The 141,790-nt window shown below is 39.5% G+C and overlaps 9 protein-coding genes across 27 annotated transcripts; 4 read left to right on the top strand and 5 right to left on the bottom strand.

The window, feature by feature from the left end:
• Positions 1 to 25,562: 25,562 nt before the first annotated feature.
• Positions 25,563 to 46,790, top strand: SiaT (beta-galactoside-a-2,6-sialyltransferase). Its single transcript, XM_022814049.2, has 7 exons — positions 25,563 to 26,741; positions 27,094 to 27,194; positions 27,309 to 27,517; positions 27,671 to 27,873; positions 28,230 to 28,404; positions 29,003 to 31,987; positions 45,061 to 46,790. Exons 1-6 carry the CDS (start codon positions 26,535 to 26,537, stop codon positions 29,260 to 29,262), a joined length of 1,155 nt encoding a protein of 384 aa, XP_022669784.1. The 5' UTR covers positions 25,563 to 26,534; the 3' UTR covers positions 29,263 to 31,987; positions 45,061 to 46,790.
• LOC111253880 (uncharacterized) lies at positions 32,210 to 43,319 on the bottom strand. The gene is made up of 5 exons (XM_086976300.1): positions 43,301 to 43,319; positions 38,717 to 38,833; positions 36,441 to 36,593; positions 34,484 to 34,656; positions 32,210 to 34,170 (listed from the first exon to the last, which is right to left on the bottom strand). Exons 2-5 carry the CDS (start codon positions 38,754 to 38,756, stop codon positions 32,608 to 32,610), a joined length of 1,929 nt encoding a protein of 642 aa, XP_086832426.1. The 5' UTR covers positions 38,757 to 38,833; positions 43,301 to 43,319; the 3' UTR covers positions 32,210 to 32,607.
• LOC111253881 (uncharacterized) lies at positions 43,458 to 46,005 on the bottom strand. The gene has a single exon (XM_022814048.2). It carries the CDS (start codon positions 45,803 to 45,805, stop codon positions 44,519 to 44,521), a length of 1,287 nt encoding a protein of 428 aa, XP_022669783.1. The 5' UTR covers positions 45,806 to 46,005; the 3' UTR covers positions 43,458 to 44,518.
• On the bottom strand, positions 45,973 to 53,653 carry LOC111253883 (uncharacterized). Its single transcript, XM_086976302.1, has 5 exons — positions 52,857 to 53,653; positions 52,233 to 52,287; positions 51,225 to 51,408; positions 46,448 to 46,614; positions 45,973 to 46,108 (listed from the first exon to the last, which is right to left on the bottom strand). The coding sequence occupies exons 1-5, from the start codon at positions 52,931 to 52,933 to the stop codon at positions 46,007 to 46,009; spliced, it is 585 nt and encodes a 194-aa protein (XP_086832428.1). The 5' UTR covers positions 52,934 to 53,653; the 3' UTR covers positions 45,973 to 46,006.
• Positions 53,654 to 58,066: 4,413 nt separating this feature from the next.
• On the top strand, positions 58,067 to 65,396 carry LOC111254047 (uncharacterized). Its single transcript, XM_086975066.1, has 6 exons — positions 58,067 to 58,683; positions 59,736 to 59,804; positions 63,097 to 63,180; positions 63,486 to 63,572; positions 64,102 to 64,853; positions 65,370 to 65,396. The coding sequence occupies exons 1-6, from the start codon at positions 58,242 to 58,244 to the stop codon at positions 65,394 to 65,396; spliced, it is 1,461 nt and encodes a 486-aa protein (XP_086831192.1). The 5' UTR covers positions 58,067 to 58,241.
• A 3,082-nt stretch (positions 65,397 to 68,478) lies between these two features.
• On the bottom strand, positions 68,479 to 80,841 carry Ttc7 (tetratricopeptide repeat domain 7). Its single transcript, XM_086975241.1, has 8 exons — positions 79,858 to 80,841; positions 77,709 to 77,837; positions 75,268 to 75,358; positions 74,963 to 75,093; positions 72,785 to 72,960; positions 72,225 to 72,479; positions 71,643 to 71,857; positions 68,479 to 71,484 (listed from the first exon to the last, which is right to left on the bottom strand). Exons 1-8 carry the CDS (start codon positions 79,886 to 79,888, stop codon positions 69,933 to 69,935), a joined length of 2,580 nt encoding a protein of 859 aa, XP_086831367.1. The 5' UTR covers positions 79,889 to 80,841; the 3' UTR covers positions 68,479 to 69,932.
• Positions 80,842 to 81,028: 187 nt separating this feature from the next.
• On the top strand, positions 81,029 to 105,846 carry LOC111254851 (long-chain-fatty-acid--CoA ligase 1-like). 7 transcript variants are annotated; one of them, XM_086975242.1, is made up of 13 exons: positions 81,029 to 81,098; positions 81,971 to 82,170; positions 90,576 to 90,684; positions 94,876 to 95,139; positions 95,770 to 95,978; positions 97,866 to 98,066; positions 98,312 to 98,529; positions 102,719 to 102,851; positions 103,209 to 103,396; positions 103,566 to 103,668; positions 103,888 to 104,031; positions 104,243 to 104,428; positions 104,663 to 105,846. In XM_086975242.1, exons 1-13 carry the CDS (start codon positions 81,044 to 81,046, stop codon positions 104,816 to 104,818), a joined length of 2,166 nt encoding a protein of 721 aa, XP_086831368.1. In that variant the 5' UTR covers positions 81,029 to 81,043; the 3' UTR covers positions 104,819 to 105,846. The 7 variants fall into 7 exon arrangements, with proteins under 7 accessions (XP_086831368.1, XP_022671871.1, XP_022671869.1 ...); XM_022816136.2 differs by lacking the exon at positions 81,029 to 81,098 and adding an exon at positions 81,109 to 81,477 and having other exon boundaries at positions 82,045 to 82,170; XM_022816134.2 differs by lacking the exon at positions 81,029 to 81,098 and adding an exon at positions 81,109 to 81,477.
• On the bottom strand, positions 96,502 to 136,396 carry metro (membrane palmitoylated protein 7-like protein metro). 12 transcript variants are annotated; one of them, XM_086975248.1, is made up of 11 exons: positions 136,332 to 136,396; positions 114,605 to 114,918; positions 113,771 to 114,033; positions 113,089 to 113,296; positions 112,375 to 112,586; positions 112,083 to 112,185; positions 111,500 to 111,850; positions 111,068 to 111,297; positions 110,768 to 110,881; positions 97,477 to 97,530; positions 96,502 to 96,779 (listed from the first exon to the last, which is right to left on the bottom strand). In XM_086975248.1, the coding sequence occupies exons 1-10, from the start codon at positions 136,379 to 136,381 to the stop codon at positions 97,513 to 97,515; spliced, it is 1,863 nt and encodes a 620-aa protein (XP_086831374.1). In that variant the 5' UTR covers positions 136,382 to 136,396; the 3' UTR covers positions 96,502 to 96,779; positions 97,477 to 97,512. The 12 variants fall into 12 exon arrangements, 11 of the variants coding, with proteins under 11 accessions (XP_086831374.1, XP_086831373.1, XP_086831375.1 ...); XR_015317387.1 differs by lacking the exons at positions 96,502 to 96,779; positions 97,477 to 97,530 and adding exons at positions 106,385 to 107,665; positions 107,968 to 108,271; XM_086975247.1 differs by lacking the exons at positions 96,502 to 96,779; positions 97,477 to 97,530; positions 136,332 to 136,396 and adding exons at positions 106,385 to 108,271; positions 123,849 to 123,896; positions 125,493 to 125,508.
• RpL17 (ribosomal protein L17) lies at positions 125,761 to 133,846 on the top strand. 2 transcript variants are annotated; one of them, XM_022816143.2, is made up of 4 exons: positions 125,761 to 125,841; positions 126,171 to 126,220; positions 126,704 to 126,848; positions 130,824 to 133,846. In XM_022816143.2, the coding sequence occupies exons 2-4, from the start codon at positions 126,181 to 126,183 to the stop codon at positions 131,194 to 131,196; spliced, it is 558 nt and encodes a 185-aa protein (XP_022671878.1). In that variant the 5' UTR covers positions 125,761 to 125,841; positions 126,171 to 126,180; the 3' UTR covers positions 131,197 to 133,846. The 2 variants fall into 2 exon arrangements, with proteins under 2 accessions (XP_022671878.1, XP_022671879.1); XM_022816144.2 differs by lacking the exon at positions 125,761 to 125,841 and adding an exon at positions 125,843 to 125,956.
• Positions 136,397 to 141,790: the final 5,394 nt, after the last annotated feature.

The raw sequence follows: 141,790 nt of genomic DNA, 5'->3' as shown, positions 1-141,790 counted from the left end.
CGGAGAGACCGAGTCTCCCCACGTGGGTGGTGTTGCCAGCCGGACAATGATGGAACTGAATAGGTACACAACCTTCCTACGACCAACTACCTCCGATCTTGCCCAAACAACTTCTTCCAGTCTTGTAGTGTACATCAATAATTTATGGCCGGATTTGTATGCATTGTGTGTATTAGCGGTAGAGTATACGTATTTACTTAACTGAGTCGAAACATCATGTCACAGGAGAATAAGATATAGTGTCAACTTTCGAAGTAAGTTATTGTCAACTAAATATAAGGATTTAAGAAAGATTAATCATTTTCTGCAAAATTCGCATTAATCCTTTGACAGTAGTACGGTAAATATGAACAAAATCGATAGATATCGCATCACGATGGATTAGAAGCAAATTTAACACCTCATTATGTCTTCGGTCGTACCTATTTAAAGAAATCACGGAGTGATGAAAGATCAAATCAAGAAGGATGTGCGTGTTAGTATCAAACGAGTACACTTCATGGAAGGATTCCTTTCTTCCCATATTCAATATGAACTCAGATACCTGTGCGTTTCCAAAATTTATACATACACAATACCAGAATTGCTGTTGCGACTCGAGCAGTATGGTAACCAAAAATACACGTTGGGAATTTTTTAAGGTTTGAAAAGAAAAAGAACTGGATTTTTCTAGACATATTATATTTGCTTTATGTTTTCACTGTGGTACTTTTGTTTCCCGGTAACGCACACCTGTGCGCAAATGATTGCAAAAATGATCAAACCTATAACTTTGTTACCCTTTTAAAGTGAAGAAAATAATCTATTGACAGGAATAGCCCATAGGTGATTTATGATTAGTGCTTAAAAAGCGTGCAATGTGAGTACTCTTTGCTTACTTTTTGCAGTCACTCTTTCAGCGATTTTTCAAATAAAGCGATTTTCATTCATCATCTTAAACGAATTCCATCAGCCCTTCACAGATGACAGGTTAAAGGCTGTACATGTGTACTAATTATGGTTCAAAAAGAAATTGTATACCTTTGTTTAGAGATCTTCCCAATGTGTTTACGGTTCTTAGGTTAGGAGGGTGTTCGTACTGTAGCTATAGCAAAATCAAATATTTTGGCAGATACAAGTGACTACCCCGTATCTGTTGACGGATAGTATAAGTTTTCCAAATATACTTAATGTGCGCTCACAAGGACAAATAGAATTTTAAGAACGGAAACGTCCATTGGAAAGTCTAAGTCGAATTATGTATTCAATAAGGCATTGACTTTTGACGTCCCATTGGACATAGACAAAAAAGGAACTTGGTTTATGCAGAAGTAGATGGCACAGTTGTTTTTTATAATTGCACAATCAATGCTGTAAGTAAAAAAAAAAAAACGCACTAATGATACATTTAACACTTGTACTACACACATCGTTCTCATGTATTTGAGTACATGGGATACAGCAATACCTTAATGGTACAGGCACTAAACTTTATACATTATAAAGTTATAACGTAAATTAGATCCCCTATAAATATCCATAGCCCGCTGTGGAAGGAACAGGGATCACAATGATTCTCACGAAAGTTCACATGTGCCGAGTTAGAGCATAGTCTAAAAACTATGTCTTTTATTGTTCTTCACCGTGAATTTATTGAATGAAGTATTAGGGTTCGTTAGATTCCGCCATTAATAATAAACATACAATTTACATCAGGTCATAGTTTTGGCTTGCTCGAGAAAGCCTTTCTAGAAAAAACGTTCGTACGAATTTACAGATGTACTTTTTATATCTTATAGAAATATTGATGTGCAGAGAACATCAACGTAAGCGTATTATATTTGCTTCACAACTGTGAAGTGTCTTAACGTAAAAAAACAAGCGAAAATTTTTACAGGATTAACTCAGTAACACGGAAAAAGCTAACGCTAAAGCTTTCTCAGTCAGAAAATCTAGTGATGTTAAAGAGCATTAACAACATGTAGAGCGCATAGTGTATGAGCTGTAGAATTCTAAGGTGGCCCATAGCGAACTATAATGGGAATGTTTGTAATAATAATTGGGGTTTTACGTAATTTCAAATGTAGAGAAAGCCTAATTAGACGCGCGTTGCGCAATGACAACGATCAAGCTAACGCGTCGTTAAAACGTTTGTGGCAAAAATCGTTGCGTTACTTGTAGTCTCCCACGAGAGAAAAAGATATAAACTCACCTCCTCACACAAAAAGGACCCCACGGGAAAATCAGTTCTAAACAGGCTCGACACAAGAGGAGATCAAGATCATGAAAGGGTCGATGCAAGGAAGTAAGCTAGATATGTGGCGCATTCGTCCTGCACGGCCTTGGCAACAACTCTATTGAACCCACCCAGGTGGTTTCCTAAACTTTCAGTTAACAGCATAATGTTTAAACAACGTATATATATTTACGGCAGTGGCTCGTATGTTAATTTAAAAAAAAAAGCAACAACAAGGATGATCGAGCAAGATCTTCAGGGATCTGATAAAAAGCTGTTTAGTCGCACAGAGTTGCATGAGGATTATCATTGTAGTGACTGTAGTTTAGCTCTGAAGCTAAAGCTCATTGTTCCAAAATATCGTTTTATCAGATTTTCAGAAGCATATACTAGATCATAATCTTGTTGATGAGGAAACAGATGTTTTTTTTTTAGAAAATACCATTTATAACAAAGTGTACGTACTTTAACTTTACTCTTTCTTCTTCGTTCTTTTACCTCACTAGCCACTATGTTACAGGACCGTGAACTCTTTCAGTTATCAATTTGGATACTGTATTAAACAGACTAACAGATAATTATTATTACATCAATTTATATATGTTATCTAAAATGGTGAATTTATGAATTAAAGAGGAAAATGCTATTTAACTTCCTTGTTAGTATGAATGTACTACATAATCTAATATAAATCATATGTATGAAGTTTTTAAATTCGATAATAACGATGTGGCCACTTCCGTGTGGCTCTATCCGGTGTTGTCGTGGTAACTTGTTGCAGTTAACCGTTAAAGCCACTTAAACGAATTAAAATTGCAGGGATAAGTTTGCAGTGCAGAAAAGAGCCTACCCAATATATTTATGCTTGGTGTCTACCGAACTCTGTTTTTAAACTGTTTACCAGCTATGCACATTCGAAATTTAACAATTACTAGCGGTTCCATTTTCGTCGTCGTCCGCCTGTTGTATAAAACCTTCTAGAGTTCTCGACGATTTCTATCAACGGAAAACCGTACGAAGTATAGTCCTTCAGAAATAGAACACGACGTATAATGTGTAAGCAAATTGTAGGACATCGTTAAACGTTCGACTCGGGGTACATTCTTACGTATTCTAACGGGTACATAGCACATACAAAGCGCTTCAAGACCTGACCTGCACCAAAACTTGATTAAGCGTGACATACTATAAACGCTCGTCCTCCTCCTCCCGTGCAAAAAAATTTCAGGACACAAGGGCCAGCAAGTACGGCTTAGAGACGGTATCGAGTAACCCGATATCTCCGATTTTAGGCGGAAGACCACTTACAGGCTTTCGTTATGTGGGTAGGACGCAAGCGTTCGTCTTCAAATCGCTTTTAGAGACTATTCAAGACGGATTATAGATGGCGCAAAGGGAATTGCCGAACTATCAGAATCCTGCATTAGCATTCGCGTAGTTTCCAGAAGCGGCACTTACAATTTATGAAACAGAATACCTGCGAGACAGAAGCCCCGCGTCGCCTATCGCCGTATGAACTGTCGATAGAAGTTAACTATTAATCATCGTTTCTATATGTGAGAGAATCGTCTTTTAATTCTCTAAACTGAAACACGTTTCCTCTAAAGATCTTTTCGACGGGTCTCTTGATTAATTGAATAGAACATGCCTAAAATTCAGCCATCCAAGAGCTTTTTCCGTACTAGACTTCCACGAAAGCGAGGATTTGGGCGGTTCAGTCGGTACTCGTTTGTGCAAACAAATTGCAGTTCTTTAGCTACTTGCTTGAACTTTTATGCATTGCCGGATATTAAATTAGCTATTCTTTGTCTAAGCAAATTTCTTCAAGGCCAATATAAGTTTATTCATCAATGAACAAATTTGGCACCTGTTCGAAACAATAGCCCGGACACAGAAACAGGGCAATATAGCCTTTCACTTATAATTTGTCATATTTCTCTTAGCACGTGCTATCTTCCACTCCGCCAAAACCTTTCGAACTGTTTAATATGTATGCAACGCAATGACGACCTGCAATTTGGCAGACAGGCTATCGTGCACACTGTTTTCAGTGAGTCCAGCTTAGAAGACGGTTCACGTTTGGCTTAAACGTTGCGGCACTGTCTATGACATGAATCGAAGTGAGCTCACCGGGTTCGGTTAATTATAAGGGGCAATACAGCCGGCAGTTCCGAACTGTGCTTGGTTCAAAGAATATGCACCAGTTGGACAAATTCTAGTGGGCTTTCGCCTGTTGCCACATGTTAAATCGCGCTAATTCTGTTCGCTATACATATTCTCCGACGGGAATTCGATCACTGCTCGAAGCAAAAAATTGTTAGAGTGATACATAATCATCTGAATGTCTAACGGTGAGCGCCGCGACAATGAAGTTTAAGGCTCACTGTGAATGCACGCGGACCTTTACTAGGTACCGTCTTCCGACAGTCTCTGTAAATAGGTGACTGAACCATGCGTGGCCAGATCTGCCCCGCAGAAACAATATAGTCTATATGAATCACCAAGTGCCCTGATAAAGGATATGGGATTAGTTGGACGACGTAGGTAATGAACTCGTTGAGGCAGTTTCAATTGACGTCGTCCATAAATACGCTACTAGCAAAGCTGTTGTAGTAGAAAGTTTTCCTTAGCCACTATGAGTCAAGGGGATGGAAAATCTGTGCGCAGCCCTTATGAGTAGTAACCTGTTAGAAGAATGGTTATTAGAGAGTTCTGCCACCGCCCTCGTTAACAACAACACTTTGTAGAATCTGATATTTGGCCCGACTTAACAGTACCTTAGCTCATTCTGTAGTACCGTTTTCGTTGTACCGCAAACATTTGTCCCAATATTCGCTTTTAATCATCTAACAAAATGCAGATTGATCAAACATAGCTCTTCTATGCGACCTGTACCATTGCACCGCGTTCACTCGTTGCGTGTTAAGGGACCACAGGTTCCGCTCGCAAAGCTATACATGATGACATAAAATGATCCTGTGACCACTTGGAACACGGCAATGGATTTGTTAGCAGCACCGACATTGGCGAGACCCCCTCGCTACGATCGTGCGAAGTCAACACTAATGTTTCGTTGTTTGACTGGAACCTGGACTTAAACAGTCTATTACTAAAATCACGAATCACTCAGTACGAAAAAAACGAGATGTGGTTTGATCTGCGACAACTGTACTCGTATGGCACCGCCATTTTTATATTATTGCTTTAATGCATCAAGTTATAGTGTTTTGGTTTACATCAGAAAAAGCCGCTCTGCGCTTGTCTATGTGCCACACTTTATCCAAATCGCTTGCAAAATAGGCCTATTAGATTAGCTGAACCTGTCAGTGGAATAAGAACGTTTTCATAATAGTAATGATAAGTGTCACATTTTATAAAATAATTATTATAACGTTGTCATAATTATCAGTCACAGCAAAAATGTTTACATTTTTTGCATAATTAGAAAATATATACCATTTCATTTTCCTTATTTGCAAAAGGGATAACTCCATAGTGAAGAAAGTAAGCCGTAAGCGATCGGACGTCTACTAGATCCGTTGGTAACAAAGGGAATTTCGAACATAGCGATCAGAGCGACTGGCGATGATGGGGCGCGGGACAGAGATCTCCGACAAAGTAAGAGAGAGATCTTTTGAGATGGTGAAAGCAACACAACTAAGAGACACAAACTGCATATTATATCAATGTAGAGCAGTATATTCGAGATAAAAGAATCATTCACAAATGCTCTACGGCTAGTGCCGAACGTTGTCCTCAGAACATCGTTCTGAATGATTTGAGTATCGGATAGTCGGCTTCCTACATGGGAATTACATAACACAGCACTGGCAGCGAGCAAGCCTCTGAAACAGAAAAGGAGGTTTTCATTTGTAACACCAGTTTCTCTGAATTACCTTCATGCGCCAGTGGTAGCACGCTAGTACTCAGGCGATTAAGCGGTCAGGTAGGCGTATTATTTCAATGTCCCCTGAAAAAGTAGTTCCAGCCATTTAATAGCTTGGGACAAAAGCTGAGTCCTAAGAAGTGTAACATGTTATATATTGGGAACGATTTAAGACGAAGGGAACAGCGCGACTTCCGACGTCTTATTGGCATTAACGACAAGATAAAAAGTCCTAAAAGTACCATCAACCTTTTCGACGTGTTCAAAAGCGGCACATATATCATCGACGACCCTGGTAGGCTGGATACGAGAAAGCAATGGTCTTACACGCGCCACCCACTGACGTTTTAAATACCATAGAATGTAATTTATAGAGATGATGAACATATAGGCCATATGAACCGAGCCTCGAGGTGTTCCGATTTGCCTCCTTTCACATGCAAGCCATGCGGCCAATCTTAGCTGGCTGCCGTCTTCCATATTGGTATGGCCCAAGCCAATCAATAGCGGCCCCAGACGTTTCAAGAGCAGCCCCAGATAATTTCAAGAAAAACGGAGAGCTTAACAAATATATATAGGCAGTAGACAAGAAATAGAAGTACTAAATTGTTCCATTTTTGTTTGGCGAAACTTCATCGTTTAAATGTGAAATGAAGATCACTTATATTATGCTTAGAAAATATCTCAGTATATCGTCACTATTAAAATACGTTGTCTTTTTTGTATACACCATCTTTAGTAATTAAATTATATCTATTTATATTATTCATTGTTTTCTTTCATGCATAATTCGATATTCAATCCAACGTCACCTACACTGTAACTTTCGCCCAGGATCGCGCATTTGCGTTGGCCATAGATAGTTCCTCCATCCTGTAGGTAAAAGGCCCCGCGTGCGCATGACAGCCCAAATTCTGATACTAAAATAGGTGTTTCAAGCTTTACGTCCGGTGCTATCGTTGCGCATTGCTTCCGACAGCAGAGTTCTTTCATCACAAAGTGAAGTCTGTTTACGCTCTTTTCCGCACTTCGGGGACATCATGGGGACCCCAGTTCGAGTACTACCACTTCTATTATTATAGTATGTATTTTTAGGGTTTCGGTTGCCAAGGCGGTCTGATGGAAAGAAAAAGCTGAAGCAACCCGCCCATGTTGGTTAAGTGGAGATGGATTAGCAGATGGGGAATGGGATTCTGACTGGAAGAGGAGCGTTTAAGACCATCTCAAGGCGGCGTAAGCTAGTAGTCGAGGTCGGCGACCCATCTTCGCACAAGACAGATGATCCCAACAGACGCTGCTTGGAAACACTGGTGCCTTGGGACAGGTCTCCAGAAAGTACAAGCTCACGCAAACTTGTTCTGGACCGTTGCAAGCTCCTTTTCTACGAGGATTGCAAGGTTTGAGAAACATCCTGACCAGCATAAAGGCCCGGAAGGTGCGGAAGGCCCAAACACCACACAATACGTTGGGCAGACTCTTGTAAAGGGCACGGAAGAAAGCCCAAGCGCAGCCCTAACCAGGCGAAACAGACACTCCCCAGAGAGGGCCGCAGCTGGCCAGAGCAAGACAACCAGGAAGGAATACACCCCTCAGGGCGCTGTCGAAAGAGATGCCTAGCCGGAGACGACCCCTTGGAGGCGGACAGAAAAGGCGGGCATCGCTGGCGCTTCTCATTGCACTACGTGCGGCGCTATCCATCTAAACTTTCTGTAGAAGGGGCCACGGGTCTTTCTTTATTCCAGACCCTGCGCTATCCTTCGCCTCTTCGTCTTAGATCCCTTTTGCGGTGCGTTCCTCTACTAGCCACCTGTGGTTTGTTGGAATTGTTTGCGGCCTGACCTGCATGGACGTGAAATAAATGAGCCTCTCCAAAAAGTTCCAATTTAAAATACACATCCAAAATGGCCCAACGAATTAAGGCCAGAATTGTCACTTTCGACCCCTCCTAATAGCGATACTGCACGCAAGATATTTACTACTGACAATGTCACACAGAATTACAAAAATAAGGTTGTAAGCAGAAGCTTGTTTTTTACCACGAAGCGGCAATGCATTTAGATAGAACTGTTTATTTTTGAGATTTGCAAACTTCCCAAGCTATTTATGTAGGGTCCTATAATTCAGTCGTCTTCTACCGAGTTATATCAGTCCTCTGAGTACTATCCGAAACATCATTTCTACAAAGTAGTAGGTCTTAGATTTTAGTTTCATTAGCATCGAGAGGCCTTCTCGATACCTCGAAGAAAATACGACTTAAACAGGTGAACCCCTTAAAGTGTGAGATCAAATTTACTCTGCACGACCGTTAGTTAATTACATTGAGATCTCATAAAGTCCTTGTAAGAGATAATTAGAGTATTCTGTCGTATTCTCTAATTGCTGAAACCGATCGACCTTTTACGCTGTTTTGCATCGCGGAACGTATATATTAGCCTGGTTGATCCCTAATTCATATCCGTACTTTTAGAAGCCAAAAGTCGATTGAAGAATAGAAAACAATAGGCAAATGAATGAAACTAGAGCTAACACTTAAACTCAACATAAACGTTATGTTGCCGACTTGACTAATAGCAAAGCGAGCGTCTCGTACTCGTCCGATTCGAGATAGAATGAAATTAAAATGGAGCGTAAAGATTACGTTAGCCGGAAATAGCGTAGAGTCTACAACATGCCAGATAGAAAAATAGCGTGCCTTGTTACTGGAAAAAGAAGTTGCTCTAAATTAGCTTGTCTCAATTTTGACACATTAATTTATGTAGATGTTTTTCAAGAATCCTCCTGATTGATGACCGTAGACAATTTTGCTGCTCATTAAATCCCTCCATAGCCTTACTAAGTGAATAAAAAATGTATTGAAGGAAGAGACAAGGTCCAGCACGGTCCATGAGGTCGCTGCTGGTTTTTGTGCCGCCAGCAACAGGTCCAGTTACCCCCACAGACAACGCTTTCGCCATTATAATCAACTATGCGTTTGAGCAAGGACGTTTTCCAATACGTTGCCGTCGACTAAAGAGCTGGGTTATATAAGCTACGGGAGCGCTGACAACTTCGGTGAGACCTTTTACAAGCCCCACGAACAGGGCCATACACGCGTACTATAAACATATGTAGCTTGCCGCCGATCTTCAAGCGGGATGAACCTGCTGTCCGAAGGAGCGGATTGAGTGACTGTCAATACGTGTGGCGGGATTTAAGCACAGCTCGCTTTCTGGCTTGAGATATCCTGGTACAGACACGCTGGGGCACTTCATTCTGCTACTGGTAAATTAATCATAGGACGTGGGCGAGTCGTTACTTTCCAACACTAACGCATAAAACGCAAATCCCGCCTTTTCGGGCTCTCTTTTCTGAAGTGGCTCCTCAGACGACGCAAATGAGGCTGAGTGCCTCTAGGCACCCCCGCGTAAGATATGCATATTCATGCTATAAATGGCACAGTCAAACAAGAGCGGATTATTATTGAGTGACTGAAGGCACCGACTAAATAAACCGGAATTCGCCTAGACCCTTGGCCTTAAGTCAGTGAGATTAAGTATATGCTAAGCAACAACTAGGAGTGAATGGGTATACCTGAAAAATATTTAGGCCAGCTTGAATTGGCCGTTTACAGCTTAAGCTTTATAAAGCCGAAATCGGTTGTAGCATACTACATAAAAAATTAATTTGTCTTGGTCACATACCATAGGGATCTTTTCTCCCATGACTCCTTTACATTTTGGAAATCTTATTAACTTGAGCGTCGTGTTTGGCTTTTAGGGTGCTCAATCTAGTACTTCGCCTGCACCGTCTGGCTCTACTGAATCGTGAGACATGCAAAGGCACTATACTTCTTTACGGACTTATTTATTAGTTACCATTCATTTAGCTGATTTCAATTTTTAGCGCGCTTTTACTCAAGTCAATAAAGTTTAAAACTAAGGTTTGATTATTGGCTGACTTTTTGATTCTACCAAAATTATCAATGTAGCCTTAAGTAGTGCTTGTCCTTTGACGCTAAACGATCGATCAAAAGTGTGCTACCTTTGAGCGGAGGTTAGTAAATAAGTGCATATAAATAAGAAATAATATAATTCACTTCTTAGAGGATGCTTTCAGCTTCTTTGGCTGTTCTGGGTGGTAGAACGTGTAGTGTCATAAACCTAGCCGGTCTGCACAGGCCAACTTGAAAACCTTTTTTCCACCTTTTAACAACCTGACAAACCGTAACTAAACCTTGTCTCAGTGTAGAAAAAATATAATAATGAAAAATATAAGCTCATAGTAAAATATAAGGTGACTTCGATATTCATCTTGAGAACTGATCGTAAAGCTAATTCTGTATTACAATTTACCCGTGCTAGACAGACAATGGGCAAGACCGCTAAATTTGTTTAGATGAATACACAGTCTACTTTATTTCCAGTTTCCGTAAGGATCTCGAACAGTCTAAGCTGGTTTTCTATAAAGCAAAGAGGACATGAAGATTTATCAAAATGCAGTTCCTAATAATATGAACATTTTTAGTAATTCTAGATTAATTAATATTTTCACCAATTAGGTAAGTCTTGACAACTGGTTTTCTTAGACTTCATGCACTTCCGAATTTTCGAACTTTTGATTTTCCGGAACTTCGGCTTACTACAGCCCCAAAATTTAAATAGGGCTGTTTATCACGTTTAACATGCTCCAGCAAGGCTGCAACCACCCTCCATATAACAATGTTACTTTGTTAAGCCCTTTTTATCGCCGAGTTATTTACGAATGGTTTATGTTCAATAAATATACTCGCAAGAGACGTCCCTTCAATGCTACATGCAAATCCAAATACCTGCTTTTATCCCGTGCAAGCTTATCAGGGGAAAATATCAATTCTCAATTTAAACAAACCATATGACAACAAAATGAATCTCACGCTGGATTGCCGATGGCGTTGCTATACTGATACTGTTCTAGCCTTCCATCGCCTTGGCTCTGGCCAAATGAGGGTTTGCACTGGTCGTAGAGGTAACTGAGATAAATATTACTATTGTATGTGCTGAGAACGTGTACGTGTGCGCGTGCTGCCTGTAAAGGGCATACAACATAGCAACATATTACCACAACGATAAATCGAGCAGCAACGCCATTAACAGCGGTATTTGATTCTTCATCCATAGAAAGGCCTCAGGTCCGAATCTGTTCCTTAACGATAGAATTTTCCTGTTGACTTCTGCAACAGTGACAAACCAGACGGTCAAATAAGCAACGGTAGTAGTACTAACGGCCTAAATAGCAGTAGAGGCGGTGGCTACTTCTTTCGCGTCTGGTACTCTTCTTCTTCTTATTATTATCATAGCAGGTTAGCTCTGGTTCCGTCTGAGTCATTTGTCGCTCAGCCGCTCATCAGTTCTACTTATTGAATCCGGGCCATGATTTTAAGAATGCAGAGCTATATGAAAACCTTGCCGGAATCGAAAATAACATTTTTTGAGCTGTCGCATTTTTTTTCTATAGCCCTCAACTTCATTTTTTTTTCAGTCAAGTTTCATTTTCTGTGACAGTTCACAGGAGAACAGAAAGATAATATGATTCTATTTGTTTCCCTTGCTTTTTTACCGAGTGGCGAATGACTTGTCATAGAAGGACATCCGAGTTACTGCCGTTATTTTCAATCAGGTTAGCCTCGATCATAAGTTATTTTCATCTAGGTCCATATTTATCAATAAGCAAGGACATTCTAACATACCATGGTCTTAGGACTAAACTTTAACGACTATATACAAGATGGAGCACCCGAATGAGAACTTTTTTTTTAGTTTGTTTTTTTTTTTAGTTTGTATCCGAACAAGTGCGTACAGTTTGAGGATTGTTTTTGCACGCGCCAGAAGCGTCATCTCGGACCGTCTTTATAGTCACCATTAACATCTATCAGATCTTCAATTTAGGAGAACTGGATTATCCGATAATAATTTTCAAAATGTTGATTCATTCATTCATTCATAAATCCGCAAATAACTTTTTTTATCGGAATTATGCGTCAAGCGATTTCGGAACGTATAGATCCGCTAAAACTTTGCCAAAAATTATTACATGGAAAAAACCGAGCTGAATTACATGTTGGGCTTATAACAGACTCCGAATCCATAAAATTTAAGGGCTCAAAACGGCCAGGTCTAAAAGCTAAATAAAGGCATAAAACGCCTCAAACATACTAATTATTAAAACTTATCCACACGACACAATGGGCAACCGACGTCCGCCTCTACAAGACCTGTACGATTGTAAATTTTGAGCCTTTTAAATACGAACATTAATCAGAATCTTTTAGTTTGCTTTATGGAAATCGTTTTTGGCGTAAACAGACAACAACACGGGACATTGATGTCGAGCAACAAGAAACTTCACGATATTGTTGACACTTTTTCTATCACGAACAGATCGGATCACAGCTGACCCTGACCGAACTTCGAAGTCCAACGGATCGGTTTCTGCCATGATGAATTTGTAACGTAAAAAGCAGGTTATTTTTTCAATGATATGGACAGCAGATGGGCACAAGTTCGTTCGATTTGAGTGTCTAATCCAGTGAAGCTAAACGGAACTAATCCTTAACTTACTACTGCATTGAAGACAAAAATTCTTGAATTTAAGCAACTTTTTCACTAAAAGATTCATATCAGTTGTGGTTTTGGTAGAAATATCCTGTCATAGGGGTAAGGAACCTCGCGTGTACTCAGTTTATACTCTGTGCTGCATGTTTGACCGCTATAAAAAGGCTTTCATTTCAGCATCCAGAAAGCTTTTACCTCTTCTAGCGTTCTAGCATTGAACAAGCGCGCATATCGAAACAAGTCTAATAAGCGTTCTTGCCTACTAACGACGGCAAAATATACAGGTCTCTCTCTCCTCTAAAAATTGGTGTACGTTAATTGAACTATTCACAGCTCTATGATGCCTTTTAATATATGCTAATACAAATAAAACGTTCTCGAAATGTCCAGGAACCATCGTAAATGTATGGGTCACTCTGTCGACATTTATCCGCATCGATTCCTAGGATATAATGACATCCACGTCGGAATAGACAAAGAGATTTGAGAAACATTTTATAGGTATAATATTGTGCCGATAAAGATATGTGGATAGGACTACGTTTTAGCAATTCCCTTTTTGTCAAGGAATTCCTACGACAAAAAGCCAACGTGTGACTCCAGTCTAAGTATCCCGTAAAGTTTTTCTAGTGTTTTAGGTACTTACAAGGGAACCCTGCACGGAGAATGATTGTCTCCTCAAGTCAATAGCTTCTACGCATTAAGCCGTAGCATCACCCTCGAGTCGGAACCAAACACCTTTAGCAAGCAAGGAATACAAGACGAGGGCGAGAATTTGACGAGAAAGGCTTAATATAATATTAATGTAATCAAGATAATTAAGCTAACTGTTCCTTGTGGTTCCTTCAATTCATTTGCTCTGCGAAGTATGTAGTCTATAGCTGTCCTCTATGCAACTGTGTAGCAGGGATAAAAATATTTTTTTGGAGGGCCCCTGCAAAAAGTTGTAAAGCAAGTTTTTTGTCTTATATTTTATGGATACATAGGACCAAAGCGAATAGGGAGAGGGGTCTCTCTATTCGCTATAAAAATGAGCTGCTTACTTAACGTTTTTGCCGTGACGCCTGTCGCGCTGGAATTCGAACATAGTACACGCCCAGTGATCACCAGCGTAACAGAATACCCTGTTTGTGCGTGTGTTGACCTTGACGGCCAGTCAGTACAACCAGACTTCAACACGAAATATCAACTTGAGAATACAAACAAGTATCTGTTTATCTACTCCTTAACAGGTAGTGGTGTTCCCACTATTATATTTTCAGAGAATTAAAGATACATATTTGATTAGTTGATGAGCAGCGTTCTATTTTACCGCAAAGCGCCTTTTAATTATGTAAGTTTCTTCTATGTGTTTTTTTTTGTACAGAACTTTATCGAAACTTCTCAGATATCTCAAATGCCGATCGCATCCTGCAGAAAAGCTCTAAACTTAGTATGCAACATATTTCCAGATGCAATAATACGAGCCAAGGTTGGCGAGGCCAATGATGTCGTTCTTAGCGTAACGGTCACATGAAAGCCGAGACCAGAGTGAGGGAAACGAATATTTACTCGAGCTTTTGTTCATTCTAATCTCGCTAGTTTCTCAGTGATACGCACCGTTAGTTCGTGACCTCATCCTTTTCTAAATGCCTATATGTACTCCTTTTTTGCTCGTTAATAGCTGAACTTCCAGTGCTGACGCAGACCATTATCCGAAAACGAAGTCGACGACGCCCTTGAGAACCAAGTTAAGGTTTTAGATAGAGTGAAGAAGAAGAAGGAACTGCACACGCGAGTAAGTCAAGAAGCACATTGTACGCCTCGGATTGTATGGAGAAAGGCGTCAGGAAATGGGTCAAACCGAGCGTTTCGTAAATGTAAACTCCAAGCGAACTTTCGCGTTAAAGTGGTACACTTTCGTGATTGTTTTGGTTTCTAACTTCATGCACTAGACTCATTGAGATCGGAGGGGGGGCGTTTCTTCTTCGTCTTTAAATAGTGATAACGGCGAAAATGCCTAGGATTATTGGCACAACCCTTAACACTACATAAAGAATATACCCTTTATAAAAATACAAACGTAGTAGCCTTTAATTACAAATTCAGCTCGAACGCTATCGAATAGTATTGAATATAACTATTAGTAACACCCATAATGAATCTTATGGCAAAGATTTTACCTATTTAGCGAATTGCACCCTTATCGGCCTATCGAACGCAGAGTTGAAGTCCCTTTTTTATATGTCTACACGCGATTTAGCTAGCTAATTAGGTTATCGGTAGGCCAAATAGAAGAATCTCAATAAACGATCTACGATATCTTTGAATGTTTTAGTCCTCTTACCTTCAAAGGCTATCGTTAAATTAAATGATCGAATAATATCATATTCATCACATATCTTAAAGGACGTCAGACCATAAGTTATAAAAGCTACAATATTTGGTCCGCCTGAATTTGGGCCAATTCAGTAGTTCCACTGATAGTACTAAAACTTACATTACAATTATTTGCGGGACCTTCACAAACGTTTTCTAAAAATCTACCTAAAATTGATAATAATACGGAACCTTATTTAAAACGAAGGTCGCTTACGGTTTCCCCAATATTTTCCCAACCGCAATACGGTTACGCCTCGCTTACGGAATATTACGTCTATTAATTAGTATTTACACTAAATACACTGAGAAAATTTTAGTAAATCTGTAACTTCGTTAATGATACTACTCAATGGCAAAGGACCAATTCGACAGACGTACCGAAGCTCAGAAAGGTATATAACACTTTGCATATATATATAGATATAATTTTAGACCTGTCAGGACATAGTTCGTAACTTGCGTTACGAAACGAATGCAAATAGAGGCAAGAACGTATAGATTCCTTGAACTATATATACAATGAAGATGATTAAGCCTGACCAGCACATTGCAATTTCGCTTATACAGTATGGCCTGTCAACAAATCGGAAGTGTTAGAATTCAGGCTTATGTAATCTTCTTCCAATCGATGGAGGTACATTTCGAATTTGGTCTAGGGCGCTTCTAAATCGACAGTTAAATTTATTAGAGGAATCCCAAAGAAGATTCATACAGCTTCGCTTGTAAATTTTGCAGCCCTCAAATTTCCGAGTTGTGAGCCTTATCTATATAAACGTATTGGCTCGAGGGGAAAATCTTATGAGGAAAAATTCGCGTCTAGACAAACTCCTTCTTTCCTAAACTGTATCTTTAAAGAGCGTCTGCTAAGTATTTCGAATTCGTACTAATAGACAACGCTGTTCAACGGCTATATAATTTTTTGTGGCACTTTTTTGAATCGGGCTATAAACGCTGTCAAAAAAACATTTCACGAAAATATTTCGATCGAAAGTTTTTTCGAAAATATGCCCCACAGTTATGGACGATAATGAGAAGTTTACCAATAATGCCGATTAAACGTTTACCTAAAGATTGCGTGACTACGATGTCAAACACGATCATAACTGTCCTAAGAAGACTCCAAAGCGGTAACTGAAGCCGAGGACCGACAATGAAAAATCTGAAAAGTGTGTTAAATGATGCCAATATAAGTACAGATGCGCTTATTATAATTCAATATTATTCACGCGAGTTTTTTCCGCGCGCGACTTTTAAATGTAGATTTTACTTATCCGGGTAAATCGCGAAGCGTGAACGTTTGCCTTCGTCGACTAATTGTAACCTTACGTCGTTCGAGTATGAACAGAAATTTGAAGGGACAGACGGTTTCGAAAGGGGTGAAAGAGACTTCTTTTAGCTTGGCATTTTAAGGCACTCTTTATGAGGAAGTCAGAAACGAAACTGATCCCCTGCAGAATGGAAGTGACACCTGCTTGATCCCAATATTTCTTTAAAGTTTTTATCCACAGGCTCAGGCCGAATGTATTATGCACATGAGGGCTCACGACTGAGGTATTTATCTACTACTGTGTGACCCTCACATGTTAAACCGTGGGCCTCGTGTCTACTGGATTTTAATTCGAAACCTAATTTTGATAATATTAAATTAAGTTTCGAAATTTTCCATTACCTTTTCTGTGTAAGCCTAGAAAAATAGACATAACGTTGAGGTGAAAATTATATGTCTGGAAGAACCGACTATAACGCAAGTCACTTCTACTTGCATCACAAAAAAGTGCATTATTGGGTTAATTTCGATAAATCTCGCCCAGTTCGCGACAGCAGCCTGAACGTAAGCCTCGAACAGGTTTGCTCAAGAAATACGCGCTATTTAGCCCGCTAGCTAGAGTTACTAGTTAACAATAATGCAGATTTAAAAAATTATAATTTTTTTTAAATTAAAAACATTTTGACGTACTCTAAAAACCGACTACGATATATAAAACAACTTAGAAACGAGGATATTCAGCAAATACTTAAACCGTAGATTGACCATTCATACAACGAAACCTCACTCATCATGCTCGAACTGATGTAAATCTGCTACTGAAATAGCTGAAAGTGATATCGATACTCAAAAATTACAGGTTCGCTGAGGATATGCATCACATATTATCCTTAGTTTGAGCTGCTTCTGTACTGAAGGCAACATGACAGCCAAGCGAACCAGAAATACTTGACCCTCTTCAAAACAGATACTTCAACAATCCCTAATTCGGATCAAACTGGTTCTTTATTGAGATCAGTTTCATGTAAGATAAGTTGTCGGATATCGAAGAACTAAAACGTTCAAGCACCTTTACGGAGTCCCTTCAAATGAATGAGATGTGCCGGTCAACAAAATACCCCTCTAACGTTCTCGTCACTCGAAACTGCTTGAGATGTCAACGTTAAAGGAAGATCATTGTAATCTACAATGACGCGTGTTTAATCCTACCGCATATTCCTTCGCGTAGCAGATCAGAGCGGCTTTTATTGAGGAAAATATATTTTGTTATTTACATAATTTATGCCAAAATATAATGAACATTCTGTGAAACGCAGTATGAACTTCGTAAGAAAGGACAATATAATTGATTCGATTTTGGTAGTCGTCGTTAAGTAGACGCATGTGTTTATGTAAGTACGCTAAGGAAAACACTCTCCAGTTATTGAAAAGAATTATGAAAAAGTTATTGAAACTTCGAGGCTCACTCGAGGAAAAAGTATAGTGCTATTAGTGCACTAATAGCTAGCGGTTCTTTAGGTAAATCGTTGAAGCCCTGTTCCCGTTTAAATGCTCATCATCAGCCAGCATTGAAGATAGACCCATTTTGCTGTTATCGGGCTTCGTGCTCTTACGACTTGCCTTTTCGCAGCTCTGGAGCAAATGTCCTTCCTTAATCGGCCAGACAGAAGTTCAGGTTTTCCTGACAGATGCAATTTTATAATATAATAATAACATGTACACCCGCAATTGCGTGTACATTTTTCGAAGAAATGGCGCATCTGTGCAGTGGTAAGGGTGCTGGCAGGATATTTCCGAGATCGTAAATTTAGCTGAGTACAGTGGGATTTCATGCTTTGGAATACGCATATGGGCTGCTCGATTTCTTCCTTTAATTTCAAGCACCTTATAATTTCGGGCAAGCATACTGTTTTTTTTGAAAACTTTCACCAATAATCATATACGTTTCATTTCTCTTCCTAAGTAAGAACAGTTCTGCAGATGTATACGTTCTCACGTTTGTTATCAGTATAAAGTACGTTACATTATACTTAATACATCTCTGCGGCTTTGGGTTTCGAGGGCTTCAGAGCAAAGGCTTGAATGAGAGCTAGCAGTGCAGTGTGTGTCAAATTAGAAATCCACACCCTTGAATCTCTGTTTTTGCTAGTAAATTTTTTTACAAGGACTATTTATTTAGTTTTTCATCAGTCACATCTATAATATTTTTTTTCAATCTTGACTCTCCTACCCTTGTCACCGGAAGATAAGAAAAATAATGAAACGTTCATTTGTTGAGAACCTAAATACTAGTTCTTTACATTTAAAAGAATACTCCTATACGCTTTGCCTTCTTCCATAAAGTAATATCATATATATATTAAGTTTGTATACCGTCTAGACGCTTAGCTGTCTGTGAACTTTTTAGGACTTACATAAAATAGGACCCTATAAATACAGCTCTACTGAGTACTCGACTTATCGTGCTAAAAAGTATGGTAAGATCCTTGAAAAAGCTGATTTCCAATAGCTGACCTCACTAATCTGAAAGCTGTTTCAGTAAATGCCAAAGTCAGTGTACACATTAAGCATTTCTGTTTGTAATATTTGTGTTGGCTTCCACTTAGTATTCGTTATTTAAAAAAATCCATGACTATTCCGTTTCAACAACAAGATAAATGATTCTTCGCATATTATAAGCACACACTGTGCAAATAGCATCCGCAATCGATAAGTTCTTAGATCAGAAATTCAAAAACTACCGCCCCATTGAACTTTGTAAGTAGTGCGACTTGTTTAACTAAGATCAGTAGTTCACAAATATGAGTGACCACTCGTTTTGTCTGGCGAAGCTCACGCTGGACGACCCGCACCTCCACGATTGTCTGGTAAAATATTCATTCTCAAAACGGAAGGGCATGGAATCATCACTTAGTACGAGTGCGCCTCTGGTCCACGTTGTGGCTAGGGTCCTTATCATCGGACAGGTGTTTCAATACGTAACGATTTGTTTACGAGCTTTCTTAGAGGATACGATCGTTCGTGGATAAACCCCTATTTTCTTATTTCAAAAAGGAATATGAAAACATGTGAGAAGGCTTAATTCAAATGGATCTGTAAGTTGCTCGAAATTGTTTCCTTAGCATACTAGGTAAACAGCGGACAAATGGTTAAGCATCATCGCGGCAGCGAAATTTGTTTTGTTGAAAAACAAACGGTTTGTAATCTTAGTATGAGACAGGTAAAACGATGTTCGTTCCAAAGCTGGCCTATATATTTATCGATTTACCCTACGAGCTAACCATTTAAAGCAAATGTCGAAGTCTTCATAAATTGAGTTTTTCTATCGTTATTTTTACCGTTGATACGCGTGTGTTATGGTTTACTGGCAGACAACTAACTGCCATTTCCAACGATAGAACAGACGGTTCTTCGCTACTACAGCTTGGATCATCTGGTCAAGCCACCGTCGAAAGGAAGTAACGCACGTGTGCAGTTCGAACCATACAAATGCAGGTTCTGCACACTCCAACGGTGATTTGCTCGGGCGTATTATCAACAAAGGTTGTCGGCCACTTCATTGTATTCATTAAGATCCAATGCCCTCCAAAATAATGACGAAAAGGGAATTTTCCCAAATTCGTCGAAAGCGGATCCTAATGAAAATGGGTTAGTAACCCAACAACCTGGCCCTTTCAGGATATTTGTATAATTCAGTTCCTCTCATAGTCGAACTGAGATTCAACTGGACCACTGGTGCAATCATAGAGATACCATAAAGCTCTTATTTCCGATACATCGGTGGCAAAAAATTGCTAAATAATATATGACTAGAAAATAAATAATTATGACTAGAAATAGTCGTTCGGTCTTGATAGTATGCGATTAAACGGTTTCGTTCGAATAAGTAAGGCCATCCCATTGCTACCCACGTCGTCGTAGAGAAGGTAGCCTCTTATGCCACGATATAGAAAAGAGCTAGCCCCAAAACTGCTCATGCGATTTATATTAATATTTAAAAAGCCACTGGATATCAGAAAGTTTATACAAATATTAGATGAATTTAATATTTGATTTGGCGAAGTATGTGTTTTTATGAGAAGCTCGTTGAAGAAGTTTATCCAGTTTTCGCATACATTGTTATACATTCAGTCATATACGTGGATGACGTGGTTTTCTAAGCACAGTTCCCGTCATAGAGATTCCTCCAGCGCCGGCTACGGTTGAAGTACAGGCCGTTTAGCCAATTGCACACACTTGGTAATTATATAAAATAAAAGTAATAAATATATCAGGGTTGAGATAAGGAAACCCAATGAGCGCTGTATGAATAAACGTTGGCAGCTCTTCAAGTAGAGTTATGGTTACTGGTAGTTGATGTTGTCGTTATGTACACTTACCAGCGTCTTTGTTAAAATTTCAATAGAAGTTGTTGGGCATGCGTAATCTAATAGAGAATCAATGGACGTTTACTTTTCTAAGTAACATCACCGATATGAACGAATTCCAGCCTATTGAACGTCGGAAAGCAGCCCGGTCGAGTATGGAAGCAACAATTTCTGGAATGGCGCTCTCAGTAACTTGTTTCAATTAGACGGTCGCCTGAATGCCGTTGCTGAGCTGGAAGCAGAGCGAATCGTTCGTTGGAAATCCAGAAATGCCAAGAACTTTCATTATTTCGTCTGCCGTAAGATACGTCGTCACATTTGAAACATCAACAATTTCGAAGTATAGGGCAATAAACAGTGAATTTTTCATCTTAGTCACTTGATCACGTTTTCGATATTGTCGTTAACTTCTGGCCTCAAAGCTTCGAAATATATCGTCGCGGTATAGATAACCAACAAGACGATACACCGACGTTGTGTCGACGTGCTTTAATATGAAGCGGTCAAAAAAACCCTTGAGCGAAGGAACTGAAACGAAGGACGAAGCTTAGACGCTACACAATCATTTAGGTTTACCTAGCATTGTTGTTCCTGATAGGAACAGCAATGCTAGGTAGTCCAGAATTGATAACCAGGCTAACCAAATTCGGCCCAAGAAGTAGGTGAGCGCTAGGTAAATTCTTGGCTGATACAACCGTTAAGTAGTCGAAGACGATGCGCCATTTTTTACGATCATCTACTGACGAAACCGCCCGTTCATGCAGTACATAATAAGATCTGTCTTGAGCTCAATTGGAAGGCCGGCGGTCGAGATCTTTTTTAATGAATATGTCCATTACCGTCTCGTAGCATTGATACAGACTGGGCTAACATAGCAGAACACGCCACTCTGGAGCCAAGAACACTGATTTTCAGTCTTGGCTGTATAGTAACCATTTAAACATTAATATCATAGACTATGTTCTCGTTCAATTAATTAACGGTTTCTTCTTGGTCCTCTGACATAGTCAAGCACGTACTTCCATTGATTCCGATATTGTCCAAAAGCCACAAACTTTCGATATTATGAGCTTGTTTTGTGATTCATCTGAAGCGCGCGATGAATTCGCAACGACGTCTGTAGAGTTCTACTACCGATCGCCCGTTCGAGCTGTTTAGAAAATCGCCGACGGCTCTGAGCATGTTCAGCTTTACAATCGTGTAAGACTGGTTTATATCGAAGTGCATTATGGATGAAGGTTCTACCTGCGAGCTGATGATTCACACAAAACTTCTTCATAAAATTTAATAGATTCCGAGAATACTCACTAAACAGATTTAGACAGAATTCGTAAACGTGGGCTAACATTTGTACCCGGCCACTCCGATCGGAAGCACTAGCTGCGCTCAGACATTACACCAGTTTGTGCTGGCAGCAAAATAGCTCTCGAGGGCTAGAATTTGCAGATCAGTCACATGTTGAGGCGAAATATTGGGCAGCGATTCAGCAGACCTAGGAGCAACGACTACCAGGATGCTACCCGTATCCAAGGGCACGCACCGGGATAGCTTCTTCATTGAAGCTAACTTAAGCCTATGGCGTATACACGACTAATCGAACCAGAGAAATAGCTGATTTCGTTTGCAAGACAGCTGTTCGGTCATTGCATGTTGCATACATCGATTTGTTCATCCTGCCTGTGTTTCCTGTTAAGGCACTGATGACGTCGCTGATACTCAGCACACACCTGAAGCCTAGTTATCCGAAAGGAAAGCAATAACACTTTTGTAGTCTGCATACTCGATTAACACACAGAATAGTATAGCCTTACGAAAAGATGTCCTGAAAAGCTGTCCATGTGACAAACCCACCCATTGACATCGTGCTACCTTGTGTACGACCGAGCATTTATTGCAATCCTGCAAGATCTTGACATAATATATACTGATACACAAATCTCTAACCTTCGCCGTTTTCCGATGCTCAGTTTATGTATACTTGGCATCAAAGATACTCAGTGACACCTCATAATTCGCGACTCCGTTTACGAACCGTCTTCCAACAAGATCCTTCACTGGGTCATCTCGCAAGTTTCCTAAGACTGCGTCACGTCATAGTAGCACAGCAAGTAAGCATAAGCCGCCTGTTTAATGGTGGGCATTTGCTAAGGCTTCCTATGCGCCGTCGCCGCTTGAACGTTCGAACGTCATGGATGGTCACTGTAGGTACGTCTTTACTGTTGCCCGTTGCTGAAACGGGCGTGGCAGGCGAAGCGTTTTGAAACAAGTGTGTAAGATAAGCTTGACTCTAAAGTATGCTTTCGAAATTTTTACTAAATTCATCGAATGTAAGTGTATTTTTACTTTCCAAGAGATCTGGGTGGTTGAATAGTTTTTCGTCGAAACATCTAATGATGTTTTCGCACATGAGCATTTCCATGCTTCCCACTGTGACGGCCGACTGACAGTGTGCAGTATTATCGTAAAAAATGATATTGAGAGGCTGCATTGATGCAAAAACTTGCTTAAGAACTTAGAGTTAGCGAAAGTCTACGATTGAAGGCTATGGCTGGTTAGGCTGCTTAGAGAGTCAATAACTATATAAACTATCACGTGTCAATGCCAATATTCACAATTAGCACATAATATTCGGGTTATTCTATATTCATTCTGTGAAAGAACGTAGATACGCTATGCCTCAGAGGTTGTCATCATCTGGCTGTCGCTGCTACATAGACCGTGATGGCCATCCTGGCGTTACAACAAACTACCAAAGAAGGCAAGGAACATTTCTGTGGTGCATATAAAGGTAAATTGGGTCACAGTGCTGCTAATGTTTATACCGCCGCTGAATTTAACCAGTAGGACCGTTTTCTACTGTTTCTGACGCCGGCGTACGTTCAAAAGTAAAACATGCGTCACAACAAATCTATAATGTTATGTTATTTACTTAGCGTACTCTTCGACGCTCGTATACCACTAACACTAAAATCTATAGTCATAAAATTCGTTACATCACTCACACAAAAGTAAATCATAGAATATTATAAAAATGAGTTTATGATTTAAAAAAAAATCATCACTTTGCCCTCGATTAATTTAGAATAAATATAGAAAAACACATTAACTGTATGAAGTTGATGTTGTTGAAGTTTCCGCTATGATTCTACAAAAGATATGACACTGGCTCGAAATTAACCGCTCTACACTTGCAAATAAGTTGAGTGATTTATAATTGAAATGTACCTTTATTCGAGGATGACCATATTACAAGATATACACTATTTATGAGATACCCGAACAGGAGCCATGACCGCCTTTTCAAGTGAGTGAAGCGAAGCGGTTTGGTGTTTTTCTCAAATACAGCTGCTTGTTTAGGGTTTTGACGAAAAAAAAAAACACTTCAGAGAATTGCGATATAGAGGCTGGCGCTACTATACTACAACTCTACAAAATTTACCGGCTCTAAAAGATTTCACATTTTATACTCTTCGATATACCATAATTCCTACCTTTGTATATGTGTGCGTGTTATGGGATTTTTGAATTTCCGAACGAAACTGTATATTGTTTAACTTGTTTGTTTTTCCCAGTTCCATAGTAGATTATAATTGGCTCATGCCAAACAGCAGCTACTTTAAGCAGCCCTGGCCCGCGGCCCAATTCCATCTTTGTTTCAGTTTCTGCCGCTGGTCTTTTTCGAATGATTTTTCACGCAAACTTGATTTAGTTTGATACGAGACTGGTCGCTGCCTTGTATGTCATGACGATGCTGTCTTGTTGAGATAGATTCTCGGACAAATAGGACCATCGGCAACTCGATCCGTTTGAAAATTGATTGTGTCTCTTAATTCAAATTTTTTTTTTTTTGCCTTTTGGAAATTGGACAAAAATATAGCTCTTGTATTTACAGCTATCTAATATTGGCAGAGCTAGGTTTTGTAATCTATAAATGCTAGATGTTTGTGAAAGTTCCACAAAACAGGTTTTTGTATTATTTATTAAGAGGTGAATATGAATCTGACGCGTTTATCTAACAGAAGAAGTCGTGACAAGTGTCTTATTTTTTATTGGTAACTTGGGTAAAATTTATGAGTTCTTCTGCAGTTTTTACTTAATACGTTTAAGATTAACTAATGCTTAGTTTGCATATATATGCGTCGCCCTCGTATGTTTAAAGCGCTGAGTTATGGCGGTACCATTTTTCGGTACCGATAAAGAGCTGAAAGGTATCACAGCATAGAGTTGCCAATTAAATTAATGCCAGAAAACTAATAATTAATCAAAACGTACTTACGAAACCATTTTTCTCATACGAAATTCTATTCCATTTGCTACAGGAAATAAGGTTTTTTTGTTCTGTAAAGCCCGTATAATTCCTAGAAAGGATCATTATGCATTGTACAGTGAGCGAAGCGGTCGGAAGGTGCTACATATGAACATTTGATAAATCTGTCTATCTACCGTATTACTAGGACTAATATACATAGATATACTTTTTAAAAATTCGTTATGTAGGCCAGGATTCTCACGCACTAAACCCTGAAATCCGTATACTTGGACCTTAGTTCGGAACCCGGCGAACTCCAATTTACGTAGGCTAAGATCGGATTAACAAAGGTAATCGATAACAAAACGAGCAACGTATCCGGCCTCATGTAATTTTTCTTAACGTTTTTTTTACGCAACACACCATATATATGTATATATACATGGTTTACAAAGCTATTAGAGGCGCATGAATGAGAGAACTTCGATTTTGCCTACATCACTCGTGACGTAACTCTCTCTCCCCCCTCCCTCCCTTTCTCTCTATTACGAGGACGCCTTTTTCTGTGACAGTAGATTAAAGGATTAGCATCGTTGCAAAATGTTTATGGTTTAGTCAAGTGAATATATTTAAGTGCTGCGTTGGCATAGAGAAATTACTGGTGAATTTATCGAAGACGCGCAGCGAACTTGTAGTAGGGAGTCTGGAAAAGACCGGTATCGTCTTCCTTCCTTTCCCGATATGAACGATGTGCCCAAAGAAGCGCAAAGTGATCGACGGCCATCTATGGTAGCAATGTCGTAAATATAGAGTCATTCAAGATAATATCTGAAGTTCGTGGCCATATAAAATCATTGTTCTGTATGTTCTCTTCTTAGCTTTAAAATAAAATCTACTATCTAAATATAAAATAAAGAACAAAGATGTAAATAAAGTGTATAGAACGTTATTTTTTATCCTCAACTTTCAGCTCAGACAGTCACAATTGAACCCCACGAAGTTTGATTACGTTATCTCTAATAGTAATAGTTTTTTTCAATACATTGGTATAGTGAATAGGTAAGCTTGACGGCTATAGGAAAACTGGCTTGATCCCTTGTAAACGTATATATATATATATATATATATATACGAAACGATAGTTACCAATCATAATTTCGATTAATAAATAGATCGTAGAAGTTAAGCAGGATCGAGTTCATCTTCTGCGAAACTGCGACTTCGGACGACTAAATTGACGCGAATAAAAGTTATCAAACGTTTTTGGGTTTTCTATTGAAATGAGAGCGGCTTCCCTCAGGATTCTCATAAAGTCCACCAGGGGGTGCTTCCGTTCCGCCCATTGCTCCCTGGCATCCTCTTAACAGAGAGCAAAGAGTAGCACATGTTATGCCTCCGCTAAGCGTATGCAACTCAAATAATTCATGCATCTCTGCCCTTTGTTCTTCATTCATAACCTCTAACATTTACACTGTGTCGCGATAGTTTGATGCATCGGGTACCTGGAAAACGTGACAATTTGTCTCTTTCTATTATTGTGCGGCCGGGTGAAGACCATACGCAATCGTTGTTCGCTGGGCTTTTTATTAAACTGACATCGTGAATGTAAACGGCGATCAGATGAATAAGTGCGCGTTTGCCACCTTCCTATGGACATTTATACTGTTAACATTTCTTGGCATTTTTGGCTACAGTGCACTATTATGGCGATCGTTCCTCAACCGACGGCCGGACACTTCACGTGCCTCACGCCCGCCACGGCCTATGTTTTCGTGGCCCGCCTCGAACGATCCCAAAAGGACGCATTCGATACAGGATAGGCTACAGGTAATCCACAGGGATATGGAACTGAAGTAATCCATCGTTTTCAATTTGTAAACGTTCCTATTTTTCAGTGCAACGTAAATAAGGAGTAATAATAATGATGGTGGTGCAGTTCGCAGTGACGCAAAAGAATCAGAGCGCTATAGCCATTCTGGCACTAATATATGTCCGAAATAGAAAAGGATATACGAGTATGGTTGACGTACATTCCCGATCCGAAATTGGTTTTCGACTCGCAGATGATAAGTTCTCAATATAAGTTCAGCGTGCCGTCACACGAAATATAGAGTAGTGACATAAAGGAAAAAAGCTCGATATTCGATTGCAAACTTGGTTGTGTTTACCTTCGTTTAAGGTGTACCGACAACAGTTAATAATTCAATTCAGGAGGGTTCAGCTGGATAAAAATGCAGCCGATGAAGCAACAAAGGGAAATCGATATCGAGTTCCTATCAGGTAAAGGAGCAAAAATATCCTATGATAAACTATATATGTAAACTGAGACTTATTTCGAAAAAGCATCTTTGAAAATATGTTGAAAGAAATAGTTAACACGTTTTGTCTATGCAGGAAAAACAGCCTTAGACCTGCGCACCTTCCGGGTCCCTCCGCCTTATGCAAACTCCCGGAAGTAAAAGTGTTCCGGCGCGGAGACGAACCATTCCGTGCTCAAGGCTCTGACCTCTATTTTCCACTGACGACTCCGCAAGCTTTTAACACCTGTGCCATAGTTAGCAGCGCTGGATCTATACTCAAATCGCATCTAGGAAGGGAAATTGGTAAGGACTTATCAACGCAATTAGTTTTTGTTCCTGGTATAATCGACTCAACGAGACCGATATATGGACTAATATGGAACGAGACGAATTAAATGATGCCCCCGTCTTGCTGCAGCAATAGATAGAAAAAATTATCTTCTGTTTGTGATTTAGATGCCCACGACGTGGTCCTTCGATTTAACAACGCACCAGCCGGAGGATTTTTTGCTGAAGATGTCGGATCTCGGACCACCCACCGAGTCATCAATTCACAAGTTGTAACCAAACCTGAATTCGAGTTTTTTGACTCGCCGCTGTATCGAAATATCACGCTGCTGGTGTGGGATCCCAGCGGCTATCAGCAGCAACTCGACAAGGTTATTACTATTCCTATTAAAAATTGCATTGCACAACAATAGCTTCGTCAAGTGACCATGCATCTGATCCTGGTAGGAGGTTACCTTTCTAAAAATGTTTTTTTTTTCTGCCTTCGTGCCAGCCAGACATGAAGCTAAACGATACCTCATAGCGCATTTTTAATTGTGAGTGTAACTGTCCACGCTAATTCTTGAAGTACGGATTGGGTGCTTGAGGGAAGCTTTGATTCATAGTTTTACTTCAACCTAACCACGTGTTGGTACAACGATCGTAGCGCACATTAAAGCGTTTTGTGTAAATCTGCTATCTTTTCCATTAAAGACAACTGAGCAGACTAAACGAAATTTTCCTTCAGTGGGTTGAAAGGCCGGAGCACGACCTATTTTCATTGTATTTTCTGCGGCGCCAAATATTGCCTGACGAAGAGCTACTTCTCGTGGATCCCCGTTCTCTCTGGCAAATCTGGGATTTCATCAATGACAACTCACCGCTTCCAGTGGTAAAGAATCCACCCTCAAGCGGACTTATAGGCAAGTAGAACAAAACTTATTAGAGAGAAACTTCGTGTCTAGTTAACTAGAATAATTTTAGGATAACAAGATATTGCTACCTATCATATGAATCAAATAGCAGTAGGTGATCACACATAAAACCATCGGTTAGCAGTGTTTAGAAGTTGTGCTTGAGTCATGTTAACTTTGACATAATACAGTAGTTAATCATCGTGACAATTAACTACCGGCATTATTAGACATTTGTGAGAATTCGAAATTATCCGAGTTCGTCGCTGCGAACTGATTAATATTTGTACTAATTTGAAATAGCACCAAACAAGGACCAGTGCCACAATTTCGAGTTTGCACCGTGGATTTACATATGCCATTTACATACATAAGTTGACACCATTGCCACTCCTATTGTAAATTAAAAAAGATACTATATTGTAAATTTTACGCGTCCAGTAATTCCTATCGTACAATAAAGCATAATAATGAAACCTAAAATCGGGGCGTATACTTCATCTTTGGATATAGTAACATCATCAGCAAGCAGTAATAGGATAACGGAAAAGGACAATTATACGATCATATATTATGACAGTTTTTTTTTGTGTATTATTTTTTTCAGGACTTGCATACATGGTCCGACGATGTAAATATGTGAACTTCTATGAGTACATTCCGTCAATACGGCTCACAAAACGATGCCATTACTATGCAGAGCAAGAAGATCTGGGGTGTACAACTGGGGTTTGGCATCCGCTGGCAGCAGAGAAAATGCTCGTACTCAACCTGACAACCAACAATAACCATGATATTTTTGAGAAAGGCCGAGTTAGCTTCAGTCGAGACACCGTTTGTGTGTCATATCAAAAGAAAAAAAAGTAAAGCCATTTACGCTCGGCAGGCCGTTGTATTGCATTATGTAAATATATATACATATACTTCCGGACTTGCCTTCTTGAATACTAGGCCTGCTTTCCTGTCCATTATCGATTCCAGCGGTAGCAAATAATATATGTAAATTATTAGACCCAAGTAGGTCTCGTGCTAGACTAAACAAGAGCCGAAATGTCCGCCGCAGGTCTGGTCAGCATTTTGGCTTAAAGCCCCTGTCAAAATCAATCACAAGCAATACGCTAGATTATACCTTACTATTAAAAGTTGTTAGATTTGATAGCACAATCTGAAAGTATACAACATATTGAGCTGTTTTTTTTTTTTAAGTCACTATTACATGTATATATGGTCGGAGAAGATGGCGAACGAGATCTTTCAAACTATTGTTCACCTAATCAGATACATTATATAAAGATACTCTGGCTGAGCAAAACCTTGGTGCGTTCGCTCAGGCACCGCTACGCAGCATCATTGTGATTAAATGAAACAACAAACAATAGGATAGAGGTGCAGTCTTTCTCTAAATATTTTTGAACACATCTAATGTTTATATCGGTATATAATACACCGTGTGGCGCACGGACCCATTAAACGATCGCAAAATTGGAGATTAACGGGAAATTGTTCCGAAATCCTGCTAAATTATCCAGTTCAGCCATACTCGCATGCATATCAGCGTCTACTATAGTCTGAAATAGCAACTACACTCTAGATGGTAATCCTATAGATAAGGTTCTTTATAGAGACAAATCCATTTAGATAGACAAACCATTTGTTATTGCAGCCTCGACCGTTGCTTGTTACCTACTATTTTCGGCCATGCACTTAGGCTCAGCTAATATTATTGGATAATACAAGGGATAATGGATACAAAAATAGGTTTAACCTTCTCGTGGGCAGAGTAAAAGGGGTCCGCGCAGCTTCTAAAAAGAAATAAAAAACCCAGAGCGATCAGGTGGGCCTAATAAAGAATGGCATCCTAACAGATGCCTTGGTAAGTAGGTAATGGAAAATAGTCGTGTATAAAATATATCCGTAAAGTTCGCGTGTTTCTGGAAATCGAAAAGTACTCACAGTAGCCAAGGCTTGAACATAAAACAGCTAACCCCTCGTATAAATTAGTTGGCCGCATACTTGAGGGAAGATCGCAATGAAACCATTTGTCGTGTATACGGCTGCATAGCAAGGGCCATTGGGCCCCGCGCAGAGTTTACAATATCGGCCGTAATCCACTCAGTACTCAGTACTCAGCCAGTCTTCAGTACTTTCCTTTTCTCTAGCAATTACCTTACATCGTGGATATCTGCAAGATCTTATATCTGGGCATACATTGAAAAAGAAGACTCAGTCCACCTATATATCTAAAACATGGTATATCCATATGACGAACATTGACCTTGCCAACGGTGTATGGAAAAATATATGACTGCTAGAGAGAAAAAAAAGGCAGTATTTTTCATTCGACTCTAATGGTAACTTGTTCGAATCAACGTAGCTCTTATAAACGTTCTTACGAGATGTATCGTATTGTTGCAGTTCCGGGAGGAAGAACAATACACGATCTTGTTAAAAGCTAGTCGGCCTACTTGTTTTCATATATTCCTCCTTTGGGATAGGCTCGCAACGCCAAAAAGTTACTAATAGTAAACAACACTAATGTCCTGCTGTGATCGCTTCTTTAGGGTTACGTTATGTCAGTGGTAGCATAGTGGGCAACGTATTTACGTCCTAATTTTAGGAGCGCGTTGTGGTCGGATGGAGTGGCTGACGTCGATACCGGACAAAACATTCAGAGTATGCTATATACGTAGGTTTTTACGCACGGTAACGACAAAACTATAGTGACAAAACAGCATGGAAATGATACGAACTACTACGGCTGGAACGCACATCTGTTATGCAGTAGTACACTTAATCATTGTCAACCTATTATTCAACCGAAAACGATTTATGTCGTCTGCTTGATTCGATAATTTGTCTAATATTAGTTTTTATGTTGCCATTAATATGCTCCCTTTCGAATACTGTTATGTTTCCAAATATAAAAAATTTCCATGATCGTTTTTCTAGGCATGGTCCAATAATTATTAGCGGCAAGCTTCAATGGCGTCCCAACTGATTTTCGTCATTCATCAAGCTAACCTATATGTCGTACAGGATTATTGCTTCTTGACCACCCTACGCTAAAAAGAAATATTCGGTAAAGTTCTCAGACGGGATGATGATTTTGATTTTGTTGAAGATTGGTCGCAGCAGTAATAATAATTGAAAGGTAAAATTTCGCTAAATAAAAAGTAAATATTCGGAGTTTACGTTACGGTAATCAAAATCGGTAAAGCTCAACGTAGACAGGCTGTTGATTACCTTTTTTGATTTGGCCTTCTGCATCTTTTGCCGTTAGTATATCCGAGCGACATCGGGTTGGTCGTTCCAAAAGGACATCGTACCGTTGATGGTGTAGGGTCGGCTTTGGATTCACAGAGCTATCGTCAGGATATTTGATATTTTTTGGTCAGGAACAGAAAATGGCGCTACATTAAAATACAATTTCTATTACAATGTCATTAAGTTCAACTTCCTCTCACTCGTGAATAAAGTTCAACTCATGAAATACGTGTATTCATATGTTAATTTAAATGTTTTTGTTCTTGACATCATTTCGGGCGATTGTTTGTGCTTTCAAAAGTTCTTGTGGCCTTTTACCATTCATTGGGTGAGTATTTTATTGTAAGATTATACTTAAGCAAGGATCGCATGGTCAGCCTAGCGTCAAACGAAACGTTTGTTTATGTAACGCTTATAGTTCGCTTTTATTTTAGATAACTGCTGCAAATTTCAGCGATATATTTTAACTAGTAAGTGCTAAGTTGAGGAATGTAGCTTTGCATACAAAGCAAAAAATGTTGATGATTAAGTCAAATGGCCGAGCCGGTACTTCCCTTAGAGCATGAATTTTAATGCACTGAATTTCACAGCTTGTTTCTGTTCATAGTTTTAACAGAAATTGAATTCTCCTTTGTTGATTATAGACATTTTTTTTTTTTTTTTTTTTTTCTACTAACGAAAGCATTATACCTTTTATTCTACTTAGAGTTAGCGGCATTCATAACTTAGTTGCTATAGTATCTGTTGGACTTGTGTAGGACTTTTGACAGCTTGAAAAATCAGCCAGATGTCTATCATACAGTTACTCGTTAACAGCGTCGAATAAGTTAGTTAACATGCAGCTGCTGCTAGTGCTTTAGTTGAGACCGTCTGCGGGACCCACTTGTTATGCAGTAACTTTCGATATACGTGCATCTGAATCGATGGACGCTCTTAACGATCTATTCGTCAACGACCACAATAACAGTACTTGCGTAAAGTTTGACTTCGTATGCAAGGCTCACCATACCGATTAATTCGACTGAACATAGGCTCCTCTAGCTGATCATTCCAGTCTCGAAAGCGCAACTCAAATAGAGCATTACCTGGGCTCGTTTCTAAACTTAGAACTTTCTCATAACCTATCAAGAACATGGAGGCAATTTTTTTAAGAGACAGCCTGCTACACGCGGATGAACTTATATAATCTTTCTGCAACATACTATTGATAAAGCCTACAGCTCTTTGTGCCAAATCGATTGCCATGCCTTCATCGAAACCGCCCGCGTCCTCCTGAGAAGTACAGGTACAATATAGGTCGGGTATTCCAGCCTGTGAACAAGTGCGGTTACTCGGTACCAAATTGTCAAGGATGTTGATTCCGAACTCTGTTTGCTCAGGTCGACTTCTAGCTGGCAAAAGGGATCTCAATACTTCGTAGGTATCGTAGTGAGAAGTGAGCATATTGCTGTTGTAGGCTAGCGTTGTTCGTTGGCTGGAATCACCCGTTGCTATCGCCAGAAGAGGAAGACGTTCTTCGACGTGACCCTGACGAGTTCGACGAATTGGGTCAAATCGATGTCCGTGGTCTGACAGTACGATCAGGAGTGTCTCTCCAGAAAGCACCTGCTCTCTAAGCAACTCCAACATGCTCACGATATCTTGGTCCGCTGCGCCCACATACTCTTGATAGTCATGGGAAATCTCGACCAAAAAACTGAATACAAAATAAGGATCGGTGCTGTTTCTCCGAAGAAAGTATCTTAAATAATCAAGTTGTAACTTGTACTTAGGGGTTATCCCGTAGCACAGTAATGAGCTACTTCTCAACACCATCGAGCTTTCGACAGCCAACCAAAAAGGTCTTAAATAATGGTCCGTTGGTTGGTTAATAAATCCATTAAGGAGGTAGTTAAAAGTGGCAAATTTCGGATAATCTTCTCCGTAAAATGTTTCATAGCCCTCCTTGGCGTATCGCTTCCAAATGAGCGGCCACTTATCGCACATGTGTGTTTCCTGACTACTATGAATGTCGTTCGGATGCTTTTTGCGGTTACCACTGAGAATCGTGAGAAGGTTGGGAAACGTGTTGTCGCCAATCTTATGATGCGAGCGTAATACAGAGGCCGAAAGATTATTGACTAGGTATTTGTAAGTTAAGGGTAGCATTCGCAGCGCTGCTAACCTTGACAGCGAATCAATCCCAAATATGAAAACGTTTCGCCGTTTTTTCGGGGCGGCCCCTAGCGCGTTTGCGATCTTTTTTGGTGCGAGCTTTGGCGCTACGAGATGAATGTGTGAATATGTTAAAATTTTTAAAACGTTATAACACGTTACTCGTATTGCTTGGACGCCGGTCCGCTGTTCCAGATAGGTTCGTCCCACAAACAGTGGCCTCAGCTCCACGAACTTGACGCCATTATCTCCATCGCGCAGCAGGTCTTCGGCGAAACATGAATATAAATATGCACGAGAAGAGATTTCTAATTCGCTGGTTTCCAAATGCATATAGGACATCGGTTCTTGCCGCCTCTAAAATACAGATGAAACACAGTTACTGTGTTACAGATGTGTTACTAGTCGAATGAGTAACCGACAACGAAAAACATACCAGCCGAAAAAAAAAGCTATGTCAAATCAACGACCAATTCGACTAAGGCAAGTTATCAATAATCGCCAACGACGACTTGCCTAAAAGGAGCCATATATATCTATAACGACGATTCAAGCCGGTCAGTTGGTTCTAGATAAATGTGCAGATCTAAATTTGAAATGAAGCGCATTCTAGGACAGGCAATAAGAGTGACTGCTGCAAAGCGACTGCAGCTCTCCTTAGCCTACGTACCTTGCAGTGTATTTCTGAGGGGGGTGCACGGTAATAAGGCCAGATCTCCTTATCTAATGGATGGAATTGAGGTACTTTGCAGACTGGCGCACCTTTGGCAAAAATGATAGGAGGTTCACTCCAGTTGAGCATCAGGTGATTCTTTAGAGACTGTGCAGTCCGACCTGGCTCATCTAAAAGGACCCAAGAACAACACATGCAGCTAATAGAAAAATCAAGGCATGCACTTAAGGACAATGACTTTTCAATTTCTGGCTGAATGGGCTACTGGCACTCTCCTTCGTTTGTCAACTTAGGACCAAACCTATTTTATATGATAAAAAGGCACTAGGAATCAAGTAAGCAGCTCAATGCCAATTTCATTCATTGCCAGTTCATCACCTGTACTCTTTTTTTTTTTTTTTTTTTTTTGTCTATATATTAACCGACTATTAACTGCACTAGTGAAATGAGAAATTGCTAATCCTCCTGCGTACCATTGAAGTTCTACATAAGCTCCAACTAGGCAGAGCGCATGCCAAAAATTATTTTCTGTATAGCAGTATTTTCTGCGGTATCTATGATGCTTTAGCGTTCGGATAAAAAAAAACTTGTACAAAATAATCTTAATTTCGATTTGTTCTCGGAAAAGTAGGATAGCTTCTGATATGGCTCTCTTAGACCTGGGTCTTATGTTGATAGCAAAACGTCACGTATAACACAAATGTCGGAGGCGGAAGTGAATTGCAATGTTTCTCATGACTTCTTAATACCATGAACGTTTGGGCAATGCAGATATTAGACCAGACTGGTTTACTAGCAGTATTTGATGAAAGTCTCGTAGCCTTGCGTGTTAACATAGCACCTATCTAGCTACAAGATTGAGCTACAGGTTTTTCTGTTTACTTCGAAAAAAATCGCCAAAATTATCTTAAGTTTGTCTTTGCTGATCGTCTCGAAGTCAATATTTAGTCAGAAAATAAAGTCTAGAAGTTACTATCTACGTTAAATGAAAGCAGGTAAGTGTGCACGCAAAATTAAATGAAATTCTTGGGTATAACATACATTAATTTGGCAGTAGATGTATGTACTTTGCCCTAAATAGGAAATTATATGTATAGAAGAACACGGCTGCAGCTGGCACAGAAGAATGGAATGCCGTATAACACCATCATAGTTACATGTGGGCGTAATTTCTCTAACGATATTCCTACCAGTCCCGTTTGTTTCGGTTTAGATAAAGCAAGATTAGTCACTACTAGTAGGTCAAGAGTCTTTTCTATTTTCATGGTCGTACCATCTGATTTTTCGTTGTCGTATGCTGAAGGCGCCGACCGTGTTCTATCACGTTCCGCTATGGCCTCCTAAAGCAGTTTCCTGAATCAGGAGAATACGAATTGTATCTCACAATCAACCAAACCGCAGAAGCGGCATGATTCAGCATCAGGACGAAACACACCGTTTCGGGGGCACAATAAGACATATTGTTTGCTTTTGTTACGACTCGACGGGTCCAATTATATCAAATATCATGACGATAACGCGTCAGGGCAGTGCATGATCATGGTAAGCCAACACATGGTACGTTTCGCAGTATAATCGAAAAGTCAGCGTACTTTGTAGAATTTAAATAGCAATAAATGGCACTAGTACGCATAAATAACATGTAGAAACTACTGACGGTTAACTACACACAGAGACAACTATGGTAACGTTGATTGTTAAAACCCATCGTTTTCAATATTTAATGCGAGTATGTTGAAAATCGTTCGAGTGACGAATTGTATGTAAACTGACTGTATAAAACACACTCGTTGATAACTTCTCAAGTAGCGACATTTTGTCATCCGGAAGTCTGTTCATTAGTAAGGAGAGAAGGTAAGCGCGTTAACGGTACATTTTGCTAAACTTTATAGTGCTCTGTAGTTCTTTAATAGCAATGCATACTACGTTCTACCGCGGTGGTGATTTCACCTACCGAACAGTAGGTTGCCATCTTGAATAATGAGGACTAAGGTGAAGATAACTGTGAACAATGTGAGTGCAGCGTTTGTACAGCGACGAGGTATCCGCGAGTTAGCGATGAAGCTCATGACGATAGTCCGCGAGCGGCAGATCGATTGACGTCTTTCTGAAACAGCACCGATACACAAATATCAGATCTGAAGTCAGCAGCAATTGTTCGTAATGGATTATTCACGCGTAAACATCCTCTTCAGAATAAAAGCCAGTGAAGATTTATTGTTCATATCGAATTTTGCCCGCGGGCAAATGAACTGAACTGAAAACAAAGAAGAAGCTTGTCTTTTATGCGAGATTTTCATCATAGTGATAAGGGCGGATATGAAGACCGCTCGCCCGATTGATCTGAACTCTGTCCTCAATGCGTATGAATAAAATTGATTTTGAACTAACTGAGCGTATGTGAGTGCAGCAATCCTACCATAACCCGGGCTTGTTTCTGTAGAGTCTACAACGTTCAATGAGTGTTGAACGCCTACCGAACAGAGACCACATTTGTACGTTTCTATTCGTCATCAGAATTATCACAATACTGATAGTACGCATTTGAATGACCCATTTAAAGAGAAGTAATATCAATCAGTCAATATGCAAGTGTGTCCACAAACGACCGCTGCCACCATATAACGATTGTGCTTATCGGAATGGATCATAACTCCAATAAAGCGACATTAGAGCCATCTGCTAAAAAGGCCTAAAGTAGGAGCGAGTTACGAACTTCACACGAGTTAGGCCGTTGTTCACTAAGTGCACTGAGTGATAATCAACAACGAGTGACTGCCATCTAAGCAGCGTTTAGATCCGTCTGGAAAGAAAAACGATGTCGTGAAGAACCGCTTAGTACTGTGCCTACTGGAACACGTAGAACGGCACGTGTATGTATGTCCACTGGCCGTTTTGGTCGATCATATTCACAGTTTGGCGTATCGGCTGAGGCTTATTAGGATACGAATAGTCTTGTTAGCGATACACGATTAGTTCGAGAAGCGAGTGAACGTTTGTTGAAAACATCGCATCGGTGTAAGGACAAGTGTCGGCTTAATGCCGCCAAAACCCCAAGGCAGTCAACCTAACTTTATAGCTAAGGGATCACACATAGCAGAAAGGATAAGGACTAGCTGCAGCAACCTGGACAACGATAGGCCCTCTCTTACATTGTTAAACGATACGTATCTGTCTGTTTGCATGTACGACTAGTACTGATAGAAAACTCATGCGCTATTCTATATTACACGGATCGGCAGCTTGATAAGCCGTCAACCATTAGCTATGTATTGTCCGAATTGAACGAGTGGACATTTTCAATCGTACTTTACTTTCACTTCATAAAAATTTTCGGCCACGCAAACATATCGACTAATTTCTACCGTAACAGATCCCGATTCCTACGCGTGTGTTACTTGAGCACGGCCTTTGCGAGCGGCGACCATTTATTTGGTTGCTGATTTTTCTAATCTAATTTTATACCTTGAGAGCATCAGAACGCTTTGTCTGCCGCATTTTCAAAACAGACGGACAAAATTGGTGCACTGGAGTATGACAAGGGCGCTAGTTGACGAATTTCACTAACTCACAATAAAGCTACCAACTGTTCGAGTCCGTAAGAAACACAGCGTCGCTGGTAACTGTGTGCCCAGCCAAAGCCAAATGTGCTTCTTATAGGCACTGACTTGAGGATAGGCAATAACTGCCAGCGTTTGTTAAAACCAGTCATTGCTTTGGCTAGATGACCATGCGTCTCGTTGAGAACATAAAAGGCGGCACAAAAGTGGGCCTAGCACGAAAATTACCATAGCGAATAACAGGGATATGGTGAAAGAAAGCGGGCGCAATTGGCGGACCTTGCTTGTCCGCAAAGTTCCTCGGCGCAAATAGACTCTAATTATCCGTCTAGTTTAACATTGCGAATTCTCTCTACAAATGGCGTTCTAAATCACTCAAAAGCAAATTCGACTACGTCTAGTTATTGGCTACCGAGGATCAAGTAACCCTACTGGATACTAACCTGCCAAAAGATATATATATATATATAAGGGTCCGCAATGGTAACGTGTTTGTCTATTAAGTACGAGGTTTCAGACCGGCTGTAAGAGGGTCGCGGATCAGATGGAACAACGAGATTATATTTTACGTTAAGACGGTGTTCTGCTAATAAACCACATGAAACAATGCGGTCAACAGATTATTATAAAAACAAAATTTAAACAACTGCGGTCCTCGCCATAATCATACCACATTGTCTCACAGTCCTTGAGTCTGCCGACGACAACATTTTGTCACGACGTTGGGGCCAGCGGGGCCGGAAGTCGAGGACGAGTTTGACACAATCGAAGATTTGATTTGTCCGCCCTGTAAGAGAAACCTAGTTAACTGACCACATCCAATCACTTACTACCGTTAACGATTGCTAGATTTCACACCTATGTCGCACCGAACAGGGAGGATGATTTCAGCCCTTACCAGCGGCTCATAGTGCTCGCCACTTTTTTTTCTCACAGAAGCTTCATCTCAAACCTATCTACCTTCTATCTCATTTTCGTTTGTGGATCCACTAAGGCCCCGTCTTAGAGTGCTCTCGTTGATCTCGAGATGCACGTCTTCGGAAACAATACGGTGCTTGGGTTACTTGTCAAGACGGCCAAAGCTTTACGGTTATGATGCTTTTGTGCAACCGTTATCTCGTCTTGAGGATACGTGTTCACGGCTGTCGAGCTTTGTAACGAACAGCTTAATCCGAACTAACATCTCGGAGGTTCTGTTTGAGGCACTCGGTTTCTAGCTTAAGTTTGAGGCTATCGCTTGATATATATATATATATATATGGTACCGTAGCCGCTGCACTAGCCGCCGGGTGGCTACCGCTGTTCACAGTAACTGTGCTATAAGTCGATGCATATTAGTAAAATGATTACTAACGTGCTTACTATGAGTACTAACGTACACAACACTTTCGTGTTGTGTTGACGGGGACGATTTACGATCATTTGCTCCGATAACATAACACTACCTGATAGAATTCACGCGCCCAATACGACAACAGCGAACGAACTGTCGTTTCCGTCCGTCAGTCCCGCCAGCTAAAACGATCTCATAGACTATATAATACCATGAACATCTCAAAGCACCATGTTGAATTGGTCCGACCTTTTTATACGTTAACGAACAAATTAAACTATGGTTATCTAGAAATACGTGCATTTGGCTTTACACACACACACACCTCGGACGAAATGGAACACCACACAGGTTTCAATTACTACGATAAATTCTATATTTAAAAATAGAAACAGAATACATTGACCGTTAATCATATCAAGTACTTAAAATTAGAAGCGTTTAAGAAAAATTAATAGGTGAACTAAAGTGAGAAAGGCGTGGGTATTATACTTTCTCAAAATTTACAAAAAACATTTCCCCGAATTACGTATTACACGCGGACGTATAACAAAGCTTTAGCCACGTAGTGCTAACGCTGTTCTTTTTTATGCGGAACCGAACCCCTGTATCTGTAGCAGAGTTTCTGCTGACGACGCCAAAATATTGACGAACTGCACTGTTTAGCTTCGGCTAACTTTTATTTATTCACTATACTGGATATTTACCGTTCCCTAAAACCTTCACCCCATACGTCCAAAACAGCTGCGGTTGTTTTTAAGCATTTACGTGCTCCCCCTGCTACCCTGATGCTCGCCCCACTGAGATCACTTTCCTTGTTTGTCTTTCCTTATACGACAACTCCTTCTGGAAGCCCCATACTCATAATCTTTTCTCAAAAGGTTTTTGTAATACCTCCATTTTCTCTGACTTTAAATTCTGTGGGCTGCTTCCGAGAACACTAATCGTAACTTGTCCCAATCGTTTCTTCGTGAGCAGAGCCGTAAAATAGAGTAACATCAAGCTTTGAGAAACGATGCCTTTCGTATAATCTTCGGAGTTCCCCGTGCCTCCTCTATTCACTTCAGGCTCTTCCCAACGTCTGCCACGTCCCTAAGCTACACTCATGTCTCTTAGCCTATCGGCCGGTTCACCTAAGGGCGCTGCCGCATTATCCTTCACTCAGTCCACTTCCTACGTTCTCGTACATCGCTCATGCTCCTCACTTTTGATCTCCCTTAACCATCGCTAGGGCAGCGGATGAACTTGTTATCACTCGCAACTTCCTTTTCGACCCTCTTTACGCTGTATCATCAACTATCCCCTTTATGAGGCCCTGAGTAATCTCTCTTTCAAGCACCCACTGTAACTAACTGTCTCTTTTCCGCAGCGTTATATAGCTCAACTAATTTTAATGAATCCCTATTACTATTTTCACCTTTCCTCCCTCTATTTCCCCCCCAAGCCCCCGTAACGGCACCAATTGTCGAAAGTTGCCACTTAATAGCAACTACTAAAAATATGAACTTTAACTGCCTGTTTTGCGGACATCATGAATAGATCAGTACGTTTTAAAAGAAATCAAATCGACACCTGTTTTTTCGAGGGGTCTGCCTTCACGATGAAGGAATAGGGGGCCGTCCCGCGCGTATCGTCGTATTTGAACAGTTGTCGAAGCTTACATTGTTGCTGAATCACTGACGTTTCTTATTTTAGTTGCTACACTTAGCGACCTAATTTAACTGCTCAACTCGAGCATGCAAACCCGTAACAGTAAATTTCCGTAAGGACCAGCGTGGCATCAGACTTGCAATATTGATGTATATCCTCTGATGACCAATCATGACCTGAATTCAAGCTTGACATTTTTGCCCTTCTTTGATAATAGCTATTTTCATTAAAGTGTTAAAAAATAAACGTTTTGTTAATATTCATCTAGCTAGTACCTGGAACACGCTTCAGCCGTCAATCAGAAAGTACATGATTATAGTATAGTCGCCTAATTATTTGAGTTAAAAAAAAAACTTCAAAACAAAAAAGATTACCTTACTAAAGAAAGATTATTGCCATAATTGTTTATCGGATTTCCTAAATGCATGTTTATTTACAGGTACACATCTATCTAAGCATACATTATTAAATGCGTTATAGCTTGTTCGCTAACGCAACCTAAAAGGATGTGCATATGGAGTTGAACCAATTAAGGAACTCTATAAACCTAATCCGCACGTACCTAGCCGAGAACATAGAGGCCTACGTACGCAAGCACAGAATATATATATCACAAATAAGCCAAACAAAAACGCACACGTTTTCATGTGTCTTAAGTATATAGAAGGCACGAAACGACTAAACTAAATATATTCTTAGTTGTATTGTTGTAGCAACGGCATTCAGACCTCTTAGAAACAAATTGAACCGTTCCTCGATAAACATGAGTAACTCATAATACATTAGCCAGCACTTAAAGCGGCAGCTGGTCATAATACTTAGAAAAGAATTTTGCACTTGACCGCTTGTTTGACTAGAATTATATACAGTCATTATAAACATGTGAAGATAGTTGCTCCTAATCTGCTAAGAATTGTTCAGGAGTATAAATTATGCTAGCTCTCCATTTGCTATAAATCAGCCGGCAGACATATTTAGATTAGTTGTAATTAGTAATCTCTAATTAATTTCGGTCCTAATAGGACGTAGGGTCGTCGAAAAATTTATCGTTCGTTTTAAAGTTCGAGCGAACACCTTTACCTTACGTTAAAAAGTTGTGTACCTTCACATTATTCCATGCCAGTATTCACTATCTCAAGCCGTAAACTGTGAGTATTCAAATATAAACACTCTTTCAATGTGATCTAAGTAAATACTTCTATGGATTCGGCACAAAAGCTGTTTGCTGGTTCACAGTGCCGCACTTAGACTTTGAATCTGCAAAAAAAAAAATAAGAGCAAGCTATTATTTACCGAGCAAGGTTGCACTCTCCATTTCTTATGAAGCTGGAAGCAAGAGTGAGTGCTATATAGCGTACTATTATGACTTGTTTTTGTAGTCCATGTTTGTAGTCGATTCAGCGTAAACCGACTGTGGTCGATTGCCTAAGCATCGATTGATTAAGATCTACTGGCAGCAATGACACCTTTTTCTTCATATTGTTTTCATAATTCTCTAGAAAACCTCTAGCAGCCTATCAGAACTAACTGTCCATCGTAAGTCAATAAATTTGTCCTGAAAGAAAAGGTACGCACACTTCTAATTTTTATTCCAAAAATACGTCCGGTTCTAAAGTATTTGGTCTGTAAAATACTGTTTTAACAGCTGGATTACTTACTGGAATTTTCACACCATACCTGGGATAACACACCGTCGTGTATTTATTTTTCCTTCAACTACATTTTTGAAAAGAAAAGATACAAACAGAAAATCCTGTCTTAAGACATTCGAGTAATACCGTAATCGAATCTCACTATAAAGTATGATATTGCTGTCAACCTATACACAAGTCTTTGTAAAAGCACCTGCTGGCCCATGACGTTTAAATTTACTGTTAACTTAAAAAGAGACTTTATACAGTAAGTGCAGCTCTGGTGTAACTGGAGGCTATGTACTGAATAGGACACAGCCTGTGAAATGGTACGACCTATGTTAGTTTGTGAACAGGCCAATGTATTTTAGAAAACTATGTGGCATACCAGGCTAACTCGCTGTTCGATATAATAACATTTTACGTGTGACTAAAGCCTCTCCGCAGCAATACCTTGACTAAAGACCCATCGGCAACGGTATAAGAATTATTTCGAATGTATTATTTTAGAGAGAGCCATGATGTTCACGCTGGACAAAAAAAAACCGAGTTGATAATAAAGACTTAAGAGTTATAAACAAAACTATTGGGTTTCAACTATTGGACCCAAGCCCTCATAACTGTATGCGAAGTGCCTTACCTATTCCAATACCGCGGAAGAAAAATGTATGAGAACTGTGTTTCCGTACTAACTAACAGACTGGTCGAGAGCACTTGCAAGAAATAGAAGTTGATTCATTTATCGTTACCTTTAATGTTTTCTAGGTCGTTTTTAGGTAGCAATTCAGACATTGAGTAGAATGGACATAGGTCAGTGGAGAGCGTGTTGGTAAGCGGCTTACCGGTCTAAAGAGCAAGAAATTACAATAGAAAGTCCATGCTGCCTAAGCAAATCGTTACGCCTGCCTCCAGTACGAATTGGTATCGTCGAAACTGGACTTCTTCAACTTGAGGCGATGTTTCTGGCTCAAAGGGCCAACTAAACCTGTTGTTACTATATGGGTGCCGTAACTAAAGGTAAAAATTAAAATAAAATAATATCAGTATATGACACCATGTTCCAGACCTTGCCATTTAAGGAGAACGTAAGAGTTGACTCAAGCCATTTTTTAGTTGCTATGTGCTTCTGAAGTGAGGGATCTTGAATTCATCCTGTTTTTGATCTATTTATGAACTGAAAATGATTCGTGCAAAAAACACTACGTCATTGACTAGCTTACGAATCATGTTGCGTCATCGGAGCACTGTCTTATTTGGCTCTACCGTATTCTGTCACTGGCCCCGTTTGGCCCAGCATCTGAAACTGCATTTTACTATAATAATATTATTATAACTGAATTGCCGAAAGTATATGTTTACTAAAAACACGCATCTTCAGGAAAAACATTCAAGTTGACGTCCGGCGCACGCATGTGATCAGTGATACCATGATGGAAGATCCGCATAATTGTACATACAGAACATTTTTCTGTGCAATTTGATTGTCTTTATTTAACTAAGTGTTCTTAGATGTCGTTAGCTCATAGCTGCTCGCCAATAGCTCAATACCTAAGATAGATTACTCCCCCTTTGTAACTTCGTTCAAGCAGAATATTAGCAGCGTTTTTGGGCATCAAGTTAAATTTTACGAAGGTAAACACTTAATTGACACTAATGGTATAGTGGAAAGGCCGAGAAAACAGTGGAGCTGATCACTTGGTAAGGATTGAGAAACAGACTAGTTTAAATACGAATTAAATCATACTTTAAAGCAATGCAAAACAAATAGTTTATTCAATTTTTATATTTATACGACCGGCTTAGTAGCTATGTCATTGCATATCATTCTGTCACACATTCAGATAGAGTTCCCTTTGACTTAATGACCACAGTAGCAATACTTCCGTAAAATCTGACTTGGAACACAGGGTTTGCCGTAGCGATTGATTCTGCTAAACATGGTTTCATGAAAAGGCGTGTTCCAGTGACCAATACGTAGCTCGAACACAGCGTTCCCGGGAGTCGTCTCAAGAATAAGCACCTTCTCCTGACCTGCATTGAAAATCGAACGTAATTTAGTAAGAGTCAAAATTTTACACACAGATCTACCTGTGGCATCGTCGCGAATCATTTCATTAATAAATTCTATGGCCTTTTGTGCCAGTGCTTCTGTCTTGATAACGTCAAAGTCACTTTGGCCGTTTGGAACATTAACGCACGTACAATACACGTCAGGAACTCCGGCTTGTGAGCAGGTTCTGTTCTTTGGCACAATACTTTGGAGAACATTTATACCAAACCTTGTTTGTTCAGATTTACTTTTGCCTGGCAACATAGATCTAAGTACCTCGTAGAGATCATAATGTGATGTAAGCATGTTACTGTTAATGCTTAACACCGCTTTTTGTTCGGGACTTGCAGTGGCAATTGCAACAAAAGGTAGACGCTCTTCCATGTGGCCCTGGGGCGTGCGTCGGATGGGATCAAATCGATGGCCATGGTCCGATGCTACGATTAGGAGGGTTTCTCCAGACAACACCTGTTCCTTGAGCAGTTTCAATACCTCAACGAAATCACGATCAGCTGCTCCTACGTATTCTTGGTATTCGTGCGAGATTTCTACGAGAAAACTAAATGCAAAATATGGGTGATCTCTTTTCTTTTGTAAAAAATATTTAATATAATCCAACTGTAGTTGGTATCTAGGTTTGGCACCGTAGCATAACAATGAGCTGCTTTTAAACAGCATCGACCCCTCAATCGCTAACCAAAACGGTCGTAAGTAATGGTTCGTAGGAGGCTGTCGGAAGCCGTTCGCAAGATAGTTGAAGGTATTAAACTGTGGAAAATCTTCAGCATAAAATGTCTCGTAGCCTTCATCGGAGTATCGTTTCCAGATTAGCGGCCAGTCATCAAAGTACTCCTGTTTTTTATCATGCTTATCGGCTGGATGCGTCTCTCGCTTTCCGGTAAGTATCGTCAGAAGATTCGGAAACGTGTTATCGCCTACTTTGTGATGCGAGCAAAGTACAATGGCTGACATATTGTCCACCAAATAATTATAGGTTAAAGGCAGAAGACGAAGGGCCGCAAGTCGAGATAGTGAGTCAATGCCAAAAATAAAGACGTTCCGCTGCCGTTTTGGATTCATGCGATAAGGCGGCATCTGATGGGAGTAACCTTGATTGCTGATAACAGGTTTAAGTGTGATCTTCGGAGGAACAAGGTAAATGTGAGAGTTGACGTTCAGTCCAATAATGTTGCGGCATGAGACGCGCACTGCTTGCACGCCCTGCACCGATTCCAGTCGATGCCGTCCGACCGATAAAGGACGTGGTTTATCAAAGGTAACCTCATTATCCTGATGTCATACTACGTCCTCGATGAAGCAGCTGTACAATGATGCAGTTGGAAGAATCTCTAACTCGCCGGAATCTAAATGCATCTCGGACAATTTTATTTCCCTTTCCTGAAATATTTGATTAGTAAAGACGACCAGAAAGGCCAAAAATTAGACCGCGTGCCAGTCGTACTAACTAAGTTTCACTAAGCAATTCAGGACCGATTCTCTTCCTGAACTTCTAGCGTTATGCATCAAATGTAGCGTTCTCATTTATGTCTGTTATAGTGTTGTACCCGTTATGGTGTTAGACTGTATATGGTAGATGTGGTTCAGGGTCGATGAGACGATGACAACGTACTGCTGCCTTGTTGCAAAATTAATTAAAGTGTTCAGACACGCAGCATATAATGTGGCCTTATCTGTTTTTCTCTAGCATAAACAGCGATACTGTGTACTTGGCCTTACCTTGCACACAATTCTTGAGGGGGGCGGTCGGTAATAATCTAGGATTCCTTTGTCCAGGGGATGGAACCGAGGCACCCGACAAGTGATCGACGAATCGTCCCAACCGACTGGTGTGGAGGTGTTCCAGTTAGCCATTGGATGTTTTCGTAGTGAGCGAACCGAACGACCTAATTCGGAAATATTTTATGGTCCAGTCATGAAGGATCATAAAAGGATGATGAAGTAAAACCACATGCAAATTAACAACAAGACAATCCATCTAGGTCATATAAGGGCACGACTTTGTTTACTAAGTATTTTTGCACAATGTGAATAAAAAGTGATCCGTAAATGTGAGTCGTTATTTGAAACGCAGTGGTTATTTAAAATAATGAGCATTACTTATTTTTGCATTCTGCGAGAAACGCAAACTTGGGGTAGGACAGTTCTAGGAAAGGAGGCTGGGGGAAATTATTTATTTACTTGTATGCCTTAAGTTGAAACATTTACCCAAGTTTATTTAATTCTCTTTTCTAAAAGCAGTGTGGTCTTTCATACTATATATGTGTATATAATATGAAATGGGAACATAAGAAATGGACATATGTTGAAGATATTTTTTTTTTTTACTTTTTAATACAACTTCAGCGCTTGTTGATTTTTATATATGATTATAAAGTGGTTTCTATATTTTTAGAAGTCCTGTGTAATGTCATGTCAATATCAAGGTTTCAGGTGAGAAAACGGGCATTTTCGAATTCTGCTCTATTTTTTTCACCGATATTTAGGCTGTACGACGAAGGCTACAAGTGAGAGGACTGCTCGAAGATATTTGCTAAGTTTAAAGGTCGATTTTCAGATTTGGACGATGTGCTTACCTTAATCGGCCGGGCAGGCTGATGAAAGCCTCGGATTGTAAATACCCCGTTAACATACCAAGGAATTAAGGTGGGAACACTAGAATGTTGTTAGCCATCTTGAATATATGAAATTTTAATGGTTTCTACGTTTTGCCCCCTACCTGGTAATGCACAGATACAATGACAGATTTCTACAGAGAACTGTTACTGATGCAATGTCTGCCCGTCAATACAAAGCAGCGAACGGAATGGGCAGTTGTTCCGAGACATATGCTTAAGTTCTAAGCCAAGCCGGATTTTCTTCCAAAGAAAACCATGAACTGCGCTTGGTAGGACTAGGAGGTTTTATGCATCAGGAAATGCGCTAAAAGAAGGAGAAGGCGTTCAACAAAGACCTGTATGTGACCCCATAGCACTGAATAAATCAGACGAATTCTTAAATAACAGACCATAAAACAATGAACTTGTTGGTAATAAAATTCTGCTATTTTGTTAGGTGAAAAAATCCCTTAGTACTAATGCTACAAGCGGGTCCGAAGGACCTTAAAATTGAATAGCTTTTGGACGACGTGCGTCTAGCAGGCCAAATTTGACTGGCGAATACACTATGATACCCTGGAAACCTGTGGGAGTTTATTCCCACAGATTTCAGTTCAAGAAAAAAAGCACTTGTTCAGCTAGAAAATCAACACTCTGTGATCTGAAGTTTTCCTTTTTCGGGGGCCACAACATTCCTGAAATTCATAGGAGGCATCGGTGAAGACATTAGTCAAGCAAGTCTTAAGCGCAGTGACTGTACGTGGATAAAGCAAATGTTTTAAGAACGGAGATTGAAGACGACGAAACCCGAACAACAAAAACATGTTGCCACAGTTGAGGATGTTCTTCTTATATAGCTATAGACGTATGAATAGCATATTCATACGCTATAGATGAAGCACGATTCAATCTTTACCGCCAGTTGGACGGGAATCAAGCGAGACAATAGCGTTGTACTGTAGAAAAATCGAGCTTGGTGACAGTGTCTGGTAGGCTTGGATGTGAGATGATGGTAGTACTTGCACTGAACATCAGGGACATCTGTTACTATGAGATACTAGCCAAAAATGAAAAAAAAAAAAGGAGTGCAGTCCCCTATCTCGACTTTCTCAAGATACTCACGGCAGTTGAAGGCACACAGCCCATTTACTTGATGACAACACCAGACCTCATCGCCATGCTTCAATTATGTCCTAGATTAGACACAATAAAATTTAACGTTGCCTTCATCCAATTTGTTCTCCTGATCTAGCTAAGTCCATGTTATTATGGGGCTTTCCACGACTTAACGAAAGCAACCGGTGGGCAAGTATACCCCACTACGACAAGCAGTAGACAAAAAAATTTCATATCAAAATGTAATATATGGCTGTCCAGATGCACCAAAGATTTAGGACAAGCCTACAAAAAATAAACGAAGCTACTTCAAACACATATTAGAAAATAACCAAGCTATTCAATTTCCAATTTATCGGATTCGCTTTGTATCAGCTTAATATATACATACGTATATCAGCATGATTCGTTCGGAAATGAAAATGTAAATTAACCATGTTCAAGTTACCAGACAACTGAGAACGGGACCCTTTTAGTACCGTTTTCAATACACACATTTTTAGTGTCAGCCGCAGCAATGGGCACAAACATAAATCTCCATATTGACCACGAGTGGTAGATCAAGTTCGCAAACTTAGCATAATAAGCCGCACGTTATTGATTATAGAAAGTTACGAAGACGATGTATTCTACGATAGTTATAGTACCCCGTACACGCGCGCCTACGTGCTGCTTTCAGACAGTAATAATACCTACTGACTACCTTTTCCTCCTTATATCTGTGTCAATACAAAAAGAGTCGTCATCATATTGAACACAAAACATGCCGAACGAAGCATGGTATTGATGAACCACTGGCTGCCATTCATAGCAATTGATATGTTAGAAGCGCAACCATTATTATACCTTAGACATACAAATCGATGCTTTAACTGCCGAATCCTATATTACCAATTAGCTAGAAAAATGCGCGTTTTTTGTTTTAATAAAAAATCTTTTTTTCTTTTTTTTTTTCGTATAATAACCGTCCTTCGTGAATAGGAGCAACGGAAATTATGTGGGCCGAAATCGCTACCGATGAGTCTATCTGCAAACAACTACTCTGTTTTGTGGTCTAAACTGAATAACAACTTCAGATGATCAGTTAAAAAAAACTTGTTACACCCGAAAATTCTGCACAAAAATACAATCAGAGTGACTGGTACGTTAAAATGTCATCATTACATTTCTTGGCTGAATTTGTTCTAAATATATAATTATTTATATAAAGGAAACAAACACTCGTTGGCAGCATCGCTGAACAGAGTTGATGATGGTGATAACGAGTACTAGGGTTGGTAGCCACTGAATAGTCTTGATAACGATTTATGGAAATAAAATCGTTGTTTGCTGCACAATTCGGCAAATAAGGTCGAAGTTCGTCCTTAAAAATGTCATCTTACAGGCTCGAGAATTTGGTTCTAATTAACACGATAATCCGTTTGAATCAAGGCAGCATATACATCCGTTGGCAATAGTGTTTCTTTTAGATGGTTCGCTTTGTTGCCAGTTTACTTTTAAGGTAAGCCAAAAAGTGGCCAAGATAAACACAAAAATACAAGTATGACATGTATGCACATAATTACCTAGATGCCCACAGGACAAAGTTGTTTCTTCTTCTTTCAAATTTACTACTCCAATTTTTTCCTCTAATTAGCAATAGATACAATTTTATTTTGAAATACTAGCTTAAATAGTTTAATTTTACGCTGGTCCACATAGTTCATCCAGGATTCGACAAAATGTAAACAAAAAGTTTAACTATCCCAATTGTCCTATTTGTTAAAATTCGGTTGACGAAAATAATGCCGTAATGGAAATTTCTGACCCGTACGCGCCTAAAACGTTCTTAAAATTGGCTTCTAAAACCGAATTTCCGCGCCACGAAGGATACGGTGGCTCATATGGACCCGCCGTTCGTATATCTTCGATAGTACACATATATAGCTGATCTGCAGAGATCGATGAAAACAGTACCGGAAATTATCTTGTGAGATACGTCAAATCTCGGTACTCGACTTTTGTACTTACCCCGAAGTACAGAAGAAAATCTCACTTTTCGAAGAGGTAGACCAGTACAACATAACATAAATATAAGCATATGCCTCGTCGACGTTTTGAACGCCAATATACTGCAAACGTCGAACGTACAATTTAGTATTTTGTTGATCTCTGAAACATAGAGTCTTAATATTTCCAGAATCACGGCAAACTAGTGGGTCTGAAATTTTCCTGTGTTTTATATCAGCTTGGCAAATTTCTGCCCAGATTATGCCAGAACCGTTTATCTATGTTGCCTCTCTTTTATGGACTACGCAGACGCCAGATTCGATTCCTATTAGAATATGTCATACACCTATCTCTTAGTATGATCGTTCAACTTTAACTCGACAGCATAGGCAACGATCAAATAAAGGACTAATAAACCCATAGCGACCAGGACAGCACACATCGACCCATCCATTATTACTACTATATGCTCAACGAGCGCGAACAGATCTTTTGATTAACCCAACGACACAAATTCAACGGTTCAAACTGTAGCTGATATTTTTCCAATGATAATAAAAGCGTTCCTATTGTGATATTGTACCGAAGCGAAGAAAAAAAAAAGAACTTATAATATTGCTTAATCTAAAGGTGGAAGTTTCGGTGGTGTATATATATATATATATACTTGGATACACTTGGACGAAAAGCATTTATGTAACGCTCAAAAAGTGCTTCTTCTTTTGCTACGAAGAGTAGGAATCACACTTACACCTTGTACGCCACGTAAGCAAAATACGAAGTTTGCCACTTACCGGTCACGGAACTGCCGTCTTTGACGTATAAAAGTGTCGTCACAACAACTGTGAATATCAGTAGCACAACCTTTGTATGAGATGTACGAATTCGATTGGTTTTCGGTAGATCCAGAGTACACCGGTGGGATCCAACGGTGGTGCACTGCATTTCCAAACAACGATTGTCGTGATCCTCCGATCTCTATAAGCGGATATCAAAACATAATCAAACAGAACAAATCCATAGCGGATTTATTCTGATCCGGCCAGCTGAATCGCAAATCTCAGTAATTTTTAGTATTAGACGGCGATTAACCTATATTCTATACTATCGGCAATGTGCCACTGATGTTTTTATTCGGGTGGTGCATTTAGATAGAATCGGCAAAGTCGTCGTTCGTCAGCGTTTATAGAAAAAAAAAAAAAAAAAAACGTATATAAAAAAAAAACTAATCGTGATAGTGATTATGACCTATTGTAGGTTAGGCTCTGTCTATCGGCAAGCAGCCAGCGATGTATCAACTGGATTTATTCGCCGCACTATACAAATCAACTTATGCCTCCAGGTAGGAACGCTTTGAAATTTTCTCCAGAAAACCCGTAAAGTTTTATGTGACAGTCGTAGGAGTATTTCGTTTTGAACTCACCAATGTCACAAATTTCTCAGGCTATTGTTGTTATTGAGCGTTCCGATCTATAGCTAGCAGATATAAATCCTATACATCGAAAGAAACTGTATAATAGAGTTACAACTTTAATAATGATAGCTCTTCCTAAATTTGTAGTTGTTCAACGATCCCATGTGGCACTCGAAGAATTGTATTAACAAGCATCACTTTCGGGTCATCTAGGTCCGGTAAAAGAAAAAAAAAGATGATAAAAATGTCGAAAAGCTCTATTAAACATTTATTAGAATACCATCGATGGAATATGGAATTATCATTCAAGAATGATGAATTTTGATGATGACTTTTTTGATAAACAAACTTCTCGTGAATGTGCTGTTGTATCCTACTGAACACCTACTTTATGTCCGGCTGAGAAACCCAACATTCTAAACGCCATAAGGACCATTCGCAACCTGAAAACGACCCCCAGAGAGAAAATAACATACACTTTAAAAATGATAGTCGTTGCCCTTATTTACACATCTCGCCGAGTAAAATCTGTGTTCATTAGACCTAAGTTCCTCTTTGAGTTATCCGTATTCAGCTCTGAAAAAGTTACGGATTTGTGTACTTGGTAGGCATCTGATTGTGGAAATTTAGGTAGTACCCGAAGATGAGACAACCTTCTTGAGCAACAGAATGAGTACTTTCGTACTGTTAAGTGAGCACACTTGGAGCAAAATTCGACTTCTAACATTTGCACAAGTACGAGTTGCGTTTTGCCATAAAAAGATTCAAACTGCAGTGAGAAAATGCGCCGTTTTTTTTTTAGTCAAAATGCGATAATTTTTTTTATTTGTAGCATTAAGGTACATATGCCTCAGTCATCTATTTTAGTGCTATTTAATTTATTCAGCAAAATAGGCTTATTTAGGAAATTTCCGAATTTTCTCAAATATTTATCATTATGCTTATGTTTTTCAATCTTATCTCGAACACAAGCTACTTTGTACGTAAATTCCTTATGTCTACATCGACGGACCTTTTGATAAGGTTAGTAGAGAATACGGCCCAAACGTTTAAGTGCTGACGTGCCGGATCATTTGCTGAAGCACTCATGTTCACACGTACGCAAACTGAGCTGCCGGATGAACTTTGACTGCGTTCTATTTTGTGCGACACGCTTTCGTATATGTTTATCTCCTGTTCCTTTTCAAGCGCACGCACGCACGTACTCCATCTCGTCTGTTAAGCTGTCCACTGAATCCGTAATTTTCGCATTTTCAGGCTTCAACAGTGTGCGGATGTTGTTACTTTTCCCCTTTTATGTAACAGTACTTGGCTTTTACCAACACCTTCTCTTTACTTCACTTTTGCTACGGACTACCAGGCCGATGTAAATCGAACGGAGAGGGAAGATGAGGATGCCAAGCCGCTTCTCCTCCAAGTACGGCTGCGCCTTCCTCTGCTGGATCCGCTCTCGTTTAAAACGGACGATGAAGTAGGGACCGCCTGATTCGCCGGAACGTCCCAGGGGCTGTCACAAACGCAGCTCTCCTTTGCTTCTTTTTCCCCCCCCCTTTTTGATCTTCGTACAGCGTTATCCTCTATGTCGAGTATAACGAAAAGGAACATAGTTTGGTACAACTTGCTCACATCCTCGCTAGTTGGTTGCTGTTGGGAAAAAGGTGCTTAGACCAGCTTGCCTACGCTGGCCGCAAGTTGCAGGCTTTTAAGGCCACTTAAGCTTTCGTGAGAAAGTTGACGCACGATCGCGGCAAGCAATGTTGAGCGAACACCATAACAACAAAGCAGGCGGACCGAACTAATAGGACCACCCTTTCGCCGCCTATGGGAGAGGGCTGACGAAAAAGTGCAATTTAAATAAACGGCCGGTTGCAAGAAGAATTAAAACGCAAGGCATACTGCTAATATTATAATGAGCACAAAAGTAAAGAATCTGATATTTAATTGAAACAAAATTGCATTTATTTGAGAAGCTTTGATCAAGCATTAAGCTAATTTTTGACCGTTTATACTTGCCAAACGATGGCCACTACTCTCAACATTATAGTACTATGTACTTCACGTCTGTAAAGGGAACAATAATAAATAAGGTTGAACGTGAGTAAGCTTCACTGTCGATAATCGACTGATTATCGAGCTCCCAGGTTAGATAATTGTACTATATAAGGCGTAAATTTTGCCTAAGTAAGTGACTAGCAGTACGGCACCTGCCTAATCCGAAGTCATGATTTGGACGTAACAAATCAGAATGTTTTGCCAGATGTATATACAGTCAATAATGATCACAATGACAATGCGAGTAGCCTATGTCGTAATTAGTGATGCGTAGGGAATTTAAGAAAAGAACATAAATTTGATTTCATAAATCAAGCCACAAAAATTAAACAAACCTTGACTTCGAGCGCAGCTTTTCATTTGACAACACAATGTAATATAAAAGGGTAATGGACATTTGGCGTTTGTTTCACGATGACGTTGGCTATGTACTTCTGATATTAAGAGTCTTACTCGCTTAAATTATTTACTTAATTAAATTAAGTTTGACCTGTCTGGTCAAAGTTGAGCGTCTTTAAACACAGACATAACTTTTAAGCTAGAAAAAAAGTAAACAATTGTCACACTTTTTCAAGGTGCTGTAAAGGCTCCTGAATGATCGTATGTTTAGCGTTTGCATCATCATACCTAATTTCGTTATATATTTATCCCTAGAGAGTCACATTTATGGAGTGTAAAACATCAATTGCTCAGGACATTGTGGCCTAAATGGTTATAAGTAAGCAGAAATACATGGGCCGATTTCGTTAAGGGAAATAAACAAGAACCTGACGGGGCGGGGCGGGGGGGGGGGTCTTGTTTAGATGCCTATCTTATCGATATTTTACTCTCAAAATTTCTTTGGCGAAAAGTACTATACACGTTTATTAATCAGTTCACGAACAACCACCAAAGTTGAACAAAGAATAGAAAAACTATCATTAAGGATATATCGAACTGCTATAACTATCGTATATCTAATAATTTAGGGCCAGAAATAAACAATGCTATTCAATTAAATAAAAGGTTTTACTTTTCCATCCAAGTTTGTGGAACGTCGCGCGAAAACTATGGTAGCTTGAAAGCTCGCAATTTCGGTCGAAATAGCGATAAAATTGTTTAGTTGTAGTCAATGTCGGTTGCGGCCAATCATAAGAAGGACGCCTCCCGTGCTGATTATCCAAATAATATTATAGGTAGCGTGTCGGGTTATTAGGTACATGTGACCAGACCACAGGTATTTTAATATGGCTGCTTCTATGCCAAAACAGGTCTCCCCATAACACGATTTTCATAGTGGACCATGTAAGACTGCACAGGTTTTTAGAATCGACTTCAGTACATATAGTCTACAGCTCTGCTAAAAATTAATAAAACAAATATATGACTATACGATATATGTAAGATTTATGATTTGTTTCTGTTCAGATGATGTCGTCGCGTCCGATGACTTTGTACCGATTCCCGATTTCCAAGTTTATGCGGACCACATATAAACTAGAGCTGTATATATGTATATATATATATATATATATATATATATATATATATACATATATACAGGTTCCACAAGCAGCTGTGTCAGCGTGTTATGTTGAGTTACTGTTTAGAAAAAAAAACTTTGGTATCATGACTATTGTCAATTTCAGTCTTGACTCTTTTTTTGCAATGCGCAGATAAGCCACACAACTCATTAGGGTAAATTTTGGTCATTTTTTAGTGAAAAGCAACTATTGTTTAGCGCTCGTTGCTGACGAATTACCCAGCTGAATTCATTGCCCTTTCTATTGATGGATTATTAGTGTCTGAATAATTATGTAAAAGCGTAACAACGTTGTTCTTCAGATCTCTTTACAAGCCCAATAACATTTAACATATAGCTGATGTAAGAGCGTACGTATACGGTAAGTTACGTTGGTAACTAACTAGGATAGGTTAGTAACGAACTAACTTAAAAGTTACTCATACGACGTACGTGCACATATACGAGTAAGTGTGTATGATTAACTAGCAGAATATTGCGCTATGTACTTACCGCTACCTGTTCTTCTATTAATATCGACTTTTACACAAATTTACTTGGAAGAAAAGTATCGATCCGGCATTCCTACTCAACAGAGAGTTGCGCTTTGTCATTATCGTTCTTATTCGCTGGCTCGGCGACCAGCTTCTAGTAGCAATAGCGATAGCCATTTTAAATGCCTTTGCAAACTTACGGGATGTTTCGTACGTTAGAAAGTTACTCGCTAGATTTAGAAAAACTGAAGAAGAAACCCTACTTCCTAAAAGGTAAATATGAAAAAATTACCAGGTCGACCAATCAAGACCATAACATGTATTTCATAGAAGTAAGCTCAAAGAAATCCGTTGGAAAGACAAAATAAAGATCGCCTTATAAAAAAAAAATCGTTTTTAGAGAACACAGAAGCTTCCCAACTAGACAAAGGTTTGAAAATAGCTTACGAACCTCGTTTGGCGATGGCATCGATATATTCATGTACCACTAAAAGGCTGGATCTAAGTGTTGGTATGCTCCGCTACTGATTGTTCCATGTATAACTACTATCATTACATTTGCATAGTCGCGTAATAAGCAGTTGTCTCGGGGAACCCGTGTTGAAGGTTGGTAGAAAAAAGAAAAGAAACTAGATAATCATCGTCCTTTGGTTAACATATGATAGTATGGCATATTACTTCGGAGAACGCGAACAGATATGTGTTACGCAGTAACATAACATTTATTTCGATTTTATGAACTAGGCAGAAGTCAACTGAGAAGAAGAAACGTTTTACCTACATAGGCGTACGCAGCCAGCCGGATGAAAACAGACGTATTTAAGCATTACAACTATAAAATAGATGTAACGAATCTGATTAATATTTTTTCTGTCGGAAGTGTACTTCTTTTTTTTTTTTGGAAATAATTACTTTAAATGCAGGCTTTCCGCGTAAATATCTTTACCTCCTCATATAAACAAAAAAACAGCCAGTGCAGCACTTTAACGTAAGCTATTATCAACATCTTTGTACGTAGGGCTGTTCGACTAAGACCAAAGAGAGAACTGTATTTACTGAAGTCAGAATATCTCAATGCCCGTAGAATGGTATTAGCGGTAATCGTACGTTTGTTTGTTTGTTTAGCGAAATGTAAAGAACCTAGTTATGTTCAGCTTAATAATACAATCAGTGTAATTATTTGTTCTTAGAGCAGTTAACGTGACTGCTTACCATTACGGCGGACCGGGTTCCACTTGTATATAGCGTGCTGTTTATAATGAACAATGTTTAGGGGTAGGTCACGAATACCCAGCTAGTGAAATGACTTGAAGTCCACGCAGCGGATGCTAAGGAAATCATCCCTTAGGTGGCTTGTATTGTGTAACATAAAAAAAAATGGAGGCCAACTAGAAACTTTCATGGTAAATCGTTGAAACTCTTTATTTTTGTAAATACATGTACAATGCACAACAGCAAACGGGAGGCGCTCGATAAACTGGTAAGTTATCTCTATTTTCAAAGCAAAGTGCTTTGAATATTGATAACTTGTGTACCAACCCAAAGAATATTTGGCTAATCGTTTTGTTACGGTCAACCGGCGTTGACCATAAGAGGCAGGATTAGTTTAAAAAATGTGGAGTTGTGAAGATGTTTAAGTTTGTCTTCAATAAACAGCGAGTATAACATTTAAAAACAGTAAGGTAAGTTAATGACCTTAAACCAAGTATTATGTATATTTTAAAGGGTTGCCGCTAATACCAATAGAAGCATACATTTCTACTATATCTCTAAATTTACGAGATTAGCTTAAGAACTCAATCCATATCTGGAGGAAAAATGGCGAGAATCTTGCAGACATGATAGAGACCTAAATACTGTGAAAGCAGTAAACACTAAAAGCACGTGTCAAATCATCAAGTTGTCTGTCAAAGCTTCTAATAGTTCCACCCGTTAGAAAAGAGGTTAGGAGAAGATCGTATTTTGGAAAGCCAGGGAAACAAAGTCGCATTTAATAGCGACTGCGCATGATACGGGTTCTTCTTCCGTCTTTTCTACGCCCACTTTATTACACGTTTACAAGCTGTTTGTGAATACTGACATATTTGGTTTGGGTGATTGTTTGATTATCCAATATTTGTCGAAAGGTACTGTGACGCATCTTAATAAAAAAAAGGTATTGAACGAAGCATCTATTCGAGCTAGGAATGGACGTTTCTCGCAGAGAAAACGAAGCCGAGCTACAAAATTTGTAAGGTCTAGGGTTTCCTGGACGTTCGTTAAGAAACAAAATCATTCAAATTGTCAGATTTTTAATTGTCACCGCAGATAGGAATAGTAGAAAGCTTCAGAAAAACTTCAGGCTGCAGTAATGACAGACAACCCAATACCAAAGCTCGCTATCTCACGACAAACGTCAAAAGAAATAATATGCACCGCCAATAAAACAGAAGAACAAGTTGATAGCCCGGAAGTTACTAAGTTTCGTGTTCAAGTCGATGACAGAACGTTTTTAAAGAGCTTAGCTTCGGATTGGGCCAAAAGCGGTGCGCAGACTGAGCTGCTAAGCGCAGATGATGACTGTAGTGATCGGCATCGAGGTCCCTTTCACTGTGTACATAAACATGGACAAGGGCCAAAACCAACATTGGTTGCTGGAACGTGGCAACACGGGACTGTCCATTGGATCAGTAGAGCGTCCATGAGATCTCTTCAAATGGCCGCAGCAAGCCAGCCAAGAGAGGACTATTCGAATCAAACTACAAGAACATATACCGTGATGAAACAATCCCCTCGATTAGACACTGATGGAGGTATTTGATGTTCTTTTTAACGATCCTGCTTCGTACATTAGCAGAATTACATGACCACCGTATCACCATTTTAGCTAATAAAGTGCCATCCAAAATTCGAATCGTGAACCAGCTCTAGCTGCCCGACAGACTGCAGAAATCAATGGATGCAGACGGACAACGCAAACGTTTGTGAATAGTTTTATAGTTTCTTTTGAGATGACCAATATATAATTGTAATTGTGCCAGAACTTCGTGTTCTGTAGCTAAAGAGAGTGAAGGTGTTTTATTTGTATCGAAGTTCACTGAAATTAAACCAGTTTGAAACGTAAACGGACGTTCTTACTGTCTTGTCCCTTATTATTTCACACTCAGAGCGCTATTATTGATCCACAGTATATGAAAATGCTTAGTAAGTGAAAACTCGCACTAGAATCTTCTAAAAGCCCATAGTGCCACTCCCGAGACGGCTTTCCACAAGGGAACTACCGTAGCAAAATTAACACGCATATAGGTATGTAGTGTGACATTTTGCGATACGAAGAAATCAATGAAATCTAATAGCACAAGCTGGCTAATGATCATAAACATTCATGCCCATCACCCCATTCGACACCCACGGCTAACACAAAAAGCGCTTCATACCTATAAATAGGTTGAGGCACTTTACTAACGTACACTTGAAGTAATAGGTGTACGTGAACGGCTGTAATTTAGGACGGGTTTATGCACAACACATTTGTAATAGAGACAGCTCAATACCATCGTCAAACTATTCCCATACTACTATATTGTCAGGTCATGGCGTTCTAGGTTTAAGGTGCAATAGCTGTCATTTAAATGGTTTTTGACTATCAGATTGCCCCGTACTATGCGTAGAAACTGTGTTGACGATGCCCCCGTGACAATTTTGCTGCAAAATTATTTCCGTTACATATCATGACTAAATCCTGAACTGTCCACGAATTTTTAGACTGCATTTGTATATGTAGATAGTTTCAATAAACATATAACAGTAGATTTTACCATATGAATAGAAATAAGTCCGTGAGAGTTGACCTTGTGCCTTTCAGACGTGCGAGGTGAATACGGAACGTCATATTCCACGGGTCCCGTTGTTCGAGACGAGGATACAACAGACGGTAATAGTTCCCAACTACTACTCCCTATGTTAGATTAGTATAGCCTATATTCGTTTATAATTGTATGATACAAAAAAGTGGAAACACTACGGAAAAACTACGGTCAAACACATTTATGAAGTAGTGCTATACAGATGTACAAAAAATACAGTATTATAAATATTAAACAAATGCAACCTACATAAAAAAAGACATAACAGATGTTTCTGCGGATAAATGGATACAATGTACGTTGATCATGCGTTTCTACCTCTGCGATGAAAGCTGCACTGAAGTAGTAGTAACAATACAACTTATAAACATTTCCTGAAATCTAAGGACCAATAATATCCAAGAGTAGAATTTAAAGCTTGTGTAAGATGAAAATAGGTACGTTTCATGAGGAAAGAATGCGTCCCAAACGTGGCGCTGCTTTGTGGTATGGGAATATGGCGATTTGTGAAATGGACATGGATTTCGAAAACATAGTTTCCAACGGTATGGCCCCTTTTTGTAGCATACGGCTCAAAATAATAGCATTTCCACGAGATATGTCTCAATATTGTTATCATACGATTCAGTTTGGGCGACCCAGTTAGCCGTCTAGATTGTACGATTCAAAATCTTTAGACCACTTCAGTTGGGTTTTAATGAAGTTTGTACAATGGGCCTAGGATCTCTCACGCTTTTAAAGAGAAAATAACTCTGAGATCTACCTACAATCATGTCAGATCGTGAATAAAAAAAAACAAATGTGTCAGGAAAGCTAAAATGATCATTACCAGATGTGTTACATTATGCATAATCTGCCAATAACTACCACGCTATGAGATCTAGCTTTCGTTATTAAAGCAAAAAAAACGTTATCTGTAATTAAAATGGGGCGCTCTATATAATGTGGTCTTGGTTAGCGGGTCTAAAACTTCTTCATTTATCACGATGATCACATTTTGTTAGCTCTATTTATTATGGGAGAATTATTAAACTATGGTATCGCTACTTGATTATATCATTTCCTTCTACGAGTACTATGTTTGATTCTCCCGTCCGACATGTCTGTGATAAATTTTTAAAGTCAAGAGCATTATGTTCTTCCGAAACAACGCTTATACAAAGGTCAAGTTTTAAAAAATACTGAACGTTGCGTTGCTGGGTTAACATTTACGATATATTCCGAGTTGCATGGACTGGTCCTTCAATATGTTATGTGAAACGCTTAACGAATAATTTTAGATTTAAGCTACCGGTGTCAATGCGGTTGCTCGGACAGTAGCAGCTAAATGAGAAAGAACAGAGATTGTTACTAACACCCCGTTATTGATACGTACTACGCGACCTGTGTGAATATAGATGGTTACTAAGTTATTAGTAACTTTATATTTATTCCTTTGTATCTCATTGAGTAAAACAACAAGAGACGCTTAGCCTAATGCACGCTGTCGACATTAAACGTGCGCCCTTTCTTCTTGTATTGAAAACATATTGGAACTACCAACAACTACCCCATCTCCAGAAAATAGAGTTAACCTGGTCCTAACTGGTTGTGTCAATGATAGATCTCACAGTTTGCTCTATCACCGTCGGTCCCAGCTGCTCAATTGAAAACTCTAACAAAGCACACATACTGTTGAAGGTCATAAAAGGTGTTACCATTCAACCTGCAACCGGTATCATTGCCACAGGATGAAGAACGCAACTGCTCTTTTTTTGCCAGAGCCTGCGATTAAAACATTTAGTAAACAGAAAAACAAACGCAGTTAAATACTAGATTTATTAAGCTAACAGACGCGTCAGCAACACCACGTGTATAGTTTCCTCTGAAGGTTATCCGAAGCATCGTGCTGCGTTTCGGAGCCGTTCGGGTCGGCCGTTCGTAACAAAGGCCTTGCCGGAAAACTACTGGCCTGATTCGTAATGTTCCGTTTCAGGTTTCTGGAAAAAGCAGCAGTCGGTGACATAATTTCTATTGTGGTGAACAATCCTCTTGATCCTCAGCAAGATGGTTTAACTTTATGTCGATCGATTGCTATCTGAACTTGGGAGTTCGTCAAGCTTGAGCTGCGACTACGCTGTACGCTGACCTGGTAGGGTGGATCTCTAGCTCCCCTGCGCAAAACCTAATTGTTAAGTACTGGGTTAAGAATGATATTTTAATGAAAAATTTCTCACTTTACAGTTAAAATGGGAATTACCCGTTCTGAAATGCGATTTTACGCCAAGTCCGAAGACACCTAGGGGTAGTGCTTAAGGCTTTCAATGTATATTAGCTTTCGGCTTGATTTTGGACACGTACCAAGTATCCTAAATGTTACCCATATGATATACGCAGATATAAGTATAAGCCTAAGTTAGACAACCATGAAGCCTATTTTTAACTGGAGTAAGTAGAATCATCTTTTGTGACACTTAAGGTTGCGTGTGATAGATACCACGTATGATCGCAACGACTTCGGTTTGGTATAAGATCAATTAGCTTTTACGTATACTGCAAGCGAAAACATCGAAAATGAGTTGTTCAAATTATATAGTATTGTCTATTAAATATGTAGCTGTGGATATTCCTTTGCATGAATTGCTTTCATATTTTTGTTTGGATAACGTCACTATATGGAAGGTATACGACCCCTGCGATTGGTACAAAAAGGGTCTCAAATGCACACTCTGACATTGCAGTATAGCTCACAAATCAGCCACACTCACAACTATGCAGAAACGTGACAGATACGTCTGTTCACAAGTATCTAACAAAGTACAAAACAATTACACTTTTTATAGATGTAAGATGAAAAAAGTCGGTAGCGTATACACAGACGCCAAACGTAGCGCACTGCACGCATAATACGTGAACGCTGCCTTAGCATTTGGTAAACTGCGTCGCCTCTTATAGGATAGATAAGTTTTGGATTTTAGTTCATATATATACCTACTTAATAATTGCTGCCTATTTTAATTAAAAGTATATTGTAAAATGTACATCACTACACCGTGTATCTACTATGACGGCCGTTTATGTAGTTGTCTTTTTCTGTTTGTCACTTGCTCTAGGTTAATTTCAAATTTGTACGCAGAATGGGAGATCTGATGTCAGTGAAGGTTCTTCATTACGTCTGTCAGTGCTGAGGAAATTTCTAACTCGAGATCTTGTATAAGCGAACGATCGATTCTTAGAACATGAATTTATAATACGATTCGAACGAACATTGCAGTATACTTTTAAATCAACGTAATTCATAAAGAAAAATCTTAGTTCTCGTACTGTAAGTACAATGGACACAAATAGGACATGTGGAATTTGCGTTTGCGTTTTTCTTAGGCGGCTATGTTTCAAGAGGCTCGAGTACAACTCGGTATTCGCCTACTCGACCAATGGGAGCACGTTTAGTCCCATCAAGAATTGGTATGAACTATATTTCCATTTGTTTGGGTTAGGGAGTTAGCTATATAATTCTTTCGAAGGCTCTGTAACCGTACATGACAATGATAATAGGACTATAACGATTAGACTTGTGCGCAAGAGCACACGCAACAGATTCTATCCGCACAATTTTAGCAATAGTTGGTAATATGGCTAGTGAAATATTAAATATTAATATGAGATTGAACATCGCGAGGGGAATTTTACGATCTTAGAAAGGTCCCACTCTAATTATAGAAGTGTTTTCACTTTTAATCTACAACCTATAACTAATGAAAACTTTTTAGGTGGAAAGAGGTATAAACCTAAAACCTACGGCGCTACGCGTAGATCACAATTTCCATCCGAAGCTTCTGCCAAGCGTCCCGAGTTTGGTATGCCTTATTTGTTCTTTCTATAACTTTATCACGAAGTAAGCTTTTTTCGATTCCAAGATTAATTGCGGTAAGTGGAGTTTGAATAACAACTAGCCACTCATCTCACCTGAGCTTAAAGGTTTCAATTTACTCAAAATAGCGACTTTTAAAGGTTTAGTGATAGAGTCTGTCAGCGAAACTATCTTTACTCAGGTACTAAGATAAAATCGTAAAGGGTTATAAAATTTTAGGTAAACAAAATTGCTGATGGGGAAAAATGGTCTGGACATCTACGAAGATGTCTCTGTAATTGTTGGCTTGTCAACGAACTTCATTCGTTACCATCGTTCAAGTTACCTCCTGTATCCAAACAGTCCTGAAGCATAACCGGAATGATCGGGGTTCTGCTGTCATCTCTTTCAAATAAATAGTATTGAACATTTATTAATCATCAGATTTTCCGATACAAATATATATATATATATATATATTTGTATAACTAATCTAACAGCCTCTCTAATGATAATATGCGATTCTGAATGAACAGGGAGGCCACCTAAAAAACAGATAAAAAAGAAGACTACCATTCCTGCGAGTGATCCACAACAACATTTAGAACAAACCGGAGTGCCAGACATAGGTCCAGATACAAATGGGGAAACAGATCTTCGAGGAAAAGGGATCATAGAGGCAAAAATTGACCAATCAACAAAACTAAAGACAGCAACAAAGTCTGGAAAGATCCATAAAATAACAATAACTAAACAAAGATTGGGAGACTCATATTCTTTGGATGAGGGTGTCAGAAAATTGGAAAAGAAGGCATATAATTATTATAAACGGTTACCAAAAGCAGGAAAGAATCAAACATTAAGTAATTCTGACAATTTATCTAATGAACCACATGCGGAAATGTCCTACGAGAAGGGCAGAAGAAAATCAAGGCGTAAAATGCCGTCTCTTAGAACTTGTTTTTCCCAAGGTTCAAGCGTGTCAATGAACACGCAAGGAGGGTTTAAAGCTGTTCGCTCGAAAGATTCTAGTGAATTATCGTCACCGATGGACTCGACGAAAACTAAGCAATCCACTGCGAGCTCAAGAACATCAAAAAGTGGCTCAGGAGAGCTGTTGTTGTTAACTGGTTCAGGCATACTGCGAAAGACCGCAAGTGTACTGACTGATGAGGAATCAACAGTCACCAAAGACCCTTCGAAGTCCCGGTTGCGCCGGCTGCCGACGCGGCAAGCAGAATCGGAAGGCATTTTTTCTGGTTCTGGCGCCTCATATATAAAGCCGCAAGTGAGTGTAACAACGAAATCCGCTGGAAGTGAAACCGACCAAAGCGTGTCTTTCCTTTCAGAATCGGGCGCTTGTAATTCTCTTTCTAATAATGGTGTTAAAGACGTTAGATCTGAACATACTCTTTCCTCGGAACATACTAATAAAAGCACATTTGCTCGTGAGGTTAGTAGAGAATGGAAAAAAAGTCAAGATCAGATATCAAATGTTTCAGCTGAAAACGAACAATCGAAATCCACCAATAATGCCATGGCCGACACTTCCTGTAGATGTCAACTTTATCGTAGAGACCAGGTAGGGTGGAGGCATGTCCAAGTACGTGCGTGGTGGGTTATCCTGCTTCTCCTAATCCTTGCTGTTTTACATACTAAACTACTGTTTCGTACAGAAGAGATGATAAAGATTCGCCACAAACGAAAATGGTACGAGTTGTAAAGATGTCAACTTTCGCTACAAGAGCATCCATTAGGACGACGGACCTGATCTACGTTCAAAGTCGTGTTGTTAAAACTACAGAACATGGAAGCACTGCGAATAATCTAACCTTTTGCGCAGATATATGAACAAAAATAGCTTTCAATGGGCTGTATGTCGGCGTCTTCTATTTTAATTATTCGAGCTCTCTCGAAATTCAAATAACGCCTGTAGCATCGAGGAGTGATCTGTCGCAATGAAGTGGTTATTACACCTGTAATTTTGTTATTGTGTAGAACTTCTTTTTGACTTCTACTTGTCTTGGATTCTTTGTTTAGTAATCATAGGACAATATCTTCTCAGTAATGCGCGATTTAAGTTATCGTATCTGTCAAGATCAAATGTTAAACGTCTATTTGCCTTTTAGCGAAATCAAAAGAACGCTGGTCATATGTCGGTGTTATCACTCAAAGGAACAACATATCGTCCTTAAGTTAAAAAAGTTACCCACGCTTTAATAAGCCGTACCATTTATTTAAAGGGTATCTTTTTTTTCGGACGAAGACAGGTATGTGCGTCTGTGAACAATCCTCAGCTATACTGCGCATTCAACTTATTTTGCATGTATATACATAATTGTACTTTGAAATGATGCAGGCAAGCATATGACCATCAAACAAAACTCCAAAGCTCTGGATGCATTAGCGAGAGAGATTACATGTCCAGTTATCTCAAATGGGTTAGTGTATTAAAATAGCTCGAATGTGAACATAAGCAACAGTTATAGATCTGACACAGCTTCAATGGCGGCATGTTTGCTCATAAGCGGCAGGACACAAGCGAGGCGCTAGGCCAAATAAGGGGTAGCCGTCTATACTGTGCCCTATGATAGTCCGAACGTGAAACTCGAACCACTTAGGAACCCTGCCTGTGATAGAAAACGACCTATTTAATTGTACTAATGAGTTGGCGAAACTTAGAACAGTACGACGCTTAAAAGACTCTAATTACGAGTTAGGCTGCCTATCGATACTGCCGTTTATAATTATTACCTCTGCTACGAACAAACAGAACGCACAAACTCTTTTGGAGCTGCCAGTGAATACGCTTGTCAGCGACCGTCTTCATACACTCGGGTTTATTGGAAGCCCCGAAGAAAATAATTTCTCAGTAATATAGTTTAACTGAATAATAACGACTCTTATCATTTGTCACGGATTGTAAGTGCTCAACATCCGCAAAATTGAAACGCCATTAACTACTAGTTTTAAAACGCAAGTGAGCGATCCGCGAGCTTGTAGGTGGGAGTTCGGGCCTGCCAATTTATCATAGCGCTCAAATTCTAAGCTTGAAAGAGATTACTTTTTATGTTAGCATATTTTTAGTACGGCTATATTATTACAAGCTAACTTGCTTATTTGCTTTGCGTCTGGCGGTCTTTACACTAAATAATGTAAATATTTTTGGGTTGCAAACGTATTCAATCAATTAATCTCTGCGGCTGTCGTAAACATAAAAGTTGGATGGATAGACTTCACGGGACTACATACATGTCTACCTCAAGCGCCGTTGTAATATATCTTAGCGTATGAAAAAACGAAGATTACTTATAAATTTCAATAACAAAACCTGAGGCTTTGGACTGATGGCTTTCACTTATTTTGTTATACACTATGGAAATACTATGTATAAGTAGTCTTTAAGCCTAGAGCCTAGCTTGAAGCGTGAAGTTGCCGTCTGTTCATTTATGTTAATCAGTTGTAAACTAGACGTTCAAGCAGACCGATCGGGAGGACCTAGAAATCATCGAAGCTTCAAAACAGCATCGTGCTACTTTTTTAAAGATATTTCGTATCGAGGAACGCGCATACAACAAGGCTATCAGCGTATGCTATTTATTTTCGAAAGGTGTACACCTAGCAAAAGCAAAGGTAATTCTACGACAAGACGCTTTTCCAGCACCTCTCAATGCACTACTACTTGATTTACATGTGAGACAGCAACAGGTATGGTGTCCCAAAAGTTCACCTTTCTGGTTTAATTTTTTTTTACGTGATTGATGCTTTAATTGCCCTCGTCGAAGTAGACACATTAATTTACCCCCTTACATATGCTTCGGTAGTTAGAACCGTGAATATACCGGCAGGCGAAATTACAACGAAGAGCATTAAGGGGCTCAAATCAAACATGGTGTTCGGTTAGTTTACAACGAGAGTGATCGCATCTCGCAAAAGTATCGCAAAAGTATCTTGTTTCTCACGTAGTAACAATTGCAAACCTGGGCCTTCCTTTACCTGCAGAATACCTTGAACAAGACCTAACTAACCACCGTAAAAGGAACATAGCTTTTAAATTATGCTATCTACTGCCGCACGATTTATAAGATCCTTGCATCCTCTGCTAAGCGAAATGCCCACAACCAAAACTTATCTAACTTTGCTTTATACAACTATATATATAGAACCTGTACCAACGGCTGACCATGCCACATGAGACAAATTTGCGTGACACACTGAGGGTGGTGGACCGCAAAGCGGCGGCGATATCTAGGGATATCGACGAGAACCTAAACATCAACGGAATTGATCTGCCGATTACTAGACCTGTGGAGACAACAGGTTTTGTGGAACTAAGGAATGACGAGTCCGTCCGAAAGATGCTTAGAGTCTGCAAACATATTGCAATCGATAAAAGTGACCACGCTAGCCCAGGCAATGCGGAATCGTCAACTACAAACGAGATAAAGTCTCCAATAAGGCAGACACAAATGCAGTCACAAACGACACATTCAGGTTTGATGGTCGATACAAATGAAATGACTAAACCGTTGCAAAAGGACAAAGTCTCTCCTAATTCTAATGATCGGACGATACCCACTGCACCTGGCGTAGCTTCGGTAGACAGCGACGGTTTGTTGCCAACGAAAATGTCTGCAATATATCCTTCCGCGTTAATCTATCCTCGTAGGCGATCCACAAAAAGAGTTCGTCGATCAACGAAAAAGCAACTGACAAGGACCAGATGTGCGGTGATTCCTGAAGACTTTAAATTATGGGCGATAGCAGCCTTCATGTTATTATTTCTCTGCCATGCCTGGCTGTGGTACTGCGCCTTCGAAGTTGCCGGTTCCGAGTTTCCCCGTAAAACCTAGTGGCATTTTAACACTCTTGATTCAGTTACTTGCAACTACAACAGAAAGAAATCAAAATCGTATGCGCCGATGATCGACAACAATTTCTTTTATTAAGTTTTTTAGTCTGGTTTCGGTACGTCTGTTTATATACTTGTATGTAAATACTTGTTTATGCAAATATGTACTTAAATAAAAATTAACTGGCTGTGACCATTTAGACACAGTACTGACGGATGTAGCGCAAGGAAGCACCGGCTGAGCAACAACAATAAAATCTAATTTTGAAATCTGTTTACATAGGATTTACAGGGTTATTAACTCTAGTTTACATCAAAAAAGCACAACTGTTCTATGCTGTATGATCCATTATCGATACCGCCACAAACCTCATCTCTTATTAACTCTAGTTTACATCAAAAAAGCACAACTCTTCTATGCCGTATAATCCATTTACCGATACCGCCACAAACCTCAGCTCACTTTATTAAAAACGTATTGAATTGAACAATATAGTATGGAGAAACAAGTGTACTATTAAATCGAAACACTCAATCAAATGATAAATTGTATCCTAGCGAAATACTTCTCTGCCAGTAAAATCTTGCTAAATAATAAAATAAAAAAATAAATAAAAAAACTTGCTGCTCAAACTAGACGACCTGTTAAGGAAACGGCTCTAAGAGCTTAATAAATGAAAACTAACGATATTAGCCCACCAATGCAGAAGTTCCGTTTTCAAAAGTCCCTGTTGCTGACCCTCTCATCAATGCCTAAAAAAATTGACCGGAAGTATTTACCAGTGCATACTATCCAACTCAGTCTATTCAGTAACAGGGGCAGCATAAAAATAAGGTTGGTTATATTAGCTCATCTTTAATCAATGGAACGTTTATGGATCCCTTCTCAACCTATTAAATTTGAATTAGCGAATCTTTTCAAGACAGGACTCATCGCAACATGGTTAAAGTTGTGCATTTAACGCATGACGCGAAAATAACTATAATTACGCATACATCTAAAACAATAGCTAGCTATTATTACCATTACTTTTCATATTACATCATTGTTATTACGATAAATTGTTTTTATATCATTAGTTTTATACCATTAGTGATAGTTGAACAGCTTAACATATAAATATTTTAACCTCGAAACATACAAATGTATATAGTTTTTTCTAGTAGTTAATATTTCAGTTCTTTGGACGTTTTACTAACCAAAAAGTATGCGTTGTATCTGTCACCATTAAAAAGTAATTGATACATTGCTGAATTCTGCGCTGAAATTTCTTATGTAACACTGATTTCCTCAACGCTGATTTCCTCTCCACATTAATAACACAGTTTTGGGAAGCTTTCGGGACCTATCCCTCTACGTACTCACTTGTTAGAACCCTTTCATTGTACAGTTCGCCCGTATTTTGCATTGACGTTGCCTGGACTTAGGTACAGCAGCTACTACCTTTGCTGTTGACTAGCGAACATACGTAGCAGCCACCATTATAAGCGCTCCCAGGGCAGGCAGTGTTCATCTCACAGGGTCCTCGGTAGTTTGCTGAATTCGAGAACAGGTGCACATAGCTCGAGCTGTACGGCCGTTTCGAGACATTCGCTGGCTTCGAATGGCGTGCCTGATTCTTGCAGGATACGTCCAAGGTAGAACCAGGTCGTTGGCGACATTGGCTCGATAAGAGCGGCACTCTGTAGCGTCGCCTCAGCTAGTTGATGGCTTCCTAGTTGATGGTAGACAAGACCAAGATGTTGGAGTGCCGTTACACTGTGAGGTCGTACGGCTAGAGAGCCCTCAAGGGCATCCCGCGCCGATAGCCATTCGCCACGAGCCTCGTGCAGTAGACCGCGTACCAAAAGGACGTGTGGCGAGAGCGGTATTACATTTGAGGCTTCGGATATCGACTGTTCCGCTTCAGGAAAATGTGCCATCTTGATGTACAGTCGTGCTGTCAACAACCACACATGCATTTGCATCTGAAGTAGTGTTAACTCGTCCACGTGCACCCGTCGGCCACACGGGGTTAGGCGTGCCAGTGTTTCGCTAAGTGAACGATCAAGACGGGTCATGAGACTTCCATCGCCGTCGCCATCACGTTCATGCCACGGGCCACCGCCCCACTGACCACTACCGACCACCGAGGCACGGCCCGAATGGGCATGGGCAACCGGCACGATTCCTAGTTGAGAACTGGTTCCGATGGCGGGTGGGGCAAGCCCATTGGCTTGAGTGGCCTGCTTCACCTTGAGGTAGTTCTCGTATAACACTTTCCACTGCTTGAGCATTTCGCCAGCAGTGTGTAGAGCCTTCTGTGGACCCTCAAGATAATCCTCAAGATATACCTTAAGATATAAGAGGTTTAAATTATTGGGATACTCCTCAAGAGTGAGCTGCACCAATTCTAAAGCTTCTTCGTGCTTCTTTTGGGCTGTGAGAAGGACGATGAGAAGTTGCACACCAGGGAAGAAATCTGGTGCTAAACACAATGCCCGCTTCGCACATACCATAGCAGCATCAATTTGGTGTAAATTAGCATAGTGAAGACTCATTAAATACTCGGCCTGTGGATAGTCTGGATCGACCTGTCTTGCCTGTACCAGAGCCTTGAATGCCATTATGCGTTGTTGCTCTTTTGTGCGGATGCACGCTGCTTCGTCGGCCAATGCTTCGTGACACAAAGCCTGAAGGGTGTAGCACACCACAAGAATGTCACTATCAGGTATTACTTTCTCTCGTGAACTTGCTTCCTCTACGAGCCTTAGTGCCTCCGGAGCATCGCAGAGATTAACGAGAGTAACTTTGGCCGCCAGTAGCAGATCAAAGCCATATTTTGGCCGTAGTTTAGCTGACTCGAGCAGCATCTGAACGCCTCGATAATGGGACCCTGCCGAAATGAGACACAGGCCGAACTGGTTCCATATATGGTATTCATCACATGAAAATTTTGCCACCTTCTCAAAGTTCTCGCACAGCAGGCCAAACTGCGCGTTGCGCGCTAGCGCTATTGAAAGGAGATCAAGAACCGCAGTAACGTTCTTAATCGATTGTGCCCTGTCCGAAGCTACATCGGCCGACCTGCAAAGACAAATTGAATATATTGCATATCCAAAAGATAGTGGTAAAGCAGGCAGCTAGATTGGTCAGTAAAATTGTTTGGGATAACTATATAATACCTGGATATATTATAAAATGAGAATCTTAAATAATGTATCAGATAAAGTAGTCTTAGTGACCTGTCGAGGACGACGTTGCGTACGGCGATCGCATCGGAGAGAGCTAGCAGGAGAAGAATCTCCTCAATGTGCTCCCGCGGAACATAAAGCGATCCGCCGCTATAGACCTGTGGCCGCCAGTATTTACCAGCTTTGGATCTCTCCAACTGTTGTTGACGTGGCTGAATCTGCTGCCACTCGTGTTCACTTACTCCTCGAAGGAGAACTTCAGCCAGCTGCAACGTATCATACAACGGAACGTAATACAAACAGCTATATATATATATATATATATATAATTAGAATGACCTATGTATATGTATTTAGCATATAAATTTTTATTTACTCCAACTGAACTACATGAGTTGCAATAAGAGACACACACGATTAACTCCAACTACTGCTACCAGCCATCACCCGTTCGAGTCACCATAAGGAGCAAATGCTTTGGGTACCCACGAAGTGTCCTTGTAGGTACGTATCGCTATATAGACCCATGACCTCCCATTATACAAACCTATACACAGGGGCATATTGTCGCAGATCGTTGGTTTAGTATTTCATCTCTATAAACTTCTTTATGTATACTTAGAGGAATTTCACCTGTCTGGCGAGTGTCATCCTGAGAGACTGTGTTGACGTCGTTTCCTGAGCACGTAACACTCCTCGATATTGTTCTACAGCTTCGCGGATCTGTCCCGATTTCATCATAAGAATAGGTGCGCGCTGTAGGGCTGTCTCAAGCAGGATGCCGATACGAAATTCGGTACTTCCTCCACCCACACCACCAAAAGCAGGAATTCCACCGGGGGTCAACTGGACAACTGCACCCTGGAGCCCCTGACTTTTCTCAACTACCTACAATTGATAAATAATACGAAAAAAAGTATGAAGTTTATGAACAAAACAAGAAACACAGGAGTTATTTGATAAGACATAAACGTGCATAAGTATAATTTCCTCGCCATTTAAACGATAAGCTACTCAATAAAATTTAAAGGCCCGCAGCACTTTCAATTATAAACCACTAGTGAATAGAAAGGCTCCTTAAAATAGCCTTGTAAATCATTGAACAAAGAAACATGTACACATTTTAATCAGGCATATGCACGACCAGTGATACCTAATTTCGCATATATATATTATCTCACATATGAACGTACCTGCAAGTATTTTAAGCCCATCTCGCCTGCCTGAATGTAGTGTTTGATAATCGTCTCCTTTTTAGCGAGCGAGTCCTTGGCCTGCTGTTCGAGACAGAGTCCTTTGACGGCAAAAGACTCGGCTAAAATCTTTAACATTCGCGCACCCAGAGGTCGTTCCTCCAGACGTTCGATCCCTCCCTACAAACAGATGCATCGACCCCGATATATATATATATATATGCAAAGTGCACAGTTTAAACCAAGACTTCCAACTGCCAGTTGTTTCTACGCCTATATCTGAACAAAGTCGGACATTTAAGTGATTTTTTTGGCATATGTAGCTAATGAAAAAAGTTTTCAGTTTAACACAAAAACAAGTAATTTGGATATCTTATTTTCAACGCAGTTTTTTTTTTTTTATGAGCCTTTACATTTTCGCCGCCAATGTTCCTATCACTTAAATCTCTTCGATATCAGAAAAAAGCCGCTAGGAGCCAGTTCTCGTAGGCACTGTACATGACTAATCAACCCAGATTTGTTTCCATTACGATTACTGGAAAATGAGACGGTATTTTGTCGTGGTAAAACACTTTTAAATGCGGCCGTTTTTCACAACGTCTGTCTTGCTTTTGTAAAAAAATGGTAGACAGCATGTGCCCGTTACTATTTTCCTGTTTTCAATCTGATTGATTAACACAACTCTATAACTGTCCCAGGTTCCTCTTTTTTAGGTGATACGCCTCAGTATGTCAACTTTGGCTGGCTTTCAAGCAAATTGTTGTGCATCCATGTTTCACTTCTAGTTATTAATCACTGCCGAAACTTCGAGGCAGTTCGTCTGAGCCACTTCAACCAGACTTTAAGAATGTTCATTCGAATGCTTCTTTAGTTGTCAATGAACAACTGCGATTAACTTTTCATGCCTAAATTTTCAGTCACCTTTCCAAATACTCACAACTTGTGCTATCGTTTGTACTTCGACAAATGTCTAATTTTTGCCATGCGATCGGTAGCGATTATAATTTTTGGCCGCATCACACGTTCATCAATAACCAAGGCACTATTATCGCATTTTCGAAACTCAACTATAACAAACTATGGTACAGAATCTCCGTAAACTACCCAGGTACCACTCTCGTGAACGTATTGCCTTTAAAATGTAAACATTTAACGTTTAATTTTCACAAACCTGTTACTGTTTATTAAAACAAACAACTATTGAGTAACGACTAAGTACCTAGAATAACTGAAGGTTTTCATAGGTATGGTTTAGCGCATATGCAATTATATCACCAAAATATTTTTGACAATTAACATCATTTCTAAGTTGAGACTGGAAACCAATGACGATGATCATGTTTATTCTATTCAATCTCCGTTCGTATTACTTTCATTTTAAATTCAGGATTTAAACCGCTCACAAGCTTATTTAAAATGTTCCCTCTTCGAAATCTGCAAATGCCTCGATAATAGAATTAAGCGAACATTATTCTGTTGGACCCTTTGGCACAACGCACGTTTCGTGCTCTTTTTTTTTTTAAATCACATACTATACATAGTAGTCAAATGGGTTTAAATCTAGGCCATTCGGCTATATCTCTATTTCAGAACATAGGCCTCGGCCGGGGATTTGCTTTCCCCGCAATAAACACATTCTCTAAATCGAAAACAAGCCAGCGATTGTTTTGTTGATTTTTGCATCGGTAAAACATTTGAAGATGACTGACTGTTCCACGCTTAATAGAAATGAGCGATTGACATTGTCCAAATCTCTCGGCTGTATTGTCCTTGAAAAAAAACCTGTCCAATTTTCATGACAAACGACGTGCACGTGAGATCTTCCTGTACGACTCGTGATATAGCAGCTCTTCTCAATTGAAATTTTTTCGCTAGCGACCTCATCGAAACAAAACAATCGTCATTATGCACGTTCGAATCGGATACTAACAAACCTTCACTTGAATTCCGATGATGAAGCACTACTTTCCGATATCGTTATTGGATTAACTACTATTATTACTAAGTATGTTTAAGTTATAGTCTATTTACATACAGGAAGATCTTCAGAATTCCAACTAGGCCTTTTAAAAATTCACGATTGCAATATCGAAACGTTATGGAGTCACGAACGGACTACCCGAAAATTAAACCTTGATACCTGATGAACAAGCACCTAAAAAGTCATTAAACAATTACTTGCCTGATCGAGATGCTCGAGCGCCTGTTCATATTGCCCTTGGGCATAACAGCATTTTGCCAGCAGGAAGCGTGCGTCTGTAGCTACGTTCGATTTTTCCGCATCGCTTTTGGTGCAATCCGACAGGTAACTACAATATCAAAAAGCAACAGCCCGAATGTCCACATAACCAAGTTGTGTCTTTAGAGGCTTTAACAAGCTAGGCGACTAAAAGCATAAAAGACGCAAATTCGTTTAAATGTAATGTTCCTACAAAATGAGTATCTCTGTTTAGAGACATAGTGCGCATAGAATGAAAACTTACCGTTTGGCCTCGGTGAGTGATGTTCGAGCTTTAGAGATATTATTCTCAACTGGAGGGTTCTCTTCCAGATACATTTCTAATTTCGCCTCGCCTGTAATGACATTATCACTATCTCAATATTGAAAACTGCATTTGACACACATACAGGTATGTTCCGAAATACAGGATACACTTTTGTAGAATTGTATTAATGTACAACTATAGTCGCAACTGTTAGAGCTATATGAACCAAAATTAGCTAAGCGGTACCGTTGAAAAAAAAATCGCTTGCACGGGTGAAGAAGGAATATATTTAGTGTGTTTGCCAATGACCCCCTCTGCCGTTGTGGCCTGAATAACAGCAAATCGTTAACGTTCATAAGATAATCAGTTAAAGACACACTGGTGCCACAGCTCAGGTTACTTTGACCCAAGGCAGAATCATACAGGCCATTAATAATTCTGTGCGAAGCAGTCAATTAAAGTGATTGGAACCTTGAGATATTGTCTTTATGATTCTTGGTCAATCGTTTGCCTCAGTGTTTTTGTAAAAACGACAATAACTGACGTATAAAAAAGCAGCACCTTTATTTGTACATCAATGAACCGAATATGGGTACTGCGAATGGTACTGATTCTGTCGGATATCTGAAGCAAGTGAGCCCATGTGGTTAAAGACGGAACTACTAAGATGATTCATGATTTTTGCCTCTTGTTCCATGCGGTAGGACGGCAACTGGCAACGGAGTCGCCTGTAACAGGGTTTCCATTTGCGAGAATAAATAGCTATCTCCCTAGATGAAACTACTTAGTGATGCGACGGTCACGGATTGTTATGAGTATCTGCTACTGGGAAAAGAATGCCGCCGTTTCCTGTAGTTAAGTTTTCCTTTAGTGAAGACATGCCTGCCTTTTGAAACCCTCTAGCAATATCTGCCACCACAGATGATGCCTTCCACGCACTTTTCCCAATACGACTACGTCATAGACTATCACCTTTCCATAGTAAGGAGCAACAATGTTCTTTCTGTTGGGCTGTAGAAAGCCGATTTTTTTTTGACTCGCAGACTGCCACATTTAGACGTTATGCCTTGTAACGATGTGAACGACATTTTTCAAAAACAACTTAATCACGCTAAAATTTGTATGTGTCTCACAGTTATCTGAAAATAACAGGTACGGCTTTCCAAAAAAACAGCGAATGTTGCGATAGATAGTTTAAGGCACTGTTTAAAACACGAACTTCCTTTAAGATTTATCAGAACGAGTTGACGAACCCTTGCCTTCCAGCGGGTACACCCATTACAACGTGTTTTTTAAAGTGCGCCCTGGATAAAACGCATAATACACGGTATATAGTCTTCCCAATTGCAGCTTAAAAAGCGAGTATTATAGCCAGGGCCCCGCACTCTTGCTAGGTTGAAAGCAAGTACGCCTACAAAGTTCATCACCGTAATGAATGACGTCTCATATAAATTAAAGATAGTGTAGGGAATAAAACCATATGGTTTTATCAAAGTTCTGCGACTATCAAAAAATTTTTGACCATACCTTGTTAAAATGCAAAAAACGTCTTTTCGAGTATTTGCGAGGAAAGCTGGTCCGTACGAGGAAAATTATGACTCAATTCACTTCTACACTATGGCCATAGTGTAGGCTACACTATAGGCTGCTAACCCTATAGTACGTCTATAGTTCAATTTTTCTGCTGATCGGTACGCACTCGGCTTCGCGTTGAGCATGGTACAAGGTTGCATGAACCTTGCGCATTGCAAAACGTATGCTGCTAATGGTATCCCTTGACATGCATCAGACACAAGCTACGAATGGACGAAGTTTGGAATACCAGCAGCCGCAGCGTCTTCTGTAGTCTTGAGTTATCGTTACAGTGTGATTGTACAAAACTCAATTACCCGCTTCGTTAACGGAAAGATCTCTAGAAGCAACAGCTGCAGCCGCTTTTAACGCGGTATCAGATTGGCGTTCTGCCTTTCTCGGCTTTTTTTGCGTGTACGCACCATTTTGAGACCACTGGTCGCGCTGACATTATCGTTGAGTCATACTAAATTATTACCGAGCTTATTTATGGATGTACGTACTAAAGACGATTCCAAGTTCCTCGTGAGACCATACACAGTCACCATTTATAAATATGTACTAAATTGACAAATAACCACTGGTTAAAAAAGATCTCTGATTACCAAATGACGTTCATAATATATATAGAATGACAGCATGAAGGAGGACGACCAGTTAGCGCCCGTCGGCTAAATATTTTGTGCATTTAATGGTGGCTAGACTGTACGCTACCTTTACCTCGGTTGTTCGTTACTTGTAGGCTGTGCTCAGACATAAAAGTCCATTATATCTGAATATGAATTTTGAGTCTAAAATTAAATGGGTCTGAATGTTTTTGAATCGAACCGATAGAAGCTGCAATAAAACTAACTTCTGCAACTTACCAATAAGCAGATTAGCGAGATGAGCTGAGTTGCCCATCGCACTCGCCCTCTGCCGCAATTGTTCCGCAGTCTCTTGCAACTTCCGCCAGTTCGACTCATCGCGGTATCGGTAAATTTCACTATCCAAACCTGAATAATGAAAACACAAATAACGACGTATTTTTGTATTTGCCAAATCACAGGAAGCAGTCATGTACAATGACTTTAAAGGAGAAGACAGGAAATAATAATTGACTAAATGCGTATATCAAACATGAAATAGCACAAGGTCTATCGGATAGTATTTCACCACTACTATAGAAATGTCAACATAACAATTTGTTAAAGAAACAAACTATCAAAAGTATTATAATATTGCACTGTACAAGAGGGCTAACAGGGTCAGACTTGGTGCTTTCAAGACTTGACCCACTAGCGGTATTAAAATGCCGAGTTACAATAATGTAAAACGATGTCAAACATCTTGCAAGTGTTTTGTTATACATAAACCTGTTATTATGAGGAATAGCTCAACACCTGAAGCAACCGGAATAGATGATACTTATATATCATTGATGATTATCACTCACTTAATCTAACAAAAATGAATAATTTCTGTTTCCGAAAAGATTGTTCTCCATGGTAAAGCTCCCATACTTGTCAGTGGTGGCAATTTTTTTTAGCGCATTAGGCAACATTACATATTAGGCCTAGAATACGAGGTTTCAGTTAATATACACGTTTGCAGGAAAGCAATTAATCTTTACTAAAAGGTTTATTTGTCATTTAATCGTTTACCTAGCTATAATATTTTCATTTCAGTCTTTCGCATTGGACAGTACTGCTTCTAATAATTTGAGCAAAAAAAATATGAACAAGTGGTTTTGGGTACTTATTAGCCCTTGGCTATTATATTAGACGAATATCTTTGGAACAAAAGAATTTGTTATTATTTTTACTGGAACTGTTAATGAAAGTACATCCGACAAGGTTCGCCATATTAAAAAATGCCTACCAGTCGAAGTGGTACTAAAAGATTTTCCTTTTTGGTTTTATCAGGTTGAATGCTATTTTGTTGTTGTCTGAAGAACGTACAGCCGATGCAAAATGGCCTACTTCCATTTTTAGACGGTTACACACGAGTTACTCAAACTAATGAAACAGATGAGACGAAAATGGAGCTCATCGCAAAAAGCTGTCGATGATGGAGTCGGCAGCCTAAGATGACTTAGATACCACAAACTGTAAGGGACGCTCCACGCCCCAAACTTATCTTAATAGAATGCAAAGTACTCTTTCTGTTAGTTGTAGACAATTAGTAGATAATCACACCTACACAAAGTCCGTTCGTTCCAATGAACTTTGGCTAGAAAAAAAAAAGGAAAGCATTCAGAGAAAACAATGGAAACAATATTCCTCCTTGATTGAATCATCACAAACAGCTAACATGTTTAAAAATGACACATTCCTAGGCAAGGTAACAAAACATTAGTATTATATTTTATATGATAATATTACAGTTATGGTTATGCCCATTGACTTCTAACAGTTTGTAAATCGACTTTTTTTGCTGCACAGTCCAATCCCTTATTACTGCAGTTATTTATAATTGACTACTAGTAGACCTGCTCCAGCTTTAACGGAAAATCAATCTCAGAACGAATTCAATCGAATTATTCGTTATCGAAGTAAAATAAGTTCCTATTAATCTGCTGTTATAAATATTCAGGCAATGTTGCAATTCAAACGTTTGTCAATGATTGCAAGACTGGGGCATAGTGCTATGCCACACTGACCAGAAAGGCAATCACTTCTCTTTTTTCGCCTAATATTAAACTACAAATACGCACGCTTTTCCTAAGATAATGTCATACATCTATCCCATAATATCAGCTCAACCTAAGAACCTTAGTGCCTCATCAGTTGACGTGTTTTGTAGGATGTTCCGTAGACATTTTCAAATGGTAAACTGCATGTGCATATATTGTCATAAATGTAATCTTTTTTCTATGATTATCAATTTTATTTGTATAAAATATAATCGTTATTATAATTCTTTCTGAAATTTGTTAAGCTAAAGATAGGTCTACTCGACAATGTTGCAGACTGCTGATTTTTCTCTGATTCACTAATTTGGTGCGAGCTGTTTTCTTTTAGAGAATTAACTTACCTTTGGCTTTGCTGGCCGTTCTCGACGCCATTTCAATCGTTGCCTCTTCAAAGTGATGGCACCGTTGTTGCTACTGCTGTTATTCTGTTCAGTGAATGAACCCCACCAATCACTACCGCCACAGGCCGCCGGTCCTGTTGGTTCGTCTATCTTCGAAAGTAAGCCAGCGCGCAAAGCATTTAACTAGCACTGCACTGCAGCCCACCTGAACACACCGACTCGTTCGCTCTCTAACGCCATCATCGACTCTGAGATGGTCCTACGATCATGACGCCACTGACGACGACCACAAGCACGATGATAACGTTGGGACAACTGAACAGTTGTCGTGAGTAGGTGGTGGTAATACTGATAGCATGATTCCAGCTGCTCGAAGTCGTCGTTCGTCCTCACATCGACTCAACGTGTGGCCAGAGGAATGACAGTTCACCCTTCTTGCTGCGGCAGTGACGGACCGACGCAGCAGCTAGCCTGAAGCGGCCACAGAGCAGCTGCTAGGGGTGGTAAGCAGCAATCCGACATCGGTGATGCCACCCACCCCAGCATCAGCGCCCTTCGGAGGTTATGCAATCCTAACACACAGGAATACAGGCATGGCCAAGCGCAAGAGTAGGCGATGATATACCGCAACACCTCCAGCCAGCTGATCCAGCAACGACTCTATAAGTAGACGACAGATGAACGAACGAACGAACTAGCAGCTGTATAACTGTATAAACAGTAGCAGCAGCAACTAAACCCAACGTTCCAGGGTTACTATAACTTCGACTGCTGTTTTGATGATGTTGTGGTTCAACAGCAGCAGCTGTTGATGTCGGTCTAGGTAGTGCCAGAATGTCTGCCAAAATTTGTCAATAAACCCGTGTTTCTTACTCGAGCATCAATACGAGCTCAACTATAGCCCGTATGATGTGCTCTAATGGTCTTTCTGCACGTATTGTCTCCACTACTAGAAAGACGGTGCATGAGTCAGGAATGTTCGATTCATCAACAAAAATGACCACTGCACCCTCTTTCCATCAGCGTTGTCGTATTAACCGCTAAAACGACGATCACACTCTCGCCACTTTCGCTCTTCTCCTCGCCACTGTTTACAACAGGTGCTGGACCATGGCCGCGGCTATCCGCCTTTTCCCTTTCCATTCTCCTTTCACGGTGAGGAGGAAGGCAGCGGATAGTAGCAGCGATGGTTGTGCGATCATCTTGTGCCATGTTGTCGGCTGTTGGCTATCAAGGCTCTTGTGTGTATATATCTACCGATCAGTGTCCGGCTGTACTGTGTCTAGTACAGCACGTCTTCTATCCCTGCTGTGTGCCTGCTTGATGGTGACTAGTTGGTGGTAGTTTGATAATTGCCGCCGAGTATCAGTGCATGTGTGTTGACGTGCCGTTTCTGCTGGGACAAGTTATTATCCTATACCCGACCGCCTGCTTCTGCGGCTACTGTCGTTGATCCGTTGGGCCGTTCTTTTTGTTCTCGTAGTGACAGGGAAATACGTTTAGTAGTCATTCCGCCCGTTGTCCTAATGGAAGACAGAGTCCGTCCGTAAAGACTAGGCATCTATAGACCTCTGCCGAGTGGTTTGCCGGCCGGCGGGCCGGCTTCTTCCAGCATTCAGGGTGTGTTTATTGCTACAGTTGCTCCGGCGTAACTTCTATTATTACTATTTTTACCCCCAGCAGTAACTGCCGCCGCCGCCGCTTCGTGTGCGTGTATGTGTTTGCTTTTGCATGTGCGTGCGTGTGTGTGTGTGTGTGTGTATACGTGTGTGAGAAACAAAAACGGCAGACCGTGTTCACTTTCCAAAGATAAATACTCGGCAGCGACTTCTGCTAATCAAGTGGTCATCACAATATCGCGTGGCTTCGAAATCGAGCTTTCATTGGAATCGCTTTATACGAAGTGAGTGAATGTGTGGGTTCATATTTGTGCGTGACAATGACTACAGCTGACTGACCGTTCGGGGCATGCAAGTGTGAATGAGCCGCGTGCTTTTAACCAAGCTGACGACAGGCGGTCGTTATTGCAGCCGGTAGCGGTGCGTTCGGCGTTTTTATTCATTCATTTGTTTGTAACTAGATTAATATTTTAATCCCGGCGGAGTTCTGGCAGTGGAAATACTGAATTTCGTCAGCATGCTTTCGCGCGTGAGCTTCAGCGGGACTCATCTGGCGCGGGTTTTCCAGAGCAATCCGGCCCGACAGGTCCGATCTCTGACGTGGAAGGCGACTGGTAAACGAGTGACACATGAAGAGATGGAGAAAATGCTCCGCAGTTCGAGATTCATGAACAACATGACCCGCATTACAACTGTAAGTCTACTTATCAAGTTGAATATGGTAACTGTGTTCTGTGCCTTCCATCTAATTTGTTTTTGAACAAATCCAGATGATTGGCGCCTTTTTACAATGGGAACTACGTGTAAGAAGTCGATGCTGGGAATTCTCATATAAACGCCTTATACCGTGTGAAGTAAAAAATAGATATCATACCAAATATGATTAATAGCAGCGTATTAGTCAGCGGCATATGCGTTAATAATATTTAATTGAAATCTATATGCCTTTGTTAATTTATGCTTGTTTGTATCCTGTACGGTTCATAGCTGTAGCTGACTTATTTAATCGCTGCTCCGCTATGGCAATTAGATGGCAAACATTAACTAACTTTGTTAAATAGACCCTTTCGTGTGATTAAATAAGTGAAATCGAAAGAGACAAGTTAATAAAATAATATTATTATATACGATAAAAGCATAATATTAATAATGAGGGAGACCGTTTGATCTATTGGCTATATTCAATATCAGTTGACTAACGACAACATCGAGTTCGCAACAGCAAGACTTCATTTAAGAACGTTCTCTTCTTTCATTTCACAAGGTCACTAGTCGAATCGTTTGCTCCGAGGAGCTCGACGTCCTTCTTCCACTAACTGTCTATTCTATCTTCTTCATGGACTATCTACGTCATTCTTTGGGCTCTTGATTGGGTATTGCTTACGAGGAAAATAGAGCACATTATTGGAGGAAGGTCTCCCATCAGAAAAAAACAGATCTCGTTTACGCAATAACGACGCTGCTATACCGCGCACCTCAGACCAACAGCAAGCTGCAATGTCACCTGCAGATTTTCACTATAGGGATGGTACTAAGGGCAGCAGCAGCAGCAGTAAATCCTTTTGTCGCGCGTTTTTTGCTTCCCTTTCTTCATCACTACGTCCGCCTAACAGCGTGTGACGTCAATATGCGAATGCGTGTTTGTCAGTCTGTCTTTATGTATTAGTAATCGAGAAGAGAATATTATAGTCATTTAGGCAGCTATGAGGTAGGCCGGCGAAACTCACACTAACAAGTTTTGGTTGGAGACTAGCCGAAATACACAGACAACTTTCTTTCTGAGATAGCAAAAACGAGAGAGCGGTAAACAAACTTTTGTGTTTATATTACATTCCAAAAAACAGAAAAAAAGCGATCAGAGTCGCCGCAGAAATCTATTACTTCAAATAAAGAGAAACGTATAGAACTTTATCTTAGTTGAATTTCTACATATTATGTAGAATGATACGATCGAAATAAATCTCATTCCAGATTGGATTGATGCTATGGAAACTCACGAGTAAATCTCTGATCTATAAACATTTTCTGGCGTGCTTTGATTCAAGTGTATAAAAGGAGGCTCCTTTATACTCCACACCACCGGAACCAGGGCGACGTAAGCATCTTTGGGCCGTAAAGAATGGCCACGTGATACACCGGTTGAAACATAATCGATAACGAGGCACATTATCTCGTTTGACAGGAACTTAATGGAGACCCAGCGAGGGGACTTGTAGCGGCCTCTTGCCAAACAGTAACGCACTCTTTAAAGAGGTTAGATGTTATGTTGTGATAAAATATCCGATTTAAAAAAAGGCGTCCTTACCAGTTAGGCTGTTGATTTTCGTCCAATAATCTCTATGCTATAAAAAGTTTCGAACTTAACTAGTTAGCCGAAACTCGAGTTTTTACTGCATTTCATTTTCGAAAATTTACCCAGACTGTCCTATCGATGCTTCGCCATGACAATATTTGTCCTGTAACACCAAAAAAACACTTAGATACTTGTCTAAAAGTTCACCTCATGCTCCGTCGTTTTAATATTGTCTGTTTTGAAATTTTTTGTGAGAACGCGCTGGTTAACGTATTTGTGTGCTAGACCTAAAGACACGTGATGGTTTAGGTTTGATTCATGGCACAGACACGGAAAGCCAGCCATCTGAAATAATGTTTAACGACCTAAGTACATTAATTTAAAACGTCAATGTTATAGTCGCACGCGAACGTGTATTTATGCATTAAGCTGTTTTTTTGTACGTGAAATGACCATAGCGCGTAGAGCGCTTCATTTCATTAATACCAGTCTAAAATCAAAACGTTTTCAGTCATATCTACAATTGCATATGCTATCTGTTATACACAAGTGTTGTTTAAAGGAGTTTAAAGGAGAGTTTAAGTCCAAGCTAGCTGCAAAACTGAAAAAAAAAATTGATTACAAATATCAGGTGAAAAGCAATTTATGAAACGATCGAGAATAACGTGTACTAAGCTAAAGTACGTCAGATATAACTTAATGAGCTTTGTATCTCTAACATATATCCTATGATTGCTATCAGTAGATTATCGTTTTCACTATTTATCATGTTTTAAATCATTTGGATAATTCACAAGCTAGCTCTGTTTTTTACTCGCCAGATCTACAAGAATACTAAATAAAAAGGAAACATTTTATGGGATTACGGAAACTTTCTTGAAGACTGAGCATATATCGACATTCAACGATCAATCAAGTATCCGATAAATGCTTCCTGCCATCGGCATATGCGAAAGCCTATTGGCCAACATGTTCGCTTTACCAGATGAACAACGTCATCACTGATCGTATGCGCACGATTTATCAATTTAACCGTGGCTATAAGGAGAACATGCTAGAATATTGGACAAAACCTTTAGAGATTTAAACGCTGATTTTTGGGTCGGCATAGATCTAGCTACTTCCTATTTGAAGTATGAACTTGGCACGCGTCCACAATTAGTGCCACTTCGTATCGTCTCTTTGCAAATTCGTTAAGAATACGGATGTCCGCCTATTAGAAGCTAATCATTTGAAGTCTAAATAAAGCGCTGGGGTTTAGGGCGAGCCACTCAGACGGCTTCGTTGAAAAGCTCAAGCGCTTAGGGCCGATCCGTAGCTTGATTTTCTACAAGACCCTTTGCACTTTCCCATATTTCCGTAATCTCTCATTAAGTTGGTCAATACCATGCCCGTAACATTCTAAGTAAAGTTCTCTCTTAATTTAATAATTTATTGCGTTTCTGAAAACCATAGCTCAATTGGCGAGCGCTCTTTGACACCGCCACATTGCTGATGCTCGAATCAAGTTAAGCTAAGCTACAAAGATTATTAGGTCTAGCTTCAGCGTAATAATTTCTCAGCTGAGGTTCGGGAAGTAAGAAGGCGGGAGCACTTTGCTCTTCAAATAACGATCATAGACAGAGAATTATGGAGCAAAACGATTTGGTAATGTCTCAACAATTATTTCCAATCTAACGCTTTGGAAAATCACTTCAGCACATCTCTGTATAAACTGATAGATATAGTGGACAGGAGAGAAATCCTAAATTCAAGTGTCAAGGTCAAGCGCTCCGTTTTCCATCAATACACACTTCTGAATGGAGAACTGCACACCGTTTTCCGCGTGCCAGCGTACTAAATCATTAATTGCACTTTGAAGGAAGGGTGATGTGTGTACCTCTGAGAGTGAAAGGATGGTAAATTTTAAAATGGGCTGCATATTCTAATTTTTTAACTTCAGGGCAAATATATTTATTTATATCAGACGCAAAAACTGTATGTAATCAAAGCGTAGTATCATTTTCTTAAGGACATGAAACGACGCAGCGGAGGACTCGAAACATTTTTGACCTTCACACGAAATTACCTTATAATGTGGTAGGGTGAAAGCTAACATAAAGTGCATACAGGATCTCCTAGATAGGATCCTATGATCCGTTCTGTAACACTACTTAGATCATAATGGACGGAGTAGTATAATCTGACAATCCTCAGCCATTTCTAAGAATAGCGTGCAGGTAGAATGACAAGCGATAAAGTCATGCTGAGTGAAATGAAAGAATTCATTTTTCAGACGAAAAACCAATATGTAACGTACCATTTTTTTCAACGTGACAAGCATTTGAGAAGTAAAAAATGGCCGATAATTCTCTATATCTGTTTTACAACCTTTTCCGAATACGAATGTGACAAAAAAGGTCAGAAACAACACTGTTATAACAAGCTTTGATGGAAATGACGCACAAGAGTTTACCAAAAAAAAAAAAAAAAAAAAGTATTATTCTTAAAAAGTATGGGCGGATTATTATCGGGTGTAAACTTTGCTTTAAGCTAAGATAGTAGCCTAAATATATGAAGTTCAGAGATCAACGGATGTGTCCAATAGCTAAAACTGTTGGCGACTGCGGGGGTTGCTGGTATCAACTGATGATACTAAGACAATCGGCAGACGGTATGATGATACAAAGTGGTCGGCCAAACAACTCACTTTATCAATGCAGGGTGAAAATGCAGTAGCACTCGGAATACGACAATAACAGAGATGAGAGCGACTCGACTGTTATTTGAAAGTTAGCATATCAGAAGAGCGAATACAAGTCACAGAAGCCAAGCTTAAATTCCGTCCGAATCCTAAGCCCTAACGGGGCCCTGTAAAGTGTTGGCGACATAGTAGGAGGCGATACAAAACAGAGTTGATAAGATCATCTAGATAAGCCTTGGACTAAACGAATCAGAGTTCACTTTAAACCTGACCTGGTTTATTGAGAATAAACAGCAGTCAACAGGCTTTTTAAACATGTTAATTATGTCATCACTAGTGTTAAAGAAAATTTCCTAGCTAAAGCACAAAGCAGTAGATCTATAATCAATTTTGGATGGATTATATAGAATCTTTACTATATTGAGCGTTAGTTAAACACAGCTGGCAAGTCACTACGATTCACGCTAAAAAGTGCTTGGCATAAAATATTTTTGGTTTCACAAAAGCATACGTAACTCTGCGTCAGGAAACTTTCAAGCTAAAACATAGGAAAGAAGCAGAAACACAGTCATTCTTTTAATAAATGTTTTCTGCCTACAGTCAAGCTTATAGATGTAATGTCATTACCGTACCACCATCAAGCAGGTGGTACGGTAATGATACGCGCAATAGTACGACGATATAATCTCGTTGTTGAATTTTACGGTAAGGTCCTTGGGCGAACAAGACTCAAACCTTCACATACTACTTACGATTTAGATATAGACTTTTCTTGCTCAATACAAGATGCACTGCCTGCACTAAGGTAGCGTCTTACACTCATTTTTACCGAATGTATGCCGTCTGTCATTCCGTCTTCCTCTTGAAAACATCTGCAGCGCTCCATAATGTCTTAAATATCAGTATTTGCTAAAAGCATGTTTACTTTATGTTTAAACTAAATTTATAGAGTTTGCTGGTTTCGCGAAGCCGTTGTCTTATGTGCTGGCGGTTCGCAACCAATGAAAATGCATCGGTGTGCCAGGCAACTTCATGGGTTTAAAAAAAACCATGTGCAGTTAAGGGAGCCGCCTTTCAATGCCAAGCTATTACATATAAACATTTACTAAACGTTCGTGCTATGAACATAGCTTAACTGCATCCAAAACAGCAACAGACAGTCTGACTGTATGTTTTAGCAGCTTCCAGGGTTTATGACTCTCTCATTTCTACAGGACTCACTGTCCGCTCCCTTACGCCTTGCATGCGACGACTGCAATGCTTTTTTGGCCGTTACGTGGCCGGTATTCCGTCTGTGCGCATGCTTTAGATGAATTGACTATTGGAAAAAAACAGAGTGAAAGGGAGGAAGAGATCAGCTCCGTAGAACATAGCATCGTTTTGTTTTAGCAATGTTAAAAACATACACACGCACACACACACACACACACAAACACCCGTATAACATACACCCGGACAGCTGTCTCAACTTCGTTCTCCTCTGCATGTATCACTCAGTGCACTTAAGACCTTACGTTTACTATTTATACATTATGAATGTCCATTTTCTTAGGTTAGTGTTTTTTTAGCTGAAAAACTTTTACACCACCTTGGAAGCTATATATATATATATATATATATATATATAGCTTCCAAGGTGGTGTAAAAGTTATATATATATATATATATATATATATATACACACGACTAAGTCGTAAAACACCGCTTTGCTTTTATAGATTACTTCTGTAGCAGCCGTGGGAGATGGCGTTATTACTACACATGTTCTGTGGGGCTTCTATACTCCACTCAACTAATTTTTATCTAAGTGAACAAAATTGTAGCTATAAAAGAACAAATTACGATTTTGTCGAATTGTCAATATAGTGTCGAAAAGAGATTTCAAATCTCATTACAGCGAAAATCGATATTTAGTACCTGGATGTATCGTTTGATGCAATGAATTGTCGCACCAGCGAGTGAAAGTGGCAAGAAAGAGGGTAAGCACACGGGGCGAGGCGCAGGGGGCGTCGGGGGTGTAGATTTACGACGAGTAGAGCGACGAAAGCTGTAATTTTCGTTTATTGACCCTTGTCCTTCCGTTGCATGGTCATCGGCGTGACAATGTCACCGTCGCTGTAGTGTGCAGCTGCTTTGCATTTATTCGTAGACACTACCTGTTGATGCCTATGGTAATGCTGTTGGATAGAACTGCGCTTCACCAGTTACTATTATTATGATTGCTACTTTTAGTGCTATTGGTGTTCACATCGTCTTTAGCGGGCTCGAGTGGCGTTCTTTTTTTTTGCGATTTTCCCGAACAAGATACGATGCTTTCTACTTGGTGTCAACCAACATAATTCATGTTGGTGAACCTGTTTGTCTGTCGTCTAACCGATCAGCAACGTATGCTGATAGCGTAGCAGGCTGGACCACCATCTCTCTCTCACATACATATCTCTATACATAGTCATAGGACTCTATACATAGTCGATCACAATTATTAGGAAAAAACGTACAGCCGCGCAAATACAACGTCCGTAGCGGCCTTTGCCACTCAAACAGTCGAAAAAAGTGGTGCAATTTTAGAAAAAATTATCAAACGAGCATTTTTTTAAAGCTTTCGCCTAACAACATTGACGACTAGGTATAGAATATTACTGTGCAACGAAGTATCTATTGGGGCTCAATAATTATTTATACAGTGTTTACATATTGAATAAACATACTGGATCAATCTGGAATTATACTGGATCAATTGTCTGTGTTGTCCCATATCGGGCAAGTCCTCTTTCACAGGTTAGCATTTTCAGAATGCACCATCCTAGAAATTGACCTAACTAACCCCTAGGATAATTGCGTCCAGTAAGCCATCAATAGAACCCATCTATTGTATGCTTTATGTATGCTTTGTAATTACTTTCGAGGAGAGTCTAAGGTCAAGCACCTGGGTTATAGATTAGGACTTACTGCTAAGAACTGCTTTCAACTGTCAGTTCAGGTAAATGTACAGCTCTGCTAAAAAAATTCAACCAAAAGCCCTCCCAAAGAAGTTTTTACTGAATCGTGGAAACAATTTACATCTCCAATCTTGTAAGTACCATTGAAGCGGTCGACCGCAATGACGCATCTCTACGTTATGTGCGAAATAAAGCTTCGTCTCAATCGGTCTGGTTAGCGGCTATTCCCAATGACTGGATGGCCTAGTAAGATACTCGCCAAGGGTCTCCATTGGCCTTTATCTCTGTTCCCTATGCTACCACAGCGACACAAGCATATCATCTAACCTTGTATGAAACGGTTACTTTTGGCCTATAGACCTTCCCTAATCACTACAGCTAAAGACCATCAATTGGCGGTCTATCGTCTTGAATATAATAATCATTTTTACTAATTATCATATATGAACATTTCTGTAATTGCTCAAACTAGGAGATATTTCAAATAGTCGTTATATTGTGTGACCGCAGATAATACTTGTCTTCTTTAAATATGGGAGTTCGGTTCACTGGTATTGTGCCAGAGATGTATAGTATCTTCGTGCACAGTATTTCAAATAAGTTTTCAGCTTTTAACTCTTTTCCTTTATGAAGGTCCACACCGTCGTAAACCGCGTCATTGATGAGCCAGCTGCAGGTTGACAGAACGCAACCTACGCACGTAAAAGTAATTAATTCTAACACATATTTAAATAGAACTTCAGGTTTCAGGTTAAAAGGAAATATCTTACCACTCAAATATCGTGAAAGCACGGCAATCATTTTTTATCCTCCATGGCCTCTAAAATCCCTGAATATTTTTTTTTACCTATTTATCGAGTAGCAGACATTTAAAGTAAATTTCGGAGTTATATGCTTACTTCCGAGAGCGCAGTTTACTGACAGTCGTCGTCAAAAGTACATAACAAAATATAATATTTAGTATCGAAGAAGTGCCGTACAGATCCAGCCAGCGTTAATTAGTTACATCGGACCTATAAATCAAATATAATCAAATGTTATCAGTACTTTTCCTACATTCATGTATTTTGGTATTGTAAACACTTTAACGGAGAATTGAGTAAAAATCATAACTTTTTCCCGAAATAATTTAGAGGAATAGATAAATTGCGACTTATTATTGATATTGTAATGTACTGTTTCAGGGAAACGACCGTATCCGAGTGTGTCCACTAAACGTCGAAGCAGACAAAGAGTTGCAGTACCCCCGCACGGTATATGAAGGACTCAAGAATGCCGCTTTAAAAAACACAGGTTCGTGGGCAGAGCTGTGGGATCTAACATGTTCAAATGTTGCTTTTGCAAAATAAAAATTAATCTTCTCGCGGGATAAAAAATTTGATTCGGACTACACAAGGTACCAGGTTGGGCGCACAGCCAAGCAAGCAATCAAAATTTGCCAGCTTGATCTCGACACCCTGTTCACTACACGCAGGGCATTGACACATTGTGACATTACGTGCGGTATTAATAGTAAGCTCTTTTCATAGTTTGGGTCCGTTTGCATGGTAACTGAATTTAATTCGTATTGCAAAATTGATAATCGTGTTAATAACGTTCAAATTTAAGAAAAAAAGCGCCAAATTTGTAAAACTATAGGACAAGCCTATATAGCATTGATGCTTATCTTAACAACAGCTATCTTGTCTGATATCACGTTGTGGAAAGTGATACTTGCATATGGTCTATTATCTAGGTATTTTCATGACCGATAATGTTTCTTTTACGTGGATTTTCTACGCTGCCGACTATTACGCTGTGGTTAAAGTTCATTCCCATCACAAAATGGGCCGATTGGCAGTGATTACTATCAATATCAGCCAGATCGGTTCATCTTTGCTATTCGTACTTGTTATGCCACTCCATCCACTAAAAACCTAAAAACTAACTAGCCAATACTCTTTACATCTTTATTAGTTTTATTCGTCATCTAACGTTGATTACATTGAACCCGGATGACGTAGGCGAATCCGCCGTAGTAGAAAACTTTTATTTTAGTGATTTAGGGTTGCCTTTGAGTTTATCCACATCAAAAATGTTAGCAGAGAAGGACGCAAAAGTAGGATTTTTGGAAGGATCTTCTCTTAACTGAAGGCTCAGCATTGAAAATAAGCTTTCAGCTTAGAGAGATTGACTTCTATTAAACAATAAAAAAAATTAGGATAACACTGGAAACCGACGCACCTTAATTTTGTGTGTCAGTTCTTTGTCCAGTTAGAAAAAAATGGGGTCCATAAGGACCCCATTTTTTTCTAACTGAAGACGCCTATTTGATCTTGTAAGGACCTACCCCGTCCGACCTGATATATACTGGGTAGCCGAAAAAGTATTGATTTTTAAGCTATGTTAAAGCAAGTATTTTCTGAATTTTCATGTAATATCGCTAAACTAAATACGCGTTGCTTTAATTGATGAACTCTGTCTTTTTTCTGGTGCCACGATAAGTCAAACTTCGCTGGTTTAAGTAAAAAACTATAAGCAATCCTCCACTGAAATTAAATTACCATCATTAAGGGAGTTCTGCAAAGACCGAGACAGACGGTTGTCTAACGTGGCGAATGCTTTCGAATTTTTCATCTGAATTTTCTCAATTTTTGCCTACTAGCTAAATATGTATGTAATCTAACATCATTATGGTATAAGATGACGCCCCTCCTATTCATTACTTCCGGTCGACTTTTTTCAGTGGCTTGTTTTAATCTAATAAGTTGCTGATAGTAAGCATCGAAATCAATAGTATTGCGGGGTAGCAAAAGCTTGTAGTGCACGAATCCTTTCCAATCCACCAAACAAAGCATCACCTTTTTTAATGTCGGTCTGGGTTTCGCCACAAATCGTGAGGAACATTTCATTATACGCGTGTTACTGCCATATATGATCCACTTTTGATACGCCATGATCAATCGCTTGAGAAATAATTTGATATCGTTACGTGTCTGCAGAATTTCTTAAGTAGAAATACAATCGAATAGATTAGTTTGTGTTCACTCATCTGGCAGCCAAACATCGGGCCCTTTTTTTATTGCCAGTTTTCTCCGGTTGACCTAAAATTCTTTGATGGGGAATGTTTAGTTCCTTGGCGATATCGTAATTTTTTACGTGTTTGTTCTAAGATCGCTCGAATATCGTCACTAGATTTTTGTAAACAAGTTGTAGTGAGCCATGAAAAACTAGAAATTCGACTGCTGAGTATCTGAGTCCCATCTTGGAACTCCGCCGGCGGGGACTGCTTGCCATTTAAATTTTCTATTCGGTGAATGTACTGCTACGAGAAATACCGAGAACAGTTTGTCGAAAAAATTCAGCAAAGAACATTTTGGACTTGAAGGCGAATCACCCTGAGAAGGTAAATGAGGAAAACTTGAGGGCTGTGGTGAGACGCGACCCAGTTCAGAGTGCACGGACGTTAGCACTTGGGCTTGACGTACGTGAAAATACCTCATTAAAGTACATGCTCACCTCAGTCGAAGAAGTGTCGCGTGATTTGAGCGAGAACCGAGAACAGATATGTCGAGGCGCTTGCATCTTGTTGCTTTAATACTACAACAGTGACATACCCTTGCATTGAATTTTGACCTGTGATGAAAATTACTCTAATGGCAAACAATCACATTGAGACGTGGGTGTAAATGAATCGGCGGGATATTACCCTATTTGGCTGTTTAATACACCTACTACTACTCCAAGAGTTCAGAATCATAGATTATGGCTGAACTATACTATATACAATTAAATGAGATGACAAAAAAAACTCCGAATTAAGCAGCCAGAATTAGTGAACAGAAGCCTTGCGTTGCACGACGATGCTCGACCCACACTCCAAGAGTACGGTGGGACAAATGCAAGGGTGACAGTCAAGGGCTCTCGGTGATCCACCATCACTGCCATCATCACAAAAAATTCTATCTACAGGTTATTTTTAAGGCTGCGTCTTACGAAGGCGGATAATTCGCCAAGCAGTTTTGCGTGTGCTAGAAGTGTCGTTTCTAACAGTTGTAATTATTTAAATGATCACCATATACCCCGATTACATGATCAGTTGGGTGCCTAAACCGCTTATAGACTAGTTTCAGATATTATCTTTGAAAGTGTATGAGCGCCTCCCTAATGACATGAATGAGCAGTCTGATATGGTCACGTCGGGATTTCTAAATCGCATCATACAGATTCAAATCTGAGTTCTTCGATGGGCGGTATTTCGAAAAATGCTTGCATTGTCAAGCTGCCAGCTCCGCACTAATCAACTAGTGTGAACCGGCGAATCGTTTTACGCACACTTCTCTTTTAGATACTTTAGCTATCAACGACTGGACCGTAGTACAATCATGTAGATAACACTTTCTTCTACTGCGTTTGCCTTTGTTTGCAAACAATGCGGTAGCATGGCGTGGTTTTTTCGCTTGACACTCTACACGAAAACATTAGTCTTGATTATATTAATAAAAGGCGCATTTTCTGGATCGTGAATTAGCCGTCGATCACTTTTGCGGTCGAGTTTTGCATCGATGATAAATATTTTTTCTGCAGCTAAAAGCCAAACGTAGTTTGCTGCTTCATTGTTAAAAAAGAGAGAAAAGCAAATAGCACAGATCTAGTCTCTTATTTCTAATGGGCTCTGAGCGCATTTTTCATTAACAGAACAATACGTGCAATTAGAGCCTTCATAGACAATCCGCGATATGCTCTGTCCGCTCACGTTAAGATTTTCCTCTGACGCAAGGATTAACGAAAATGTATTTTTGGATAGCAGATGAAATTTGCTTCTTCCGCAGTTGCCTACGCGTTTGCGATGCCGTAGAATGGTGATTTAGCGCAACATGAAGAAAAATTGTCTGCGAACCGAACCTCATTGGGGGGTTCGTCCCGAGTGAAAGCTTTAAATACTAGCCTATTTTATCTTAAATTCCGCAAACGACGCAGCATTTTTTTAGCACTTTTTCTTAAGTATCAAAAATAACGGATACGGGCATCCAGTACAGTAAGCATCCCGCCAAAGTTTGTGCGAATTCGAAGGCCGCACCCTATAACGTCTGCTTTTCGGAGCATATAGCTTCGTCTTTGACAAACGAATCAAAAATAGTTATGCCTTCTGCGCCTTGGGACGATGACGACTGATTGAACCAAACGGTTTGCCTAACAAAGTAACGAAATTTATGAGCTATAGCATTATGCGCGATCTTATTTGGTAGCACTCAGACGTTCCTGCTTTAGCGAATAAAAAACATTCTGATAGTTGACAAGACTCCTGCATTGCAGTGGAAGCCTAATATGTTTATAAAACACTCAATAGAACCTTTACTGTTGACAATAATACCTTGAAATTCTGATACCCACTTGATTTTGCAAGTATAAATTGGAAATTGACCTATACCGTCAAAAACAAGCCGATCGATCGTATCTAATGGGAAAACAATTTTACCTGTTATCATTTTATAACTTTTTTAGTATCGAATAACATCTGTGGATGGATTGACCCTGTGACGGAGAAATTACAGTTCCTATCGTATGATCAATTTTTCGCCGAATCCAAACACATTAGCATGGCCTTTCGGGAGCTAGGTATTGGGCCAAAGGATTTCGCTGCCGTAAGCTGGATCAACTCCAAGGAATTCCTCGAAGTGATGTACGGCACTACATCTCTGAACATGGTACTTCAACCACTCTACCCGAATCTTGACGCACACGCCGTTAAATACGTACTCAAACAAGGTTTGTATCATTTAGACAGAATAGAGATTTCGACATATACTAGTAATTTGTCGGGGTTTTTTTCAACACTTAATACCCTTTCGACAGCTTGGCTTATTGTGACCGTATTTATTTGCATAATTTTTCCACTAAGCCGTATAGTCAATACTTCGGGCTATTTTATAATGCATCCAATTGAAAGTAAAAAAGAAAAAAAACAAAGGATATTCCACTGTTGAACAAAACTTTAGATGAATCGAGCTAAAATTGCTTTGACTTGTGTCTTTGTATATGAGACATGTCAGTACTTGGTTTCATCTGCGTAACCATTGTTTCTCCACCCGTGGAACATCGAAGACAATTGTTCTCGAAAGATTCATTCTTTACAGCCCGTGGAAACATTTCCAGTTGACTTGAGAAGGAGGACAAATAATAATGACATGTGTTCAATGACAGTAGGTTATATATGATTTGAAAGGCTGGCTAAGAAGTAAGCAAGCAACAGTGTATCGCGGCGTCTTTCTATTTTGAGTTCTATTACGTAACATAAAAAGCCTATGAGCTGTGAGTTATTCTCTGAGTCAACTATTAACGCATTTATGATTTGTAAATGGTTATTTAATGTCTTCCCTGTAATGTGCTTGAATGCAGGTAAACCAAAGATCTATCTATGTGATAACGAAGCAAAGTCTCGTCTAATTATAAACAGTGCCACAGAGATGCCGTTTCTAAGGACGCTTGTAGTAGGCCGCGGTCCGCCGAGTCGAGACCTTCGAAATGAGGCACAAAGCAAGGGTATTCAACTGCTCGGCATGGACGATTTTATGAAGCTTGGGGCCCAAAAGAATCATCCACTTGCTGTAAGTGCTAAGTGGGACAACAGACTCTATCTAGTTATGATCAGTACCTAAAATATGTGGTCTGTATGGACTTCATATTTCTGAAGATTATAGAACACGTCTGTATGTTCTGTATGTAAAACAAAAACTGACAGTACGGCCTAGGTGAGCTCACAAAGCTCTAACAAGTATAGTGATATCAACATTCAACTTCTCTAATGTTCCCTTTCCTTTAGTATACACAGTATCTAAGCATGTCGTTGTATGTACGCGATAAACAATAAAATAACAAAGCTTACTTGGTTAGCCTTAAATGAATTTTACTCAACTGTTTACATAGTGGCCACTTTGTATTGCCAGCTGATCTTGACTGCACCTAGTTGCAACGAATCGTAAAAATGCTGATGGTAGACACTATTGAAAGACTGGAAATATATTCAACCAAGATACGTCTGACTATAGTTGATACGTAGACTAAATATAGACTACTAATAATGTCAAAAAAATTGAACCCGTGTATTCCAGCTTTTCATAATTGTTTATTATTATACATTTTGGTAAACTCTGGGTTACAACTTACAGGTGAAACGGTTTGTTAAGTCCTCAAAATTGTGGCTATACAATTGTGTTTGGTAACAAATCCTTCGATATATTACTGCCTTTAATATATGGTATATAGATAAATGGTGTCAGACTGTTGAAGAATGATGGATGGCGACCAACAGGGGGTTGATTCTAGACTTATGAAGACGGTAGACTTTTATCAAGCACGTTCCGTATAATAAAAAACTGCACTATCTACAGGAGGCCATTCAGGTTTTCCTGAAAAGCAATTGTGGTAATTCAGCATTATGTCGTCAATCTAGAATACAAAACGTATTGTCAATTTTTACAATAGCTTGTAAAGAAACAATTAATATTTAAGTATTCTATCAGATAGCTGGCTTCTAGCACGAAATGAAGTCTGCCTATCGATAGGCTCGAATTTAGATCACAATGTGTCCCGAAAATTAGTAGGCAAATACGTTATCTACTAAGCACTAACAACCTGCTACAAGCACAACATCATCAACTTAGCGTCCTTTTAAAAATGTTAGCCTTAGGTGAAATTGTCCTTAAACACGCTGAAAGCGTTATTTGACCAATATCATGCGTGAGCGTGAATATATAATAATAACAACAAACTGACGAATCTGTGGTTTTATAAAGCATTGCTAATCCTATACATCTATGTTACACCCGGTAATCAGGCGGTTTTAATATAAATACATTTGATTCACTTTTTATTTTGGTCTAACGCACTGTAGGAAATAGAATTCGGTGGCATTTCTTCAATTATTTGATTTATGTTTTTCGAAAGTTCTGCGCAGTACCAACCCCCCTAGCAACTCCGATCATTCTATTTCCGTGATCCGGTCAAGCTATTCTGTGCTTGTTAGTGATACTATTACAGTTATTATATTATCCAATTATAGTATCTGCTTAGTTTATTGCTCCTTGTTATTGCCGTAATGCTTACGTGGTTGAATGTTCCAGTGACCTCCTCAGCTTTGTTCTATTTCAGCGCCTTTGCCTTTAAAAAAGAAGCCTAATTACTCAGGATTAGTTTTCAACACTAATAATACATCTGAACTCATTGTTCTGTAGAAGCATTCACTCAGCTAATAGTCAGTTGTAGATATCCAAGGACACGATGTAAGTATTTACTAAATGAAATTATCAAAGATTTCGACCCACTAAATAGGTCCAGGCGACATGATACTTGCACATGCCAATTTCCCAGGCCTTAAATAAAATTTAGAACATTTGGATCTATTATCATTGCATTAGGTTGCTAATCCGCATGTGCTATGCTGACAAAAAGTAATAAATCCTAAGCAATAATGCTTGCTTATATGTCTATTGTAGCCGCCTGAGCCAGACGATATTTTCACGCTAATCTATACCTCAGGAACGACGGGGAATCCTAAAGGGGCCATAGTTACTCACGAGTGCATACTTAGGGCGTACCACACTGTCAGCATTTCCGTCGGTCCCCTACGAGCCCATGCAGGAGAATATACATTTTGCTACATGCCAACAGGCCACATTTATGAGATTCTTTTTGAGGTACGTACGAGATTGATTACTTTTATCAGAAGTTGATTTAATGAAAACTATTTTTTTGTACGAAGAGAATTGCATGTTACCGTTGTTAGCATTAGCCAACAATTATTACTTAGTCATTAAGAAAAACTTTAATTGATGCCTATACCTTTCAGAGGCCTTATCCGACATAGGCTGTTTTTTACAGCATTGGCAAGTGTTAATTATAATCAGATATCTTTTCTGTACTTGGCAACAATTTGTTACAGCTATTAGTATTGGCGGAAGGAGGTACAGCTATGTTCTGGAGAGGTGACATCAAGAAGATGGTCGACGACATGAAGATCATTCGGCCGCACTATGTGCCTATGGTACCGCGGATCATGAACAAAATCTATGATGGCGTCAATGAAAAACTCGCGGGAAGCAAGCTCAAGCATGCCGTATTTACGTATTGCTACAATAAAAAGAAGAAGCTCCTACAGAGGTTTGTGAGTTGGCCAGTATTGTTGTTATCTGGGCGTGCGCTACATAAGTGTAATGCTGATGTGAAGAACAAATGTGCCCGGTGTAATTAGAAGCAAATCGGTTATTTAGATCTATATAACATAACTAATAAATGTCCCTAATTTCTTGGTTCTTATTTCTCGTATAAGGACCATATTGGTAGCACTTCCCTTTTTCCCCATAACTGTTCTGGTAATATTTTTCTGCGCTGCTACTCGCTCAGTCACTTGATTTTGTTAAGATCTGCTTGGTAGTTATGTCCGGTTCCGTCTGTGATCGGGCATTTCTCTCACGTAACCATGCTGTTGCAATTGATAGATGTGGCCGTAACGAAGAAGCCTTCCGGTTGGCCTTTGGTTAGCATAACTACTTTTGTTGTCTCTCCTTTTTGCACCGTGGATGCGGGTCGATGCAGGCGGAAGACCGTTTCACCATTTCTTAAGTGGATGAAACTGCCTGTCACTCCATCTGTAGGCATTTATCTAGCTAATTTATCCTTCACGCTCATTTGGATACTTTTTCCAGTTATTACATCCTTCCTCTCCTTTATGCCTTTGGTTGACGGCGTTCCGCTGGTTTATAGATGGGGGCATCTCATCTAGCCAGGGAATACATTTGTCATAAATGGTCTAGAGTTTTTTAAGCAAACTCTACCAACAGCCGTTCTATAGGCTAAGGATTTTAAAGAAGCGTTTTTACGGGCAGACATCAAACACTGTATATACGACTAATTGTAGTCTCTCACCATTGACCTTCGTAATAGTACGGCTGATCATGGAAATAGTACTGACGTTCCGAAACTACTTCAGAACATTTCATAAAGTATAATATAAGCTTACAAAAAAAGAAGTTCTTATTTGAATGTATTGTCTGCTGACAGTACCTGTTCTAGTTTTAATAGTCGTTTTAATAATTTAATAGTCGCGAAGTAATAGATGAGGAATTCTAATATATTTTATTGTTGCTGCGTCGCCTGCCGAAGTATACGACCTATTAGCATATGGGTAGCGACTAAGCAATCTGAACAGGGACGCTGAGGGTTTCGTTGTTCTTTTAAAGATACATTCTAGATAATATAGAATGACTACTACTATAGACGGTTGATAGGGTTCGTGATACTGATTGCGGTACTCGCTCGTAGGTCGCGGCCTAGCCCAGATGCATCTCATTGTTTGAAAGGTTTCGTATCGAGGATATCTCTAGTTCATTGATCATTGGTGACGGTCCCATAGTGCACTCTTCTTCATAGAATACGAAGTGCAAGGTCCACAAATAACAACACTATTTTCATCTAGCTAGGAACACTTACTGTGTTTTGCCTTTGCTATGCATAGGGGTGGTGTGTCATCACGAAGAATTACCTAAAGAAGCTTAATTTGTTAGTCTTCAACTACGTCATTATTAAGTACGTCCTACAAACGATGATACTTAATAACACATCTATTCAACATTACTTACTATATAGTACCTCGTTATTTAAACTAGCTGTCAGGAATCAATCTGAACAATTTGAATTCATACAAGATAATTGGGTCTTTTGATATTTGATAAGAAATGAAGCTGTTGAACGACCTATCTGTACGTTAGTGATGAAACTGTAGCTCCAAACTTGTAATCAACGCAAAAGAAATGCATCCCAAACTCTCACTTACGCAGCCCGTGCTTGTTTTTTCGAACTTGTCCTAGATTGTAACCAACCAAAAATGCTTTAGTATGCGTGTGAAGTAAAACAAACATTTTTCACGTTTTTAGCGCAGTAGCATACTTCGGTTATAGTACGGCATTTGAACATCAAGAGCTATCTATATTCGGTTATCTTGAAGATTTACATTTAGCTCTGCATCGTGAGCTATCTACTTAATTTGCAAAATGCACAATAACAAAACCCATTCAAGACATGTTTTTTAGTGCCGAAAGCACTAGCTAGTGCTGCAATGAGCATAGACTCCTTTGAGAAAAGCCCGATCCAGAGATGTGCTCTCAGTCATAAACGGCTATCACAATTCGTACAATAGCAAACCCTTGTCTACTAGTATAACTGTAGAGAACGACAGCAACCTTCATTTATTTGGTAATTATACGCATTTCAATTGCACGTTAGATTATAAAGTAAGGGCCATTTTCCGTCTAACAAAAAAGCAGTGTCTTATTCGAATTTTAGTATATATATATTTTTCATGACGTTCTTCCATCGATGAACTATTTTATTTATTTCTTCTTGCTGACAATTTTGAGGCCTGGTGTTGAAAGAACTTGTCACCCAGGTTTTGAGACCCCTCACTTGCATCTTATTATATTACTGACCAGTTTCTAGTTTTCTAGTGATCGGGAACAGGCGGCTATAAAGAGTATAGTGGGTGCAAGAGGATCACCAACCCAGACTCTCCCTGCGTTCCAATATTTGCCATATGAGGTCTGTCCTGTTGCAGAGAAGGATGACTTCGCCTTACTTCTCGGATCGTTTCGGTTGATAGCTTTTTTTAATCGATGAAACTGTTGATCGTTTCGTTCTTTTCAAATATTTCTTGAGCATAGTTTATAAGACACTGATAATCCCACCGACGACAAATCATGATTGTTGTAATGGAGACTTGGCTTAAATCTCGGCTCAACCTTATCTCAAGAAGCTACCCATTATTTTGTCTGTTTTATATCGACGTCTGCGACACCATCTATTTTACCGGTAAAAATTCTGTGTGGAAACCTATGACTGTCATTGCATGTTACGCGATGTGGAGGAACCTATTGAGAGGTAATGAGCAGCTGTGTTTCTGCGTGCCGTCGAATGAGTTCATGAAGCGCACTAGCTCTGAATTTTCGAGAGTCTCATAGACCTAAAATTCGTTATAATCCTGACTGCGATTCATTCTCTGGCATTACACACGAGTTATTTGCTAGCCATGTTTTTCAAAAGTATTTTCAGAAGTCTTCGTCGACTTCAGACGGCCGATCGGATCTGGGTGCATTTCCAAATGTCAAAGTGCAATCGTTGAACTTCGCAGATCACTAATACAGTTCAGTCCGTACGTGACAGAAATATCTTTTTGACCTTCGCGAATAATGAAATAGAGAAGGTATCGGACATTTTTTTTCACTTGGAACCTCTACTCTCGGAAATTAAACTCGAAGAAATTAAAAACGTACTTTTAAAGGGCAAAGATAAGGGAGAGGGCTTTTTAAATGGTATACAAAAGTAGATAAATAGCGACAAGGAACCGACGAATTTCAAGAAACATGTTGTCAAACTGATGCATATATATATATACAGCGTCAAAATCATATATATGCTATATATAACCCTTGAAATAAGAAAAGGTTAACATGTGTGCAGTCAAATTTTTCAGTTAGTTTAATGACGTGATTTAATTACAGGCACTGGAATAAATCTGCCGCATCGAACATTATAAAATTTATGAATGAAGTCACTGCCTGGTTTTTGATACTCCATAGCAGACGATCTTGTTATTATATGTTTATACGCTCTTGTGTCTGGAACGCGGGGGTCAAAAAAGAGGATGGGACTTCTATTATCTTACATTGTTAACTCACCTTGAACACGTAATATACTTCAGTATTTAAAAGCCAAAATAAAGAAGTTATTCGATGAACCTTCGAGTCTTTGCCAACAAACACTTTTGAAACGCTTATTTGAAAAAATGCTAGTTTGGGCTTGTGTGGTGTCATCAGATCTGGTACAAAAAATGTCTCCTAAAAGATAGCTTTGAATAAATTTAGCGTTTTTGTTGCATGCTTGATCAGTACGATGGATTCTGGTTCGAAGCAAAACGCTACCTTATATATCCACAAACACTAAATAGTGAACCAGCAATGATGGCTTAGAGTTTTTTTTTTCTATTTGCTCCATGAGCGTGGCCGTAAACTTGTGATTCCGTGCTCCTGATTGGATTGAATGGCCTGTTGTCATCGGTCTCTAGATCTGAGCCACAGATCCAGAGTTCACCCGGTTTCTTACTGAAGAAGTGGTTCTTCTGAAGTGGTTTCAAAAAGGATAGTTAACACACAATATATCGACATCTAAATTAAAGTAATTAATGGAATGAATATCCTAAATGATGTGGCTCCTCTCGCTATATAATGTAATAGCTCCGCCCAGCAATAACAGTACCGCTAAACTGAGCGAGCGTTTTTCTTTTCTTCTGATTTTTTAGAGGCATCGTGCGCAATGATACGATCTATGATAAGCTCGTGTTTAAGAAGATCCGCGCAATTCTGGGCGGAAGAGTAGCTTCTATTATCACGTCCTCGGCACCGCTTTCTCCGGAAGTGATGGAGTTCTTCAAGGTTCGTGTTATTATCTCGTAAAGATATTAGGTAGTCGAAACTTCCGATCTCGATTTTCTTTTCGATTTTTACAGGGCAGTGTAATATACTACCCTGTGAAAATATGGCTCACCCTATATATATGTGTCTATTTATTAGAGACTTGACTCGAGAGAAAAATAAGGCCGTGTTCTTTCCTATAATCCTGTAATTTTCCTATAATCTTTGCTAGACTATTCGTATTGTATTTTTGCACCCTACATATCAGATATTTGTCTGCATAGATAATAATCTATGTCGAGTCAGCCAAAATTCGCGCGTATAAAATGTTTTCTTAACACTGGCATAAATGATTCGATTTGGGTGCGTATTTTCTAGGTGGCATTTGGCTGCCATGTTTCGGAAGTGTACGGTAGTACAGAGACCCTAATCGTGAGCGGTACTTCTCCGTACGATCCCACCGGAGGACATCTGGGTGGACCCTTCCCTTCAATTGAGATAAAACTCATTGACGTTCCCGAGTTAGGCTATTATGCCAAGGATAACGTAGGCGAAATCTGTGTTAGGTGAGTTGTAGATAGTTGCTGTTTATGTTAAGCTAAGAACAAGTCGCAGGGGTTGATTGAAAATTAATGACAAAGTAAAGCAATTACTGCGATGGATAGGGCCTTGCATTTTCTGATGGTTATCTCAGTGATAATTGAAACTCCCGTTTGTGCTTGATTCTCTCTATAGGTCCCCATTTGTATTCAGGGGTTATTACAAGGATAAAGCAGCCACCGACAATACCATTATCGATGGGTGGGTCGTCACTGGAGACGTCGGGAGATGGACAGATGTAAGTGGTCATAAGTTTTTATTCTTCAACTAACATACTACTCAAGGGATTCTATTATCTCTAAAAAGGATTTTCTGTCGTTGCGCTTTGCTTATGTTCTAAATTAGCTTTATTGAACTGGCATTATAAGTTAATTAAATTACGTTACGCACGGATCTTTGTATCATGCTACTAACACAAGATAAGTTTTTTAATCATTACCCTTATGACATACTTCAGCGGGGTACATTGGTAATTATCGATCGAAAGAAGGATATTTTCAAATTATCGCAGGGCGAGTACATCGCGCCCGAAAAGGTGGAGTCGGTGTACGCACGCCTCGATCAGATTGCGCACATCTTCGTCGAAGGCCGAGGCGACCAGGTATAATGGTCTTTCTGCATCTCGTTTCTTGTTAGCGGCACCATAATGAAGTGGTTGCTACAATACAGTAAATTAACGACAATGAATTATTAGGATGTGCTACAACAAATACCAAATGTCTAGCAACGCGAACTGCTATTTAGAATAGACTATATTTATATACAAGAGAGTAATAATAAGTTTTTTTTTACCTAATACGACAACTTCACAGCGATTTTGCGTGGCTATCGTCGTTCCTGAAGAAAGCCTGTTCCGCCAATGGATAAAGAATCACGGTTTCGAAAGAGAGTCTGAACTACCACTTAGTGATATTTGTTCCGATATCCGAATTCGAAAAGCCTATCTCGAGGAGATGCGCAATTTCGGGACAGCCCATGACCTTGGCAACCTACAACAGGTACATTTGAGAGGAACAGCCGCGTTCAACTTTTTTGTCCTTTATCTCATCATCTTCTGTAAAATTGATTTTGCTTTTGTTCGGCTCTTTGCGTATAAAGTTCAGTCGATCGTGAAAAACGCACGACAAAACAGTGACTCGCCGTTTGTTGGCATTTTTCCACAGACAACTCTGCAGTAGCGACTAGAACTTTTTGGCAATTAACCGAGTCCGTTTTGTCCATTATTATTGCAGATCCGAAATTTATGTCTTGAGGTAGTACCCTTTACGGTAGAGAGCGGACTTCTAACTTCGACCCTCAAAGTGAAGCGCAACGTGGCACGCGATATGTTCGCTGAGAAGGTTGATCAACTATATCGCGAGGGGTCTCTAGTTGAGAAAAATGTATAAATTTCACGCGCTGCAATTGTGGATCTGATGTCCTTTTTAAATAATTGAGTCCAAAATCATCCTAGGTTTTCTTGAGATTACGAGTGTCCTTGAAAACGCGTCTTCACAGCCATTGTGGCCATTACGGTCCCATCCATAACTTTAACTCGACAACGAACCTTTCATATTTTTATCGTGGTTTTGACACTGTCGAATTACCGAGGAAAAGAACGATTTTAAACGGGGCAGAAGCCTGTCGTTGACAAAAGTTCGGTTTTTTTTTTATAGGGGATGACGACGATGTTGCACAGAGCTCAACAAAACGAATTATCTAGCTGTTCATGTTGATCGAATCATTCCCCTAAACTACAATATATTTTGCCTTGGCTACCGTAGAGAGCGTTATATATATTATAGATCATAAATAAGTGATGAGTCTAAGGCAGAGCGAACGCCTGCAGAATTCTGAGCAGGTCGACTTTTTCCATTGGAACTGGGATTAGCTAACCACCTGCGGTAGTTGTGATATTCATTTTCACATAAACACAAACTTCTTTTGTCCAAAGAATATCTAGCGAAGTGTGCAAAAAAAATATCGAAAAAACCCAATATAAATAGATTTTATATATTTATATAGTATATGAAGATGTTTTGAAATAGTTTTATTTATTTTTATTATTGACCACTATTATATGCTAAACTATATTTACACAAGCGAATACGTGGACACATATGTAGGAAGGCCAAAGCACAATGAGTCCTTACGCGTGTTATTATAGTCTTTTGGTACGTTACTTTGACAAAAACATGACATGATGAGCTAAACTAAAATTGTTTTGTAATCAAACATCACTTGAATCATCTCGAAAACGAGAATGAAATTAAGCAAGGCGTTGTTCCCATCTTTAGGCGCTGCATAGCTTTTACATTTGCCAGCAAATGAGATGAGAGGGTCACCTGTACATGCATATCGACATTCCACTCAGTACATCGTGGAGCGCATTTGTACAAATATTGAACGAATAAAGTATGAGCTATTTTTGTTTTAATGGAATAACTCTCATTAAGGAGTTACCTTTTTACAAGACACTTTCCGCACTAAATAAGTAAGTTAAACGTCAAGTCAAATTAAAACGATAACTATGGCCGGACCATGTAATCTAATCGTAATGAAACTTATCTGTGATAACTAAACTCTAGGTGACCTAATCCTTTGAGAAGGTATATAATATATGTATATAAAATTGAAATTGTTCTCAGAGTAATAGTTAGTGAAAACTTCAAAAATAACCTTAAAGAGGATACATCGGGTTCCGATATTACAAGAAACGTTTTTTTAGCTATGCTATAATAGTTTTGTTTTAGATGAATTAAGGGCACAAAAAAAACACTCTAGACACAGAAACAGAGATGCCATCGAAATGTGTAGTAAGCTGGCATTACGAACCACGGCTTTCGTCGAAAGTGCAAGTGCTTTGAAATCCGTCTGTAAGGGGACAGACTGCGTGTTTCTCGCTATTTCGAACTTGGGTTTTTAGCGTGGCTGAGCTAGCTTTTCGCTATTTTGATAAAGTAAAGGAAACCGGCTAGTATTCAGGAGGACAGTTTTATTAGAATCGAAACATTGCCTTATATTTGACAACTCTTAAACGTATGCCTTCGTATTGGTCTACCAGTTAACATGAATCGATACTTGAGTTTCGGTTATAGATGCAGCCCACAACTTCACAGATTGAAACATAATAGCGCTATAAATAGTTGTTTTCATTTAATACCCTTGTTCATATAATGTCTATTCCTGAGTCCACATAATGGCTGTTATCTCCTTGTAACGGACGTTCATAGAATATGTTTCCATAACAAACTCGTTTGTTATATAATATATTTCTGGCGAGGCATTTAATTATACTATCCTGATAGTAGTCACGGTCTTAATTCTCCTTGTTCTACTCAGTCCAATAATCATTTCGGCCACATGTTGAAGATTTAGAACTAAATCTGATAACGTTAGGCCCGGGACGGATATATCTGCTTTTGGCCTATTTACTATTTAGTGTTCTGCATGTAGGCGATGCAAACTAGCAGTGATATAAGTATATAGTCAAAATGATTCAACGTTTTGAGCTATTTTATGTTAGTCGGTGGCAGTGTAATGATTGCAAGGTGACTATATACAACATCAACAAGGCTTCATCCCTAAAGTTTCAAAGAGTTCCGCATTAGATAACACACTTCGCCTGTTGGGTTATGATTACGGTCTGTCAAGGTTTAGTCTAATTAGTTCGCAACCTTGAGCATTTTTGTCTTGATACATTTGTGTACATACACGCACCATACGGTAGTCGAACCCCCGTTTTCTGAGTTGTTTGTAATTGGCTAACTGGACCAAGGGAATAGCATGGGATACCACGACGCCATGCTACTCATTGGCTTCCTCAAATCTGATCAAAGTTTAATGGAAGGCAGTTACATGCGATACATTTATAGATACTGTGCTGAATGTTTTAAAAGGGGTCACCGCACCAAGTACTCTGATGAAACTGATGAAGCATGATCAATATGGAGCACTCAAAGACATGATGTTCTCCGGCTAAGCAGAATGTTTGGGTAAAAGCGTTTGCCTGGGCAGTCGTAAGTCATGATCAGACACTGGCGATTTTGCACCTGGCTAGTTGAGATAGTTTTTTTTTGTTTACATACGTGTCTATCTTACATGGGTGAAGAATTCTATGAATGGTCACGTCACTAATCAAAACGCTATGAGCCTCATATATGTAAAGTCGACGTATCCACCTAACGGCAAACATGACTTCCACAGTTGACAAAGGTCCACACTCTATGGGTGCCGACTGCAAAGTGTGAAGTTGCCTAAACAAATACATATAGCGCATATGTTTTAAGATATTACCCTTTCTTCACCTTCATACCGATTTTGGTCAAATCTTTTTATGGTCATGTCATCATTACCTTGGAACTAGTTAAGCATTTTGCTTTCGACATCAGCTAAACTCTTCGTTCAGCTCTGTACTACTTCGGAATTACTGATACGGTGAATTTATCAATTTTTGTACTAGCTAATAATAACTAGTAGTACGTATACATACATTTCTATTCATATATTGAACATTTGAAGGTATAATTGAACTGGCTAACTAAACGTCTGCTAGTACCTGTTTACAGCGCCGCTGAGAACTAAAAACCCTGAGTGAATGTGGGCATAATGAACTTTCATTTTCCTGAACCGACACCGTTTGTTTGCTGTTCGAATTATCTGTTCGCCTGGGCTGTGGCTCACATGAGTTGGGTCCAGCTAATCGGAACCCACTTCGGTTGGGTCTGAACTGAATGCCAGATGGCAAGCAAGGTAAGAAATGAGTGTTCAATGTCTTCGTTGACGATCACGTCATCAAACCACTGCCCGTAAAGATACTCCATTTTATGAGCCAGAAAGATAATGTTTCGTAATTCGTCGTCCTGTAAGCGTCACAAACGAAAATACACCTTGTAAATGCCCACCCTTTAATATCTCAAAGGGCTGCTATAGAAATCCAGTATCTATTGACATCTTTTAAGACGAGTGGGCAGATTATCTTGATGTTAAATTCACAGTTCAAGCATAAAATAATGTGGTAAGCAAAATTACAGAAACGGCTGCGGAGGGTGAAAACGGCTTTCTTGAGTGCGTAGCCATGTTTGGCGGAACGCGACATGCTCGCGGTTCCCGACCACAGCAACCTATAAATGTATTGTATATGTCTGTTTTTCAAAGTTTCATAGATTCACAGTACGAAGCATTTCGAATATCTTATTTCCTATTTGAATCACATGTCTACTTACGGCAATCAATTACTGCGTAACGAACTTCGTTTGAACCGAGTACGGCCGACGAGTACGTATCGAAGAGAACGCATAAAACAACGTCTGACTCAATGATTATATTTGAGTCATAATAACATTTATTAGCTGATTAACTTATGCGATGCTTCAAATTATCAAAGATACATTTACAGACTTCTACTTCTAGCTAATACTGAATTCGGCACCAGTTCATGCCACTCGCAAGAAATGGCCAGGGGTATATTACTTCGATTTCAGCTGTGTGGCATGGTAGTTGTCAAAAGCCTTCGTGACTCCATCTTCGATCCTTTTAGTCTGTGTTAGGTTGAGTATAAAGTTCCTGTTGGAGCCAACAGGTGGCGTAGGATCAGCTAGTAATATCTAACTGAAGCTTTTGAGGGTGACTGTTTCGACTGTCGGGTACCTGCCCCACTGTTTTCACTGGCCTGTTGTCGTTAGAAGCGATCATTCGATACGTTAAGACCTTGAGCTCGCCTACAGTATTTTCATGCCGGAAAAGATCTTGCCGAAGCAAAAACAATAGTCTGCGAAGTCGAAGGCAAACGTTTAGTAAACGTTACCATTTCTCAGATTTGGTTCGATTGTTCCAGAACCAAGTCACACGACGAAGAAGTATACACGGTTGGAAAGTGTGCCTCTGCATACGGTAGGATGAGAAAGCTATGTTATGCTATGGGCTATTCAAATCTGAAAAAGGGCTAAAAGAGATCGTGACTTAAATAAACTAAATCGAAAAAAAAAAAAAGTTTTACACCGGCAAAGGACGACGCAAGTAATATTGCCATACAGTGCTTTGATGACCCAGCGAGCGCCAACAGATCTTCAATGGGAAATTAAGCCCGACCCGACGTATAGTTTGGACATCGCACCATTCGATTATCACTTTCTTCGGTCATTTTAATGGAGAGGCTTTTAAGGATGAAGCTTTTTTATTGCGCGGGAAATACTGGCGACTGGCAGAAAGGCGGACGAAAGACGAAGGATACTTATTTGACTGAGATGTGTTGTTTCGTTTGAAAGTTACGATAAATTAAAGTGGCTAAAAACGACCGAAAATTTCTACTCAACTTGATAACATATGTGGTAATGGAAAGGTCTAGGTTATCAGTTAACTTACTATAGTTATTCTATTTAGGTAAGAATATAGCTGGGAGTTAAATCTTATATATAATGGAATCATTTTCGTACAATCAAATAGACTGCGTTTGATTACATTCCGTTAGTTTGAAACTTTTAACTTTACGCGACTCTTTAGTTAACAAATGAAGAGAAAAGTTGAGGATAAATGACTTGGCAAATATACAGTAGATTTCATTAGAATCATGCGGCCTGTGAGACCGACTTTTGTGAAGTGGCTGATGGTTGCTTTTGACAGTATGCCCCCATGATAACGTAATGGCTAACCCATTTGCCTGCTAAAATTGAAAACCTATGTGATCTACATTTGAAGTCGGGCACATTCGTTTCGTACTGGTAGGGGCCAAGCGTCTAAAGTAATGCCTACCGATTTAAGTACGTTACGTAAGGTACTAGAAACAACGTTTTGATTGTTTTCTATAGTACAGTATGCAGCATAAAACGCCACTGTGCGGAATAAATCATTAGTGGTGGACAGATCTTTCCCTTTCATGTTAAGGGCTTTCAATAGGTCAAGGTCGTTTACAGCTTATATAAAAAAAAGTTGTAAACGACCTTGACCTTCCTCCGAGTTGTTCAAGGAATAATAATGCATAAACCCGCCTAAAATCGACACATGCACATAAACAAAAAATGGCATAATCAAATATAATGCTAGATGTAGCTAAACGCTAGCCCGAATTTAATACTCCAAAATATATGTTCGTACGTTTAGTGCCACCACCCCTTGCGGTATTGGATCATTCGGTCGATTGTGATATCAAGTCTTGTTTCTCCAGACACAATATTCTAGTATTTAGATAGACAATGTGTGGGTGTTATGAGTAAATTTTCCTGTGTATACTCTGGCCCTCTTCCAGATGAGTCTGCATATGAGCTTAAACGAAAAGCTGTTGTCACGAAAATTATGAATGCCCATTGGCTTGCTATACTTTTCTAGCACGATGCGTTGCGCGTACTATAGACGGTACTTACTGTAAAACCGCGATTTCTGTCCGGATCGAAAGGTGACCGGGCGTGTGTTCTTAATCGAGTTTCCTTAAGGATTTCAAACGGAGGCGGTTTGATGAAGACGATATGCGGCTTCAGCTACGTGCAGCCATATAATAGTCAAAAAACGCAAAGAGTTACGGAAAATGATAATCTTCTAATGCTTTAGCCCATAGTTTTGAAATAATAGAAGCTAAGACAATATGACTCCACTTTACTAGGGTAACGAACATTAAGCTAGTGCTTTGATTTTATACGATTGTTGCAGGAGCTCTTCTGACGCACCTCTGACGATCGAAGTAGTTTGAGCGCATGTAGATGAGGTGTAAGCACAGCTGTGTATCCAGTAGCCATGAGGGCACGAAGCGAATCCAGTGAGGTACCGTAAAGGTTGCCTGCAAATTCGCCGTGTTCCATAAAACGGCCTTTTCGTATCTCCCACTCCATCCGCTGACGGCTAATGAAGTGATAATCTCGCCCATTTACCTCATAAATGCGTTGCGGCCGAGATGTGTCTGGCAAACGATGAAAGCGTAGAACGGCAGAATAACACCCACCCACGGGCATTTTAAATGACAAATAACGAAACTAGTTACAAATACGGCTGTTTTAAAGTATTTCAGCATAGAACGTAAACTCGTTTTTCTGAAACTATTTATCATTATTAGAGATTAAGTTATTAATATACTAATAACGTCTATCATTCAGTTAACTTACGAGGCACAGTAGTTCTGAACAAGTTCGGATTAGTTGCTATCAACCTTCGTTTTAGCTCATTTCGACCAACTCCAGGTGGTCCGATGAGTACAACCGGCCTCATAAAGTTGATCTGCGAGGACATTAACAAGGAAACTTCCTCGTAGGTGGAAATATGCTCGTGGTCGAAACTATCGCTGTCCTCAAGTCTGTACATAGTCTTTTTCACTTTACGAATTTTTCGAGCTCCGAGTATCGGTGACTTTATTGCTCGTCGGCGTTTTAACGTAGTGAGCTCACGCTGTGCCGCAAATCGTCTCTCTTGAAGTAACGGCGTAGGAATCAGACCGACGCGCACCGTCTCTTCATCTCCTATTTAGGTAGAAAAAGAGGCCAGAATTAAAGCAGATCAAATTCGAGAACGAGCGCCCATCGTGTCCATGAGCCCGTTACGCATTAGCATTAAATAACATATATAACATTACGCACCATATGGGATTTTGATAAAAAGGCCCATTAGGCTGTTCATATGTTTCTGTTCTTATATGGCAAATGAGTATTAATCACAGATATCGAAATTCGGGTTATTGGATTAGCGCCATACCAATTCTGGCTTGCCACCAGTACATGTCATCCTGGGCGATCACATGAAGTATGTCTCCTTTTCGAAATGCAAGGCCGGCATCAGGACATTCGTTACGTGGATCCTAAAACAACCATGTTGATAAAAGAAATATGAGGCTTTTCATGTACGAAAAACTTTCATTTATCATTTATGATACGCATCACAAAAAAAATGTAATTCAAACCCTACTTCTTTGGGCCGTCTTTTAATCAACAACTTCATCCTACAAAATGACTGGAGTTGAGATGTATGTTGCGACATTTTGACTTACTCGAAAGGGATCGTAATCGAATAGAGCACGAAGGTGAAACGGATTGACGTGCGTTGCCCGAAGTGGCGGTGGTCCACCAGCAGGAAGTAACTTAACAATACAGTTGGGTGAATTTCGGACAAGTTCGAAGACCTCGTCGACCTGGGCAGCGGTACGGCCCTCTACATCAATTCCATTTATCTCGATTATTTCGTCATCTGGCTGGATCAAACCTGTGAAAAATGAAAGGTGGAGAAAATGAAACAGCAATAAAGTATTCGTTTTACTACACAATGTACATGTGTGCTTTTTAAGTGAGCTAAGTAAATGTACTGAGTCCCAACGACAGGGGACCTTAAACAATAAAAAAGGTCTTCGAGCACAATATTAGAGTAATTTTTTATTTCATCAGGACATAATGAGTAAGGCTAACTGTATAATCGATTGTTTTACCACTCCTCCAATAGCGAAAACATTTATCGAAGGTCTCATATTGTAAATAAACCTATATCTTGCCCGAACGAAACGCAAAACACATTGTCGTCATATCTTGCTCTGTATATTACGAAAAATAAAGCCATTCAATGAGTATTAGATCAATAACTAGACGCAGATAATGCGTAAGGCCATTTATTTATCTATGCTGATTCCCTATCATGTTTAATTCTCAGCGCTTCTTTTAGCGCATTGCATCGAGCATTCTTTGAGGTATGGATAGTTTTTCTTCCTCCTTACCGCTTCGGTCGGCCGCGCCGCCGTGTAAAACTCGATGAACTTTAACGGCCCCGTTGAGTGGGTCAAACTTCACTGTAATTCCGAGTGGCTCCGCTCCTTTTACAAGCTGGACCACTTTCACGACCTCTTCATCAAAATCGATTGACGGAGACGGCAGGGGAGGCTCGTAGTCCCGACGAGCAATAGAATCGTGCGCTTCTAATAGTGCCTGCAGCAAATCATGCCACAATGTTATTATTCACCGTCCGCCTTATAATTTACCATTTGAATTTTAAGGCAAACTTCCGCACAAAGAATATCGAAGTTTCAAATAATGATTCGATCGCGTATGAGTCACACCCATCCAATTTTCACACATGACCCTCAAATGTTTTTATTCCGCTCACTGAATTAATGAAAACGTCCTTCTTGGGACAATCGCATCCAGTACATGTTAGCTTATTGACCCCTAACATGTATTGAAATTCCCTTGCGGTATATTGTTTTAAATTGAAAACGATGATTTTTATGACGAAATGGTTAGCACGTAGTCGGTCCGCGATTCGAGATCCCATGAGAACATTCTTCTGCCCACGAGTATAGTTTGTTGATGAATAAATAGGTTAAATTAATTTTCATTGAACGATATAATTTCGTTATGTGACTCAACGTATGGTGCTAACACTTTTTGTTGATATCTAACCTTAACATGTGGCTTGTTGAGAATGGCGAACAGTTGAGCAGCGTCGTCATCATGGTAAGCCTGGTAGGCCCCGATGAAGTCTTTTACTTCTTCAGCTTTTTTAACGGCGTGTTTCGACCGTGGTTCCCGTTCTTCAGGTTCAAGCTTTGAAAATCGCTTCTGAATTGAGAATAGCGCATTCAGCTTTGGATCCAGTAGAATAGCTTCATCTTCCGGCGGAGTCGAAATATTGGCAACCTGACGTAGAAGCTTACACTCTTCTTCTAAAATGAATTTTTCGTCAATGAAACAATATAAGATTTGAAAAGAAACTACCTTACCTCAATTCATTCCATAAATCCGGAGCGATAAAAACACCTGGTCACTTCTCTAGAGCTCTACTATCTGAATGAATGTAAACACAGCCTGATTTACGAAATTCTATAAACAAACCATTTTCATCTGATAAATATATAATATAAATAGTGTTACTTTGTAGACGGTCTCAAATAAAATATCGATCTCATTGTTAAAAGGACTAAATTGATATGTAAGAAAATCTAAACCCATGATTGACTTAATTTAGCCAGATACTATAGAGAGCTATAGCTTCAGTCATCTTCTTATGCGATCTAATCGTACGCACACGATTCGACGCTATGAAAAAAAACTAATACCTTATCAATGAACAGCTCGAATATTCCGTAAAACTATATTTATCAGAAAATTCTCTATACTTTATAATGTGGCAACGTACAGCGAAATACCCCCTAAAAATTGTGGAAAATTTGTCAAAGATCATGCGCACAAAATTGGAGATGGCTTTCGTGGCTATAAACGACATTGGTCACTAACCGAGGCTAAGGATCACTTTCCAAGTTTTATCTGGGATGTTTTCGCTAAGGTGTCCTTCACCCCTGTTCGCATCTTCCCCGTTGTGGTCCTCCTCTCCATTCGTCTTCTTCTGACGGTACCGATCTATGAAATGTTCAATAGCCATCGTTGCACCTGCCGCCCTTTTTCCAGCGCGGCCCTCTGTCGATTTCTCACGATTTTTCTTGTCACCGCCTGGGGAGGTCGGCGTGCCAACCACTTGCCCCCTATTTTGTCCGTTCTCGACGCCGTCCCAGTCCGCTTCATGCCACCCTCCTCGAGGAAGAAGGGGAGATCTGAAATTGGTATTATCCGTAAGACCCGTAAAGCCTGCTTCTTGACATGCATTACATAGTAAAGGCGGAGTTAACGTTAAACATAGATGGATTTTAAAATAATAGTCAGTTGAGCTAGCAGTCATTTGCGAATCGTTTACACGTAATGATGACTTTTTGGTAGGAATTAGCAAGTATCATACGGACAATATAACAAAAGAAATATTCTTCAAGCAGTGCATTTTGCTTAGATAAGTATGGTATCTCGTACGATGAGATGTCTGATTCGAGCTTCATCGAATCATTAATTTGTTTGTAGGCTTTATTTGAGTGAAAACCAAATAAAGCCTACAAGTGAATAGTATGTTTTTGCTGGATGAACGCTCGGAGGTATGAACACAAATGCCACTACCAGAAGTGAAGTTCTTACGCGTATATTAACAAAGCTTCTTCATTACATGTCAAACCAGGATCCTCAAATGAACGGTCTTTAGCTTTGCATCCGAGCCTCCGTGATAATATGAATTGAACAAAGGTCACTTGCCGTAGTGTTCAGTAATTGCACGGCAAAGGACAGTGAGAAGAACTCCAAACAAGGGGAGACTTTATAAAATATTAGTAAAGATTAACATCTGGTTTACGAAACAGGAATTTTTTCCCGAGCGGGTATCTATATACCTAAAATAATACATATTTCAATCGTCATATTTCGTACTTGCTTTTAACTTACATAACGATCGGCAAGTCTACATAATACGGAACTTACCTTTTGCCATTTCTGAATTTTTTTTAGGGAATATAATAATCTCCTCCAATAAAAAGGATTGTACTGTAATCAAAGGTATTATTTCTTCTTACTTAGCAGGCTTGTAGATGGACAACGCTGAGCAGAAATTTCGACCAAACAAAAGCATTTATTTGTAGAAAAAACAAAACGTTTATTCGCCGTCATTCTTAAACTTTTCTTCGGAAGAATATCGATTAACACATAAATCAGTCGTCAGCCATATGTACACTGGGCAGAGTGGTAAGTGGCAATATGAGCTTTTTAAACTGTGTGAGAATCTATCTATGCGTTAATTAAAGAAAACTGTATCTTATCAGTAAATACCAACGGCTCCAGTGCAACATAAATTAAAGCCGAGTGTAAAATAAGCGAAATAACGAAAGGTATTGAATTCTAGATATAGATGCACATTTCGTTTAATAAATCTGATAAATAAATGTTTCTGGCTTACCTATGAAAACAATAAGCAGATTTGCAAAAACAGCAATATTCCATAAACATTTGCTTCGACATTTTAGCATAAGATGGCTAGGAAAACTACTTTTTTTGCTCTTAAAGCCTACGAGTAAGCAGGCACACATTACGGAGCTACTTAGTTCGGGTGATAAACATTGAACATGCACCACACAAATAATTATATCCTCCTGCTAAGCAATCCTGTCGATTAGCTCACGTCACAGCTTTGCAGCCCAAATCAGACACAGGCAGATCTTTCAGCACATTTGTTTAGCACACCCCGATTGCCATAACCCTTTATCGCTTTGGCCACACAAGCATTCTCTTTAAGTAAATTTACTTGCTACTAAAGTTTGAATCATGTTCCCTTTGTAGGCCCTGGATAAGTGAATGAAAGAGGTACGCCGATATCTAATGCAATGGTCCTATCGGGTGTCGCTTGCCTGCTTTTCTAATCTCTGCTAGAAATATCCATCCGACTCGTCGTTCAGCCTTCGCCCCCCTTAGGCGGTTGTATGTATGTATGTATGTATTATTAACGAATGCGCGGTGTTCATTGCACTGCTGCTGCCATTGCAGCCGGTACCTAGCACTAAAACAGCACTCTCATCGATGCTGCTGCTGCTGCTGCTGTTGCTGCACCACAGGCAAAACCCAGCAGCTGGCTTCGTTCGTCAGTTAGTGCCACCACTACCACGAAGCTCTCTCTCTATTCCGATTTCCGCTATTGGGACTAACAACCCATATTACCACGGCTACTACCGCCGCAGTCACCGTAACAAACGCAGCAAAGGAAACAGACTACGGACGATATGAATAACCCTCACACTAACAACATCTCGCTTGTCTCGTGCGCTTCCCTCTGAACACTACTATGTTATTACATATGGCACATATGAGTGCAAAGTCGCACGAGTCGCAAAAGTCTAATAGGGTAACCGGTTCCTACAACAGTCAGTATTAATTGTACGACACTAGTATCGTCGATGCTTAACAAGACTCACGAATTAATGAAGAACTGAACACAACGGAACTCAAGTACGTGTGGTTATGGTACAAATAAACATCATTAGGCTCAATATAACCTGACTGCCTGGATAGACAGATATATATATACAGACTGCAATAAGGGTTAATAAAATAGTTTTTATCTTTTTCTCTATTCTTGTGCTGTACTCAAGTGGGAATTAGCTCGGCTGAGTCATTGTTACCAACTCTGCTGTGATGGCCGTTAATTGGTACAGTCGTCTGCGACAAACAAAGCCGCGTTAGATCACTAAGACTACGAAACTTGTCGTCCAGTGACAACTCAAAGGAAAAAAAGTTTTTACAAAAAAAACAATAAAAACTGGAGGAGACATGAAGAATATGAAGCTTTGTTGTCTGATTCACTCAGGAAATTAGGTCTCGACAAGACAGCAGTCCTGATCTTATCTTCAAGCCCTCTGCTTTTTCTACACCCCTGAAAAATGTTAATTAATCATTCGTTTTTATCTGGCTGAAGGAATTGAATCTACCGTTAAAAGTAAAGTTTCGCGTAGAGACAAATATTAGGCAAGTAAAAACTATTTTCGAGTTCTTTAGTGAAAGGGCCATACACTATAAGCGTGTACTTCCCAGAACTCTCTCACACTTCTGGCAGCGAGTGTGTCTTTGAGATTTGAAGATCTACAGAAATGAGCAGCGGGGATACCTTTTCTGTATAGTATTTATATCTAATTTCCTATAGAGTTTGTTGCCTATCACAGTTGATTATACAGCCTAACCAGAGTCCCATAAAATTTATCGAATAGGTGAACCAATGCATTTATTTACCATGAAAAGGTTATTTATTAAATAATAGTGGCTTTTTCATGTTCTATTCTACTCAAGTTACATTGAACCATCGTACTGTGATTTCCTGTTGTCGTACTGATTCGAGCGTTAGATTGTCGATGCAACCAGGCGTCAAAACAGCGTAACGGAGAGAAAGTCTACAATTGTTATGAGACTCTGTCGTTACTCTAATTAATGACACACAAATTTCTTCTATAGTTGACCCCCAGATACCGCATTGTTTTACTACTATATGGACTGGTTATGGGATTACCTGTCTTATGTAGCTCTTATAGGCAATCAACAGATCGTTCCAAAAAAAAAAAGTAGCTTTCGGAACTCTGTTTCTTGATAACTGGTCAGGAGCTGATGCTTTGCTGCCCACGACTGGCCAAAGAACTAGCTCTTGTTTTGATGAGTAATCTGTACAAATTATGATACCGCATACTCTACATATTCTGTTTACCTAACATACATATTCTGATTACCTGAGTGTACGTTTTGTTCCACTTGAAATCTTAAAAATGCATTTCAAAAATTGCGTCGCAATGTACTAGCTAGTATCTAGAACATGGTATTATTCGCAGAGGTCCACTATACTAGTAAACTGCTTCTAACCTGGCACAGGTTTATGCGTGAAGCTGTCAATAACAATAGCCTCAGTTGCTGGCCACACGTGGAACCGCATTGAAAATTGGCTTCTATCACTGTTTACATAAATCGCCTGCTCACGCATCCTGAACTCTATACGGAAGCGAAAGCACCACGCAAGATACATTGCGAAGCCAACAATGTCCTATTGTGTCAGAGATAATGTCTCAAACAGAGCATACGATCAGTCGAGGTTCCTTGTTGTACGCGGCAAAGCGTCGTACGTCGAATAATCATTTGGAAGTAGATACTAAAGCGCAAGTGAGCGGAAATAATAGAAATGGAGCAAGACTAATCAATGGGAAATAGTTTCATGGATCTGAATAACCCTGGAAACATGTAACGTGAATAGAAACCAGTCAATACTGAACATTACAGAGCAGTGACATTCTATTTTCGATCCTTTCATTCCCGTGTGAACATGAGCGATGCGATGTCATTTTATCCTCTCCTTATTTTCCCGATACAGATTTTTTTTTTTTACCGAAATCGATACGCAATGCTCAGTATTCGGTGGTTCGCACTGCGTTTCCGGACATCGGTAACATCTCCACAAACAGAATCTCTGATAAAATTGGCTGAATCCTTCGATAACACAACAGGTTAATTCGTTTAACAGGTAAAATACGTTTCGCGCTAAACTCAAAAGCTAAAACAACAAATCCTACTAGTCCACAAAGGCTTATGTCGAAGGCTCTCCTTAGCGAGCAAAGGTCAATGTATCATCGCTTTGCCAGAGCATAACAACAGAGAATGATCAGAAAAGTCAATCCATTGCCTAAATATAATGCTTTATTTTTTACATTTGTTAATGTTTTATCATCTATTACTATATATTTATATTTAATATTTATAGAAAACTTTATTAAAGTGATTACAATTCAGATCGTTTTTGAAGACGAAAAGAAGCAAAACGAACATACGGCCGCAGCCGAATTGAAAGGAGACGAGAACCTGTTTTATGGATTATTAAATGGAGTATAATCCACCACAATTATTGAAATTTAGCCTATAACGCACACTGAGTTGCACACTCTAGCGTACTAAACTTTCTTGAGATATATTAGCTTTTGTTGCTACTATCCTTTTAACAATCCCACCTAAATACATACTGTGTGAATTTGCCGGTCCCAATAATCATTTCCCGAATGCTGCGTCCGATATCTTTTCTAATTATGACAGAAACGTTTACGCAGTGACGCCTGCGTGACCTACATTTCGATGTGGAGGCGATGTTGGCTAGTAAAACATCAAATATTAGTACACAAATTCGCGCCCTAATTTAATTTAAAGAATAAAATTATTTGCCATAACCACTCACCATCAATTCTATGCCAGTTCCGAGTGTCGAACCATGCTCGATCAGCTGTTTCGACCGAGTTGCAGTCCTATCCTTAAGTTACGCCTAAACACCACTTAGGCAAATGTCCACTGGTACAATGGAATCCAGTATGGGATAAGTACTATTACGAAATTTATTTATGAGGGTTAAAGAAGAGACACTCGTCTCTCTGATTAACTAACATCGATTTCACGTCGCTTGTTTAGTTGCAATAGGGAGCATACAGGATTGTTATGAGACAGACCACTTGTGCAATGGTGTTTGGTAAAGGCATCAACTAGCTTGTGTAATGGGAAGGAGCTGTGCGTGGAGCGAAAGGCCCAGTGTTATAAAACTGCTGAGTGCCCTCACCCAACAATAGGACAACTGGAGAGCTGATACTTGATGATATCACCCTTTATGAGGTATCGGTCTCAACTAAGCTCATGAGCATTTGGTTGATTTCAACTGGGCTGATTTTTATGACTTTACTTATTCAAGTTTTCTATATCATTACAATATGAGTAGGACATATTTTACATAGCTAATGTTTATTGCCTGCCTATTGAAAACAAAAGGAAAATTAGGCAATTTGTGTTTAATGATTGCTTTTAAGGAAAAAAAAAAACGTTCCAATGCCCATGAGATAATTTCGAGCAATTTTTAGATACTTGGCTGAATGAGTCCGAAGCATATTTAAGTTTGCATATCCTAATTCGACAAGCACGTTACACGACGAAGATATACCTGAGCGGGATGGGGCGTCAAACATGCCGATAGCCAATTAAGTTCAATACAAATGGATATATAAGCACATAGTTAATATAAACTATGTGCTCGATTTGGCGCGGTAGCTTCCGCGGCTAAAACGCTGGTCAAGAGAGCCAACGAACGTCCACTGACTTACTATTATATAGCACTTATACAAAGCCAAGAAAAAGATCCAATGATACAGTAATTGAGATTTGTTATAGTGCTTTTTTAATAGCTTTTACGGTAGAGGAGCGAAAGTGAAATCCAACATAATTTTTAGAGGAGGAGAGTCGGCCTACATTTTATCGATGTAGATTCTATTTTTTTCGTGCATTGCTCGGTCTAGCCCTGAGAACACTGGTGAGACGTTTCAGTGTTTAGACGGATTGCTCTACTTTAATATTATTGAATTATTCAAAACGGTCAAATATGCTGGCAATTTAGTTTATCCTAAAACTGTCAATAGAGTTATATAGAACTACTTCTGACAACGATTCCATGTAGAGCCCGCTCTACGTGCGTCGGTGCTATCTAACTGCTCCCTAAGCCTGCGCTGTTCGAAGACGTCCCTTTACTACTTCACTATAATAACATACGGTAAAACTTCGGCATTCTGTGCCAACATGACACAACATCAGGTACTTAAGTACTCGCCGTATTTTAATTAAGCCTTCCTGAAGCAACGACAGACTACTATGGGCGCACATCTCACTAATAGATTGTTCAGAAAATAAAAAAACAATTTTTTAAAAATGAAGGGTGGCTACGGTTAACGCTGAACCCAATCTTGTGTGCTATTTTTATTCTTGGACGTAAATATGCTTCTAGATGATGACAAGATTCGCCAAGCGCCTTCACTTTTACTTCCTAATAAAGCTGAATATGAGATACTTAAAGCGACAGAATCAGCTCGAGTGACCCTGACGGATAGCGGACTTGAATATTAAATAGTCTTCAATAAACATACTGGGCGCCAAACCTAAAATTAAACGAAAGCGAAAAATTTACAACGTCGTTACAAACGAATCTGGTGAACTTGGAAACCGAATAACTGATGAAATAACTGGGTTAGAATGATGATTTTTCAAGATGTGTCGCAAATACTTTTCTTTATTTTTTGCACACCTGTCAGAGCAGTTTGGCAACTTCTGTACCTATTATTCGCGTTCCCATATATAATTTCTTTATCAGTGGCTTCTTAAAGTAGATCGATAGTGAGACAGGCTTGGTACCAGTTGCCTTGCTTGGACATGAAAAGCCCATAATCATACGAATTCAAATCGAGCGAAAAAGAAGCGGGTTGAAACCAAGGTTGGATATTTCTTTACTCAACCCAGAAAGAAACTGAGGTATGGTGACATAGTCTGGCGTGGTGACAAATTAACTGTGCCAAGAGTGCACATAGTATTTCAAGGAACTTGAGATAGCGGGCTGCATCCATCGTTTCATTTTTAGCGTGTATCGTATAGTAGCAGGTGCCTCTTATGCCCGCTGCAAGTATTGCCATCATCTTACGACCAAACCTAGCTGACATCATTACTCGACTTTTCTTCAGAGTGACACAATTTCCTGGTCTGTTTCTATTAGCCACATTTTGCTTGTTAGTGGCGCGTAGTTCAAAAGTTATTCAGTCTTAAAACCCGCCGGATTCGTTTATAGCAGCCTCTCTATATGGTTTATTGTTATTTAATAAGCCATAGATTATTTCCAAGATATATAGTGCCTTAAAAATGTATATACTGTTTAACGAATTATTGCTTTAGGATTATTCGTTTTGTTCATGATGTATTTAATTGGAAATAATAAGCGTATCAACAATTAACTTTAAGCAAAGGAAATTTATTTTAACATGCTATTGTTGTTGCTTATTGACATTGTCGATAAGGGTTGAAATTAAATAAATAAGAGATAAGTTTGAAATGAACAAAACTGCTTAGGATGTTCACAAGCAACATAAAAAAACCAAGAACATGAACGAAATTTTCGCTAGAAAAGCTATTTTTGCTAGAGAGTTATAGGAAATATTCCAAAAATCTATAAAAGAGATCAGAAGCTTACAAAAGTGTTTATCGTATTTTAAGATATTGTAAATGGACGTTATTTTGCCGCACATTCGAAAAGGTTTTGGTAAAGGGCGCAAATTAATTTCCAATAGGAAAGAGCTCTTGCTCACCATTATCTTTGATAAATTTCCGCAACATTTACTTCTCCATGAAACAAAAACCTAATAACTCAGCGTTGGTTTCCTTCTGAATTTTTTCTCCATGAGTAAACTTTACCGGTTTTTACTTATATGAGTATTTTCTAGCCAAATTTCCTAGTGTAAAAGTTGATCAATCTAAAAGTCAACGTTGGTAACAGCCTCATATTGAGGAAAAATAACAATAGTTGAGTTGCAAGAGTGGCGAACTAGATTATATTACATTGCCTCAATACGAAGTAATAAACGTGCTCTCTAGTAATAAGTGTTTTTGCCTTTTCTTGTGAATATTGCTGGGAAAAATGGCCTCCTCACAATTTCCCCTGTAGAAGTTTGTAAAGTCTTTTTCATGTATATAATGTAATATATATGATTTAGTTAATAGGCTCAGAATGCAGTTCAAAAAGCGCTGCTAACACTATGATTCAAGATATTTTTTCAATATTAGATGTACTATATTAGCTAACATACAACAGCAAACAACTTTAACATCAATTACTGCATACGATACTAAATAAATATTAGTAATTGTGAATAGAATATTTTGTGTGAGTTTCAATGTAACGGATAAAGGATGGCGGAAAATTCTGAATGTAACAATGTTGAAAGCTAGGAAAATTTACTATGTAGTTGCGGCGTTGCGTTGCTTGAGCTAACGATTTCCAATAGTCATTTCTAAAAGGAAATTTACATAAAAGATTAACGAAGCGACTCAGAGAAGTGGTTTGCTCCATCTGAGTACATTGATTTGTGCGTCAGGCCACAAGCTTGGAGTGCATATAAATGCGAAGCGGTAAGAATGCCATGCTGATTGAGGAGACGCGATTCGTAAACGGAGTGATATATCACAGATGTATAAAATATTACTTAGTTAGCTGATATTAATTGAAGTTCAAGTACGAAGAGAGACTTACAGCGGACGTTACGTTCTAGCTAAACGGAAAAAGGTTGAAACCCATGAAACCTACCTCGGCATCACTTTGCGTCTTGTAGGTCCATGAGTCGCGTGACGCGTACTTTCGTATGTATTTTTCCGTGCAGCATACCATGAGAATAAATGGCAGGATGTCGTTCAATTAAAGAAATTAACACTAACATTTTAGGACAACTAGAATTATTTGTTGTTACTACCTGATTTAGGTAAAAAGAAACTCTCATTATACGCAGTGTAATAGGGTAGTTTGATAAGTGAGATGAATGCCATAAAGATAGATCATTGAGTCTGACCCTGACGACTTCGTCCAGTCTAAAACTAATATTTTATTTAAAAATGTTCTAATTACTAGAAAAAAAAAGTATGGATCAAAAAGTCAGGTGTACACAATATCTGCCACAGCATTGCTCAGCTATAGCAATTGATGGGATTCGCGAACAAGAGCAAGAAAAACTAATTGGTGACTTTATCGTTACACACGTTCAACAAATGGCCAGATTTAACTAGAATTTTCGTGTATAACTACGCACTAATCACTGATAAAATATATAACAATAAAGTTACACAGCGTAACTTCGCCTTAGAAAGTTTAGGAGTTTTAACGAAGCCTTTTCAGATCGATTTCACAAACACCATAGTGTGAGTGCACTTCATCTTTTCTACATACTATTCCTTAATTAGAAAAATAATCTGAGCACTCATCAAAGAATAGCATAGCTCCTTTTAGGACGCATCGTATGTTAACTCGTGATTTGAAAGGTTGTTGGCCTATTTTTTTGTGTGGAACGTTAAAATAAATAAAAAAAAACCATAAATTATTGATTCGAAGAATACAGGAGCCACAACCTAGAAGTCGATCTTATAACCTTTTCCTTGGGACAATGTTTCGACCAGTTTAATACGGTGCACGATCATTGGCAAAGGTAATGTTTTGAGCTTAATTTTTAGGCTAACCATTTCGACTTTATATTCTCAAAAAATATCACTTTCGCCTAGGTTGGACTCATCGCATGGTTACTACTCGTAACTTCAGAACGAGGATCATTATGCCGATTCAATACCGATATGACAACATCATCCTAAATCCTATTTACGGTTCCCCTTAATCTTTTAAATCATTAGTAAATCAATCCGGCTTACGATCGGTTAAGGAATCTTGTCCGTTAAACAACAAGAAAGGTATCATTGCAATTATGAAAATAAGGTAGTATTTTATTTAGTTTATAATGTTTTCTTATGACGGTGCAGTGATAATTTTCTTGCTTCCTACATTTAGAAAACGTTTTCCTTTACCGACCGCCGGTCCTCTGGAGTGCCTCATAACTTCCGACTCGGGAATTTTTTCGCACTCCGCTACAACATAGGCTGAAAATTGCACACGCTTGGGCTCGTAGCTAAGCAAAAAAGAGCTTGTAAATGTATATATGTAATGATAGCTTCTAAAATAGGCAGGGTAATCCAGATTCGAAACTACAGGAGGAAGGAGAAAGGGTAGATGCACGTTGTTTTGTGCTGGGAGCAAGGGATCAGGAGCAGTGTCTAACGGCACTACCGAATGTAAAAATGCAAGGCATTCAATGGGTCAAAACACCTATCCATACTAAGCATGTCCTGTTGCACGAAACGGAGAACTGATATTCAAAATTATGAGGCACAAAGCTCTGCTAGATCTCAATACCTTTTCTATTCGATGAAGGCGCTTGAAATTTTAATGTTTTTGTTTTTCTAAGCAAATACATTCATTCAGTCGTTGAAATGAGCCGCCATTGAACAAAATATTTATATCTTTCTTTTTATATTATTCTTATTATAGACTTCTTTTTATATTATTGTAGACTGGCATAAAGAATTGAAGGTAACTATTAATGGTGTAAACGTATTTGTATGAATCAAATACACGCTCCGTTTGTCTCTAGGAGCATCCATATTTGAATTTCGCGGTTGTCTCATCGTCTAAATCGTTCGGCACGGAAGCCACGCGCTGGCTTGCATCCGGTTTCGATTTCTTTTTTTTCGTGGACTGCTAGGTGTGTGGTTCGACTTCTTATAAAATTTCAACTATTTTAGCGTATATATTCGAAAATCATCAAGGGTTAATGTGTCTAACACGATAGGAACGAGTGTTCTCAACTAGTTGGCAGTGCGAGTATTATTTCTTAACTAAAGCGAATCAAGTGTATAAGTGTGTGCACGTTGCCAAGCCGGCCATAGTCAATCTATTGCCCTACCGTGACAACGTGTTTGATATTGTGGAACGTTGATTTGTGCGGTTCATGAATTCGATCGTATTCTAATTTCACCGGAATCACCGTTCGAGCTGAGAATTTCTAACATTGTTGTGTTTCTTATGTTACAGTTGTTGCCAAATGGGCCGCTATCAGACCGAACCGGAGAACACGACTAAGTGTAAGTAATCAATGCAGCTGCCTTTCCCTGTGTAGTTGTCGGCCTCATTTTAGTTGAACTTGACATTACTGCATTAATCTAGCACTTCCGAAACTGAATTTCGTGTGTGGAAGCAAAATAAAATAGTCACTAAGTTAACAGTTTCGCCGACCTAACTAAAATCAGTGTATCATATGGACGTAAATATTTATATAGCTGGCATAGGTAGTTTCTACGGGAGTAGTGACTTAATAGACTAAATCGAAAGATATCGATGCATTGGCTCTTTTCATAGGCTATGCACTCCCTAAACGGTTTACGTGTTTTGGTTTTGGGAATGCTACTGAATGGCTGATGTTACTGCTGATGTTTGGGCGCTAATCGGCGAACACAGATCTTATTTGAATTATACTCTAATTTGTACTAACCCTTATGAAGATCGTTTTTGGTAAAGAAACTGGCAGTAACTCTGTATTGCCACCTTTTTGTGCTTTCACCTCGCAGCGGCGAAGAGTCGCGGACTGAATCTTCGCGTGCACTTTAAAACCACGCGAGAGACAGCTCGCGCCATCAAGGGTATGGCGCTTCGCCGAGCCAAAAAGTATCTTGAGAATGTCATCGAGAAGAAGGAAATTGTCCCTTTTGTCAGGTAAGGTTTTAGTGCCTTTGACATATTTTTGACTGGAATAGCCCTTATTGACATGAGTAGAACCACTAATTCCAACGTAATTTAAGATCTAGTTCTATTCTACAAATTTAAAGAAATCTGAAGAACACTGAAAGGGTTTCGGAAACATAGTAAAACTATGCTTTGACAGGTTTAGAAGTTAAACATTAACCTGTGTTATATTGATGCTGAAAAGTATGCAGATCCAGATAGCACCTAAGTTGCTACGTAAGTCAATTCCTCAGCCTATCCTCCACACTCGGAGATCTTCGTGATTGATCAAAAACCCGATCAATCAGCTTCCCTTGGCCACTCCCCCGCGTCTTACCATCGTCCACTTTTACCGTCAAATATTGATGGCGACCTTTCTAGCCATAGTCGGCTTCAAGTTGTCGTCTAGGAATGTTTTTGGGAAATTCATTTCTCCAGCCAAAAAATCCCATAGTAGCATCTGTGCTAAGACGAGAAGCGCTTCATTCGAGACCGACCAATACGCCCAGCTTATGTTGTCCAGCAGCGTCCTTTGGGCCAACGATGATGGACCCCTATTTTTTTACTGGTTGAAGCGCCATGTCTTCCCAAAAAGGGACCGCCTTACAGATGGCCAAAGCGTCCGGCAAAATAGGACACAAGTTAAGCTCAGGGCGGTTCGCTGTTTACTGTTGCGTATTTAACACATGCAGTTCTTCTTAGCTAGATGTCAGGCATGGCCCCAAAGTATTTCCCATCTTCTATGATTTCTATCGGGTGTCTTGTGTCTATAAGGCCAAATATTGTTGTCCTTTTCCGGCTTGTTAAGTACACGACTTCTATCTGTTCAGACAGAACGAAAATTTAAGGCTATACGAACAATAGTCACTAAGTACTCGATAGTTTGACGTGGTTAAATTTTGTATGTGTAACTAAAGTGAGTCGAGCTATTGAAACAAAATACTTAGGATCGGTAAACCACTGGCTACAAAAAAACTCGGGCGTGTCGTTCGTTAATGGCGCTAATAATTTGATTGAAGGCAATTATCACTGAACTGTTGTCTTGTTGTGCAACATTAAACTCCCAGGTTGCGAAAAAAAATGAGTCTTCCCAGTTTACTATTAGTAATCGGGACAGAATAGGCCTATGATAAATTAACGGATCATTGTACGAGCATGCAGTTGAGGTAGAATTTGCAGAAGGTTCGCATTGTTTAGTGATAAGGCAAAGCGTTGCAGATGATCCTATTATTATTCCATTCTAACAGAAACAGTGACTGTCTAGATTATGTGCATACCTTGAAATTTCTTATTCAGATATTGTAGTGGCTATCTTAGGCCATCCAGCCAATGATGATTGTTGGCGGATGAACGCTATTGTTTACAAATAGCATAGCCATTTAGTTTACAACACACAACTGCTTTTCTTCTTATAAATTTCTTCTTGATTATAAAGCAAAGTTTGCACATAATTTCATTTGTATAATAGATACCGAATGCAACGTCTGATATGGAGTCTAAAGGTGATTAAGTAAAAAGTGTCATTTGTAGAAACGTACGCTAGACAACTCAGTGCAAAATCGCTGAAAATATGTCAGCCTGACTTAGTGTTGGATGTCACTGGCTGAAGCAGTGCATCAGTATTAAGCTACTTTTCGTCAACCAGCCGCAAAAAAACCTGGCAAATTCACTGAATCGTACAGAGTACGTCGCTACCGGTAGTTGACTTAGCTTTATTAGAGTAAGACTAATGACACGGCCGAAGGGATTGGCCTGGTCAACGGGTAAAGGGAAGACCAGGGGGCTAATTTCTATGAAGAAGGCATGTGTCCATTTGGAAAGGGTGTAGGAACATGAGTCCGCTGGAGCTGGTCCCCGAGGCTGCTAGTTTTTTTTTGCGGGTTTCATTGCCTCTGGCCGCTACTCCTGCTGCAACTAGGGAAGTTGCAATAATTTTCCACAGCACCTGATCGACGGCGGATAGGACTGGACTGAGTCGGGATTAAACGACTGGTTGACAGACAAAGGCGCCTCTAGGAAAATGAGTAAGGGCCTGTAAAGGAGACGGAAAGACTGGATTGGAGAAGTGTAGTGAGCATTAATTGGAAGTACAGCTTGCTTTGTCAATGGTGCCAAGATCTGAACGGAAGTCTGCGGTGACCAGAAGGTAGTAACGAACTTTGTAGTCCGACCAGAAAAAAGGACGCGTCTGTTGTGTTGAGTTTCTTCCGACTTCATGAATCCGAATGAGGACCATGGATTTTACATGCCCCATAGACAGACGCGTACTTAAGACCACAAAGGACACGTCAGGTTACAACCACAACTTTCATTGCAGACGGTAGAGAGATCATGCGAGAGTAGTTCTGGATAATGGAAATCGGTACTACTTCACGTAGAACAGGTTGTCGTACACGGTGCTTAGAAAGGAAAACTAACAATTATGTGCAGTTGTCAATAAATCATGGGGAACGTTTTAGTCTTAAAAAATAAGTTTTAGAGAAATATGTCCGGAAATTTTTCTGACAGGCATAGACTCTTCTGACAGGTGTGGTAATTTGTCGATTGATAAATTACGTTACAAAATGTTGTTCCCAATGGTGTTTGATGTCCGAAATTGAGCAAACGACAATATAAGGTGCGAGCAACAATGTAGCTATACTGACAACTATTGCTATAAAAGCAAAGAGTTCTTGGGAGCTATGGCGAAAGTTGCTTCAAATATTGGCTTAGCTGTGCGACTGAAATAAGCAACAAGTTCCTCATATTTCACCAGTGTAAAATAGTCGTATGTGCTTATGGAAAACTGTTAGGTAGGAGGGATGATAAATAACCAAATGTTGTTCATCACGAGGATGTGGTCTCATGGTTACCGATAGCGGAACGTGGTAACGGCATGTACACCAACGATTCGAGCTGATGCTGCTCGTAAATGGAATTGGTTTCCTGACCGGTGATGAAACGGCATAACAGCAACGTATTCAGTATGCCCCTGGCCATTTGGCTAGGTCGTGCAACAAACGAGACATCGATTGTTGGTCCGAATATAGCCTATAGTTGCCATTGATTGACGAATGACTTTTTTTCTAGTACTGTGGGTACCAGTGGTAAGCGGTGTTATAGATGCAGATTTTTCTTGCGTTCTTTTGCTGTTTAGTAGCGTTGATGCTAGCTTTGTTGTTACCGCGTCTGTTTTGTTTGCTTTCATTTAAGGTGTAACGAATATGAAATGAAAAATGGAGGTTTTCGGCATCACGAGTCAAAGATAAAAGCAGTAGTAATAACACAGAAAGCAGATAGGCAGCTATAGATGGTTCGGTGAATCATGCAGCAGCTGTGTTGCAATTGCAAAATTCTAAGAAAAAGGAAAAGCTGAGTGGTTCTGGCCTGGCGTTGCGGAAGAGTACCAGTGATATGGGCAGGAATGAAAGGCAGGCGAGAGACTTTGGCTGTTTCTCAGCTGACTATTCGGCGAAAGGGGTTCTTTTAATGGGTCTTTCCACACCCCAATAAGAAGCGGCTGCGTAGCAAGCAACAAAACTCCACTCTCCGACCTCAGTCGTAGCCGTGCTTCTATTTCGATGCTGCTGCTAAAAATGTTGTTGATGCTAATAATGGTGCTAATGATCGATACTTCATTGCGGAGATTCAAGTTGATTCAGGTCAAAGATTCAGTTGGCGTTGGCTTTGCCTTTGTTTGGGATGAAGTTACATCTCGTGTCACGGCACCTCATTTATTTGTCACAACATTATTCCGCATTAAGCTAATTTACGTTCTGCTTCCGTGTCATGTTTTTCGTTTTTGCTAGTTATTTTGGAATATTTTATGGCCTTAAACAGCTGTTGGTGAAAATACGTGGTTGCTAGGTGCTAGATGGTGTCTAACGGCTCATTGTCAACTCTTACTTTATGTTGAGTAATTGTAATGTTACTTGTGATTTAATTTGTGGTTTTGTTTCTAATGGTTGCTTTTTGAACATGAAATAGGTTTAATGGCGGCGTAGGTCGTCACGCCCAGTGTAAAGCCTGGAAGACTGCGCAGGGTCGCTGGCCAAAGAAGAGCGCCAAGCACCTTCTGCAATTGCTCCACAACGCCAAAGCTACTGCTCGTACGAAGCAGCTCGACGTCGACCGTTTAATCGTTGATCACATCCACGTAAATCGAGCTCCTAAGATGCGTAGGAGGACATACCGTGCCCACGGTAGGATCAATCCTTACATGACTTCGCCTTGCCATATCGAGCTTTTTTTAAGCGAAGTTGAAAACATCGTCAGCAAACCTTCTGTACCCGCCGAGGTCGAGAAGAAGAAAGTCTCAAAAAAGAAGCTAGCCCGCGCGAAGGCCATGAGCCGCGAGTAACCACAGTTGCTGCGTATAACCTCATCCAACTGTGACCTGCAGGGCGAGATCAATAAAATACCGAGCAGCGTCGTCGCTCTCTGGCAGAAAAAAAATCTCTTTTTATTGGTGCTAGGTAGTTTGTATATTATTACAAAAATCGTTTGTGAATTAGGGGTCGTTCCCCAAAATATGACAGATGTGTTGCGGTCAACTTTTTGTTAGCCTGATGGGTTTGAATTTCAACGCATCGTATCATTCAAGATAAACACAACGACTACAAACAAAGATCACATTATTTTGTAACCCAGAAGAGAGCAATAAGAAACTATTTCTTTCTGACTACGTGATTTGACAGCTGATTTAGGTGACTATGTAGTTCGATAGCTGTCCGTGGGTTCCGTAAGCTGCGCCTTCAGCAAAGCAGAGCTTACAGCAGTGGCAATATTGAGCTTAACAATACATTACAAAGCAATTTTCATGAATGGTTAGAACATACAAAAGGGATTCTTCAGATACTAACAGCACCTAAATTGTTATATCATCGACGTTATGGGAGTAATGTAGAACTAGCGAAAACGACAGTTCAGATGTTAGACATATGATATCCAATATATAATATTAAATATATGAATATATTTATATATAAATATCTAAAAAAAAGTTCTTCGCGCCTCGGGAAGGGGAAGGTAGAAAGAGAACGAAAGCGTAGCTTTAATTCTGTTGTACGAAATCACTGCTTTCTGTTTTTTTGCTTCTCGGGCAAGGATGTGTCAGTACATAGTCCTTGCATTTGGCGGTTACCTTGTGCTTTGGTAAGATTACCATTTGAAGAGTAGCGAAGTGTTGAAATTTTATCGTATAGAGTATAGAAGTATAAAAAAGTTACATTGCAGGGCAATTTTAGCACTACAACGAATTAGCGTAATTTCATATTAATACCTGTATTAGTAGAAGCAGGCTAAACTAAAGTTGAACTGTATCTCCTAATTCAAACAGCAAAGATTTTCGAATCAGATTCAGCACAAATAAACTGCACAGTTGTTATATTTTTTACACATCTACACAAATGAGAGAACAAGCTCATTGCAAGATTGCATTCATATGCTTTTTTGTCCCTATCTCTTTTTCGGCTCATGTAAATTTACCCTTTTTACATCAGTAATGTAAGATTGGCTCATGTTCTGGTTCTAGGACATAAAAAAGATTTTCCTACGATGAGGTTTAGGCCCACCTCTGCTCAAATCGAGACGATGGACGCCTTTTTTACATAAACGATACATAATAAGGGTAATTTTTTAGAACTCCAAGTTTTAAACACTATCTAAGCAAAACCAAACATTTCAATGAAATAGTACGCATATGTTAGAAGTTTTGTTTGCAACCGTTATGATTTTTCAAGATAACCATCATCGCCACTGAAGCTTCTATTCAGTACTTAAACCATTCACTAACCAGTTTAAAAATAGCCCTTCTTTAATTTGCCAATCATGTTTAAATACTAACTGTATAACGAACAATATGGGTAGGTGTAAACTAGTAAAAGTGTCGCCCCAATACACGGTATATAAAAATTCCAACGGTATCAATTTTCGGGGCTGTAATAGGCCAAGGGCCCCAAAAATACAAGGGCCTAAAAAGGACAATAAATAAAAGCGGCGCGAAAGTCGCGAAACGACTAACTGTTAGAACACATCGCGACAATCAAATTGGCAATTGATAATCTCCTCCTTAAGCGCCCGCTAACTCCTGTATTAAAAAATGAGGTATATCAAGAATAGCTTTTAAACAATTTTTAGCTTGTTTAATCCAAACCATATTGCAGACCTTCCGGTTTGGCCCATGGAGATCTTCTTCGAATTTTTTTAGAAGCCGTACAGAAACGGGCAACAAAGCAAACCATTAATCTCAAGCAAAAGAAAGCCTTCGGTTTTGTTGGATATTTGCCCAGTGAGAAAAGATAGAATACTAATAATTTACGCTTTTTGTATGGCAAGTTTTCTTGCCTCTGTGAGCGATCCTTTTAGCCGGCTCTTCTAGTATTAATACTGCGAATGTTTGGAAACATGTCGTCAGAGAGCATCAAGAAGATTTAGAAAATAATATTTCAAATCAAAAATGCCTTTAGATTCCAACTGCGGAATTTATAGAACACTATGACGGGAGCCATGAACCGCTGGCTCCTCTTTTAGTCACGCAGCCTCCGTATATCTTTCCGGCATCATTGGCATATAGCAGCATTTTTTCTTCCTAGCAGACGTTTTTCCAATTAAAGGTCGGTTCAAGTCATGGCCGTCATCATCCTTGTGTATTCATATAGCTACTTATAAAAAAAGACCTCTCAAAAAATTCTTAGCTCTGATATCCAGATCCGAGCACATGTTTTAATTCTAACTGGCTCGTAATACTAGCCTTGCTGTTGCTTCAGCCATTACCGGGACACGCATACTGACTCACACTAGGCACATGCATGCTGCATTATCAAGCATTGTTACTGATCTTAAAGAAGTAGATATCGTTGTCATTTACTACCTCCGAAATTTCGCTACGTACGGCATATTGTCATGTTGTTGTTACATCGCAATCCTTTAGCTGGTACATGACTAGAAAATATGTGTGAAATACAATATTTGAATTAGCTAATAAAATCCACTGTGCTGATAAAACAATATTCTTAGTTCGCTCAGTTCGTCTGTAGATATTGTCATTACGAACTTCACATTTAAAAGGCACTTCCGTAAATACGTCTGGATCTTTAGTTTGGGTGGTCGACTATTGACTGAATGGAGTGTAACAGGAGCTTAGCCTAATACACAAAAATTTTATTTAGCTTATGCTTAAGCAACAGGTAAGTAAAGTGCATCAGGACAACATAATCTTCTTCACGGATAGGCGGTCCCTTTTCGAACGGGTCGCATACATCGCCCATGTCGGACCGATGATAGCGAAAGAGGCTAGCGTTAAAAATTTACGCTACGCTTAAAAGGGCGATTTAGAAGCACATTTTGTTGGCAAAAAGGGGTTAGATTAGCGCTTTGTATCAACCGCTGATTCTCGGAAACAAGACCATATATGACGTCCTAGCATTTTCACTTTTAACACAACATAATGTACACACAAATCATCTGAATAAGCTCAAAGTGTATATTTTGACTCTATCTATATGACAAGTCGGAAAACTATACAACCAAGTGACGACCACTTAATGAGCATTCATTCCCTCCAACACGAAAAAAACTGCGTCTACGCTCAATTGGTGTGCAAACCAATTGCAAGTTAACGCAGGTTTTCTAACGTTAAACAATTTCAAACTGACCCTACAAGCAACGAGTGTTCTAGCACCACGACTCGTGCCACAATGCAGCACTACGACATTCAACACGAGTTCACAAGCAGTCAGAGCGATTGCAAATAAAATAAAGAAGAACACACACGTTACTGACCATATGCTAAACATCTTCGAAAGGAAACTTTAGGAATACATATTATACCTGCAAACAGCCGTAGTATGACTAGCTATTACCTTAGTAGACATTAAAAGCAACGAGTGGTGGTATCATACGCGAAAATTCAGGACTCCAGAAATCGAATTGGGGCTCTCTGCAAACGACAAGATCCTACTGTACCAACAATGCCCAGATAGTCGATTAAGACAACGAATTAAGAAGGCTGATTTTCTTTTTGATGTACTGACTGCATCCTGCGGCCTTCATTAGATATCCTTTTTTGTAATAATCTACAGGATATACTCATTAAAGCAAACGTTTGTGAAGATATTTTTCCTAACGAATAAGAAAGGAATCGAATAGTAATTCATAAATTCGGCATGTGCTCTCCTCAAATTCTACTTCAGAGCTGACATTACATCTTAAAGTAACATTTTTGAAGCTTTTATTAGCTGTTAAGTCAGTTCAACCTTATACAATACACACCTCTGCTTTATTATTAGGAGGAAAGGATACAGTAACTGGAATGGCCATACGGCGGTTATAACAAGCCGTGCTTACTTTATTTTATCACACATAAATTGCAACATAGCTCCTGTGCATTTTATGGAACATTTAGGACCCCTCTGGCTGAAATTTTTATGCTTTCGCTTTGTTAAGTATACTGCTTGTCTATGTGGATTTTGAAAACCGGGCCATCGGATTTAATCAAAATTAGTTAAATTGCAACTATATATTTGCAAAAAATAATGAACAATGTGATATTTAAAGGACTGAGGTCAATTTCACTGAGAAGATTGTTCAACTCTAAATATTATACGTCGGGAATTTGGGTGTAGAGTTAAAAATAAAAAAAAGATAGCCATACTTCGAAGCTGCTAGAAACTGCATTGAAACGCTAAACAATTAACAACGTAACGTGCTGGAAGACCAACATGCTTTGCAACTTGTGAACACGTCACGAACTGTACAACTTCCAGCGATCAATATATGCCGTAGGATCAACTTTTCATCATAAAAGTGCTGTTCGCTTAGGCCGAAAAGAGGAAAATCTAGTTGGAAAGAGCAAAAGTCATAGAGCGAAAACGAAGAGTGGAAAGTTCGGCGTAAGGAGCGATGGCAAGACTATCGATAATTTTTGGTGAGCATAAGCGCAGTGCGCCCAGTGAGGAACGTATATGAACGACGCTTGCTGAAAAACGAAAGAGAAATCAGATAAAAGAAACAAAATGGTGCACGCTTCTTTATGACTGTACCTGTCTGGCCTGCCGCCTATCTACACAAGAGATGAAGGTACAAGATAGGCAAACGGTTTTCTCATGGCGACCAGCACGCAGCAAGAAAACCCATCAAGATTATCCAACCACTAACCAACTATGGTTGCTACCATCACCACGATTGATGTTAGTGTTAGTTTAAATGGCTTAAACAGCCCTGGCCTATGTATATCCTTTGCGTTATACCTCACACTCCGCTGGTCGGTTTTTGCAGTTGTATTATAACGATTGCAGCTCATTTTCCACAACAGATATTCAATATATATGGTATATAATGCTCACGAACGTTCAATCGAAGCACGCTACATGCATTTCGTATTACAAGCACTCTTTATAGCAAAAAGAAACTGTAGGACCTGTATAAATATAGATATATAAAAATGTACGTAAACTTGTTGGTCACTCAAACAAATCCGTCACAATGCTGACTAACCGTTCGTTGTTCCAACAATGCCTTTGAAAAGGGAGGCCTTCCAAAGCCATGTGTCTGTCCACCAACTCGAGCCTTTGATGTAGCTTATCTGAAAGGCGAATAGGCCAAACTTTTCTAGTACGAAGGCACCAAAAACAGTTCATCAAGGATGGATTGTAGAGGACGTCGAAGAAAAGAACGTACAATGGCAGCTCAAACTGTTTAACTCCGCGCTTGTTATTCTTTATTATTATTACTCGACTAATCCACTATTTATCTTACATAAACTTTAGGATCATAGCACACAAACACAGTGTCCGAAATGGGCGGTTCATCTGAACAAAGAATAACGTAAATGGTGCAGAGAGGTGAACAATAAGGTGAATGGTGTAGCTTATGTATGTGCTATGTTTTATTCTTAATCAGCGTAGATAAGCTCATTTGTCAGCAAAGCATTAAGTCTGCTTTGCTTACCTTGCTTCAGCTCTCTAATCTAAGTATCAAAAAACTTCTTGTTTTTAGTTTTTAGAAGCTGCCTGATAAAAGTTAAATAGCAACAGCAAAGCACCTGGTAGTTCCTATACAAATCACGCAGCTCTTGAAAGAGGCTTTAACAAAATAGAAACATGTCTTCCAGTCCAGGATAAAAATTAAAAACTTATTAGATTCTTTATATTAAAAAAATATTAGATTCTTACAAGTATTAAGAAGAGGAAATGTATGACCAAGAACTCCACTGTTGATGATATATATTACAAAATAGCAGATAGTGTTAAAAACAAGAGCTCAAATATACGTTTAAATCATAAATAGTCAACAATGAAGCTGGGGAGGAGCTATACATGTCAAAAAAAAGACCTTATGTTTATATTACTTTTGACGTTGCATTTGCCTTCCATGGACGCAATGTCGAAACGCAAGCCATTGTTTCTCGTTGAAAATCTCTTTTTTTTAGGGTTGATAATTGGATGATTGAGGATGTAAACCCAATCCTATTATGTGCTTGGAACAAACTCATTCTGTTATGCATCTTCATCCAATATAGGTGAGCGTAGTACAGACCTCCAACGTATGTTGTAACGTATCTTCCAGCCCCGCAGTGCAGAGGACACGTATGTCCGATGGGGTTTTACCGATTCTACAAATCAAGTGTTCAAAAACTTGAATGTTTAAATGGCTGGTTAATACGCAGTCGCTTTTAGCAGAATTTGACGACACGAAGCCCGCGCGATGAACTGAGGAATACGAGCGGCTCGCGAAGGAACGGAAATGGCTACCGGACCATGTCGTAAGGCGGGCGCGTAGACATTTGCAAGGAGTGGCCAGGGCTTAGTGCGATTCGAAAATCGGCTCAGGGGAGATGTTGGAGAGCTTTAAAGCGAAACTTTATGATCATTTTCCTCCAAAGGAGACTAACTCTATTAAAGAATTCTTCCGCCACTACAAAGGAGCCGGCGGGATATTCAGTGAGCTTGAGTACCAGGCGGTCCCTTCTAGATGAGCTGGGTAAAGTTCGAGTTCAGCAACTCTAAGGAGGCAACCTCTCATGCTGGTTCCGCATTAAGTGGGTACCATGCAGCTCGACAAAGAGAGCCAGTCCGACCGCCTAAACCTTTCCAACGGTTTCTGCGTGATAACATAGTAGGTAACGTAACTGCTAAATTTAAGAACTTGTGGCGGTCTGGGTTTGAATCCGGGCATGAACACTTCGTTTTGTGCTGCGAGCCAGCCTTCTGAGGTAATACTCAACGACTTACGTGCCGAACATAGAACACGAAAAAACCTTCACAGCGATGCCGGCTTTGCACGGCGCATCAAAGGGCACACCATCAGTGAGCACCAGGAGCTAGTGTACTGCAAACAGCTTGGAAAATAAACGGCTCCCGACTTCCAAGTCTGGAGTGGATTAGAACGCGTACGTACGTAAATGAATCTACAGTGTGCCGATCTTCGAAAAAACGCCGCAGAAATATGTTTCTGTACACGGCAGCGAAAACGGATCTACTAATTCGCCAATAGGGGAAAATAAACAGTGTCAATCCTGCTGAGCAGAACGAGCGGTCCCTATCGTAATATGCGGGATGTTGGGAGACCTCGTTGTGCGAGCCTGCTACCGCGAACTTACGCAGGGCATCCCCGACCGCGTCAAAGGGCACTGGTTGTCTAACAAACTAATCGGCTTTAAAGATAATGGAACCCTGACTGGCACCAACCCGTCGAGATAACGAACAAGTCTACAGGGTGCTGTAGAACTAAAAGTTACTGGGCGCTAAAGAACACCGGCCACGCAGTGAGGATATCTCGCCGGTTTATTATGGTCGAGATATAATAGATTGAAAATTCTAGCCTAAATCACGATTATCTCTGGAATAGATAGAATACCCCCATGGCGATTATTATATAAGCGCAGGGGAATAGGGGTGAAGTGCTCTTTTCTGCCAGATGATGACAAACATATGCCAATTCGCTTCATCAGCAATAATCTTTGTTTTCGAAATGCACTTTTATTTTTAAAAGCTTCATCCGTTCGTATGGATATGGTCACCCGCATATCATTACTCGTTATTATTATGAGCTTGTGTTCGGTAAAGGATCTACTAAGAGCCCCTGGGCTAAAACGTTTCAGAACGGAAGTTTTGAACTTGAAATAAGGTTCTGTGAGACATTATATATATATGTAAATGTTTATTCATATTACAGCGGTAACAAGTTACCTTTAGCTAGTGCACCCGCGGCATCTGATTAAGAACTAAAACGAATTTCTTTCTGATGAGCGTTCAACTGTAAGACAAAAACGATATTGGGCACTAATTTTTGAATGGTAGTTTCAGAGCTGGCACACAAAGCTCTGAAACTACCAGGCAAAGACGTATGGCTAATATTTCTGTTTTGATATTCTTTCAGAAATTAGTGCCCAATATCGTTTTTGTCTTACAGTTGAACGCTCATCAGACAGAAATTCGTTTTAGTCCTTAATCAGATGCCGCGGGTGCACTAGCTAAAGGTAACTTGTTGCCGCTGTAATATGAATAAACATTTACTGTAACTATAGCAAGTTTTGCATCAATTTCACCTCCATAAAATTTAGCGAGCTCTTTTCACGAGAATGAAGATATCATCTCTCCTAGAGACCCGGTTCTGATAGCGGTCACTGCTGTTTGTTCGTTATCGATGACCTTCCGTGTCATAACTTGAATGTTAAAATTGTATCCTAATTATGAATATTAGTGAATGCATGTAGAGAATTACAAACGTTAAAGCTGATAATTGAGTGCACATCAAAACGTATTCACTTGAAGGAACTCCTTAGTGTCGATGGAGGCGCATGTGTTACCATCAAGATGAGCTCTCTTAAATAGTTGTATGTCATGTCATTTCTCTGCGCTAACTTATCTGCCCTTAAGAGCATAGATTTGGCGCTAAACTTAAATGATGAGCGAACGGAGCATCCTGGTAGGGCATGGAGTTGTATATATATATGGTTGTATGCTGTTATCGTGCGCGCGTGCATTCTTTCTCCATTGTGTTGATGGTGACAATGCACTTCCTGGATTTTCCTCTAGACATATATAACCTGGCATACGGCTGCGAAATACTTCGTCATTTTTCCTTGTTATTTCGATTCCGAAGTGAGGGTGTTCGGCATGCCTGATTTTTCGTTTCTGTTGTGTGGGGTATAGGCTTCGAATCAATATATGAAATTTCGCTTTAGACGAAGCTAGACTTCAGCTTGGCTAAAAGCGAAAATATCCATTTCTTTTTATAGACTAAATAAATAATAGAATTAATTGGTTTGCTTTGTATTTGAACTATTTTATGTAAGGGAGGAAAATGGACTTCTATAAACGGGTATTATAAAGGCAAGACCGAACAGTGAGACACTTAAGCTGCAGAAGGCGGTAGCCTGCAACCCTCCGAGGCTCGGGATTTTCCTGCTTGCGACCCTACCCTTTTTGCGTTACTTGGGCCTAGGTTTAGACTGCATCGTTATTACTTCAGATGTTTATACTGCAAGCAGCTCTGAGCTCCTTTTTTAGGCTGACCTTGAGCTTCTATTGTACCCACATGTGTCGAAAAAGATGTATTTCTCTTTGTTCGGGAATTCTTATCTTTATGTAATATTTTGTTTTTTCTAGCCAACCTTTAGAGAGTATGTTGTAGAGTCTCTCAGAGACATTTTGTCAGTTTGTAAATATATGTATATATATATATATATATATATATATATATATATATATATATATATTGGAAAGGGGGGACTTGTTGTGTTATAAAGAAGCTATAGAAGTCAGCGAATGCCTTGCCCCCTATCATGATCTATTCGGGTCACGGATGCTTTAAAGAGTTGAAAAAAGAAGTTTGACCGAAATCATGATAAAAAAAACTTGAATGTACATTACAATTTTAAAAATTAAAACTAAAGTGTTTTTTACTCCGCCTAGCGCCATCTGGGCCGTCGGATCCTGTTTTAAAACCGTACGTATTTTGTTCGTATGTAGAATATATTTTCTATATCCAGATTCTATATCCAAAAGCTAACATGGTGTATTACCGGATACCCATGGCTCTAAAAAATTTGGTACCCACCTTCATAGCGGATGATTCTAATCTCATTTTAGTAGCGCCTGAAGCTTACGATGTTGGAAATCGTTGTTTTTGCAGCCAAAGGCCCTTCTAGATCTATTCTTAGAAACCTTTTTTCCAGTTGTTCGCGTACAAGTGGAGCTTTGATGCGACCGGGAAGATATTGGAATAACCCATAGATAATTTTATAATAGTCACACATGGTGAAGACTCATGCGATTTCGCATACTTACGATTAATGACTTATCAGACGTTTATATATTATGTGACATTATCAACGTTAAATATGTTCATTGTAAGCCAAAATACTTATTAAATATTGGTATTGTGAGTTTCGTACGATTACTAGTAGATGACAGATAAACATTTTCAACAAAGTAGTACTATTATTAATTCTGCAGTATCAACAAAGTTCAAATCGTAGCCGTTGCCAATATAAATCGTAATGCAGACTGTCATTATATGAAAATTGTTTTTGCCGGATTTCGAATAAAATACCGATGAAGAGGAATTGTTTATGCGACCGTTTTTATGTAGATAGATTACGTATGTCTAGAGGGTATGTTTTATCTAAATATATCATTTACCAATACTAAGGTTCACTATGTGCCTGATGGCCTAGAAACTCCCATAGGAACAACTTTATTTTTCGACTCTCCACTCTACGTAGAACGCGTTTGTGGTAATCGATGTAATTTAAATAACGTACTAATACTTTTTTTTGCATAAGATTAAATTTTTGATTAGAAACTGATGTGTTCGTATAAAGAATGCAACGTATCGGTGTTTTTTTATTTATGGGCACGTCGTGTAGGCATTTATTGATCTCTATATATTTAGCTGATCATGGAAATTACATTATAGTAATAATAATAATAGAAACTAGTGAGATCAAT

This window comes from Varroa destructor, unplaced genomic scaffold (genome assembly GCF_002443255.2).
Source record: "Varroa destructor unplaced genomic scaffold, Vdes_3.0 BEIS01000007.1, whole genome shotgun sequence".
NCBI classification, from domain to species: domain Eukaryota; kingdom Metazoa; phylum Arthropoda; class Arachnida; order Mesostigmata; family Varroidae; genus Varroa; species Varroa destructor.
Note: the sequence above shows the minus strand (reverse complement) of the source record. Positions and strands in the feature narration are given on the sequence as shown.

Coding starts and splice junctions, on each gene's coding strand:
- LOC111253883 (XM_086976302.1), bottom strand. CDS start 52,933: ATGAGTGCTTCAGCAAATGATCCGGCACGTCAGCACTTAAACGTTTGG. Junction 52,288..52,856: donor TCTACTAACCTTATCAAAAG/GTCCGTCGATGT, acceptor GGTCGTTTTCAG/GTTGCGAATGGTCCTTATGG. Junction 46,615..51,224: donor AGACGGCAGTTCCGTGACCG/GTAAGTGGCAAA, acceptor TTTCCGAATTAG/GTCGTTCGGTTCGCTCACTA.
- Ttc7 (XM_086975241.1), bottom strand. CDS start 79,888: ATGGCGTCGAGAACGGCCAGCAAAGCCAAAG. Junction 75,359..77,708: donor TCTCGCTAATCTGCTTATTG/GTAAGTTGCAGA, acceptor ATGTCATTACAG/GCGAGGCGAAATTAGAAATG. Junction 75,094..75,267: donor TCACTCACCGAGGCCAAACG/GTAAGTTTTCAT, acceptor TTGATATTGTAG/TTACCTGTCGGATTGCACCA.
- SiaT (XM_022814049.2), top strand. CDS start 26,535: ATGAATAAGTGCGCGTTTGCCACCTTCCTATGGACATTTATACTGTTA. Junction 26,742..27,093: donor CGATACAGGATAGGCTACAG/GTAATCCACAGG, acceptor CCTTCGTTTAAG/GTGTACCGACAACAGTTAAT. Junction 27,518..27,670: donor GCATCTAGGAAGGGAAATTG/GTAAGGACTTAT, acceptor TTTGTGATTTAG/ATGCCCACGACGTGGTCCTT.
- RpL17 (XM_022816143.2), top strand. CDS start 126,181: ATGGGCCGCTATCAGACCGAACCGGAGAACACGACTAAGT. Junction 126,221..126,703: donor ACCGGAGAACACGACTAAGT/GTAAGTAATCAA, acceptor TTCACCTCGCAG/CGGCGAAGAGTCGCGGACTG. Junction 126,849..130,823: donor GAAATTGTCCCTTTTGTCAG/GTAAGGTTTTAG, acceptor AACATGAAATAG/GTTTAATGGCGGCGTAGGTC.
- LOC111253880 (XM_086976300.1), bottom strand. CDS start 38,756: ATGTTGTCGTCGGCAGACTCAAGGACTGTGAGACAATGTG. Junction 36,594..38,716: donor AAGGACTGTGAGACAATGTG/GTATGATTATGG, acceptor GTGCTGTTTCAG/AAAGACGTCAATCGATCTGC. Junction 34,657..36,440: donor AGATGGCAACCTACTGTTCG/GTAGGTGAAATC, acceptor GGGTCCTTTTAG/ATGAGCCAGGTCGGACTGCA.
- LOC111254047 (XM_086975066.1), top strand. CDS start 58,242: ATGACAGACAACCCAATACCAAAGCTCGCTATCTCACGACAAACGTCA. Junction 58,684..59,735: donor TCGATTAGACACTGATGGAG/GTATTTGATGTT, acceptor TGTGCCTTTCAG/ACGTGCGAGGTGAATACGGA. Junction 63,181..63,485: donor TTTAGTCCCATCAAGAATTG/GTATGAACTATA, acceptor AAAACTTTTTAG/GTGGAAAGAGGTATAAACCT.
- LOC111254851 (XM_086975242.1), top strand. CDS start 81,044: ATGGTTGTGCGATCATCTTGTGCCATGTTGTCGGCTGTTGGCTATCAA. Junction 95,979..97,865: donor AAAAGAATCATCCACTTGCT/GTAAGTGCTAAG, acceptor TGTCTATTGTAG/CCGCCTGAGCCAGACGATAT. Junction 104,429..104,662: donor ACCTTGGCAACCTACAACAG/GTACATTTGAGA, acceptor TTATTATTGCAG/ATCCGAAATTTATGTCTTGA.
- LOC111253881 (XM_022814048.2), bottom strand. CDS start 45,805: ATGCCGCCTTATCGCATGAATCCAAAACGGCAGCGGAACGTCTTTATT.
- metro (XM_022816139.2), bottom strand. CDS start 116,197: ATGTCGAAGCAAATGTTTATGGAATATTGCTGTTTTTGCAAATCTGCT. Junction 114,034..114,604: donor GAAAGTGATCCTTAGCCTCG/GTTAGTGACCAA, acceptor AATTCATTTTAG/AAGAAGAGTGTAAGCTTCTA. Junction 112,186..112,374: donor TCGATTACGATCCCTTTCGA/GTAAGTCAAAAT, acceptor TGGTTGTTTTAG/GATCCACGTAACGAATGTCC.